At 36.9% G+C, this 144,179-nt stretch overlaps 1 protein-coding gene across 5 annotated transcripts; it reads right to left on the bottom strand.

Annotated features, from left to right (window-relative positions):
• Positions 1–29,764: 29,764 nt before the first annotated feature.
• Positions 29,765–110,127, bottom strand: LOC128018487 (pre-B-cell leukemia transcription factor 3-like). Of its 5 annotated transcripts, XM_052604023.1 has the most exons (11): positions 108,671–110,127; positions 107,873–107,946; positions 47,731–47,972; positions 45,705–45,895; positions 43,653–43,788; positions 42,262–42,291; positions 38,905–39,070; positions 38,267–38,344; positions 37,734–37,846; positions 36,677–36,766; positions 29,765–31,488 (listed from the first exon to the last, which is right to left on the bottom strand). In XM_052604023.1, exons 1-11 carry the CDS (start codon positions 108,865–108,867, stop codon positions 31,396–31,398), a joined length of 1,410 nt encoding a protein of 469 aa, XP_052459983.1. In that variant the 5' UTR covers positions 108,868–110,127; the 3' UTR covers positions 29,765–31,395. The 5 variants fall into 5 exon arrangements, with proteins under 5 accessions (XP_052459983.1, XP_052459986.1, XP_052459985.1 ...); XM_052604026.1 differs by lacking the exon at positions 37,734–37,846; XM_052604025.1 differs by lacking the exon at positions 42,262–42,291.
• Positions 110,128–144,179: the final 34,052 nt, after the last annotated feature.

Genomic DNA, 144,179 nt, shown 5'->3' with positions numbered 1-144,179 from the left:
TTTTGTGATCTCCTGTGTGAACGTGAAATGACCCAGAAGTGACCCGCATGCGCAGAAGAGTACTCAATGGTCAACAACGTCACTCGTTGTTTGCGGAAGTAGCTAATGTTAAACATGGATGTCAACAACAGTGTAGTCAACAGCGGAGCTCTTTTTGCAATATTAAAGTTATTTTCCCTTTTTATTTTTCGCGTGCATTGGAGCCAGGCTCATCTGTAACCACGCTCGGCCATTTAGCTGGAAATGTTTTCGTAAACCGTCCGGTTCCGATAAGAGCCCTCGAGTTTGGCCTGAATAGAGCTGTCACCCCAAATATTAATTAAATCTGTGACCTCGCTTCCCTTCCATTGACTGGTCTCAGCAGCATCATCCGCCATGGTTGTTGTTTATCTTCTTGTTCCCGTCTACTTCTACGCAGAATTATGACGTTTGTAGCGTATCAATGACGTACGGGTCGGATACATGTGGTCTGGCCATTCAGATGGAGGTTGCATTTCAAAAGATCGGATACGTATCGGATTCAGGACCACATATGAAAAGATCGGATCTGTGTCGTTAAGACTGTCATGAAAAGATCAGATACAGGTCGCATAGGGGCAAAAAAATTGGGTCGTTTCAGCCTGCAGTGTGAACGTAGCCTATGTTGACAAACTAGGAACACCATTTCTTTCCTTGAGAAACTGTTGGCGTCAATACACATATGAAGGGCATGATCATTTTATTGTCATTAAACTATGTATTGGGATATAATTTTGTAATTATGACATACAGTATATGTCATACATAGGGTATGAATTCTAATTTAAACACCCATAGTGATTTACTTTCCATTAAACTATTTAGACCAACTAGCCCAATCCCTATTTCTAAACCTAAACGTTTATCAATATACATGTAATACAATATAAAACACATGATATAACAGAGAGTCAGAATTTTGCAATATATATATATATATATATATATATATATATATATATATATATATATAAATAAAAAAAAAACTAATTACAAATATTCAAAGTCTTCTGAGGCCAAACAATTGTTTGTGTTAGGAACAGACCCAAAAGCAATTACCGTCTTCATCCGTTTTCAATCGCAAACACGTTCAAAAATTTACAACAGATAATGCATTATCAGCTTTGACTGTGAAATGTCATTGGTTTTCGTGTAGCTCATGATCGATTGTATCATGTTAAAGTTTGGATTTATGCTTTGAATATGATAAGACTACATTAGTGGAGCAGAAGTATTTTCAGCATAAAATCTGTACATTTAAAACTGTATATTTCACTCTGTTCCTCACATAAACATTGCATGGCTTTAGATGACTTGGAATGCAACACTAGTACTTTTATACTGTTTTTGGTCAGTTTTTATAATAAATACCCTTGATTGTACATTTATCTGCCTGTTACAAGTTTTATATTCTTGAGAAGTGGTTAGGCTTAGAGTAGGGATGTGGTTTATGAAAATATAACTATATGTAAAAATCAGTTACAAATACATACTTTTACAAATTCATGCATGCAAAGAATTAAATGCATCTTGATCTGATGCATAAGGCAAGCCGCATCTGTGGCTTGCTGTCAGTTACAGATGATAATTTAGGCTTGCTTTTTAAAAACAAACAAAAATGTCTCTACAATATCTCACTTATAATGTAAGCCTATGTGGAATGCCATTTCTGGAGGTTTTAAAAGCAAAAATTTGCGGGTTGCATTTTGTTAAAGCACTTACATTATGCTTGTTTTAATCTATATCATCCATTGTAGATATTTTACTGTCAAAAACAATTATTAAGGAATGAGTTGAAATGAATCACTTCATTTGCATTCTGATATGGTTTTTACTGGCTTTGTACAGTGTGTTTTCAGAATGAATTGATTACACATCAGATGTCACCACAACAGAGTTGGATGAAACAAAAGTCATTGTCACGACCCATGTTCGAGTTTACTGTGAGAAATTTACACATGTGTAGCATAACATTTACGACTGACTCCATCCAGTGTGGGTGGATTACAGCAAAATCAACCCAAACCTGGTTTCCCCCGACTCCCCTCATCTAATGACTCGCTCCCAGAACACAACAACAAAAAAGCACATTATGAACACTGGCCCGTTCTTTTATTATATTTTCCTCTCTTTGATTAAATTTATTTTGCCTTGCTTTTTTCTTGAGTGCCTTCTTCCTGCTTGTGAAAATGGGGTTTATATTGATGAGCTGGCCCACGGTATTGATTTCCCATCACTCCCGGTGTGGACATTTTCTGGTCTATTATACTACACTTGCAGCATATTCCCACAGCAGCTGTAAACTGGATATATGGACAACCTGACCTTGGCAATATGGAGATAATGAAATATCCTTAATGACCCTCTCGCAAAGATTTTACAGGCAGCGCTATAGACTGCCTGCCCATAACAGCAGAGGCAACAGAGGCTTCCAAAAGCCCTAAAAATTCAGAAGTGATAAGTACACTCATAATACTCGTTCCTCAATTTGTGTCCTCAGAGTGAAAGATACCTATTAAAGTTGGGTGAAAAGGCCTGAATTAATCTTATTATAAGTCATCAAAATATATATACCAAATCTGCATCATAAAATGATTTCCAAAAGATCATGTAATACTGAAGACTGGAATAATAGCTAGCAAAAATGTAACCATGACACGAATACATTACATTTAACATATTTGAAGATATTCCACAATACAGTATTTTTAATCAAGTAAATGCAGCCTTGCTGAGCATAAGAGATTGTCAATGATAATTAATAAAGTTTGGAAATGTTATGATGTAAAGTGAACAAATACATTAAAAAGTAAATCTATATTATTCAAGCTGTCTCAACACTTTAAGACCCCTTTATTTGGGATATTTAGGAAAGCTAGGGTGGGAAAACACATTTACTAATAACAAGATGTGTAAATGAAATGCCCAGGTTGTCAAAATTATACTTTGTTTCTTAGCAAGCGTTGCTCGAAAAAAACCAAGACGGATAATGATAAGGTATCTCCAATCCTATCACTATCGGGAATCTGTGAATGAGCAGCATGTTGAACGCGTCTGTGTCTTGCTGTGAGTTGAAAACTCGGCATCAGGTGTATAGATCATTACTTGTCTGACTGTCTGACAGGCCCCTTCACTGCTCTGTGCCTATGGAAGATAATCATCGGCAGAGCCGGGTAACAATGAACTCATTCCCACACTCCAGTATTTCCAGGAGAGCACTTCAAACGCACTTCTTCTCCCAACACAAAAGAAGCCATCTCCTTTGATGTCACTGTCAAAGACCGTCGCGTTCAGAAACTCCACCCCTTCTCTCTCTCGTTCTTCGTCTCTAAAAAAGAAAAAGAGAGAGAGAGAGGTAAGTTTGTTTGCTTCTGAATCGTGAGAAAAAGATTTTCACATGAAAATGTGCACCTGTGTTGTTGGCGAGGCACCTTATACTCCATCGAGAGGCAATCAAACAAATAATTCACTTTTAACATGATCCTCTAGGGACTGCGCGAGCATCTCTGTCATGAATGACGTACAGTTTTTTTTTTTCTTTTTTCTTTTTGAGCCAATTAAACCTTCTGCTAATTACTCTCAGCATGTTTTGGTTTGGGGGGGGGGGGGGTGTTTCTCTGATTTTCGTGCCGGATTTTGCCTGTCTTTTGAAAGTAATGACAGGAAAAGCCAATTAATAGTGACAAATGACTAAGAAGATTCAGGATGCATGAAAGGCCTCTCACCTCAGAAGATTCAATGATGTTACCATCACAAATAGCAAACAGCCCCCCCCCCCAAAAAAAATAAAAAATAAATAAATAATAATAATAACAATAATAATAATAATAATAATAATAATTTTGGAAAGATGAATTGTATTGTTTGATGGACTTAAAACTTTTACAAGTAATTATTTTGCTACATACTTATATTTCGCAGTTGAACCAACAAACATAGCAGGTGAGCTGTTGTTCAAGAAGATCAGTACTGGAGAAAAAAAAAAATGTTGTGGATTGGTTGCTTTCTTCCCAGTCACATTCAATGTCACATTAATTCGTTTTTGACTTAAACTCATCATTATGGGTTGTCAGACATAGAATATAGCTTGTTTGACCATTCAAACAATGGTTAAACATTGATTAACCCCAATTAATCTCAGAATTTGTTAAAGTAAGGTTAATGGTAAGATAAAGCCTCAAACAAACATAAAAACAAACTTGTAATCAATTTATATACCTTTATGTTCTTTTTGAGAAGATACTGTAACAGGGAGTCATTGACGTTTGTGTCCATATGCAGTGGTTTAATAAAGAGAATGGTTAGACGGAGCACAGCGTCTAGTATGTCAGGGATATCCAGAATCAGTAACAGTAACTAGCAGAGGTCGGGGAAGGCAGCAGAGAATCACAGTCTGTATAAACAATCCAAAGTCAAACACGGAAGGAACAAACACAAGGAATACGCTCAGAAATGCCAGACAGAACTAAACAAGATTTTGCACTATAGGAGAGTCCAAACACAGTTTATATAGGGGAGTGGTAATGGGGAACACCTGGTGGTTTCTAGCCCTAAGCACGGGATTATGGGAAATTGGGTTGGGAATGGAAATACAAAATGCCAGAGTCCTGAGTGGAGTGCCCTCTATAGGAGTTCTTGGCCACTCCAGCTGATGATCGTGACAGATACATTCTAGTAAAAAAAGAAATTGGAAATTATTCTTTCAATTCATTTTATTTTGTTTTATTTTATTTTATTCTTTAAAAAATGGGGGGGGGGGGGGGTGTTTCTCTGATTTTCGTGGCGGATTTTGCCTGTCTTTTGAAAGTAATGACAGGAAAAGCCAATTAATAGTGACAAATGACTAAGAAGATTCAGGATGCATGAAAGGCCTCTCACCTCAGAAGATTCAATGGTGTTACCATCACAAATAGCAAACAGCCCCCCCCCCCCAAAAAAAAAAAATAGAAAATAAATAAATAATAATAATAACAATAATAATAATAATAATAATAATAATTTTGGAAAGATGAATTGTATTGTTTGATGGACTTAAAACTTTTACAAGTAATTATTTTGCTACATACTTATATTTCGCAGTTGAACCAACAAACATAGCAGGTGAGCTGTTGTTCAAGAAGATCAGTACTGGAGAAAAAAAAAATGTTGTGGATTGGTTGCTTTCTTCCCAGTCACATTCAATGTCACATTAATTCGTTTTTGACTTAAACTCATCATTATGGGTTGTCAGACATAGAATATAGCTTGTTTGACCATTCAAACAATGGTTAAACATTGATTAACCCCAATTAATCTCAGAATTTGTTAAAGTAAGGTTAATGGTAAGATAAAGCCTCAAACAAACATAAAAACAAACTTGTAATCAATTTATATACCTTTATGTTCTTTTTGAGAAGATACTGTAACAGGGAGTCATTGACGTTTGTGTCCATATGCAGTGGTTTAATAAAGAGAATGGTCAGACGGAGCACAGCGTCTAGTATGTCAGGGATATCCAGAATCAGTAACAGTAACTAGCAGAGGTCGGGGAAGGCAGCAGAGAATCACTGTCTGTATAAACAATCCAAAGTCAAACAAGGAAAGGAACAAACACAAGGAATACGCTCAGAAATGCCAGACAGAACTAAACAAGATTTTGCACTATAGGAGAGTCCAAACACAGTTTATATAGGGGAGTGGTAATGGGGAACACCTGGTGGTTTCTAGCCCTAAGCACGGGATTATGGGAAATTGGGTTGGGAATGGAAATACAAAATGCCAGAGTCCTGAGTGGAGTGCCCTCTATAGGAGTTCTTGGCCACTCCAGCTGATGATCGTGACAGATACATTCTAGTAAAAAAAGAAATTGGAAATTATTCTTTCAATTCATTTTATTTTGTTTTATTTTATTTTATTCTTTAAAAAATGGGGGGGGGGGGGGCACTATAGAGAGGAAGAGGTAGTAGAATAACTGATTCTTTAGCAATGGTTAACATTAATAACATTCAGCAAATGACATTCAGATTGGTGGGGTGGCCTGTTCTTGTCGGAGTAGATATCATAGTGAGCACAATGGACACTCTCAGGCTTAGCATCCAGCTCAAACAAGCAAAAGACTGTGCTCAGCCTAGCAGACTGCGGGACCTCAGCTAACTCAGATAACCCAGAGCAGTAAAGTGTAAACAATAACTCAAATTAATAATTTATTTATTTATTTATTATTTCCACTTTCATAGCAGTGGTGTGCGTTCGACTTATGAAATATATATATATATATATATATATATATATATATATATATATATATATATATATATATATATATATATATATATATATATATATATAGTACAATGTAAATTCATTGTTTGAATAATTAGAAACATTTATAAGCATTTAGAAATATTTATAAAGCTAATACTAAATATGTTTGTGTGTTTATGCTACAATTTTATATATTAACATTTACTATTTAATATTTATTAATTAAACACAAGCTCAAAAATTGTATTTACAAAAAATAAAGTATGAAGAATATGTAATGCAGCCTTTTTTAAATATATTTTAAACTATTATTAATTTTATTATTAATAATATTATTATTGTTATTATTACCAGTCTCCTTTGTTTGTACCATTAGTCAGTATTGTAAATCCTCAGTAAATGCATCATACGTCATTAAAACCATACATTTGACAGTATTTTACGGTAAAATTACATGTAATTCAGTGTTGCACTGTTTATAGCTTTTCACCTTACAAGTAAAGGTTTTTACAGTAGCACATTTTTAATTTAACCAAACTGAGAAGTCACTAAAAACCACCTCACTCATAGATCACCTCTTCAAGTAATTTCAAATGAATTTAGATTCATTCATGATTGAAAGAGGTGATGTTCAAGTGTGTTTACTATTATTAGCCAGTTTAACCCATTCCGGTCTATTTGTAGACCATTGCAAACGTTATAGTTGGACACTGTTGTTTCTGTGTCACTTCTTGAGCAAATGTGTCCTATACTTTCTTTATATTACTTTAGATTCTGCTCCCAAACAGCATACATTAGTCTGTGCAACACACACTTCAAGCTCCATTTCTGCTCTCCCCACCACCTCGGCCCTTGTCTCTCGTCGTGTTTTAAGCATAAAACAGCCCACTGCTGATATTAGGGAGATCACATATCGGCCGCTGACATATTTCAAATGTATCACAGATTAATAGCGTATCACTGTGAAAGATCTACAAAATCCATTAGTAAGCCTGACACTTTGACGTCAGATTTTTAAAAATTCCCAAGTAATCTTTTTGATTTATGGAAGTGTGTCCAGGTTCATCGAGAGAGATTTCAGATTTATCACGTCCTGGTTAGAATTATTAATGATTTTCAATTTGTAAATCTGATGCTGGCGGTGTCCGTGGGAGCTCGGTTGAATCGGTAAGAGCTGACACCATGGGTCTGCTGCTTGTTCCCGGAGAGCCGATTACTTTATCAAACTATCGCCCGCTTTGATTTACATTTCACTTCGTTTCTGCCACCTCTACCTCTCTCCGAGCTTTCCGTCGCTTTGAGCTCTCACTCTTTCATTCATCCTCCCACCACCTCGGTGTTCTTCCTCTCTCGTGCTGTAATTACAGTGTCAGCTTTAATTGTATCTCTGGAAGCCTCCAAGTCTGTAAAGTCAAATTTCATTCTTCAGAACCTCGAGGATGAAGACCAGCATTTGAATTCTGGGGGAATATAATAATACTGATTTCCTCTTGAACAAACTCTACTCACACGCACATTTGCATACGAACTGAAATCCATGACATGACTCGGTTGAGTGGCTCATCGTTGCAACAACAACGAGTTTCCTGAGGTCTGTAGTTCACGGGTACTGAAACTAAGATGGCAGCCAGTGGCACAGCACCCAGTCAACAGACAGACGATGATGCTCATGACAAGCCAACACATTCGTGTTTCACTGTGTCTCTCTCTGTCTTTCTGCTCAGTCTGTGACTTAGTGGTGTATTTACTGGTGATGAAACATGCAGTGCAAAAGTGTTTACAGCGAGGATTATGACAGACGTGAGTGGGGATGGCACTTTAGCGAGGAGACGGGGCTTTTTTTATTTCTTCCATTCTGAAGCCTTGCGTTGTTGTGACACTCCTGCAGGAATGAGTGTTTTGAAGCACAACAGCACTGGTTGTGCAGAGCTAATCAAAGATAATCTTGCTTCTGGTTATCTTAATAGGTTACACTTGTATTTTATAATTAACTGACAGACGAGCTGGCAACATTTTAGTCTTTGACCTTAAAGCGACAGTTCACTTCATGTAAGGAAGCCGTCATTTGCTCATAATCTGCTAATATGTTGTCAAATATGGTTATGAGACACTTGAGAACCATTAATTGACATCGGACTTGTCTGCATGGTATATTTAAAAGCATAGAGATGCTTTTAGAGTCTGCAAGTTAAGTGTATCTAAATTTGTCCAATCACCCAAATTCATTTAGAATGAAACAGATATTTTATTTATTTATTTGAATACTTACTTAATTATTGATTTAAATCATTAGGAATGTGTTTTCTTGTCACAGACTTTGGCTTGTTCACATTTTTGTTCACAAAAAGACACCATCTTTTTTTTTTGTAAAAAATAATTAATATTTTTATTCAACAAGGATGCATTAAATTAATTGAATGTTTGCAAGGTTTGCAACTCCATGTGGGTAAATAATGATAGTATTAAAGAAGAGATTAAATAATGACCGCATTTTCATTTTTGTGCAAACTAATCCAGTAAAAGTGTTTTTTTTTTTTTTTTTTTTTTTTTTTTTTTTTTTAATGCAGGTGTTGTACAAAGTCCTACATAAACAAAACCAAGGTCACAGCAACCTGTAAGTCTAATCAAGCAAAGTGTTTTTACTAAAACCATCATATGTCAAGTCGTGGATGCTGTGAGAGGTACAACTATGTGATGTCCAGCTGTGAAGAATTTCCTTACTTTCTATTTTTCGTATGTGCCTTGCCTTGCCTTGCCATCTTCATGTTTTTTCCTGTTTTGCATTCACTCTGCAGGAAGTGATGAACAGCCTTGAGTCTCAGGCTGTGCTGTTGACGTGAGCAGCTCCTTTTACTGCTATCCTGCTCCTCCTCCCTCTCTTCCCCTTTAAAAGAAATATGGCCTCTTAGCAGGCCAGCAAAATGCGTTGGTTATGAACACTAGCTTGCTCTTACTCATGCCTCATTCAAGACTCAAAATTCAGAGTCCAAATCTGATCCGGGCATATAACTATCCAAATCCTCTCATAAGAGAACTATGACACAAGAACTTGACTGACAGTTTTCTCGCGATATCATCCACCAGTCCTCCAGTAGCACCGCCACACTCATCCTGTTCTCTCTCGCTCTTTGTCTGCCTCCATCTTTGTTATTCTATTCTTGTCCTTTCTCACTTTTTCACTCATTTATTTTCTCTTCCAAGCGAGCATTCAGCCTCTCATATACGATATGACAACAAAATCTCATGTAACGACTGGCAGTACCATTGACAGTTGTCTCAGGAGATGGTGTGTGTACGGAGATTGCATGAAATTGAAAGCACATAACCTGCAAAAACTGACTCTCACTGAGTTCATTGCCTTAATGTTATGCAACGCATCATATGTCAATGTTCATCTGTTTATTCTTTAAATGGAACAAAGATGGAAGTGCATTTACTGTAAAAATGAAAGCACTTTAAACTATCCGCATGCAGTAAGGAGCCACAACCTATATTTATTTGCAATCATCCTGACTTGTGAAGATGAGAAGCACTTTTGAGCCTTCAACATAGCAATTTCAAAAGGGATTCGGCTATTGTTCAGGATTTTACCATTTAATGAATACAAAGGAATCACATTTAATGGCTAAAAAGACTTTCGAACCACTAAAAGAGAGTCTAAATTAAGATGTGTGCTGTTTGACAAGACAAGCTTCTCTGTAAACACTTTATGTGAAATGAAAATATATACCACATAAAACAAATTGTGTTTAATGGCATTAAGACCAGACGCATTTAAAACAAAAACGATGCATACACAAACAGGTGTTTCTGTGCTCGTGATAGTGCTGGTTAAGATAATGAAATCTAATTCTTTGCTATATGTTGCACTTATAGAATAGTGCAATTACAAAAAGCAGTTAAGGATGAATTTGATTGTGCACATTTGAATCATACAAGCATGCACTAATGTGTTTGATGCAAATGTTGAACATTGCACAAGTAATTATGCACCCAGACCAGAAATAAAGAAAACGGAAAATGCGAGAGAATGAGTGAAAGTATTTATTTGTGGTTGTTTACTTGCATTATCATCTGGACATGTAGATGTCAGGAAAGCAGACAGGGAAATATTCTATCTGCCGTTGGCCTTAACATTCATACCTGTAAATAACAACAGATATTCTCCGTTCAACTGAGCTAAATATAACCACATCATCTCCTGTAATACTGTTGGAATGGAGAGCAAGGGTGATAGAAATTTTCTCGTTAGGGTGAGCAGACTCACTCTTCGTTAGCATTGGGTTAATGAAAGACTCTCAGCCTTCCTCATATCCTCCATGCAATCAACTATTTATGAGACTAATTTGGAACCCCTTAATCTACATGGTAATTCATTTCACATATCATGTCAAGGTGATAGCGATATTTACATGTAAATAAAAATCCATGTTCTTTACTCTGAGGTATTATTGATGAAGTCTAGATCTCATTATTATTGACACATAGCTGTGCAAGGATGAAAAAGTGAAAATAACGTGATTAGATGCTACAGTTTACAGTCAGTTAAATCATTTAATAAATATTGCAAGATCTTCAGATTCTAAGAAATAAATATGGAAAATCTATGCTGACATATTGCTATAATATGGTCTTGTTGGTATCTTTTAAGTAGCAATTCTGAGATTTAAGACCTTAATACACAGATTCCTGTCCAAGGATGGCATATTTACTGATTAAACTATAAGTGTTTTGAATGGCCTTTTTTAACTAAGCATTTAGTTTATGTCACAGCAGTGAAGCATGAGTTGCGAACAGCATTTTCTGGCAGGGGAGCATTTTATTGGACAAAAACATCTGTACACTGATGAGTGCAGGATGTATCACCAATAGTTTTTAAGAGTTTTACCAGATTAGATAGGTTTTCTTTTTGTGCATTTTTTTGGCATGGTTTCTATTGAATCAGGAAGTTGAATGGCCTTTTTTAAACCACACTGTACAGAACATTTTCAAAAGGTGCACCTTTGTACCTAAAAGTTCCATAATGGTACCTTAAAGTTCCATATGTGTACCTAAAGTGTACTTATCAATACCTAAAAGGTACAAAATTGTACCTTTAGAAAAGGTGACAGCTTTGTACCTTTTTTTATTTATTTATTTTTTATTTATTTTTATTTTTTTTGAGAGAGAGAGAGAGAGAGAGAGAGAGAGAGAGAGAGAGAGAGAGAGCACAGGCACCTTTAGTTTATGTCATGGCAGTGAAGCATGAGTTGCTAACAATCTTTGCTAACAAAAAACATGTTTTTTGGACAAAAAACATCTATGTGGTGATGAACTACCATCAAGAACTTTATCTAATGAGTGTAAAAATTGCATTTATTTTTTATATATGTTAAAGGTTAAGTAAGCCATGTCCACACACACACGGGTATTTTTATAAACAGAGTTTTTCCATTAAAAAAAAAATAATAATAATAATCTCCATCCACATGATAATGCTAAAGTATGCTATGAAGCATTATCAAGAGCATGCCAAGCCAACAGGTGGCGATATAATCTAAACCGTAAAGCCATGTTGGCCAGTCAGAAGCCTGAAAAGAAACCCTGGTTCCTATTTTAATTACAATCATGATATTCCAATACCAGTTAAAGGTGTATGGGGATTTTAGATAATATTCCTATTTAACAACATCCTCATAGCAACATCTGAAAAACAAAATGGCTACTGTTAGAAAATGGTTTGTTTTGTCAACACTCTCAGATTTTCTGACTTGAATTCAGTGTATTCAATAGAGCTGAACGTGAGTTGGAAACCGTCCTGTAGTGTATTCATTTAGTGAAGATCATGCTAGATTAGTTAATATTTCAAATAAATATTTAACACAATATTTTAGTATCTGACAGTGACTCATGATAAGTGACAGACATAGAAAAACACGTTTTGAGAGAAACAGGAGCTTGAACTCAAGCATAGGTGTATACCTCAGGATGTTGAACAGGTTAATTCAAAGAATAATACATAAACTTTTTTCACTCCTCGATACAGTTTTGTCTCATGTCTCAAGAATTAGTGAGCCACTAAATTCAGATTTTGATTGGCTTGTCCCATGGTACAATGGCATCTTATATTTAAGATTTGCACAGTATATCATATTAACTGACTCCAGTGAGCCTTTTTGAAGTATTCACAGGGGGTAATGTGGATTCAGTTAAAACCGTTCACTCTCCCTCTCTTATTCTCTCTCTCTCAGTCAGCTGGGGGACGTGAGGCCATTAACCTCCTGCAGCCGATGCCATCTATCCTTAATGAGGGGCTGCTAGTTTGACCCACTATGCCGTTCATATTTCTCCTCTCCTCAGCCCAGCACTCTAAGATGATCTGTCGCTCCACTGAAGAGGGGGATGGGATGTGCTATTACTTCTGTGAGAGAGTGAGAGAAAACGAGCTCCTGTGCTGGAATGAATGAAGATACTTTCTATACACGTGGACTTTGATTAGTAATTGGCTAGTACATTAATGTTCTGTTGATTGAGAATTAATTGTCATGTTTATTTGGGAATTCATCATGCTGCCGTGTCGTGAATGTAAAGATTCCTCTATATCTAATTTCGCCTTTCATGATGGATGTCCCTGATTTGTCCTTTGGTGTCTGATACGTGGACCACACATAGTACTGGAACGATCTTATTTGAATAGAAGATGCATTTAAAGATACATGTAGAGCATCTTCGTGAGGGCAAATCAGATGTTTTCTTTATGGAGATCTTCTGTTATTTCTGACAATGGTGTCTTACATTTTCAACATCTGTAGACGTGAGTTGAGTGGCTGCAATGCAAAAAAAAATATTTTTTTAACATATTAAAATATATTTAAAATAAAATGCATGTTCCTGAGAAGGTTTTGGAAACTGAGAAAAGATCAAAACGATACCAACATTTTTAATTGTTCATCATTTGGACCAGTGTAGTATAATAAAATAACATAAAGAGGATGTATTTGGAAAGAGTAGAAAAATGTGTCCGAAATATTAATAGTAGTACTGTATGCTATTTCGAATTCAGAAATAGTTTCCTGGTGCATTAACTGTTCATTAATTGGCACTGCAAATTCTCAAAATTTACTGAAAAAAAAAAACACCTTTCTAACGAGACGTTTCTTTTTAGTAGATCAAAACATTCAGCACTATTTTTTTTTTTTTACAGCTGACTAAATGAGTCATAAACCCAAAACTTAAACACACACACACACACACACATTTGTTTTTTTGGAAAGTTGGGAAATGCCAAACGCGTAATGGTTTTTATACTGTATAAACTGTATATTCTATCACCCTTCACCAACCCTGCACCAAACCCTAACCCTCACATGAAACTTTGTGCATTTTTACTTTCTCAAAAAAACTCATTCTGTATGGTTTATAAGCATTTTGATAAATGGGGACATGGATTATGTCCTCATAAGTCACCCTCTCCTTGTAATACCTGTGTCGTAACCATGTCATTATACAGAGTTGTGTCCTGATATGTCACAAAACAAGAGCACATGCACAAATGCTTAAATTTTACTCACCCCAGGCCATCCAAGAGGAGTTTGTTTCTTTATCTGAACAGATTTAGAGAAACTTAGCATTACATCTCTTCCTCACCAGTAGATCATGTTACTCTCCTGATTCAGACAATACATATATGCTTATGCTAAGTAATGCTAAACTTCTCCAAATATATTCTGAGGAAGAAATAATCTCATCTACATCTCAGATGTCTCAGCAAATAATCATTTTTGGTTGAAATATTCTTTTAAATATTAAAGTCTTAACTCTTAGCAGTAAAAATCGCTTTTGTGTAGTATTGTCTGTATTGTACATTGAACAAAATAAAGCCAGAAATGTAGTCTATAAGTGGATTTAAGCATGTGGGTACTTTTTTTTAAGCAGGGGCCTATTCCCAGTGGAGTACCTCACTGAGTGACCTCTTACTTGAGCCCATCGCTGCAGAAGGTCGTCGCCGCACAAATGAAGAACATGAGAAGCAGTCCGGGGTCTAATCAAGTCCTCTGGCTGCACTCGCTGGGAGCAATTAAGCCTCCTCCGCTGCTCCGATTCCACCTAAGTAACCAGATATGCTCCATCAACATTAGGAATCAAAAGGGTTTTATGAGATGGATAAAAGAGCCAGTCTCTTTTCTTATAGACCTTTTAAAGTCTTTCGATCACACATGCTTTGTCTAAAAAGTAAGTTCAAGAGTGATTTGGCAAGGTAGATGATTATTGGCCAAGCTGGAAAAAGCAAAAATGAAAGTGATCCTTTGTAAGCATGACACAAGTATGTGGTATGGCAATGATAGGGAATGACAGGACTGTGCAGATAAAATCTGAAAGGGATTGCAGGGATTGACTGGTACCGCTTGCACGTACTCTACCACTCATCAGACTCTGTTTCTCTCAGTCTCAGGTTCACCACAGAAATTCATTACCATCATGAAGCGCCTGACACAAATGAAGTCCTGGCACTTGCAGCCTACCTTCTCAAACCACAATACTTTATCATCAGCCATCTTAAATTTGTTCCTCTGTCAGGGAGCCATAGTGGAGAGGAGAAAAGAGTGGTCAGCTTCACCTTTTGTTATTATTAAGAAAGAGGGTGAATTTTCAAAAACTTCAAATTGCATGAACAAGTAAAGTAATGTTTTTTTTTTTTTTTTTTTTTTTTTTTTTTTTAGTGAACTAACTTAAAATTAGGAGATTTGTATTTATTTATTTTCAACATTTCATTGCCGGACAATAAGATCATTTCAAGAATACATGTATTTAAAAAAACAATCCTGGCTTTGCTTTTACATAATACACATAATTGTTTTTTAGAAGTCTTTTAGAAGCAGCAATAATGCAATTCAACAATTACCCTAAATATTAAACATCAATTTTAAGTTAACAAAATATGTGGTAACATAATTTGTTTACTTACTTTTTTTATATAGTATAGAAACACACACAAAACCAGTCAGTACACTAATTACTATATACGTTTTGATTTACTAAAATCATTAGGGTTATATATTTGTGTGTGTGTGTGTGTGTGTGTGTGTGTGTGTGTGTGTGTGTGTGTGTGTGTGTGTGTGTGTGTGTGTGTGTGTGTGAATTATTTGTTTGCGAAAGGTTAATGAATATGTACTAACTCTAGCCTAATAGTCTACTAATACTCTAATAATAGTTGGCTGACATGTAGTTGCAAAATTATCTATAGTGAGTGGAATGTATAAAGTAAACTATTGAAATAAAGTGTAACCGTTTTGTCAGGAGAAATATCTCTGGATGAGAAGCAGGAGAATAAAGCAAAAGGCTCCATTTGCTCTCCATTTATTCTCATTACTGTCAAGGAGAATCAAGTGATATTATTTTTTCTTCTTTTCTTTGGGGTAAGATTTTTTATTTTTATTATTTATTTTATTTTTTAGACTAACATTTTAATTCAAGTAGAGTCTTCAGGGAGCACAGCTTAAAAGAAATGGATTTAGCTGCATCTCAAAATCAAGCTAACATCCTGCCAAAGCTGTAACTCATGAATTTTTTATTTTCATAATTTCATGCAGAAGTTTCTAGGTAAAAATAAAGAAATAAAATAAACATAAACATAAATAAAGAAACCTCTTTAAGTATGATTTGAGCATTATTGGAGGTTACACACACAAACAGCTTTCAAAGACTGTAGAAAATTATTGCTTTGGTTGCTTAAAATGGTTATTTATAAGATAAATAGTGCAAAATGTCTCGTATCAGTGGAAAAACATGAGGGAACAGGCTTATGCTGTACAGTGTTATGAGAAAAAAGAAGGTAAAAAAAAAAAAAAACATAATAGCGCTCAACTTAGCCGCCTGCCATTAGCAAGATGAATTAGCCAAATCCATGCAAGTGACAATGGCAACAGAGGCAACCTGATCCTGGAGCCTTTACAACCTGAAGTCTCAGATGCCGCAAGGAAGCAGACTGAGTGCAAAGCAGCCCTCCTGAGACCTGGGCAACACACACATACACCCATGTTTTTACACAAGCAGACACACACACAAATATGCACATCTGCAATGCATGAACACAGGATCATCCATTTTAACAGACCATAGAAGTAGGGAGAAAGTATTCTGTATTATATTGAAGCTCATCAAGAGAATGCCAAGAGTGTGCAAAGCAGTAATCAAAGCAAAAGGTGGCTACTTTGAATCTACAATATGACATATTTTCAGTTGTCATTTTTTTTTTTTTTTTTAGATTGGCTCATTTGCTGTTCTAATTTCTAATCACAGGTGAAGGTTCCACTAGTATGAAAAACAAAAGTTAAAGCAAAATAGACCAAAATCCCAAAACTTAAACAGACACACACACACACACACACACACAATGCATGTGAAAATGGACAAGTACATTCATACTTCAGGTTAAATATGACTTCTTTTTTGTGTTTCATTAATAGCAGACCACAGATGCTGTGAAAACATTTTACACTGTATTTAGTCAAGAATATTTTCCTCAAATTGTAGGAAAGTAAGTAAAGAAGTAGCTGAATAATGGGCCTTAGACAGACATATTTAGTCATTTCAAGATACTACTGGCTTACTGGAAATTCCTGAGTGAAATATTATTTTACAAAAATAAATTCCCCAGTGTAGTGTTGCAAGACACTACACAGGCAAAGCAGTGTTTTTGTTTGTGAGTGTGTGTGCTCTTGTTTTGTGACATATCAGGACACAACTCTGTATAATTACATGGGTATGACACAGGTATTACAAGGAAAGTGTGACTTATGAGGACATAACCCATGTCCCCATTTTTCAAAACGCTTATAAACCATACAGAATGAGTTTTTTTTTTTTTTTTGAGAAAGTAAAAATGCACAAAGTTTCCTGTGAGGGTTAGGGTTATAGGTGTAGGGTTGGTGAAGGGCCATGGAATATACAGTTTGTAAAGTATAAAAAACATTATGCCTATGGGAGGTCCCCACTTTTCATGCTCTTCACGGGCACTCGGAATAGACCACTGAATGTTCCTTCAGTGATTACTCTTGACGGACATGAAATACAGACTGTTACAACTTATAAGTATCTTGGAATTGTTATTGATGATTGCCTGTCATTTAAGCCTCATGTTCACTGTCTAGTGAGAAAGTTGAAGCTAAAATTGGGTTTTTACTTTCGAAATAAGCTGTGTTTTTCTTTTAATGTTAAAAAACGGTTAGTGGCATCCACTTTTTTATCTGTGCTGGACTATGGTGATATATTATATATGCATTCATCTGCTCAATGCCTTCAAATGATTGACGCAGCCTATCATGCATCACTGAGATTTATTACTAATTGTAAAGCTCGCACCCACCACTGTGAGCTGTACTCTCGTGTAGGGTGGTCTGCTCTGGCCACACGGAGGCTTTGTCATTGGTACATATTTATATATAAGGCTATTCTTGGTGTGCTTCCATCCTATTTATGTTCACTTCTTATGAAAAAAAGTGCTGGTCATTACTCTCTGCGTTCTCAGGCTGTTGTCTTGTTTTCTGTCCCACATATCAGTACTGAGCTGGGTAAAAAGGCCTTTGTTTATTCTGCTCCTTTTACATGGAATTTGCTGCAGAACAATTTAAAACTTAGTAAATTGATTCCTTTGAGTGTTTTTAAGTTAAGAATGAGATGTTTTGAGTTGGACTCCCTCACATGTCAATGTTTTTAATTGAGATTTCATTGTAAGTGCATAATTGGCTTTCAAACTGTTTCTATTAATTAATATTTTATTTTCATGGTTTTTTGAGTGTGTGTCTTTGTACGTATGTAATGATGTGATGTAATTCAGCTGCCTATCTTGGCCAGGTCTCCCTTGCAAAAGAGATTTTTAATCTCAATGGGCTCCTCCTGGTTAAATAAAGGATAAATAAAAAAAAAAATAAAATAAAAAACAAACGTGTGTGTGCGTGCGTGTGTGTGTGTGTGAGTGTGTGCGTGTGTGTTGTGGAGTATGATCCTCTAAACTGAAACTGAAGGTTTTCTGGGGTTTTCCTGCTTCTCTGCACTGCTGCACATGCAGGGGTAGTGACACTGACTACAAATGAGTTTAAATATTCAATTCAGGGCTGGCAGACCCTGGACCCCTCTCCATTACCCTTGGGAGCCTGGCAGTCACATGTAGACATGTGTATCAGATCACATAGGAGAGGATTTGGAGGGAGAAAGCAAGATGGAGTATAAAAAGGAGAGAGAGAGGTGGGCAGTGAAGTGAGTCAGTGAATGTTTTGTAGGAGTTGAGACTTCTCCCACTAGTACTGAGCAATATAACCTTTTATAGGAACTGCGACATGTTAGCTGCATAAATAATAATCCAGGACGGGTTTTTTTTTTTTTACATGTCTAAGGGATAGCATTAAATAACTTGCTCACAAGTGCATCCTCTGAAGTGAATGGGTTTCATCAGAATGAAACAGCTGATAGAAACATAATAGTCCACAAGTAATCCACACGATTGCAGTCCATCAGTTATTGTCTTTTGAAGTTAAAAGCTGTGTGTTTGTAAGTAAATACAGTATATAAATAAATAAATCCATCATTAACCAAAATGGTTCTGAACAAATATGTCACTGGATTTTGATGTGGGAGGACAACAAGACATGGACTATTACTCTGAAGAAACATTGAATTTTGGACAAAAGTGAAGGTTTACAGTTAAAATGTCCTTATTGTGGATTTGTTTATTACAAACATGCAGCAACTGATGGACTGGAGTCATGTGAATTACTTGTGTATTTTTATCTGATGGCACCCATTCACTGCAAAGGATCCAATGCTGAGCAAATAAAGAAGCAGACTCCTCTTCATCATTAATGGCCTAAAAGTGAACACATTTTTATCAGTTTTCCATTTTTGGCTAAACTATTCATGTAATGTTTCACATTATGTTTAATATTTTGATATTCTCATACTGAAATAGAGGTTTATTTTGATCAATCTCACCTTGAATGTCATACACCTTTACCAACAATGCATGCGCTATCTATCAGAAAATTACTTGATTAAATCTCAGCACTTTCTATCACACTGTGTTTAGACTCTGACACATTGTGTCTCGGGGCCAGTGTAAAGCTGCTGTTGTCAGCTGCAGCGTGTTTGATATTAACACATTGTCTTTGTCATAGTGGCGTCCTCCTGGTTTGTGCCGCGCTGCTCGATTTTCTCCAATGGCCAGAAGAGCTCTGATGAGGCCTGACATGTGAAGTATGACATCATGCCAGTGGCTGGCCTGTCGGAGGGGCTGCACCAGTGAGGTCACAGGTCCTGTAATGACTTCCTCAGGGTTCGGCAGCAGCTGCAGTAGAAAGAGCCGAGCCTTGGATGCTTCTCTGTGTGTCTCTCTTTTGCTTCTCCTTATTATCGTATTCTCTCTCTGTCATACATTCAGTATTCCAAAATAATTATTCAGCTCTGACACTCGCCTTTGTACACCTTGCCAATATTGGATGTCCATTTGAAAAAGAGCCAATTATTTTACATAATCCCATGAAGTAAACCACATGTTGTATTTAACCAGGCCCTGAAACTCTTATATATATTTTTTTTTTTTCCTGTCAATTGTCATGATAGAATGTGCTTAAGAGAATGTTGATTGTAAACCTATTTGTTTTTAATTCTGATTTTTGTCATTATGTAATTATGAAACAAACTATCATTCAAAGGTTTGAGGTTGGTAAGATGTTTTATTATTATTATTATTATTTTAATTTAAGTGTCTTATGCTCACCAAGGCTGTTTTTATTTGGTCAATAAAGTTAGGTTGTGAAACATATTTGTAAAATGTAAATAACTGTTCTCTATTTTTAATATATTTTTAAATGTAATTTATTTCTATGATAGCATAACTGAATTTTCAGCAGCAAGGAATCCAGTCTTCAGTGTCACATGATCCTTCAAGAAACTTTTCTTAGTATTATCAATACTAAAATCATTTGTGTTGCAAACATTTTTTGGAAACTATACATTCTTTTTGAAGAAATGACAGCATTTGAATGTATTTGAATATATCCTGAGTATAAATATATGTTTGACAATTTTTCTTACAATAATTAAGGTTACATGACTGAATGGAATTTAAACATTTGTTGTAATATATATATATATATATATATATATATATATATATATATATATATATATATATATATATATATATATATATATATATATATATATATATATATATATATATATATATATATATATATATATATATATATATATATTTTTTTTTTTTTTTTTTTTTTTTTTTCAGAAAGGGTTCAAATTAAGCCTTTTAATGGCTTACACAATTTAAAATAATGTTATTTTTTAGTATTTATACAAATCAGAAAAACCTTTTGTGCTTTTGATGCTCAAGATGTTGAAAACTGTATTCACTTAAAGTGCCTAATATGGTTTTTGTAGACAATAACTTTGTTGCTTGTTTTGTTTCTATATTCACAAGAAATTAAAATGATCTGAAAACACCCAAACTACAGTACATTCCACATATATGCTCAGCGTTGTGGTTCGCATGTCAGCAGCTTCATGTGACATTTGCAGAGGAACTGCAGCTACAGGTCACTGTTGCAAACTCTCATCCGGATTTATTCTGGGCTGAATCATGGCAAGCCTCTGGCTGTCTTGATAAATAGCTACTACACGCAAACGGAAGAGTGTGCTCTTTGACTTCGTAGGTCATACTGCCTTGTTGTGGGGACGTGGACTAATGCGTTCTGAAGTGTTAAGTTATTATAGTGAAAACTAGACCAGCACTCTGTAAGCGAGGAAGTCAGGTAGAAGGAGAAAGGCAGAATGAAGGAAGAGGAAAAAGAGAAGGTCACCGAAGAAAGAGAGAGAGTGAACAAATGAGCAGCTGAAAAGGACAAATATCACTGTGATGGTATAAGAAGGAGGTGAAATTGCTACCTGATGACTACGGAGAGGAATGTAAGAGAGAATAACAAGAAAGGTGAAAGATGAAACAAGAGAGTGAGGCTAAACTACCAGATAACAGGTTTGACTCTCAAACTGTCCCATTCACACAGTAGCTTAAAAATTCAAATAGATGGATGTAAAACTATGAGGCCTTTCACACATATTATTTATTTATTCACTTATTTATTTTATAAAAGGGATCATATGATGCTTCAAAGATCATTATTTTGTGTATTGGGTGTAAAATTTAACTGTTGTGGTGATCACACTACATGACACTATGTAAATGACCTACAACAGGAGGTCACACACTACATGAGCTGCCAGAAACTCTGTCAACCAACAACTCTACAATGCCCCCAAACCACGTTTTGTCAAACACACGTGAGAAGTTGATTGGGAATGATGCTCAACAACAAGTGAAACAGGAGTTGTTTATTTGAAATGGTTTCGTGAGATCTGTTCTGAATTTTTTTTCTACATTTTTTGTGTGAACTTGGCTTTAGCATGTTCCGAAAACACATTTTTCATATACTGAACATTACTGTAGCTCCTCTATGCCCAGTCTTTCCAAAACCTGTCAATTTCTACAAAGCCCCTCCTTCCAAAAAAGCTCAGTGTGCTATGATCGGCCAACTGACTGGCCAAACATCTCAAGCGTGTGTCGGAAATGTAATTCCCTTACCATAATAGTGACCTTCAGCTTCCAAAGCGGTCGGCAGCCATCTTTGAAACATCTTTGTAGTAATTTCACGAGAAATTTATATAAAGTTGATTACATAGAAAAACAATGGAAAGAAGTGTATTTGGAAAGCAAAAATGTGTTCTGTGTGAACAGTCCATAACTGATGTCAATTTCCTTTTCTGTTCCTCTGCTAATAGTAAATATCATCTGTAACCACAGTGACAGTGACTAAAAGTAAACTTCAAAGATGGCAACATCTATAATGCTAAAAAAAGTCTTGTCACAGTTGACAAGACAAGTCCATTTAATTGTATTACCTTAATTAACCAACAGCTAAATTAAACAGTGAAAATCACAGCTTTGAGTCACCTGTGAACCACAAAAGAGACGGGAGCAACTAGACGACAGCTCTGTTAATTGAAAACACATAACAAAAGTGTGGTCGCATCTGAAATAGACAGCTAGTTATTCAATAGGATTCCTCTCATAAACCAGGAGTTTCCCAAAACGGTGTATTAAAAAAATTTACCAGTCTGTGTTCAGTTATTCAAATTCTTTTGAACGTAAAATTTATGTTTATTGAACCCATGGCTATTTCACTGGAAATATACTTACAAATTGAAAAATGAGGTTGATGGATGTATGAATATGTAAAATGCAGTGCTGTATGTTGTCTCATGCACTTATTGAGCTTTCCATTATTAGATTTAAACACCTGCAAATTGACAGTGTGGACACTCAGTCCTAGAGATCGGATCTGAAAACAAACAAACAAACAAACCAAAAAAAATATATATATATACATAAATAAAAACAATGAATTGGGTGAAGAGTGATCAAATCAAGAGAAACTAGGAAGCAATAGGAAAAGGCAGGGGTGAGGAGAAGGACATTCAGTAATATTCGGAAGAGATATACAGAATGTAGTTATTATTTATATTATTATTACTATTATTATTATTATTATTATTATTGTAAAATTGTGAGTACAGAATCTAGCACAGGGGCCTGTATTACACAGTGTCGCGGAGAAGCACTGTTTGTTTATGCAAGCTCAGCTGAATAATGCAGTAGTAACTCAACTCTCCAAGTCTCCTGAGCAAAAGCCTCAGCACCTGTCAGAGATCTGCTTCGCCTGTCGAGAGAGATGCAAAGACAAAAACATGCCATTGTTACAAAGCCAAATAAAGTCCAAGTAATCGCTTACAGATGGCAAAAACAAATCACAGCTGTTAATTCCACGCGAAACACAAAATATGAAATATAAATTAAGCTTGAGGGGAATTTGGAAAGCAAATATACCAATCCAACCACAAATATCTCTTTATTACAAAATATGAAAACGTGCCAAACTGTAAAAAAACACAACATTGCCTCCTGGGTCAAGGTCCTTCTTTAAGTAAGAAAAAACTGATAGAAAGATACTTACTCTTCCTCATGTTGTTCCACAGTGTTTGCTGTAATGTTTTTCTTTTTGTTGTTTGTTTGTTTTGTTTGTTTTTCTGTGGAAGACAAAAAGAGTATGTTTTAATCTTTACATAGACTATTTAGTTGTTCATAGTGACTGGGCCCATCAAGCTTAAAAAGAACAATCACTAACAAAGCAACATAAAAGATCCAAGTCTTTCAAAGCCAAGCTTTGAGACCTTAGCAAAATTTAAGCCTGCAATTTTTGCAGTTATGTTGACATCAAGCCTGTACCATAAGTACCATGTTTTGTTGTGAAAATTATATAATGATAATGTTTTTTTTTTGTTTTTTTTCATTATGTGACTGCATATGGACACCATATGAAGCCATGAAGCAATATGAAAATGTAGTCATCTATTCTCTATCATCTATCTATCATCATATATTAATCATCTATTATATATATATATATATATATATATATATATATATATATATATATATATATATATATATATATATATATATATATATATATATATATATATATATATATATACATGTACATATATAATTTTTTTATACTGAAAACTATGCAGTGCTATTTTACATTTAATTATTCGTTTTCTGTACCTGGACACCTACAAACTTGAAATAAATTAAACATTGTGTTAATAGTGCAAACAAATAATCAGAACAAACATACAAATGACAGTATTTCAAACAGGGCCCACTGGTAAACCTGCACCAGGGCCCCACAAACCCCAGCTATCGCCCTGCCTCCCTCACATGTCTTCTGCGGCCTTATAGCATGTTCAGTAATATAGCTCAAGGCTGAAGGTGAGAGATACTGGATGTATTGTTGTTGAAGGGTTTTGTTGAAAATGTTGTGTTTAGAGAAGGGAGGACTGTGACATGTGATAATTAGTCCAGCTATTTGCACAAGTGTGAAGAAAACACCATGTGGTGGTTTCAGAGCTTAAAGGTTTTAATTGCATGGGCATTAACAAATGTTTCGGAACTATTTGTCTTGCAATCTTTATTTTTATGCAATGAATGGCAAAAAAAAAAAAAAAAAAATCAGCTGAATCTTTATTTATCAACAACGTAACCAAGGCCAGAGGAATGTGTTTCACACTATGTCGGCATTGAATTATACCTTTTTAGAAACAAGTAAAAAATATTATGCTGTCATTTACATCATTTTCACTTTGACATTTTACAATTTGAACTATTTCCATGTAATTGCTATGAATGGGGATAGAAGCTTTGCACACACCACCCCAAGCATGGTCATATTAGACATTCCACCATGACAGAAACTCAGGGATCATAACCTATCCTTCTTATCCACCTGCCCGGATGTCCTCCATCACATTAATCAAACAGTGACATCCTACAACTGTGAGCAAAGTGTGAATTGAACCACAGCGGCAAACTTCAGAGCTCAGTCGAACTCCCAACCCCAAAGTATACTTAATTTGACAAAGTATCTGTAATAAATCACACACTCATTCTAAAATAACCACTCCATTTATATTCAGATATTAAAGGGCTGGACATTCTCCTTTTAAATGTAGAGTTCACTTTGGTTGGAGAATAAGAGAGACCACGGTAATGACTTCCAGATAGCTGTACTCTCCGAGAGGGCCATACATCATACTTTAACAAGTACCAATCAACACATCTCCACTCTGTTCGCCCTCCCCCTTCTTTATTCTGCTGGGTAAATTGTGGAAAATTGTGCATGGAATACTTACGTGAGGGCATGTGGGAAGTCTGACTGGTGTGTGTGTGATATTGCTGTTGAAATTTTTTATAATGTCAATGAAATCTTATGAGAGGAGAATCTGCATTTGTCCGATATTCGCTCGATCTGCCGAGACTTGAATATCAGAGGGCTGACCATTTGAAAAAAAGAAGAAGAAAAATAAACCACTGACTGATTAAATATGTGTGGGTTTGTGAAAGAGAGAGAAGCAAATGAGAAAAAATGGCATTAGTGGAGTAAGTGAAATATTAAAGCCCTCTAATGAAAAATAGGAGGTTTGCTTTTTCTTTTTTACACTTGCAAATGTATTTATTAATTCATAGTTTTAAATCACAACCATTTCATTTCTAGCTGAAGAGCATTAAGCAAAAAAGGATGGTTTAAAATTTTAATGAATAAACAATGTCCTTTCGCTGAAATGTTACATGGGTCTTTGAACAATGCACCAGCATGCAATTAATCAATACGAGGAGAAAATTACATTTCATATTTAACAGAATATGAACTCTAGCTTAATAAATGATATCTTCTTTTAATTTCATTGGCGTCAGCTCAGATGTAGCAGATTGCTAATAAAATTCTGGATTTCCATATTTAATGATGCATGCTTTTCGTGCAAAATGTTACAGGGGGAAAATGTTGTTTTTAATGAACCTTAGAGACAATCCTAATAGACATTGTTTTTAACAAATGTTACTTCCCTTACATTAAAGGTCTCTTAGTTGATTTCTCTGCTGATTTAAACACATTTAGCCAGTTATGGAGGACCAGACGATTATGATGTTCTTCTGCATTACCCATTATTCAGAATAGCACAAAGTTAAATAAATAAAAAAAGGCTATTGAGAGCTGATTTTCCCTCTCCTTGCTTGGGTTAAAAGGCACAGTTCATTTTGGAGGAGTCTGCAGCGAAAATGGGAATAAATGGATGTCAATTTCCATTTTAAATTGGTAGCCAATGACCCATGGAGGAAGCCCTTTCCACCACAGACAGACAGAATAACTCGAATTATAAGCGCCTGACATTTCAGTTAATTGCTGCAAGTGTGGCCGGCTTCTGCAGTCACCTCCGAACCAGGTTCAATTAAGTCTTCACCTTTGCAGCCGAGTATTTGGAAGAGAGACGGAAGATGGTTAGGAAGATAGATGCACAGACAGTGCATATTGGATACTGACAACTCGGGTTTCTTACAAAATGAAGTCTCACATTCAGTTGTCATGAAGTGTGAATCTTGGCTGAATCTGGGCAGGAACAAAAACTGATGTCTTTGACTTGGCAGCCTTTTTAATAACATCTTAACTTTTTTGACAGCATATTTCAGACAGGACAACTTTCATCACGGTTCTCAAAATTGCAACAAGGGTGAAGATAAACACTCTCCGTAAGTGGCACTGTAATGTTTCCCTGGTTCAGACTGCATTAATGCAAAATTTACTTTGTATAACATGAGTATTAATATGTATTTCATAAGTAGTACTTTGTAAAATACTCCGTATTCCATGAATATCACTGAGCCTCTAAATCAGTGGGTTTTTGTTGTGTCTGATAAACATTCTGATGAAAACTACATTGCTTGACGGAAGAATGATTTTTTTATCAAAAATAATTTACATTTTTGTTCCTGTTTGTTTATTTTATGAAACCTTGTCATGTACTGTACATGTAGTAAACATTTCATAAAAGCAATAAGCCCTGTGAAGCTGTGGTTTACAGTGATTTTAGAACGGCTAAGGGCAATAGATCCATTGAATTTCCAATGAACTAAATGAAGTCTCACCAATACATATATATATTTTTTCTAGTTCAAGAAGTCATTTCACTAAAATATACTACACAGTAGGAGAGAAATGATTAACACAATTTCCATTCTAGATTTAGAGTCACAATGTTTGTTATAAAGTCACATCATAAATTATGAATCCAAAAGTACACAACAAATTAGAAATTTCAAAATATGAATTTAAAGATTGGATTTGGAATTGGAATTCATGATTACTTTTTATTTTTTGTCTTTTAAGGCAGAAAAAGACTTTCATAACAATTAGCTTTCAGTCAGTTCCTTGAAATGAGTGCAAAAAGACACACAACCCCTCTCTTAGCAGTCAAACCCCTCTCAGTGCCCACATTACATTAATAAACAAAAACAATATTGCAACAAATGAGGCTTTTGAAGTCTCACATTGGCAGCTAAATCATTCTAGTAGGATCAGAGGGGGAATTGTTTAAATTGGCTTTCATTATTCAAGGTCTGTATATGATTTGCGCTGCCCCTTTAATTACTAGGGGCACTGACCACCGGGAGCAGTTGACTGAGGCAATGCTAAATAGGTTTACCTGCAACATGATCTGAAGGTCAAACTGTTTATCGCTGTTCCTCTGTCTCGGCCATCCAAGTAAAAAACAAACAAAAAAAGGAAACAAAAAAGACAACAATAAAGAAAGATGATGATGTCTTGAATCTGGGACTGATATTTTGCAGATGGTTTGGCAAGCTATTGAAACGTACATAGAAGATCAGAAAAAAAAATTATGGTAATTTAGGTGGTAAAATGATCAAAAAGAGGATGCAATTTCTCCTGGCATAATGATTAGTCCCATGTCTTCCAGGCATTAGACATCTAATACATTCTTCCCTCTCAACCATTAGTTCTTTCTCTGCTTGCAAAGTCAATCAGGTCATTAGTCAGAAAAGAAAGTGCTATGAAACTCCTGGTGCATATACTAGCTGGTCTAAGAAAGCACTACTTTTGGTTAAAAGTGACACTTTAACTGTAGTGCATGACCTTACCTAGAGCTTGGTAATGGTCTTATCTTTTGTCAGCTAATACTAGGATTTGTCTGGGCAAAGTCAGTATATGCAGTGCACAATTTGCTCTATTATCTGGCATGCATGTTTTATCGTTGCATTTTATTATAGCAATTTTACTCCATTTAGTTCTAAACCAATCCAGACTCTCAGGGCTGAATTTTCTCAACACTTTCTCTACTTTAGTGTGCAGTTACAGTAGGTTACTTGCTAACCACCCACAATTTAGTTTGACACACACCATACAGAATTTTTTTTTTTCAATTGTCGTTCAAAGTAATTATACTATGGCAATCAGTGTTACTGTTTAAGATTAGTTAAACATGTTTTACATTGTTAAAGGTGGGTATGGCATTCATTCTTCTATTTTAGTCTGGAATAAAAACACCAAAACACAAGCAAATCCAGTCTATCAGTCCAATTAATTTTGAATGGTAACTCAACAGGTATGAAATAAGTGAAAAACCTTTCAGAAGAGGAGCACTATAGACTTACTGTAGTATGAAAAGATTTTTATTATTCAAATTGCACACTTGGAAAGAAAAAAATATATTGCAGCAGGTTCGATATAATTCACGTTAATATAATTAATGAGATGATTAATTGTTTTAATCAACTGACAGCCTTAAAATGCCATAATAATCTTTATTCTCATGCGTTCTCAATTTACGAATCATTAGCCACTATAAGTAAATAACTTGAAGAAGAACAGCAATATATGATTATGATTATAAATTAAAAACATGTTAACAGATACCAGCTTAAAATAACTAGAAGTTATTGTAGAAGTTATCACTGGAAGTGTTGCATAGTCAAGAAAAAATTATCCTTTAGACATAAAATGGTTTACCCATCTACAAAAATGTTGTTTAGAATAGATGTTCATGCATTTTTTCTATTGATTGTTGTTAGCAGAATTGTACAGTTCATTGGCTGCATAAACTATAAAATGCATACCAACTTCTAGGCCTCAGCACTATCACACTGAACTCTTGCTATTATTTATTATTTTTAAATTGTTGTGCATATGTTCCATTTCTGAGAATTTCTCCTTGTGTTTTGAATAGAGCTTGCCTTTATCAGTTCTCTACAGCGCCAGACTCTTATAAGAAGCTTAAGCTGGACTCATTGTCTAAAGATCACATCATGTTTATTTATGAAAACAAAAACTAAAAAATAAAACTAAAAATAAAACAGAATCAGGGATTTAGGCGAATTCACAAACAGGCCAATTAAAGAAAGCTATTAATTTAGCTGCATTTGTCAAAGGGCTCGGGCAACAATTAGTGCTATTAATGCAATCTTGTCACACGTCGCCATGCCACATGGAGTAGCTTCTCACAAGCTGTTCCATGGATCCCTATCAAACCAAATAATTCATTTGGCCCCAGCAGCCCTCACTACGCTAAAATCCCTCTCTTTCTCTTTGACAGAGAACAAGCCTGCGGGGAAAACCATGCGTTCTATGAGGGGACTGTCAATTCTTCTTAGAGGCTCTGTCATGCGCATGTGTGGTTTGCATAGACGTGTACTAATGCATTTAAGATATTGGCGTATGATTGTCTAAGTAATGTGACACAAGCACTTATGCGTTAGCAAAATAGGGTGTTGTGTTTAGTTCGGCGTGTGTGCTTGATTTGATACATGCACGCTGGAGGAGAATAAATCTCTCACTTTGTTGAAATTGGCATGAAGAGGTATTCATGCAAAAGAACAAGACTCTGGATACACATGTATATGCATATAGCAGTTGTTCTCATAATAATACAACTATGCCTTTGCTAAAACTAATTAAATGTCATGTTTAATCCATTTACATTCATTAAAAAATATTTTTATTAGTATTATAATATCCTCAAGTGTACCTAAGGCAATATCAAAACAGACTGTCAATGAAAGGAAAACATTTTATTCATCGAAATTACACATAACTACCACAAGGAAGACTTTTCAGTCCAGGGTGTAGTCTGGTTAGAAAGAAAAACGAAACATCTTTAATACATTAGAACCACTGCCACAAATAAATTTTGTATGACTGTTTTTTTTTTTTTTTCAGTTTCAGAATCACATACGATACAAAAAAAAAAAAAAAAAGAGAAGGAAAGTTAGAACCCTGTCATACAGGGTTTTGTAATGTACAATTCTGAATACTGAAACCTCTATACATTACAGGTTTTCTTTCTTTCTTCTTTTTTCATCATGGGTTTTTGTTTATAATTTTTTTTATGTCTTTTTTGCATGAATTAGTAACAAGATGAGCAACATTCAAAATGTTCTTCAGTATTTACAACAGTTTAACTGTTTGCTGTTAATTTTATGATCGTATTTCCCCCTCCCTGTTCCAGCACAAAATTCCCCTCCACCAGCCACTGTACTCGCCATACTCTCTGTTTTATTCATATTATTAATATTGTTTTTTTTTCCTTTTTAAAAGTTGCAGCAAAGCAACTAAGTTTTCTTAGAAGGTTAAAATATACATTAGATTACATAAAGCGCAAGAGAGAGTCAGAGAGAGCAAATTTCATACAAGATGGAACCAAATCTAACAAAAGTATAAAATGTATTTTAAAAAGACACAAAAAAGAATGACAGACAGTAAAAGACAAAAACGGTGGTGTTGGTGATTTTTGTTGAGAGGTAGTCAGTGAGAGCGCTATAAGCTAAAGAAATGTTTTAAATCTATTGGTTTTCTATGTTTTTCAATGAGGTAATAAAGCGGAGTATTTATTTGTGAGATGTATGAATACTCTCAAACTATGTCATATGCAAGAAAGTTTTTGAATGGAAAATTGCCAGAAGAGCGTCCAACAAGATGACCCATATTTCCTTTTCCCATTTTCTACACTTACCTTCAATAATTGTAGTGGACTGAATATTGATTACGTTTTGTGTGTTTTTTTTTTTTTTTTTTAAAGACATTAATTGCCAGGTATTTCAAAAAATCACCCCCCAAAATGGAGTGGATTGCCTGCTATAGGTGGTCTTGTTTTAGTCATTGCTAGGTGAGATATTAATAAAACTAAAACAATATCAGCAATTAATCCCCCAAGCTGCCTTCTGTAGCATTTAGCCCTGTTAAATGCATCGGTTAGCATCATATGAATATACTTTGCAAGTACAGTACCAGATGTATTCCTAAAGCTTTGCTGACAGTTAGTTAGCACAATGGAGAGGGTTATGACCAGTAATAAACTCAAGAAAAAAGAAAAAAAAAAAAAACACTAATTTTTAAACATACATTTTGAGTTTGCACACTTCAAATGATAAAAGAAACAAAACATAATTGTTTAATATGATCGGAGGAGAGATTGTTAGTAAAAACTGCAGTGGACTGATGTTACGGCTAGGAAATATCCAGCTTCCAAAACGCTGTGGAAGGGTACTGTGGATGATTCCATGATGATGTTTCTGGATGAGCGTTAAGAGTTTATTCTGTGTCTCTGATTGGTCAGTCTGTGGATTTGTAATTCTGTGATTGGTTGTCCACAGCTTGGGAAGGATCCATGTCAATGAGGAGATCAGTTCGAGGTATCAGAGTGCACACTACCAGCGCCTTCTGCAGGGGAGATCACAGAGGATGGAGTCGTAGCAGCCTGCCATCCCCCATTACCCTGAAAACACAGCAGGAAAAAAAAATGTAAGAAGTTTTCAGTGGAAAAAAAGAAATACACTTGTATATATACAAACACTGGTGGGCAAACATTTTGAATAATTAAGTTTTTATTTTTTATTATTATGATGTTGTTGTTTTTTTTGAGAGAGAGAGAGAGAGAGAGAGAAAGAGAGAGAGAGAGAGAGAGAGAGAGAGAGAAAGAGTGATAAGTCTCTCATGCTCTTTATTTTGAGTTTATGCGCCATAATTCAATGAATGTTGAAAACACTTTTTGGTGCTTAACATTTTTATGGAAACTAAATAATAATAATAATAATAATTACAGTAAAGACACGTATAATGTTACAGAGAATCATAAAAAAGTTAAATAAATACATAAATAAATATTTAACTGATACTTAATTAACTTTGTACTCAAAGAGTCCTGAAAAAAAAAAAAAAAAAAAAAAAAAATATATATATATATATATATAAAGCACCAAAAACCTTTCAATATTAATATTATGAATAGTATTATTAATAACTGAGCACCAATAATTACTAAGCTTCACATCAGCATAATATATTAATCGCAGGAATACATTGCATATTTGTTAATAATAATAATAATAATAATAATAATAATAATAATAATAATAATAATAATAATCATAATATTTATTAATATTATCAGATTAATATTTATCTGTTCATATTTAATATAGCATTAAAGAATTTTGCTATGTAAAATAATACAGATAATCTTTCTTAGTTTTCAAAAAATCACAGAAGCATGTGTGGCAGGAAGTACAGGTGTTTATTTGTCTGCTTGCACATGCTTAAGTGTGTGCCCTAATTCTGGTGTGTACATGGGAGTGAAGCTTGCATGGATGTGCATATTAATGCATTAAGAAATTAATAAGAGAGAGTGTCTCCTCTGATCTACTGTCTGACATGCCGATGGACATCTTGCCATGCTAAACCCACATCGGCTTGCCACGCTAAACCTCCCACTCTCGGTCCCTGCTTCCCTCGCGCTCAGAAAACAAATTCGCATAAACGTTGTGGCCAATGGGAACGATTGCTGAAATCAATGTCTAATCAGATTTCAGCGGTGGGCCGACAGCTTGTCGCTCCATATTTTGATGTCAGTCAAGGGGAGGAAGGCCGGGGAGTCGGAAAGCTGGAAGGATGCTGATTGGAAGTGACGGTGCAGGCCTTTCCTCCACCCTGACGCATGAGCGCTCCCGGCACTCATTGGAGAATAGCTTTAGCTGGATATCTTTCCTCATTCAATCCCCCACCATAGTTTACTGCTCACTCTTCATATCACCACAACGAATGGTTAAGGGTCATGAACCACAAAAAAAAAAAAAAAACTTATTAATTATTTAAAACATATTGGGTATCAAAAGAATAGCATTCAATCAAACACTGCAATATTTAATTTGAAATTATATATTTTTTTAGAAGTTTGTCAAATTAGGCATGTGCCAGCCTGAGGAAATACCCTCGTTCTCAAAAGCCACAAACAAAATGTGGTGGATCACTGGCTCAATAATTAGTCAAATAAAATAAATACAAAATAAATATGGTGAATTATTGCTTAACATAATAAAGTAATAATAATAATAAACAGTCAATCATTTGCATCAATCAATCAGTGAATAAATAAATAAATGTCTAATCAGATTTCAATAAATAATGAAAATAGTTAATCACTGGCTTCATAAACAAACTAACGATTTTAATATAATAAATTAATATAATAATAATAATAATAATAATAATAATAATAATAATAGTAATAATAATAATAATGAATACTGTAAATCATTGGCTTAAATAATAATAATAATAATAATAATAATAATAATAATAATAATAATAATAATAATAATAATAATATGTTTAATGGCATTTGTGACCCTGGGCCACAAAACCAGTCTTCAGTGTCAATAAAAAAATTAAATAAATAAAAAGCGAGATTTATATATAAATAAGCTTTCCACTGATATATAGTTTGTTAGGATAGAACAATATTTGGCCGAGATATAACTATTTGAATATCCGGAATCTGAGGGTGCAAAAACATCTAAAGAATGAGGAAAAACGCCTTTAAAGTTGTCCAAATGAGTTCTTAGCAATGCATATTTCTAATAAAAAAATGAAGTTTTTATATATTTACAGTACGAACTTTGCTAAATATCTTAATGGAACCTGATCTTACCCTAATGATTTTTCACATAAAAGAAAAATCAATAATTTTGACCCATACATTGTATTTTTTGTTATTGCTACAAATATACCCCAGCGACTTAAGATGGTCCAGGGTCACATTTTAGTACAAACTTTGTTTGTACAATCAATGGAATTGATTGAATTTCATGGAATTGTCACTTCATGTAAAATCTGGATCCTGAAGCAAAACTAGTTGAGAAGTACTGCCATATGCTGATTTGCTAATGAGATGTTTGGTTATCAAAACAATCTGTCTATGTTTTATACAAAATCATGGGGAGATGTTTGTGCCTGTGCATATGTGTGTGTGAAAAGGGACTGTTCAGTGGGGGAATTAGAATTTTGCTGATTTAGAGTTCCTGGAACACGTCAATAAATAGACTGAGCTAGTCTCTTCCAGCTACAATGTCTGGACTGATGCTGAAACTCGAGCATTATGAGGAAGTCTGCTGTACCCTGATGACATAGATCACTCTCATTCAGCCTGACACACCCACCCACACACACACACTTGTTGTAATGATAGAGTGAGTTCTGACTTGAGCAGTGGACCAGAGTGAGAGAGTGTGAAAGTGTGGCGTTTGAGCCTGCGAGAGACTGACACTTCATCTGCACAGCTACAGGCCACAAAGGCTTCCAAACACACACACACACACACACACCAGTCTCAGCATTAGCCACACGTTTGGGCCCCACTGCTGTGAAAAAAACGGCATACGTTTTGACTTCTGACATTTATTGTTGTGTGCTTTGTGAGAGTTAATTCATGCAAATGGAGCTCTAACAGTCATCAGAAAGTACACATATGACAGCTCTGCTCTATTAATTACCTCACTGCAAATTATTCCTCCATCAGATTGCATCTGTTTCCCAATAGAAAGTGATTTGTTTTGCTTTTGGAAAGCTCATTTGTCTTTTTTGATAATGTACAAGGACCATTTGGAGTGATAAATAAGCTGTTTTGTATCATGGATATGTAATAATCTTCAAAACACATTTTACTGGATTATTTTATAATATTGCAAATGCAGAAAATGATCAATTGTCTTTCATAAACTACAATTACATGTTCCTATTTTATCAGCTCATCACCAGAGTCATTCAGCCCTTTTTTTATTTTTTAGATAAGGTTAATACATCTAAGTTTATAATTATAAACAATTCTCTGACAAACAAGGTAACAGTTATAAGATCTAAACCTGTGTTTAGCTTAAGGAAGATATACAGTATGTCTGTTTTTACCCCCCCCCCCCACACCCCATCAAATAAATAAATCTTTACTATGATGGTTTCAGATTATGCAGTGTATGACTGAAAAAAATAATAATATCAAACCTCATCAAGGAAGATAAAATTCATGCCTACAGATGGCTGCAGGCAATCATACTTTCATATTTCATAAAGTTGATAAGGATATTGCAAATTCTTTGAAGCATTGCAAAACAGGCAAACAGAGGCACTATGTGCTAGTAAGTCTTTTCATTTTATAGGTTACTGTAATAGGAACTGTTTACAAAGGCAACAAACTGACTTAATATATTTATGAATCTCATTTTCCTCACACCACTCCCAAAGACTTGAGCTGCTTGAACTTTTACTGAGCAAAGCATTTATTCCCTCTTAAAAAAAAAAAAAAAAAAAAAAAAAAAGTAACATTTTCCACTAAGCATATTATAGGATAGATACTCCTGTCATCTTCTGAATCATCACTCTGTTTGTCGTGGAGTTTGGATTTATGGTGGTTTCTTGCTGTCTGACTCAGGTCCTTCTGATTTATGTTCTAATAACTGTATTTGCACTTTGCAGATTTTCACAACATCATTTCTTAGTAAATGCCAACCAAAAATTTTGGTGTTTATGTGCCTATGGCATATCATTTAGTTAAATAAAACACATTCTTAACAAAAAAAATAAATAAAATAAATAATTTTATTCAACAAGAACCCATTAAATTGATCAAAAGTGTGAGAATGTCTAAATATGTAGTTTTTTTAACTGTATATCTGTCAGAGAACCCTGAAAAAATGTCATGGTTTATACTATATTATAATCTATAACATTTTGTCTATCATCACTCAAAATATATTGGCAGAATTCCCTTGTTTAGTGCAGAATAATTGCAATTTATTGCAACAAGTAGAAAAGACTGTCTTTCTCTCATGTTAAGAACAGGCTGCGGGGGTGTTTTCTCTTTACACCACAAAAACAGTTAACCTATCAAAATAAATCATCTAACATATATAATAAAGGTGTATCAATGCACATTTCCCACCAGTCCTGTGTAAACTACGTCACGCCAAGTTTAATTTATTTAGTTTTTAATATCGTGAGATGTTGGAGCGCAAGAAAACAACGGAGTCTGAAGCTGCTCACTTAGACGATCTTGCTCGTCTCAGTCTGCTCAATCGTGGTGATATCAGTGCCCTAAAATATGTTATAATGGACTCTTTCTCATCCAGAGATGAAGGATCGGATGAAGAGGAGGAGTCCGATGACAGTCTGTTATATGCACACGTGTGCTGCGTTCGCTTTTCAAACTGCAGGTTAAACTACTTGTGCTATCCATACATACAAGTGGTGATCAAAAGTTCAGAGACTACGCCCATCATGATAAACAATGGAAAACTTCTTCAGGGTAACGTTAGTCTGTTTGTGTAATGATGCAGAATAGTTTTGGAAAGGGCTTTAACTCAGCTTTCATATGGTATCAAAACCTAAAAAGGTAAATTTCACCATGTGTTGGGTTTCCCTAGATCGCATCACATATTTCACGATATGACTATATTTTGATCAAATGAATTCGCCTCAGTGAGCAGAATAGACTTATATATAGACAGAATAGAGTATATAACGATTTTCATTCAAAAAGGCTTATAGGGTTATAGACTAGACTTATAGACTCTCTATAATGTTAGGATGGGTGTAGTATGTTTATTATTGCTTATTTCTGTGGCACTTGTACTTACATTCAAGCTATGTGGACTATACATGAGATTCCCCCCCAGGGCATCATTGTATCCTGCCGTCTGACTGATAACATGGCGCAGGGTATCCACCTGCAGAGGACACAACAGGAAGTCAAACTTGTCAACATTCTGCATTACAGAAACACACACAAAGATCAATGCAGTGATGTATGGTGACAACAGACAAAGGTAATGGTGTTTATAAAAACATCTGATGGCTTTGCGGTTTACTAAATTAATCATACTAAAACGGAATATGCAGCTGAATGAAGTTAGGCATACATATAGTATGTGGTGTAATGCAATATTTAGGATAATATATGCGTTTTCCCTCTCTATTGCTTTCTGACAATGATAACTCTAATACCAGGCTCTAAACAAAAAAAACATAGAAATAAGGAATGGAATAGTTTTCATTTGGAATTTACTACAAAGCACAATAATATTCACACATGACAACAGATGGAGGAGATTACGGTATCTAAGAACACATTATCAGCAAATGAGCAGATATTGAGAATCTGAGAAGTGTTCAGTACACATTAACTCTTTGTCTCTCTCCTTCAAATGGTGTCTTTTAACATGAGAATGAAATGAGCTTATGTGAACATGGAAAATTGGGATTATCATGATGAAAAGGGGACAGAAAATGATATAGAGGTTTGGAGGAAAGAACAGTACCATACAACCAATACCAACCCAAGAGCTTAAGTCAGAGCCAAATGCATTCACAACATCAACTACAAAACGGGGTCTGCTCCAGGATCAACATACTAACATAATACTGTAAATAATGAGTCTCTAGTCAGACAAGCCTCGTATGGGTGGTGATTTGTTAATTTAGTTGGGGGTCCATTTAGGAAATGTGAATGAATCATCCATGTCCAGACTATAGTAATCATTAATCTTCCATGACTATAGTTCAACTAATTGTTGAGGGGGTAATTGAATCTTTCTATATGTTGAGGGGGAGGGAGTAGAGTTTTTAATGTGGATGGTAGGCTAGCTGACAGGTCTGCTCTGGTTCACAGCCCCAGTTCCTGTGCATAGCGCCTACCTGTGAGTGCACATTGGCTCCGACTTGTGCCCCTTGGTAAGAATCCCCATTCAGATTCTGCATGCTCATGAACAAGTCCCCCGAGTTTGGGAGGTTAAAAGAACCTGACGAACCTAGAAAGGAAAGATGTAAGGAGCTGAATAACTAGAGGATGAGAAAGTGAAATAGAGGCTATCACAGACTCACACATGTGTGAGGACATACGCGCACCACACGCCACACTAAGAAGAGATGCTTGGAAAGCGAACAACAGAAAGGAGAGCAAATTAAAAAAAAGGAAGAAATGAAAGGATAGGGATGGGGGTGACGGCTAGGTTGCATTACATCTCTAGAAGGGCACGTGGGGGTCACCAAAAATGCCAAAACCAAGGGGAGAAATCACCACAAAAAAAAGGACAAAGATGGTATATGGAGTTGGAAGTCTAAGTTTTCCATAGGGGTTCACACCTATTCCTACTTTATTGGACTAGTTCATAAAGGGAATTATATGCTAATGACAAGGACAATAAGAAGCTTATGGAAAATTCCAGTACCAGTGAACATGTTGGTTAATAGAGTGTTTTTGTTCTCTGCAGAGTCCAGCTGAAATTCTTCATCTTTCATCTGGAATCCTGGGTGCAAGAAAAAGGGGACCCCTTAAAAAATTGCTTACCCACAACTCCTCAGGGTCTAAGCCATGTCTTTATCACAGTCAAATCTTCTGCTTATTATGTCGGAAGAGCGTCAATTTAAGGTCGAAAATTCATCAATTATTCATAATTATTTCATACTACACATTTCTTCAAGAGTGTAACATGCTCTGAACAAGAGATTTCCATCAATTCACAGCAGCTTAACATGTTCACATATTTATGGATAGGAAGGCAGGACAGTGGGTGAGGATTATATCTTTTACCCATACAACAACCAAAACCCTCCCACCCCTCAAATCTAGAAACATATTCAGCATGTGCAACCCGCTCACACAGTTTCTGCTTGACTCTGTTCATCTCGTTCAGCATGTATAGCCTCAGAGGCAGGATAGTGAGGCTCATCCCCCAGTCTGGGACCTCTCACTGTCACGGCAGCCAACCGGCATGCCAGAGGGAGCAGAGGTTCAGAAGGGACCAAGCTGGGATAGGGGATGGCTGGTTGGTTTTGGGGGGCTCGTCCGGGATCAGTGCAAGCTTACCGGAGTTGGGTGTGGTGGGTGAGTTGGTCTGACTATTCTGTACGGCGGCAGCTACTGCGTGCGCTGCAGTCACGGCTGTCTTAGCGGCATACAGGTTGGCCTCCTCCTGGAACTTGCCAATGTTTTTTTTGTAGCGGATCCTCTTGTTGCCGAACCAGTTGGATACCTGAGCGAGAGATGGAAAGAAAAGGAAAGAGAGGAAAAAAAGAGGAGGGGGTGTCAGACGTCAATGCAGACAAGGCACTGTGCACTGAGCAGAGTGATTGTTTCAAGATGTCATGTTTAGGTCCATCAAGTCCACAGTCCCCAGCCTCCCACAATAATATCCGCTGGGCATGCAGACTAATTAAGCGATTATCAGACAGGGCTTGTGCGTTATTGTGGATGGAGGCATGACATGCTCCCTGTTTGTCTCTAGACAAAACCAACACACAAGGGGCTGCTCTTCTTGTGTCAAAATTTTATCAGTGTTGTGCTTATGGGATCAAGTAGCTAGTGCCAAATGTGAAGGTTGTATATTTCCCTGTAAGGCTAACAGAGATCTTGCTAAAAAATTGTGTTTTGGTCCCTGGCCCTGTTTAAAAATGGACACATTCTAAAAAACAGTTTTAACATAACACTATCTTTAGATTTGAATTTCACTACCTACCTTTAAAAGTTACATGGATGTTTTATAATATAAATAATGTTCTTTTCACTTTTGTGTTCCTGCCTTAAGACAAATAATAAACATAATAACCACAACTCAGATAGTACACCTAAAAGCAGTCGCACCGCCTTAACACAATACATTAATAATTAAAAATAATGCCAGGAACTAAAAACAGCAGCCAGGAAAAAAATAAGATCTGGGTCACATGGGGGGTGGTAGATGTGCAAATGATAGCACTGCATAATTGTGGAATAATAAAGAGATTAAGGGTTGTTTCTTAATAGCCCTATAAATTACAGTGGCCTGTCGCCGTGGCGATCTCTCCTGCCGTATTCCGGATCTAGCTGGACTGGAGGACCAGAGAGCCTCAGCCCCTTAATGATGCTTTATTTAATTTCCACCTCTCTGCTTCCATTTTAATATCTCCAGCAGCCCGAACCACACTACGCTACAGCGGCTGAATTTACATGACATCAGATCATTTCTACCCCCACCTTGCCTATGCGCTTCTAAATCTTTAATATCTAGGCAATTAAAATTAATGACCATTCAGCTGAAGCCACCACCGTTGGCAGGCTTTTGCCTTAACATCAATTGTTTGATGGGTTTACCTAGAGGTTAAACTAACAAGCAAGGTTTAATTGGAAGCAATGAAAGCACTAGCCGTCATCCTTTTTACTTAACCTGCTTATGAAGCAGTTTAAGGCCATAGAAAAGAGACACACATAGCTAACCTCCCTCTAAAGATTAAATACTTTAAACTTAGCTGTTCCTATCCCTAATTTTCATATATTAACGAAACAAAAACTTTCTTTTAAACAAATATCATAAATGTTTGAATATTATATAATTCTAATAAGTATTCTGGGGTTTACACCTGTACTAACACACACACACACACAGACGCATGCAAATATATATATATATATATATATATATATATATATATATATATATATATATATATATATATATATATATATATTATATATATATATATATATATATATATATATATATATATATATATATTAGGGTTTTCTAAACTCATCTTAAATTTTGGGGTACAGGGCCCCATTCTGTGATATATTTCATGTTTTATCATTTTGTTGTATTGTCATATGACAAACTAAATGACTTCCTGCATGTTGGTTACACCCTACATCAATTTAAGTTGATAAAGTTAAGTTAAATTCTAATATTTTAAAACAAATCTATCTCATGCATTCGGGTTATATATTTATGTGAGAACAGACTAGAGACCCATTAGAGTTCTATGCTGGAACCCAACACCTGGTTTGTTTGATTTAAACCAATGGAGAGGAACCTCTGTGTGGGTGTAGTAAATAATTCACCACTACTCCCTCCCCAAGCTTGGGTCAATACGCTGCTAGTGTCACTGAAATGGGATGGATGATCTTACCAGGTCTCAATACCTCCCGATTTATACTGCTTCTCTTGCTGAGAGTGGAGCTTAAATGAAGACTCAGACTTCTGGCTTCATCACACACACACAATCCCTGTCATGGGCGGTTGCAGTGGCCAGGGCTGCTGATATTATCAATAATGAAGTGGTCTGCATTAATAGTTAACACATTAACCTGAGGCAGAGCTCTGCTACATGTATAATGAGCTGAAATATTGATAAGTGTCGCTCGTTTGAACCGCAGGAAGATTGAAGCAGAATAACTGCATTCAACAGGGTGATGGGCCCAACACATTGTGCCCACTCATTTGAAGGGTGCACAATAACTCCTCTAGAAATGCTTAAATTCATAGTGGTTATGACCCCCCCCCCCCCCAAAAAAAAAAAGCATCATGTGACCTTGTGTGCTGCCTTTAGAAGCCAAAGCATCACACATGTACAGAGATTGTGCTCAGATAATGAGGTTGATTCATGAAGTGGTGCTTGATAAAGGCGACCAAATTTCATCAACAATACCATCAACAACACATATCACTTCACGTTTCAGATACAGGAAAAATGACAATGCAGACAATCACTGGGATCTGCATAGCCTAGAAACCGTTACAATAAGAGTGAGAAAAAAAAAAAAAAAACACCACAAATGGATACCATAGAAATGTAACTAAATAAAACTGGAATAAATTAATATTTACTATTTAAATTTTAATATTAATATAAAAAACACTGCATCTATTTTTAACCCTGTTGCAACCAATTCCTTACAAAACAAAACATTGCAACATACAAATGAATTTAATGAAAGATATTGCCAAGAAAATAAATATTTTTTGAACATACAGAACACACTGATTACATACAATGTGGGGTAAATATCTATCACAGGCATGTCAAAATGTTCAATGACAAGACATAACACAATCAAAAGGGACACATACTTTTAGCGATTTGACAATTGAGTGAAATTCTCTAGGGAAGAGTGGAGGGGGTGTTAATATGTATATTACAGCAGAAGTCTTACAACATAAATACTGTCTGATACTTGGTTTGATTACTAAGCACTCTAAATATATAATTCCCATTTGACACTTGATTAAGTGTGCAGATTTGTAGTCACTAAGTGCAGGAAAGGTAGACTTTTGGGGAACAGAGTGTAGAGTATGTTTTAACATCTTCTAAGGTACAAGTGACACACACAAACTGGTGACAGATTAAAGGAAAAGCAACAAAGAAAAACAAATGGCACAAGAAATGTGGAGCAGGAGAAGTCATGACATACCTGTGCCACTGTGATGGTGGTTCCCACCCCCTGAAGGCAAAAAAGAATGGCTTTTACAGGATCTGACTCTGAACAACCCTCCATAAGCCCCTCCCCACAGAGAAAACACATTTATTACATCACAGAGTATGCAGATATGCTCTAAGACCAATAGGTTAACAGTACACATTTTCCTTAACAACCTCTGTGACCACTTGAAAACGAAAAGAAAAGAAAAGTTTTGTCTGTGGGGAGATGGGTATGGGTGGGTATACTTGCCTTCAGGTGGATTCTGAATTGAGTTATTAGAGTGGGAAAACACTGTGATACTTTTTTTTTTATATTCCTTGGGATAATGGATCATACTGTTTGACTAAAGTCCCTCTTCTTTCTCACCGACACACATACACTCAACATGCGAGAACACATTTACTCTAAAACACAATGACTGACACAGATCACCACAAACTGTGGCATCCATCCACAACAGGGTACACTCTGTCTTCAGGCCCTGCTTGAGACTCAGCTCAGTGGAAGTATCAGACTGATGTGTTAGAGCAAACAGGTATGCATGCTAGACAGTGACGAGAGGAAAGAAGAGGACAATGAGAGACAGTGCACTGGAGAGATCTGTGATCACTGTGATCAAGCTTGGCCCTGTCCCAAATGGCACCCTCAGCACTCGCAATCCTCTTCAGAGTCTATACTTTGCCACATGGACTACTGGGTAACATTTGAGGATGCATAGTGGCTTCAAATGGGGTGCATGGGAACCTAGAATGACAAGCTAAACATCATACAAGAGAAGTTCATGTACACCTCAAGTCCATTAGATGTGCCATTTTAGACAGGGCCTTTGTGTGACATATCACAGCCAATTAGACACTGTTAGCCTAGATTATAGTACGCTGCTGAAAACAATAGCCTAAATCAGTCTAAGATGGTTTGATGGTCTTAAAGCCTCTCGGGTTTGTTTGTTGTCTGGTTTTAGAGGGTTTTTGAGTGTTTTAAGCTGATCAGGCTAGGGGACCAACTGGCCAACCACCTAAACCAGCTAGACCTCTGCTTCTGGTGACCCCTGTCCTGATGAGTTTATCTCCAACCTTATTCAAACAGACCCAAACCATTTAATCAAGGTCTTAAGGATCATTTGAAAATTTGAAGCAGGTGTCTTGGAGCCGGTTGGAAATAAACTCTGAAGGACAGTGTGAGTCCAGGAGCAGGGTTGAAGATCCCAGAGTTAGACCAGCTGAAATTAGACTAGCTTTAACCATTTTAAATGGGACAGAGTAGGGATGGCATTGGATTTACCTAATTAAACCCTGGCAAGACTTTGACCTGTTGTCAGTCATTCTTTTCAGACTATCCAACAAACGGGACGTGTGGAACATGGATGGGTGGTGTGGTCTCACCTGGGATACTGTTATGCTGCACTTCTTAGCCAGCTCCTCTTTGGCCTCTTCGCTGGGGTAAGGGTTACTAAGATGTGAGTAAAAATACTCGTTCAGGATCTCGGTCGCCTGCTTGCTGAAATTCCGCCGTTTCCGTCTGCCAAGTAGGGAAAAAACAAGAGAAGGAAGGCAATTAGAGAAACTCAAATAAAACCATGTGTGATGGCCAAACTCATAATGAAGCTGCTGGCAAGAAATGAAGTCGGGAAGGCTATTATCAGAATACATATGTAGACACACAAATGGGTGATGTTACGTTATCGTCTGAGCTCTAAGTGAAGCGTGAAATGTTCAGTGTTTAGATCTGCGAGCTTTCCCTCTCTCTTTCTCCCTCTATTGCACTTTCTTTTGCTCTGATGGGGACGTTTAGAGGTGCTCAAGCATTCCCAGTCAGAGCTGTATCTTGGGACATTAGGGAAATCAGTCCATGGCCAGCTGAACACTGTTCCTCAAGTACTGGGGCAGGGCCTGATGGAGTTGCACTTACGGCCACTCACTGCTGCCCACCCAGCCACAGTTAAGCGCTGGCTTCTTTCTCTCGCCTTGTTTAATGCCTTTCACACGAGTGGCCAGCCAAACGATTGTGCTTCCGCTTCACTTGAGTGTTCTCCTCAAGACCTCATCTGCTCTTTTCTCATGTTCACTGCATCATTTCTCTCCCCTCTACAACTCTCCAAATCTCCTCTTCCAACTGTTTGTGATTACAGTAATCTGGGCCACCTGCTGATGGCCTCCTACCCACCAAGCACAATTGACTTCTTTTCCACTCTATAAAACTCTTAACTGCTTTCAGGTGCTTAGTATGACATTGACTACGTTTACAAGCTGTTAAAATTCAGGTTATGGTCGGGTTAAGGTCACTATTTGGTTTTCTGAAACATTCGGGATAACCCGTTTACATGCGTGAGCAGAGAGAGTTACTCCTGTATACATGGAATGTGTAATCAGTCGCCAATATCCCGATGTAAACGGCGATGCACGGTTAGCGTCTGGACGTAATACGCATTATGCGTCATTTCCGATTCTTCTTCCTGTATCCAAAGACTCAAAAGACCAAGATTCCTTGCGAATAGAACATGCGCAGAACACACATTTTGATGGGGATATGCCGAAACACGTTTACAAGACCAAATATTCGGGTTAGAAAAGGGGTACCCCAGGTATAATATCCCGGTTTTTAAAAACCGGGATATGAGCATATCCGGGTTTTTGCCTGTGTTTACATGGCCGTGCGCGACCAGGTTATTACTATTATCCCGGTTTTGAACGGGTTATTGGCTGCATGTAAACGTAGTCTGTGTTCCGTGGGTGGCCTCTAGGCTCTAAAACTCTAGTCTTGGCAACACATCTTAATGACTAATGGCTGAATAATAATGAATGCATTATTGTGGTCAACTAATAACAGGCGCCATGCCATCAGTGGCTAAGCCTAAATCCTGACTCTGTAGACTAAAGGTCAAATGAACTTGAAAATGTAGCTAAAACAGGTCCCAATTCAAGTAACAAATGGCACCAAAAAGTATTTGAACACACTTAAAATCATCTGAACTCAACTGTATAGATAAAATATCAAACCAAGTGGCTTCTGCAGACAAATGAGACTTGATATTTTTCCAAGACTAACTTCACTTTACGAAGCCATTACTGTAAAACAAACTTTAGTAGAATAATGACTAATTTGTCCTCGTTTTAAAAAATATGTGTACAGCAAACATGGCAAATGTATGTGACCAACTTGAACACTAGAGAAATATGTTTGGGGAACATTTTCACCCTCACACGAAACATCCCATTGAGCAGAGTCCTATTATGAATAGACTTGATCCATAAATGGTAAATGTGACCACATCTTTTGGAGCCAATATATTTGATGGTTAACTTGAAATCATATTCTGTAATCATTACTTTCTTGCATATAGCAGAATATTAATTATTTCAAATACAACTGATAACAACTCATTTGTATATAGACATATTGTAATTTATATGGACAGATCTCACACTGATACTAACCTGGCATCGAGGAAGCGGGACCTCAAGATCATGACTGCTTCACAGGTGCTCTGTTTAAGCTGCATTTGGATGGAGCTGAATTTGCGATGGATGATGTTGACCATGCGCTCGATCTCTTTCGGCGAGATGGGCCGTGTGCGAGACTGCTCCCTCAACAGATTCATAACGTGGGTAGTGAACTCGTTACATGCCTGTGGAGAAAGAAAATTTTGAGCTGAGAATGTAGGTGTGAAAGTGCATTACACAAAAATAAATTACTTCTACTACTAAGTCTTTAGACTTAACAGCTACATGTAATAAATAATTTCTGTATATACAATTCCGGCATCGCATCTTCACTTAAACTCCAAAACCATCCTAGAGATTGACCCTCTTTTTAAAACTGTTATATACTCTCGGCACAGTGACAGAAATCCTCTTTGACGTTATTCTGCAGAAGAAGCACATCAGTTCAACTGCATTCATTTGAAGCTCTCTGGAGCAGCAATCAGCAATTTTTGATTCAGTTCAAAGCCCCACTCTTGAAAGCATGGGAAAAACACCATCCACACAGTTTGTAGTGCTGCGCAGGACTTGAACGACTTAATAGGTGAAGTCATCTATGAATGCAAATGCCGATTTGCAATTTGGCACCTGCCCAGAGCCCAAAGAATTAAACAGCTTTTCGTTAAAGCAGAGGTTCATGCATGATTAATTAGAATAACTAATTTAGGTAGTGCATACTTCAGCTCATTACTCGGAGTAAAATGTTAAGTATTTACATTTAGATAATTAAAAGGGGAACACCCTTAAGAAGGATGCATTTACCCTGGGTTCAGCCACCTATTCCACATGCTCCACATAAACGCTTGCAAGTTAATCAGACTAATTTAGCCCAATGGCTGGCTAAGCCATCAGCTAAACAACTTCCATATCATATTATAAGGATTGTTATTTACAAATAAAAGTGTTCTTCTGACCATTCTTTATTGTTCATGGTGTATTTACAGCATAAACAGTAGGGGGTCAACTACAAATAAGAGTGAACAAGAGGAAAAACCATTGTAAAATCTAGTTTAAAACACAAGTTGTGTACATGTATTCATGTTGGTTTCTGTCACACTGTGTAACCGTCAAGAAAACATGAATACATGAATGTACAGATCTCACATTTCAATCATTAAAAAAGATCATGATGTCACTGACCCAGGGGCAAATAGACATGCATCTATTACTTATTATTGTTCAAGGCATCTCTTTAAAACACCAAGCACTTCAACTGTACAGCATATCAAAAAAATAAAAAAATAAAATAAATAATAATAATAAATGAAAGGCCCTGGTTCAACTCGTCCTTGATTATGCGGAAAATAACTAAAGCGCTGAATCAAAAATTAATGTCAGCTCCATTAAAGAATCAATAAATGACTTCAATGAAGTAGCAAGTCCGGAATATAGCGACACTCTCAAATGCACTGTGCAATCAGAGGCTGCTCTCCACACTGTAACTAAAAGCGTCTGCTCAATATTTATAAGAGGACGTCTAGACTACCGCTGTTCAGGGGTCAGGTAAGTCGAAGATGTCCTTATGCCTGAATACCACAATAAATCACATTTGCTCTCAGTCGTTATCATGATAGACAGGACTGTAAAACGCAAACGCTTGCTCAGGTTTAGACCTGTGACACCTTCAGATGAAGGCCTCCAGGTCTCCCTTTAAACCTATCATAAGGCATTAGTGAAAAACATCTATTCAGACAGAAAAACAAGCTGGAATGATTCACAATCATAGGACCAATGCAAATATGTGACTGCAGATACAAAGTTCTTTTGTAGTGTTCTTGGCTCTGTACAGTACAATGTGTTTGGGCTTCATAACATAACTAGATATGCAATTTCAGTGATTACAAAGTTGGAAAAGGATTTGGTGCAAAATAAATAAAATGCTACATAATTTGAATTTGTCATTAAAATCAATTTGAGTGTTCTTGTACGAATCAACACAAACACAAACACTTCCTGTACTGTAGTGTATACTGTCATTCACCTGCTCATATTTCTCCAGCTCTGTATGGTATATCTGTCTTATCTGGGAGAGTTTGGCCCTGTAGTCAGAGTGCTCGATGGAGTTGTCAGTGGGACTGCCGGCTGCTGCCGCTGCCGCTGCCGCCGCCGCCGATCCTCCGCCCTTCTCCGGTCCTGACACTCCCTCTGCCAGAAGCATGTTGTCAAGACGCATCAGTTGTGGATCGGGTGGGTCCTCCTCCTGAGCCCCGCGGATACTTAGACCTGATAAACAACAAGAAGCGATTGGTCAGTGACATGACAAGGCTTTTTATATTCTTAAACAGTTTTGAATCAACTTATTGTACAAGACATATGACTCTTTTGAACTGTGGAACAGAAAAAAAACTATATTTTGAAGAATGTTTCAACTCTTTTAAAGTCATTTAACGTCACCTGGGCCCAAAGAGAGAAAAAAAACGGACCCCAATATTTCTAAATATTCCGTTTTGTTTTCCTGAAGTATAAAAGCCATACAGGTCTGAAACGAGTAAATGATGACAAACTCTTTTTTTTTCTTTTTGTCCAAACTATCCCCTTAAGTACACTGTACTAAACTTTATTAACTCTACATTTTCATAAAGAAATGCAATGGATACTACACTGTGTCGAAACCAGACATAATGGAACAAGTTTCCAGCAAGTTGTTGGTGTTTAAAAAAACAAAACAATAGATGTATACTGCCTCACTTGAGCAAATCTGCTGCCCTCATGAGCCATGAACAATGAAAGAGTGAATTCATTATTGACGAATGATTGAATTTCATATAGGCGTTAATCATAGGCACACTATCACACGGGTAGTGAGCTCTGCAATCAAGCCTCTGTCTGGCAGCAAATGCCACTATCTGTCAAAACAGGCAAAAATAACTCCAGATTGTATTAGAGTAAAAATATGTCGTCCACTCCGGCCCATCTCTATACTTGAGTTAAAGTGAGATGGATCAGGGCGCTGGCGGTACTGAGAGAGTGCTGAAAAGGCCCGTAGGTATGAATTTGTTGCAGTGCTGCCATCTCAAATTTTCACGGCACACTGCACACACGGTGTGTGTACTCACAGCCATACATGACAGGGACACTCACCGACTGACACACACTCAACAGTGTGATGGCACCTCTCCATGCTGAGGCGATGCTAAACAGAAAGGCGCATATGTACACGTGTCTGAATGCGCTCGCCTGCTGTTCCAAATCCACGAGTACGGGGTAATAATGAGCAGAAAGTGTTCTCACAAGTGTCGTTATGTTTTGTTGTCAACAAACTGTTTTATTATACAATCCAGTTCTGCTCTTTGCAGAGGCAAGGCTGCTTGAAATGTATGTAAATTTGCATAGCAATCGATATGAGGGTGAAAGATAGCTCATCGTGGTTGCCTGATATTCATAATGAACCTTGGAGCAGTAAAGAGCCATTAAGATTGATTACAAACTTCCCCATCATGCTTGCCTCTCTCTGTTTCTCTCACTCTGTGTGTCTGTATAATGAATTCCATTCATATAGGAGAATAATGAAGCAGAAACAAGTTCTTTTTATGAAAGATTTTAATTAAATTTTAATCTTAAGTTTTTGTAAGGGTGCTCCTCTAAGAACTCTAAGCACTTTGTCTCTGGCCTTCTGTGATTGTTATTGGGACACATCCTGATTTCTACTTTCCTAGTAGTAGTAATTGTCGCTTACCACGAGGAACCTTTTTTTTTTTTTTTGGTATCTAGAGCACCCCGGTTCACAGTTCTCTTCTATTTTGTTTTACCCTTTCATACAGAATTTTGGCCAATCAAAATGTCTACACACTTTAGACTAAACAATATTTTAGTGAATCCCAATTAACTCTCACTCAACACAGCGCTTTAAAAGCTTTAAAAACCAGACGTAGAATCAAAATAAAAATAAATAAATAAATCATGCAGCCTTAAAACAAGCTGAAATTAACATGCTATTATTCAGTTATATCAGGGGGTGAGAAATCATCATGAATGCAGGAGGAAATGTCAAGGACTAAGACGAGTGTGTATATGCTGTGGTTGGTCTGGGTATTTCGGACGGTTTAACTAGTGGGTGATTTGGGTGTTCTGAGAGTTTCTGAGAGCTTCATTACAGGCTTCATAAAGATACTGTGAGATGCTGAATCCTAAATGAGGAGATTACTGACTTTATTATTGAACTGTGGAAGGCTGGCAAGCAACTAAGCCTCTCTGTGTGTTTGACAGAGACACAAAGACACACACACACACACACACATATAATTTTATTAAACAAAAATATGTATAGAAATACACACTATTTGGGGTTGGTAAGAAGTCTCTTATGATCACCAAGACTACATTTGTTTGATAAAAAAAAAATCCAGTAAAAACAAATATTATTATTACTATTCAAAATAACTTATGTTTTTATATATTTTACTTAAATTGTAATTTATTCCTGTGATGCAAACATAATTTTCATCAGTTATTCCTGTTTTCAGTGTCACATGATCATTCAGAAATCATTCTAATATGTTGATTTGATGTTCAAGAAATATTTTTTCTGTTATTATTAATGTTGAAAACAGTTTTGCTGCTTAATATATTTGTGGAAACTGGATTTTTTTTTTTTTTTTTTTTTTAGGATTCTTTGATGAATAAAGAGTTTAAAAGTACAGAATTTATTTAAAATAGAAATCCATTGTAATTTTATAAATGTCTTGAATTTAATGCATAATTTCTGAATAAAATAATACATTTCTTTCAAACAAATAAACAAAAATGAATGAATGAATGAATAACCCCAAACTTTAGAATGGTAGTGTATAATAAGTAAATAAATATGTACATCCCTACATTTAGATGCCAGAATTCCAATTCCACAGGGCATTACTTGATTTTTATGTTGACTACCCAGTTTATTTACTATATGTGGTTCAAATCAATAGCACAAACATAATACAAGTTTGAATACATATACTCCCTAACATAATTGACCAAGGTCATACACTTCCAATTATCGGGTACATTACAACATAAACAAATATTTACACATTAATTTTATGGTTTTGCAAACAGACTTCAAGATTTGGTCCCATAGAGCACAACCACAAAAAACTAAACAAAAAAAGCCTACAATCCATCAACGCCTGTGGACAGAGTAGAGTGGACACAGACACTCTAGCTAACCCACTTTTGTAAATAAACAAAGACAAGACACTGTCAACATGAAGAGACCATTTACTCGGCTAACACAACAAATTTAAACAGCAGCACCTTCAGCCCAGCCTGGCGAGTGTGGTCGCTGCCTGGCCCGTGCAGTATTGATCAGGTGTTAGAACATGTATGTGCTGTTGATATTAGGCCATGGGGTGTAATGGTGTGAGAGGCCGAGGATGAATGAGGTCATTTGTGTGAGACGCTCAGCTGGCTGTGCTGGACAGTGCAGTGTCAGCGCGCAGAGCCAAGGCCACACCAGGGACAATATGACTCCAAGAGCAGTTACTCAACTACACATACACACAACCGATCGCCAAGACATCAAGTTCATCCACTGTAGTTTTATATAGTTTTTATTATATTCTATTATTATTTTGAATTAGTTTTTATTTCCTTAATTTCATATTTATTATCCTTTTATTTAAATGTTAGTAATTTTGCTTCGTTTTTTGTTATTGTGCTCTGTTTTTATAGTTTATATGAATTGTATTTTATCTATATGTTTAATCTCTTTTATTATATTTTATTTATTTATTTATTTCAACTGTAGTTTCAGTTTAGTACAGCAAGTGAAAATAAATGAAAATGAGAAATGTTTCAATGTTATTTCAGTGTGTTTTTTTTTTTTTCAAGTAACATTTATTCATGGTTTTATTTTTAGTCCTATTTAACTACTATGGCCCTGATTTGATGTGTTCATCGTTTTCATGTGGATTAGCCAGAATGTTCCCAGTCGGATGTTAGAATGACATTTAGCAGATGTTGTCTGTGGTTTTAGATGTTTATCAGAGGTTTGTACACAACTATGGCTTAAAAAAAAAAAAAAAAAGAGCGTGATACTTTCCAGATGATGCAATGATTTGCATGCTCACTGGGTAGCATATGCAAGTATGACTATGTTTAGGTTTGCATTTAATTTGTGTTAAGTTAGAGGAGGTAAAGGCTTAGTTCTTAAGGTTGGTTTATTTCTTCACTTTTCAGCCAGGTATATTAAATAGACCACAACTGACACATTTCCACACCGGCCTCAGTTGTCACTACCATTCTGCTCAGTGGCTCCTGAAGGACCAGAACAGGGAATGCAGCTGAGGGGAATTTACAGTGCTTTTCACTTAAACAGACATAAATCAGCACTTTCATTCAAACCAAATAATCTGAGGCCATATAGAGCTGCTCGTCTCACACTGTATATTACCGCCAAGTTCCTGCAAGCAATAACACGGCCGTTCGCAAGCAAAGCGGAAAACAGAGAGGGACGTGAGGATGTGACATGTAATGCAGTTAGAAGGTCCTGTCGCCCACACTGGCCCTGACACCTTTATCATACGTGTCCATTTCTATTTGGGAAATGGCGGGGATAAAAATGATTACTCGGCTGTGCGGAGAGCGCGCCGGGCCCCTCCAGGCTGCAGACATGGTGTATTGGTGCCACGGCAGCCCAGGAGAGCCATCCATAATGGACACGTTTGTAGACACGGACCCCCTCTTTTCTTCCACCTCCACCTGCTGCAAGAGCTTCAAGCTAACTGTGCTGTGGTTTATGGGCCACTTTCTTTTAAGAACATAAATAAGAGTCTAGTCATTTCCTGTTGAATATTTTTCACTCCCAAAAGTCTTTTGGGGTTCTCAAGTCCTTTCTCTTTAAGCTGTTATATGTATATATTCTTTGTGTTACAACAATCCTCATATCATAGTGAAAAAAAGTGTTAAAAGGGAAACCTTTTGGAAATTATTTCAAGATCTTGTGACTGTTGTGAAGGTCAATACAGTTAAAAAAATGTCCCATCTCATTAATAATATTTATGAATTTATAATTCATTTTGTGTGTGTGTTTGTGTTTTAAAAATACTTTAAGATACTTATAAAAAAATATTACATGACAAAAAAATTGAAAACCTTTAAAAAATTAAACAATGATTAAGATGGGCACTTGTTTAAAGTAGATTGCAGTGCTTACTTGATGATATCACCCGCTGTTTTAAAAAAAAATTACACTTAAAATATTTTAAATCATTGCAATGATATTATAAGGAAACAAACCTTTTGTTGAAAATGGTATAAAAGTTTTCCAAACCATATGAAACCAACATGAATACAAAAAGTGTATTCAAACAACACTGAGTATATATTGTAAACAAGAATTGTAAAAGAATTGCTCCTTTGCTTTACACACATATAATTTCACCAGATTTTCCTTCCTTTCAGTCTGAAATATTCTCCCTTCGTTCGCTTCTCTTAATCTTTATTCTTATCCGTTTTATTATAGCAAAACTTCCGGCTCACGGAGGATCCAGACAAATAAGAAACAACCAAATCTCCTCAGTATTATTACTCCAAACTAAACCCCAATATGTCTGAAATGAATTAGTGCTATCACATCCACACAGCGGGTTATTTCATCCCGAGGCCTGCGGTTTCCTTTAAGCTAAGCAGCTAATAACATTTTTAGGATGAGAAATGTAAACATCGTGCCGTGATCCTGGTAAAATAGGCTTTGAGGCGATTAGATTTTTCACTGGCAGTAAAGCTACAAATACGCAGCTGAGAATTTCCACTGCTTTAGTCACAGTTATCTGCACTGGATTTACCTAATACCTCACTCTTTCAGCATAATCTTGACGGCATGTCTAAACACCATGCACCTTTATCCAAACCCTTTACCTTCGAACTGACGCAACAATCCCAGGTAGTACTACGAAACATTCATTTTCTGCCTTTAAACATATTTATTCATTTATTTTTTATCTGATGCAAGTTCCTTAAGACTTCAACCCCGAGCCAACGCGACAGAAAGCTCTGTTCCGAGCAGCTGGGTCTGATGCAACGTTGCGGATATCATAGTAAATGGACAATAGGGGGTTGGGAGCTCGTTTGAAGAATGGAGGCAAGGCTTCACCTTCACAAGTACCCTAAAAATACACAGTACGGCGAAGAACCAGCCCCAATTAAACGCTGTGCTTTAGGCCTGTCACTCGATTTCATCAGCTCAAACGAACAACACGATGAAGGGGGAACTGTTGCTAGTGTGTTACGACTGCTTAAAAAAAAAAAAAAGACAAAAAAAAAAAAAAACTCCGAACAAAAGATTGCTGAATACACTTAGGCCTGTTTCACACTGCACAGTGTAAGCAGAACATATTTTCAAAAGCGTACATTAGTTCCAACACAAATGACGCAAACAGGCCTTATACTTAAAGACATCAGACAGACACAATATTATGGTTTTAGAGAAGTATTTAACAACCGTGTGCCGTCACAACCATTATAGTGAATTTACACCTGCTCACTCTGTCTCTTTCCTTCTATCTGTCCCTTAGGCACTGGATATGCCCTTACAATTGACCTCTGACCTCTACCTTGTTTACTCCCATCACATTAGAGTGTCCATGAGAGCCATAAAGACTCATCCCCGCAGAGTTAATGTGCAGTACTGAAGCGTGCCAAGCTCTTAACACACACACGAGCACCACAGAGAGTCGTATTTTTTTTTTTTTTTTTTTTTTTTTTGAAGTACGGTCAACAACTCGGTGAGGATGTGTGTTTGTTAATACTTACATAAACCCGAGACCAGCGATTCCCAACCAGGGATTACAGCTTTGCTTTAAATCAATGTAACTGAAATAAAGTTTCAATATAAAATAATCAAAACATAAGAACTATTATTTTTATTTTATTTTTTAAATTAATGGCTAAACATATGCACTTATAATGAAATAGAAATCAAATTGTGTACATTTGGTCAATCAAAATAAATGCAGTTAATTAAAAAGTTTCTATTTTCTAGTTTTCTAGTCAAATTACTGTTTTTTTCACCCTTACTATGAAATATTGTAAACTGGTTGATTAAAAATAATTTTATTGATAATAAATATATCCAATATAAAGTCATTAAGTTGTATTAATGCTTTTGAAGTATCTTATGCTAATTTATTTCACAATAAATACAAAAAAGTGTATATTATTACGTAATATTTGTAACATAATTAATTCCTGTGATTTCAAAGCTACATTTTTTTAAGAAGCCGTCCTTCAGTGTCACATAATCCTACAATCTAATATGCTGATTCAGTGATCAAGAAACATTTTGTTTTATTATAAACATTGAAAACAGTTGTGCTGCATAATGTTTGTGGTAACTGCAAACGTATTAAACATTTTAATAAAATATGTAAAATAACAATTTAAATAGATTTTTGAAACGTTATAAATGTCTTTTTTATTTATTGCTGGATAAAATTTTTTATCTGTTTTATGTCCCCATACTTTTGAACAGTGGTGTAAGTTTAAAAGATCATATTTCTGGTTTGTATAGATAAAAATAGTACTTGATAAGTTGTGGGGGGAAGGTTGGGAAACACTATTCTAGACAACTAAATTGTTTGTTTTCAGTTCATCCATTTAACGGAAGGCTTGAAATCCGACTGTGATGTGCTGACAGCAGAAATACTTCTCCGTGTTTGTTCATAACAGGATGAGCATCTGGTTTTGTGAAGCATCATGAGGAGACAGGAAAGAAATACATTTGTTGTGATTCAGTTATCCCCTGCATGCGAGCACTGTCTTACAGTGCTTTTTCTCGAGTGCTCTCTTTCACGCATCCACGGTCCGTGAGTTCAGTTCAATACACCTCCGACTGACCCCATAACCACTCATCCCTTCTCTTTCTGTTCAATGAGTTGCTCTGAAGCAGAACGCTGCCTATCGACACCTCGGCACGTCTAATTGCATCGACCAGCGCAGGTCTCCCAAAGCTAACTAATCGAAAGGGAATTTATTTCCTGTCAATATCTAGAAAGGTCATCTCTCTCAGAGCAGCTCAGTGCTCGGTCGTTCATAACCTTGAAAAGTGTGTATGTGGGGCTGGTTTAGCAGACAAACTGACCACACAAGGAAAATGGCTTAATAAACACACTAAATAATGTGTTAAGTAACATCTAAAAGGGTTCTGCAATGATTATGAAATCGAAAACATCAATAGCTCAGTATAAAAACAATAGAAGTCAATAGAAAGTGTGTATGTAATTGTGGTCCAAACCGAATCAGGATTACAAAACCAGCTTCCTCTCAGTCACGTCTGGTGGGAAAAACCTTAAGATCAGAGTGGATCAGATCACTTCTGAAAATCTTTTGTTCCGCCAAGTAAAACAACCGACAAATTCAAGCATGTTAATGTGTCGTCAAGTGTCCTTTTCTGTGTGTATGTGTGTGTCCATACATGAGTCTTGGCCTACATCCACATGGCAAAGAGAACGCTGAGGGGAAAGCGCCTCCGGGCTCTCTCTAACTCTCACATGTAGGGTAATTAACATGCCATTAACACATTAATACACATTAGCTATTCCCAATCTTAATGACAGACTAATTACCATACCTGAGACTGCACTGGGGAGGCCAGCGCACTGCACCCTCCCACCAAATCGACTCAGCCAGCTCAAATCAGTGCCCCAGTCACAAGCTAAAGGCTCTCTATTTCCCCACAGTCGGGGAGCACTTTACCGCGAGACCACCACATACTGCCTGTCCAGCCTGTCGACTTTGACTTTGCCTGTCGACTTAACATGCTGGACATTTTCTAAATGTAAAGTTACAACAGAGACAGTTGGAGCGACACAAGTTTCTCATAGCGAGACTATTGGTATAAAGTCTGGAATGCATTATGCTTATGGAGCGCAACAGCTGGAATTCAGATATAAAAATCCTACAGATTTTCTCTATAGAGACAGATCAGTGTAATTTCAAGGTTAAGTCAGCATGAAATAATTTTTTTTACAATTTATATTTTCTATAAGTAAGGTATTGATCAAGGTTTTGTTGTTGTTGTTGTTCTTTTTCAATATTCTAGTGAAAGGGCAGACTTGATGGAAGAAAATGGAAGAAAAGATCTGTCACTACTCCAGTTTCATTGCAAAATGAATTTATTTTAAACATAAAATTTATAAAATATTAATTTCCAATAAATTCCCATTTATCAATTTTTTTTTTCCCATTCAACATTTACATGATTTACATTTTATCATTGTTGCTGATTCAGTTATATTTTGCTGTGTTTTATGGGCTTTTATCCTCATTTTGGACCTTTTTTTGCCACTAATAATAAAGAAAAGTGAAAAGACAAATCAAGGCCCCTAAAAATATCTTGTTACTATTGCACTTCATTATGACCACTTGAAGTGTTAAGCCATAATAGTGTGTTTGGTGGAGTTTGGTGGAATGTTAAAATGGATTACAAGGTTAGTAAATTATCAGTGTTTACAGACAACAGCATGGCAGTGATGCAGGAGGAATGAAAAACGATGGAACAGTACAACTTCAACTAGGAGGAAGATGATGTTGATGATACACGGTATCTCTTCCCTCTGCACCGAATGATAAACTAATCAGGACTGTTGACAGCAATGCGTGACAATACACACACACACCTCAGAGCTGGGACAGGGCATTTAAGTTTAAACATCTGAATCTTAAAAGGCAGTGGAGAAAGAGAGAAAGAAGGAGGGAGAAAGAGAGAGACGTGACTAAAAGTGGCAGCAGTCAAGAGTAGAGGATTTCCTGTCAGTTCAGGTAGCTTGAATGTCCCTAGATGATGATGCGTTTCCTCTCCCCAGGAGAGAGGTTTGTGACAGGGTGAGGGAGAAGAGGAGGGGAGAGAAGACAGGGGTGGCAAAAGATAACCCAAACAAACATCTTGTAGACATTTTGCAAAGCATACCAAAATTAATCACTGTCCTGCTGAGGAGCTGACATTCGTCTGTAGTGACACGCAGCGTGAGAGTCCAGAGGGAGAGGATGGAGAAAGTGCGATAGAGATGCAGAGAAAGAGTGTCTAAACAAGAGGGCCTTTGTCGCTGCTTCTTTTGTGTGTGTGTGTGTGTGCATGTGTGGGTGCCCTCCTGGACATGGAGTCGGCCTGGGGCCAAAAACCACAGTGGTCAGCAAGCAGGCCTGCTTGTGTGTCTATGTGGAGGCCGGCCAAACCAAAGTGCAAGGCCACAGTGACACAGATCGACACACTTCCTCACACAGTGACCTGACGGGACCTATTCAGCATGGGCTCCTGTGCTGGATCTCACGGGGTCACTGGCTCTGGCCAGGCACAGTTTCATTCAATCATTTGTTTAGGCCATATGTATAATTAGTCACTGGTCAAGATGCTGAAGCCAGCATTTTTTGGTATACATAGTGTTGGGCGCAGTCCTAGTTGACCATGTAATAAAGAGCTAGCCTTAGTTCATAAATAATATAAAGAAATAGCATAATATATGAATCTCTAATCATTGGTGATAGACAATGATTATTTACTTTTATGATTTAGTCAAATCAATCCACAAAGCAATCTATAACCTGTGTAACCTAATGGGAATCTATATACAGTAACTTAATAAAAAAACAGTGATACATTGATCTTTATTGATTAGTGATGTCCAGTTCACAAAATAATTGTTTTGAGCCAATTATTTTTAATAAAACAATTTGCAAAACACACTATATTCTATTTTATATTGAATTTTAATGTAATTACAAAATGAATTATATTAATTTGAACTTGCTTAGTAATAATTTGCAATGACAATGTTTTAGTATTTGAACCTAAATGAACTAAATCTAAATCAGACATTTTGTTATAACAAATCTAACTTCCCAACTCCAGAACTTATTATCAGCATGAGACGGTAATCTCTTAATTCATTCAAATACAAAATGTCTTCATATTTCCAGAATTCCTTGAAATGTGTATAAGTGCTTTGAGCACTGTTATTTTCAGGATTGTACATTTCCAATTTGACTCTCTTAATTTCTAGCCTGCTTTGGGTTGTCATATTTCATGTTAATATCTTCTTTGGTTATTTGTTCTTGTCTTATTAAGCTCCTGGCCTTCATTTGTGGCCAAGGTAGTGTGCCTCTTAATGTACACCCCCAGCAAATAATGCAAATGTGTCATTGAAAGGCACTTATGAAATACCCACAGGCAACTAATCTATGCAAGCCGCCTCGTCCTTCTCCAGCACTGCCTAATTAGGCAAGGGAGAAGTATGTAAAACCAGGTCACACACACACATGCATACACATATAAAAACAGTACACACAAATGGCAGGTTCTGGTGTATTAGTGTCATTATACACACACACATGAGCACGACAGCATGCAGGGCAATAATAAAAAGCTTTGGGGCAGACGTGAATATGCTGTAATATGCAGGCACACTAATCCCAGAATCCTCTCTGCCTGCTTCTTTCATTTCTCTCGCTGCGATATGGGAGCGAGTTGGAGTGTTCCTGCATGTCAGATGCCCACATGTGCGTGTCTTTTTTTATGTGCGTGTATGTGCAAGGGCGTGTTGATAAACAACAAAAGCAGCGTTGGAAACATACAGCTGGGCCGTGATCCAGTGCCAAAGAAATGACTTTTTGCAATGGTGTCCTCTGTGCCAGACTTGACAGTCCATCATTTAAATTTGGCTGCAGTGAATCCACAGCGAAGACTCTGCCGCCTGGAGCGGAGAGAGAGAGAGAGAGAGAGAGAGAGAGAGAGAGAGAGAGAGAGAGAGAGAGAAAGAGCTCCCTCTGAAAGGTCTCTTCTTTTTTCTGAGAAAGAACTACACTCCAAATTACAGATTAGCATTGCCTTGTTTTCTGCATCCCGAGGCAGGAAACCTGCGGAGCTCTGATCACAGAGGATGCACATTCACCACAGAACTCGCATGCAATTATTTGAACAATAACACTCTATTACATAGTGCAAGAGCACACAAATCAGGTGTGAAGGAACAAGGAAGATGGTCTAAAGTTCCCTAAAATTCCCGTAAAATCCCTGCTGATGCCTACAGTGGTTCGTTCACCTACACTAGCCCATTAAATGGACCTTAAATAGTCAGTTAACCCAAAATGACTTTTGTCATCATTTACTTAAAAAAAAAAAATAATAATAATTAGCACAAACATAGCACAATTAGTGTTTATTGATGGATAGTCTCCTATATTGTGCATATAATGGTGTAAATATAGCAGTAGAACGTGCTAGAAGTTAAAAGTGTTGTTAGGTGCAATGACCTTTGAAAAAAGAATTCAGTATTCTTTTACAGCTTTATGTTATATATATATATATATATATATATATATATTAGTGCTGTCAAAATTAGCGCGTTAACGCATTCGATTAATTTGAAATATTTAACGCGTTAAAAAAAAAATAACGCAATTAACGCGGTTGCAGTTTTTTTTATTTCCAGTTGTGGCCTATGTGTGTTCAACGTGCAAAGAAATATGGATAAGACCAAGGAAGGACTTTTAGACGGAAAGTTTCAGTATAAAACTCTGCCGGATTACTCTTCAGTCTGCCACAAGAAACATTACTCTTCATTTAGTCTGCCACAAGAAACAGCAACATTAAAATCATGAACTCAAATGTCATTGTTTAAATAAAAAAATAAAAAAAAAACAATGACTGTAACAGTGTGTAAATCAGACCTCTCTGTAACGCTAACGTTAATAAGCTTAAACAAAAATAACGAAATAATTGTGTAGCGGAGTATTTTTTGAACACATTGCCGCGAACTGTCAATCACCCCTGTACGCGTGCATCACTGTCCTCCTCAGCTGCAGCAACTTGCGCTCTCTTCATCAAGCTTTAAAACAAAAAGGGGACAAAAAGATCATATTGTCTTTGTGCATAGGCTATAGATTAATTAGATAAATGAATATCTAAATTTGTGCCTTGCCGTCTACGGTATTTTTTTAGAACTTAGAAAAAAGATGCTGCAGCCAATGAGCAGCCAGCGGGGGCTGCAGGACGACTCAACCTCCGCAGACAGTTTTTAATGTTTATCAGACAATAAATACTCAAGATTTTGCTTTAGTATAACTCACAACGAGTTTCACACACCTTCTCCGGCCACGTTGAGTTGTTGACACTTAACAGTGGGAAAAGCGACACATGCGCTATTCACTTGTATAACTTAAGGGTGAATGGGTAATGTAGTTTCTGCTCTGGGTGGGATGAATTAGGAAGCTCGCATTGTGAAGGGCGCTCTGAAAATCGGCAGTGCAGGTAAAAGATTAAAACCTCTATTAAAACAGATGTCCAAACGAGCGTACCGGTACGCTACAAGCACGTTCTGGGCGCACAGAGAGGTGGCGGTAAGCTCAAGAGCTATATTTGGAAGTGGCGGTACTGAGTACCGGTGCGGTACCGGCCCACTTAAGCACTGACAATGACTATACTTTGGAATTTTTTTGCAGTCCACTTAGAATTCAACATGGAAATCATTTTTGTTTTTTATTGGCATTGATTGTTTTGAAATTCAAATGGTACTTACATGCCTGTGTTTTTATTTCTGTAATAAATATGGCTTTCAAGCCAACAGTTAATTTGGAGGATATTGATGGTTTATTGCAGGTATGTTGTTTACATGAGAAAATCTGTGTTACAAGTTAAACAAAAATTCCAATAAACAATCATATTTTGAATTTAAATAGTTTCTTTGTCTTGAGTTTACATCAATTATTTACATTTTACATTTAAATATCCAAAAAGTTTCAGTCTTTTAATTGCGATTAATTGCGATTAATCGCGATTAATTTCAAAAAATTGTGCGATTAATTAGTTAATTTTTTTTAATCGATTGACAGCACTAATATATATATATATATATATATATATATATATATATATATATATATATATATATATATATATATATATATATATATATATATATATATATATTTAAATGTATTTGTTCACACATCTCTTAATTTGGGTTTAGAGTCTGAACTGTGGCATCAGACCTTTAAAATTTAAATCACAACTATTCACAACATCACACCTTTTCATTACAAACTGCACTCCAAAACCGAGAGCTCATCTTATCGTGAAATGTTGAAGAGAAAGAGAGGTGGAGAGGGAGATAAAGAGAGAGAGAAAGGACTTGCTTAGCTAATTATAGTAATTAACAGTTACAGATTTAATTGGAGGGGAAGACATTAGAGGGGATAGCGTTTTGTCGGTTGTGGTCAGGGTGGACCAGTGTCGTGCCAGCGTGCCTTTGTCTCGGGGCGAGGAACAGCACTCGTTGACACGACATGCGTCAGGTTGAGATGCCGGGGCTCGTCAAGCACGCACAACAGCCATCGCTAACGAGCTAGAGGGTTAATGAGAGCATGCACGCTCTCCACAACAACAGCACCATTAGCCTATCCTGCCAGCAAACAATTCAATCTCAGTGTCTCCTTTCTTCTCAGGACTTGACGCTTTTAGCCACCTCAGTTCAGTGGATTCATGCTGAACATGAAGCTTTGAGAGCATTTTGTGGGCTGAGGCTGTTATTATTATCCTTTTTTTTTTTTTTTTTTATGAAACAGATGAGGGGCAGCATACACTTCATCTCCATTTTCAAGCCGACTGCAGTGGCGACTGACCTTTTCAGATTGAATTGCCTAATGTTTCTGTTCCACGTGTATATCATTTCCACAAAAGATCAGCAAGCCGGTGCAGTTTCAGGTCAAACACAAGGCATTACATGCACAAAAAGCCCACCCCCCTTGCTTGCTCGCATTTTCCCTGCCCCCTGTCCTCTTTCGCTCTCTCAGCTTAAAGAAGCTGGCACTTATACCGTAAAGTGCTCGCTCGATTCACAGGATCGTCTTTCAAAATGTGTTTGTGAAATCCCACACTCCTTTGAAATGCAAGGGGATTTATTGGAACATGGTCCATTGAGAGATTCCGAGACATTCTCCCTCCTTTTTTACCAGCCCTCTAAAGCCCTTTATCTCCTTGCCTCCACTCTCCTGCTCTCGCTCCCTCTCTCTCTCTGTGATTGTTGTTCGCCAGTCTGTGTTGGGCAATTACAGCACAGACTGAAAAATGAGGATCTTCCGCTGCTGTGTCCGTCTTTTTAATAAGCTTTGGTAAAGATGACCAAAGTTCGATATTCTCGCAGTGGGGCAGTGGAAAGGCGGATTTTAAAATATGAGTAAACAGTGTTTAGGATTTGGGAGAGGAGGGCGGGGAGGGGTTGTCTCCGTCTTGCTTGCTCTTGTTGTTCCCTTTCATTTCTTGTGCGCTCTGTGTGTTTGTGCATATAAACTCGAGGGCTTAGCGCAAGAGAGACTTCCGCAGATGACTTCTGCCTGCTTCTTTTGGAGCTTCGCAGCAGTTCACAGATTTGAATATAAATGTGTATTGCAGGGAGGTTTTTTATTAATAAGATAGAAATGTCTTGGTAATGGATTTTAGTTTCCTGAAAACAAACATTGAGGCCTGAAAGTTTGCATGAAGTAAGGTGTACTGTATATCTGTAGTTAATTTAACTGCTATAATGGAAAGTAAAGACAAAAATGTACTCTGGTAACCATAATTTCCAATAAGTAAATAAATAAAGTACAGTCTATTTTTTTTTCCTTTTTTTTAATAACAGAAGTTGTCAGTATCTAGTATCTGTGACTATATATATATATATATATATATATATATATATATATATATATATATATATATATATATATATATACACAGTATTATATATATATATATATATATATATATATATATATATATATATATATATATATATATATATATATATATATACACACACACAACTGACTGTAGTAATTATGGTATTTGACAAAAGAAGCAAATATTGGCTATTTGTGTAAGGGTAAGAAAGGTATGGAAACCTATTTCTGAAAAAATTATTAAAAAAAAAAAAATCATGAATGAAATTGTGACTTCATACCTCAATATACTGTATCTATATCTCACAACTGAGAATGTCACAAATGCAACTGTATTTTTCATCTGAGAGCATATATTTCACAATGTGACTTGATTTTCCATTATAAACTTTATCTCATATATATATATATATATATATATATATATATATATATATATATATATATATATATATATATATATATTTTTTTTTTTTTTTTTTTTTTTTTTTTTTCTCACAGATTCTCATGATTTGGTTTATCATATCATGCCATATTCCGAGTGAGTGTATATGCCACAGGTTCACAGTCTGTGTCTGTCAGTGTCTTTGCTAGTGTATTTCTACATTCCCCCCAACTTACAGAAAATATCACTCTCGTTTTTTTTTTTTTTTTGTCTTTTTTACAAGAGTACGTAACTCAGAGCAGGAGCAACGCAAATGTCTGAACAACCCTGAGTCTGAGCAGGTCGGTGTAAAAGCGCCATGTCTGAGGCCAGTAAAACCAGTCCATAAATACAAGCGGTGCTGAGTGAGAGAAGTGCAGGCTCTATACGAAGGGGGAAACAGAGGTGGGATGCTTCTCTTTAATTTCTGTTCATGCAGATGACAGCCACATAATGGGCCACTCAATCCACCCCAGCTAGCATTTACCCAAAACCCATATCTGTCAACATTACACAGACCCTCATTACCCATGTACAGTAAACAAAAACATCTACCTTTGCAAGTGCATTTGCGGCTACTAGGGCAAAACAAAGACAGGAGCTAGCAAGTATCATGCTACAGGCAGCAGCTAACACAGCTAGCTGTTTAGTCAGGTTGTGAACTCTCTTTAGCCCTCATTACTCATGCAGTCAAGAGAGAAAGAGTCCAATCTTTTTGTTTCTCTGTCTCTCTATTAATGAATGTTTCCTATTTGCTGTTTAAATGGAGAAGTGATGACACTTTCAGCCATCAAAATGGAAAGCCTTTTAGATAAGCAAACACTGCTAAAAACAACTCTCACCTGCTTTGCAGGTACCTCAGTAATGGGGGTCTGTTTTCCTCCCTCACTTGCTCTCTTTTATTTCCTTTGAAAAACCAACAGCATTTAAGCAAAGCAAATATTTTAGTGGCCACATCAGGCAATGGAGTTATCTGTTAAATTTTCTTTTTTCTGTCATTTCCCCCCATTTGCCTCACACACTCCTCCAGCTGCCATCTTCATAGCTTACAAATGAATGGCTTCTTCCAGAAAATGGAAGATGGCAGGGGCTTTAAATTTGCCTGGATGGAATTTTAAACTGGGGTCTTTCGCTCTCTCTCAGTCTACACATTCTACATATCCGACTGTCTAAAATACTACAAGTCCTGCAGGAATATATAACTCTGGTCTCCATTTTTCAACAGGCTGTTGCTTTCTTTGACGTTATGGATTGGGGCTTCATAGCACTCAACATATACTGTGCAGTCCTTATATTCTCAATGAAGTCTGACAGACAGACAGATAGACAGATAGATATATAGAAGGCCTGATTATTTGCAGCTACTTTTAAATGTAATGTTAATTTAATTTTACTAATAAAATCCATAATTATTCAACTGAGAATACATTTCCAATAATTGATTCAGAATTATTTGATGTAAACAGGCAATATGTTGCCTGTATTAATATAATTAGATATTAAAGAGAAAAAGCCCATAAGAACAACTCCAGGGGACAAGCAGTGCTCCTTAATGTAAAAGTTAATTTCTGAGACAAAAAATGCCTTCATTATTAAACATTATACAGTAGACAAGGGCAAATTCAGCAGTTCTCATTTTTTAATCATTTCTCCTCTATCTGACTCCCTGCACAGCAGCCACTGGGAGGGGCAGAGCTCAATAGTCCTGAGGGGGCACTTTCACCTTCAGCAGTGGATGAAAGGTAGAGAGAGCCTGAAGGTTCTGCCCGCTGCTTTCAGTGCCATCCCCTGCAATGCTGGGCACCAGTCGGCCATAACCAGGCACACACACCTCCCATGCCAGGGTGAGAGGGTAAGAAGAAATCAGGGGTTAAATCTAGGAAAAGAAGCTACTACCAGAAAGACAAATTAATTCTTTGTGAATTAATTAGATTTAAGAAGTCAAAGACAATTCTCAAAATATCTTCTTTTACGTTCCCTAGAACAAAGACTGTCATACAGGTTTGGAATGACATGAAGGTAAGTGAATGATGCCATAATTTCATTTAATGTTTACATTTTATTCTGTAATGTTAAAAGTAATAAAATTATGAAGGTCAAATAAACACTGGGGGTGTCGGATGCCATTCTACTCAGCCCCTCAGGATTATGGGTTGAGTATAATCTGTCCTGTTCCCATTCTCTGCAGATGAGATAGAAGGGCATTATGTCTTTCTCGTGGTAGCTAATCTGTGATCAGAAAAGATCAGGCATGCTAAGAAAAGACAGTTAGTCACCGATATGAGCTCAGGAGTTTGTCTCAAACACATAAAGCTTTTTGTTTTTGCCTCCCGCTCCACATTATCCAAGCAAAACCAAGGTCAATAGCTTAGGCATAGGTTTTAAAAGCACTCACGAAATATCATCGGTCAAATACGGCACTGCTGAGTGTGGAACTGTGTGTATGTGTGAGTGAGCAGACCCATGAACTCCATTAGTACAGGTTATGGTTTGAAGCCCCTTCCCGCCTCTGGATCCAGAGGCACACTATCCCAGGCAAATCACCAGGGAGTCCGGCTTTGTAATGCCAAAGCCCTAAGATAAACACGCAAGTACATGAGAAAAGTCATCCTTCTTAGCCTTGGCTTATTACTCGAGGTCCTAAAACAAATAAGAGCCCGGCACCTTTTAAATCACTTCAATTCACATTTCAAAGTATAATTTAATCTTTTTTTCCTCCTCTCTCTCTTTCCCGACATGTGACAATTACTTCATCACGGCGTAGTGACAGATTAAAAAGTTGTCAAATTAAATATTTAAGAAGTCCATGGGTGGGCGTGAATTTGTTTAAGGTATAACAGAGGCTGAAGTTAAAGCTATATACACATGCCATTCCTCAGGGAACGAATCCATCGATTTTCCTTCGTGCCACCTACTTCTTTCAAAAGAACCTTGCTATTCGGGGCTTTGTAGCTCCATGCTGTGTTGGGCTGCTAATATAGCTTTTATACTTTTCCGTCAAAAGGAATATGGTTATGTATGATCACGCAGAATAAAGAAATGAATACATTCGGAGAGAGAGTGAATAATCCATTAGTGGTTTCAATTGTGCTCCCTGAGAATAAAGCAACTAACTCTTTTTCATGCCATTTGAATCAAAGCCCACTCAAACAGTAGTTAACAGCATTTATTTTTCAATAACTACAGACATCAGGGGAAGGAAAGAGAAACACCCCTGTGGAATACCATGTAATACAAGATATGTTCTTATGAGTTGTGGAAAAATGGAAGTGACAGGTGACAGTTACGGAACTGCAGTTTTCCTGAGATCAAAATTGTGTGTGCTACAAAGTGAGCATGCTGGATCCGGCAGGGTTAAGTCTTTATAAAGGCACGGAAGTTCTCACAGTGAATAATAGTTGTGAACTCATGCATTCACGGAAGCAACTCCTGATCATTGGAACAAAAATGTAGATATTTTTTTGCATTACTCAATTTGGACTATTCGAAAAGCTCCTCTGTAATATTGGCAGGACACACGGAATATATATCCCTGAATGCAGACGAGATCCTGACAGCCACGGATTCAAACCTTGGAACACTTACAGAGCAGAAGGCTGATGGCAGTGAGAAGTCATGAGGCATCACCTCTGAATTATGGTGGATGATGTGGGATGAGTGACAGGAAAGGAGACAGCACAGTGAGCCATAAGCATGTGTGCACACAGGAAGGAAACTGCTGTGCTAGGCTGTACTAAATCTAGGACAGGGTTTAAAATTAGCATCTCTCATGGAGAGCTGCCTGCCATGGCGATTCGCTGTCATTACACATTCAGTTCAGTTTGGTCCATCCTAAAAAGCACAGTCATATCTAACTAAATAAATAAAATAAAATTAGTTTACTAAATTAAATTAATATAGAACTAATCGGTAAGCCATTTCCAAATAACTGGACTAAACATTACAAAGACAAACTTTTGTCTTCCCTTTTGGAATAACATGCACGATGAATAGTTCAAAATAAGAATAGGAATGTGCATTAAGAAAATCCCAAGTTCAAACCCAGTTAAAACCCAGTTCATTCCGTTCCACTGTTTGTCCCGTCACACACAAGTCTCCTTCATCCATCTCATTCTTTTCTCATCTCTCCCTCCCTATCTTTCAGTCTTAATCTTACACATTCCCGCTCTCGTTCAGTGGCCCCGGGCTGCGTAATTAATGCATGTACTGACAGCAGCGTCACGCACTGACTGAGGAGTCCTTCGCTCCCCCACCGCACAACTGTCGTTTTACCCAGGAAGAGGAACTCGGGAGACGAGCACACAGCCCGCATGAGACCAACCTGCCTCAAAACTCACCACCCTCCTCCCATGACGTTGTTGTATCATCGTGATTGAGCGGGAAATAGGAGCGGAGCAAAACAGCGGCTTATGTTCGCGAGGCCCTTTATATATTATGCACTAGAGTTCTTGGAATATATCTTTGACTGATCCTCAAATATTTCTCAAGGCTCAGACATGTTTCAGCTCCATTCTTGCTGCCTCAGACTCGCTAGCTATTAGGCATGAGTGGGCCGCGGTTGTGCGCGTGTGACACGGAGCTGAAATTATGAATTGCTCCTATCAAGAGGGAGCTGTTGCAAGTTGATGAAGGGAGCGCTGGTGATTGCCAGGCGACAGGAATGCTGTTTGGAGACGCAAACGGAATTGTATCTCAAGGAGTGATCCCTCCGGAATAGTCTTCAAACTAAAGAGGATGTGCCCCATTCCTGGCACAGCAAATTTGTACATTTCAATAGAGAGCAGTTTCACACCATAGACTCTGTGATTAAATGCCAATGCCTACCATTTTGTGGGAACACATAGAATTCCCTTGCCGATTTCCCTGACTGTTTTACCTGTCAAAAACAATTGGCAATGGACAATATGAGGTAGTGTAAATAAATATTGCCTACTGACTGAAACCCAGCTCTCAATGTACAGTAAATCTCTTCCCAGCTCTTCCTCCATCTCAATCTAAGTGCTTTTCTCCTTTTTTATCTCTACTTCCCTCTGAGGCCTTGTGCGTTGGGGTTCGAGCAGAGACACAGATTAAGTGACATGATCCTGCAAATATTTAAGGAATTCAGGCCCACAAAGGGTTCAGCGCAGGGCCAAATGGATAGCCTTACACTCATAGACACACGCACGCAAACAACCACAGCTCTTCTGTGTGCTTTGGATGAGTAGTTGTAAAAGGATGGGGGGGAAAGAAGGAAAGAGGCTAGACTCAAGACATTGGCTACTTCTCAGTACAGTCTCCTGTGATTTCCCTCAGTTGGATTTTCTTCATTTTACTGGGACCTGACACAAAAAAATTTAATCATTTAATTTAATTTTAGTTTTATTTTTTAAGCATTGTTTTGAAATTTAAGCTACTGTTGTGTGTACCTTCTGAACTCTTAATCCTTTAGTATTTAATCTTTAGCATCTTTTGTCATTTTGATCATATGCAGATTTCTGTAATTATATAAAAACAAAATGGACTGTAACCAATGCCAGAAAACAAACTACTCACTGATTTGTATGCTGTTGTTTTCTAGCCAAACATTATTTTACTTCCTAGAGGACGATGTCATTAGGAAACTGGCTTTTGTTAAAGTCATTTTATAAAAGTCTAACAGGATGGAAGTCTATAAATTATAATATAATAATAGTGCCAAGGAAGCATATTTTCATTATCATTATTTTCAGAGAGGAATAAGAGGAATGCACAAGAGGAATGCACCACTTATTAATGTGACTAGTAATGATTTACAATACAAGTAATATGTCAGAGTGGCTTTCTGATTCTTCCACATTAGCTGATATGTAACTAATAAGTATCTGGTTAGGGTTGCACCTATGCTGTTCTGGCTTGGTTCCTGTATAATTTGAATCAGTGAGTTGGACAACATGAGTATCTGCTTCCACTGCACTTTTCCCAGACACTTCATCAGGACGTCTACACTGATGCTGAAACTTAAGCTACCCAAAGATCTGAAGGTGTGGCAGTCCACAGTTAGCCTTTTGCATCGTGGTGAAATGCGTTCCGTTAGCAGCTAACACTGCCTTATTTATTTCACTTATCCAGAAGATTCAGTTCAGCAACAAGAGAACCTGCTGACCTTGTCACTTCACACCACCAGTCTCTCTGCCTCCTTTGCTCTGTCTGTCTGGAGCTAAAGGACTCACTGGTGCTTGGGTTCTGTATGATTATTCGAAGAAGCAATGGATAAAAATGTACACCTATAAAGAGTACATGTAGACAGTGCTTGAACTGTCAGAACACCCATTGTGTGCAAATGCTTCAGCTTCTATTATAATGGACGGCTAAAAGGGTTAACACATATGAGCTTTAACTATGTTACTGTTACGTGGAACTGAACACAATTATTTTTTTTTTTTGCTGTAAATTGACAGAGAAGAAAAAGGCAGGAGCATCATCATTAGAGAGCATGCACATCCACATTGGTGGCACTCTGGCATGTTTTTCGCTGTGTGTCCTTTAAAAAGAGGGGGAAGAGGTAAAGGAGGTGTGAGAGGAGCATCTTTGAGCTCCTCAATAAATTCTCATTATTTGAAATGGAGTATTTTAGAGCTAAGAGTGGGGTGGTGTGTTTTAATCTTGTCATCGGTGGCAGGATATGTGAGGCACGGTGGGTTAATGTAATAACACAGTTGGGCTCCTCACCATGCCACTTAAACCCCCTATTAGTAAAACACTCCCTCCGTGTTATAAAAATAAACTACGCTGCCACTTCAATGATGCACAGGAGAGAAGACTGTCAAAAACTGGTAGTGAATACAAAAAAAAAAAAAAGGCTCTAGGCTCTCAGTTATAATTATTCCCTACATACCAAAATCCTAAGATGGAACAACAGAAGTTAGCAATAATTTCCACGTACATTATGTGAAGTTATGAATATATTATTAAGGTGTTTCAGACAGGTAACCATAGAGTGAAAATTACCCAAAATTATATATTAAAATGAGCCCAATATCAAACCTTGTGGATGACCTAAAAATGTAAAACGAGGCACGCCAAAAACATCACAAAGAAAAACAAAAGATGAAGGTCATATTGTGCTGGAAATGTGCATAGACAAACCCAAGGTTGATCCAGAGGTCCTGGCACATGAATTAGTGATGTGCATAACAGCGTAATTGAAAGTAACGGTAGAAGAAAGGAGTGGAAATTCACACAGGCAGGCATGAAAAGACGCAAATGAGCTCTGTACTAAACTGGAAAAATACTCCACCGTCTCCTCAGACTCCCCATGTCCACTTGCTCCAATGAAAGCACAAATCTGCCTTTGGCCTATTTTAGGTTCTCTGAATGATAAGTGTATTTTGCTTGTACTTTGCCGCAGACGGCTCATCAGGAGTCTCACCGGCATATTGGATGAGTTAGTGTGCCGCGCCTTGAATTCTACCCACCAGGTCTTCCTGGCAGTCTGGCATGAGTGCTTTATGGCCCAGGTGCTCGGAAATTCCATAAATTTGGGTTTTATTAAAAGGGAATAAAGAAGATGGCTCAAATAGCTGTCTTAATCTCTGCAGATCTGAGAAAGGCAATGGGTCAATCACTATATTTGCAAGCTGCAAGAAACGAGGGACTGTCAAAAAGAAGGCGTGGAAAGAATAAAAGAAAAGAGGGATAACTGAAAAGAGTATTGCTCCATACTGCTAGCAGCTCTGCTCTTCTGTGAGGCGGCTCTATGCCCGCTGAGCATCTGTGTCACCGCACGCCACACTGAGGCTGCCAATTTCGCATGGGCACACACCGGCACTCACCGTGCCACCCGAGCCACCCTCTGATGCTCTCCAGCAGCACCGCCATGCCACATTCCTCCCTTCTCCTCCTCCCTGACGCGCAGGGCCTCTCCAGCTGCAGCTTAATTTCCTGTGACTTGCCTAATTACTGTAATTAAGGATTAATTGCCATTAATTATTCACACATAAGCTCATCGCAAATCATGGGGTAAATGTCTTCTGAAAGCTGCCATACTAGCCATGGATAAACACACTGGGATGCTTTAGGCAGCTGAATCTATCACTCCACCCTGCAGCAAAGAGCCCTCCTGGCCCACCAGTCTTACCAAAACGGCCATAACTCTCCACGAGAGAAACGTCAAATCCGACCCACAAAAGGAGAAGTTCTGTCACACCTAGCATGTTCTGCTATCAGTGCTTACACTACTGTAAAGATGGATTCAGGCAGGCACAAAGAGCCAGACCAAGAGTCCTGGAGCGGGCCGCCATAATTTATGCAAGTTTAACATTTGAGGAGAAAAAAGGAAGAGTAGAAAACCTCTCAGAGAGAGAATTTCAGCAGCTGAACTTTGAAGAGCTTATCGGCTAGTTTAAACAAACAGCTCATGTAAGGCGGTGTAGACAGGGCATATGTAAAAACCAGACTGGATTTATGCCATTCCATGACACACAAGGTTACTGTGGAAGGGGATTTTCCTCAGACTGAATCACATATAGGCATCTCAGTTCCGCCATTCATTCTTTCAATGGAAACATTAAATAATTGCAAAGTCCAGCAAAAAATAGTTCAAGCTGGTAGCAGATTTTATATAATTTCTAGATTGAAGAGGGCCATTAGGTAGTCCAAAATTCACTCTGGTTGATCAGATGGTATTCCTTGGTATTCCAATACACAGGTTAAACTCATATACCACTTCAACAAATAAACAAGGAATGCCTTTTGCAACACATTTTTCTGCCATAATTTGGGTTTAATAGAATATATATATATACTATATATAATATATATAACTGTCTTTGCATCAGGAGCGCCTATAATGCCTTGAAATTCTGCCTATGTAGCCACCTCGCTAGGTTTTGCAGCAGAGCACTGGTATATTTGAAAAAGACTCTCTATCCCTAATCTGATCTTCACACCTCGATCTGCATGGTCTCTTCTAGTCATAAGCTTGTGAACGATCTCAGAAATTGCCCTAGCGTTTCTGAGGCAATAGTTTTAAAAGCTCACGCTTCATAAAATCATAATAATGGCCATCATGTAAATCTGCTGAATATGAAATGTCTGCCGGGAGGCGGCATGCAAACAGTATTTAAAAAGCAGACACTTTTACAAGGCCCTAAATCAACCTAGCTTCAGTCTGGTCCTCAACACTAGAAGCTCGGAAAGAGAGAGCGAGAGCGAGACGAAAGAGAGTCTGATGCCTCGCAGCTGGTCTGTGAAACTTCACAGTTGTCTGACAAACTCAGTCATAATACACCAGGCTGACAATCACTCCCCAACCCTTGAAACGGGGTCTCTACAGTGTCTGATGCTTTGGCACTAATAGGGGACCGGAGAAGTAAACACTTGCGGAATAAAAGAGAGGCTGAGATAGAGCGAATAAGAGTGAGTTGGAGAAAAAGAAAGAGTGGGAAAGGGTGAATGAGAGAGGCACTAATTGTTCTACTAGAGCCTTCTGCTCCAGATTAATGCAGGAAAACATTTTCATTTGGGTACATAAGTTTGTTTGTCTGATTTAAACATTTATGCTAATGGCCCTTCTGCCAGCTCTTTAATGCTTTACACACTGCTGTAAACAGCCCCTGAGCTTATCCATCACACGTGCACTCCCTCTCGCTCTCCCTCTCTCTCTCTTGCTCTTCACTTCTGTATTTATATGGAATCCAAGACAACACAAGAAGACAAGTGCAACTACATAGTGTCTCTTATAAACACACACACATTTACTAAGCTATCTAAATGAGGAGATACACTTTTAAAGAAATGAACACTTTCAATAAAAAATGATACGTTAATTTGATTGAAAAGCATGTATAATGTTACAAAAAGATTTCTATTTTAAATAATTGGTGTTCTTTAGAATTATCTTGGCAAATATTACATTCCAAAAGAAGAAATGTTTATTGAACACTTAATAACACTTATTAGAAACATTTCTGAAAGATCGTGTGATGCTGAAGACTGGAGTAATAGCTGACACACACACACACACACACACATATATATATATATATATATATATATATATATATATATATATATATATATATATATATATATATATATATATATATTTTTTTTTTTTTTTTTTTTGCTTTCTTGCCATCACAGGAACAAATGTAATTGTAAAATATATTAGCGTATAAAACTGTTACTTTAAATTGTAATAATATTTCACAGTATGACCATTTTGATTGTTTTTTTTTAAGTCTTGGTGAGCATATAAGAGATTTTACAAAAATGTAAAAATTAAATCATTAAATGTAAAAGTTAAAGTTTTTTTTTGACGTTGACAGTTCTGAAACAGCAGTATAAAATTTGGTCTATGTTTGGGCTGTGCAGCCCCTCTGTGCTCAACTTCCATCTGTTGTTCTCATCTTAGTGCTTACAGACAGCATTAAGTGACACAGACCCCGTGGTGCATTCAAATCTTGCTGTCTTCTGGGTTTAGTCTTTATCTGACACCTTTCAGAGTGAGCATTCATCAATATCACTGACACTTAATTGATACTTACTAATTTCTCCTCTTTCTCTCTCTGGCTCTCTGTGTCAGCTGCCAGGGGCCTCAGCAGTGCCCTCATTTGTGGACTTCCAAACGACTCCACAGGGGTAATTACACTTTATGTGTTAATTGGTGTAAATATGGGATGGGAGATACACCTGCAAATTTCGCATCATAACTGGAAACTGTGAACAGATCGAAAAGAGGCTTTCAGTGTATGAAAATGTATTTTTTTTTTGCATTAAACAAAGCTGTTTTTGCTATTGTAACTTTAAGACATCCTGTATGCAAACGATCATTATGACTGAAAGCCGTCCAAATACAGTTGTGGTTCACATTGAGGTATTTAGCTAAATGTAAATGAAGGCAGTCATAAAGTGTGTGATACAGTGATATGCTCACAGTTGTGATGTCAGAACCACAAAAACAAGTTCCCATAAACAATCAAAGTGGACTGAGGAGAAGGCTTGTGTACAAAGCGCACAATGAATATGTTTTATTAGATGCAAGGCATTTTCTATTTTCTATGCTATACAGTATCTGTTTTTAAGTTGTATAACATTCAAACACTCTAACATACCCAGAATCCTATTTTTTTCTTTTTTTTTTCTTTTCTGTTCCACAACTGAAGAGCCCTTTGGAAAGTGTCTGTTGTCAGCAGATGTCATTCCACTGGAGACTAAAGAAATGAGAAGGGCTTTGGATATCATCAGCATAGAAATGAGCCCCTCTCCCTCTCTTTCTCACACTTGTTCCACAGTCCTAGCCCGGACCCCAGCCTGCAGCTCCAGCCACTGTGCTACCTTTTCAACTTGCAAATGACAGTGTCACCAAACACTACCCTTCCATCAATCAAGTCAGAGGGGTCATGAATATACAAAAGGCGAACCTGGAGGCTCGGCCACCTCCCATAGCTTCGCTCAGCCCAATTATAAAGCTCTCTCTCTTTTTCTCTCTCGCTGCCTTGCTTTCCTCATGCAATGTTTGTTTTGGTTTTAAAGGGAATGGTCACATTCTGCCGTAGGCTAAAACAAGGTAGGTCAGGCATGGTGGCCCTTCTCAGCAGAGACTGCAAATGCATGCACAGGCTGGATAGCCAATGTCATCTCTCTTTTTCGTCACTATTTCTGAGACTTGGCCACAGGAATGGTACATTAAGGAAAAGTGCACATACGTTAGCAGATGGCCTGCTAAGAATAGAATATGGAGTTCAATTGTATACACACGCAAACAATTTAACATGCGCTCCCTTGATACACTCTCCTCAACACAGGAACAACCCTATAGCCACCCCTCTCTCGCTCGCTCTCCCTCTTTCCCTCTCCCCCTGGTCCAGCTGTCAGCTCTTAGAGTATGCATTAGCATTCTAAGTGATCCACGGCCGCCTTCTGATGAATGTGTGTGTGTGGGTAACTAATGACCTCCTTGCTGCGAGTGGAACTGATAGTCAATGGCTGCCACTGATCAATAGCACAGAGCTGGGCCTGGCCACCGAGAAACCATTTCCAAGGCTAAAGACATCTCTTACACGCAGAGACAGCATGGCTATCATCAAAGGCACAGAAAGAGAGAGGAAAAGAGAGGTGGAGTGAGAAGGCATGGTCAGTTTCTTAGGAGAGAGAGAGTGTGTGAGAGCAGGAGAAGTATTTTGACGTAGGATCCTAATGTACTAATTTGTCACTGCACTGCAGTGGTTCGCAAATGTTTTTTTTATGTTGCAACCAATCACTCAAAATTGTTTACAGTACAAAAGTAAACAAAAAAAAATTAAATGCATTGATGCTGCATTTTTTGAGAAGGAGGGCATATGATTCAACCTGCAGTTTAGCCCCAAAGTAGTAGGTTTAATTGGACATACATCATGTGATATTAACAATAATTATGTGAAAAGCTTTTAAAAAGATGGTAAACCCATGTATCTTACTGTTCTAAATATGGTTGTTACTCCCCAGTTGAGAACCACTGCTTAAATGTAAACATAATTCAATTCTGGTCTAAGGTTACAGTAAACATGACATTATCACTTTTCTTATTTGCTTTCAGTATATAAAAATTATATACACTTGGAGCAAATAAGAGCTTCCTGTCAAAATCATATTTTTATGTTTTAAAAAAGTCTGCATTATTCAACTAAAACAGCTGGTTTAAGTTTAACTATAGTAAAGTGATTTTATTCAATATTGTGAATACAGTTTTAACATACTTCACACCCGGAAATATATGTGGGGGGGGGGGGAAACAAAGTTTATTATCTATTTATACAAAATGCAGGATAGGATCCTAAAAATAAAAGTTATGAGAGCTTTCACAGAACAGTTTTGGGTTCCCCAAAGAACCTCGCCACCATAAATATTAAAAGCTCTACATCGAACTATCAGTGCCAATAAATAACCTTTTAAGAGTATAGAACAGGATTTCATAGGAAAAGAAAGATCAACAGACAACAATGTTTGAAAGAAAAGAAAAGAAAAGAAAAGAAAAGAAAAGAAAAGAAAAGAAAAGAAAAGAAAAAAATCCTGGAGTGAGAGGTCATGTTTCGAGGTCTGCCCTTGAGCTGTTTAGGAAGTGTTAATGTGACACCAGAAACCACTACAGATACACACACACACACATACAAGTGGGCCGACAGAGAGAAAGGAGAACCATCGTGGGGTTAACGTCTGGCTCCAGCTCGGGGAAAATAAATTGCTTTAAATATGGAAGTGGACGTCGGAATGGTCCCTGCTAGAGTGGAGTGGGTTTGGGTAAACCAACAGTCTGTCGGCCATAATTTATAGACAGCTATGATAAATACCATTTGTCCATGACAGTCACATGAAATAATAAACCTTGGCTCTGCTATAAACATTACCAAATCCCGACACTATTGATTTATAACTGCTAACACGGACATCAAACCAAACAAGTGACAGAAACAATGCCCAGGCTTTAGGTGCAGTTTGTCAACTATTAATACTGTCAGAGAGGGCTTGGGCTTTAGCTGGGAAAGCCTGTCGCCCAGTTGTCAGTCGACCATGCTGAGGAGGACGGGGAAGAGAGAGAGCAAATGTGCTGGAATTGCCAACAGGGGTCCTAGAGGCATGGGCACGTTAGCCCTAATTACACCCCCCAACACACACACACACACACACCCGACCCCTAAACGGCTCATGCTCTGCCAGCCCCAACTTACAACTGCATGTTAATTATGTAAATTATTAATTGGGCTGAGACTGCTGTTTATGGGATTTTTGACTTAATAACTGGATCAGCCCACACCTCGAGCCTGACCCACGACAAGCCACGACCATCTAGTGAAAGTGACATTTTCCGAAACATTAGCTCCTCTACACACCCACAAACACACACACCTCTTCAGAAGGCTTATGGCATATAGGAAGAAGAGAGGATTATTGTGCAGGTGGTGCTGTGTAAAACCCTTTTTGGACAACTTTGTGTTTCACAAATGTCCAAAATGAATGTTTCTGGATTTTTGTGAATCTTAGTGAATCTTTTTGAATTTAAACCCGTTTGACAACTTTTACAGCCGAAAAAAAAAAATAGAGAAAAAAGAAAATTAAATAAGGAGAGTCGGACAACAAATCCCATCTGAATAATGCCTAAGGCTTGTTTTTGTTTGATTTCAATTGAGAAAGGAAGATGGTATGGCAGAGATAGAGGGGAAAAGTGAGAGTGAAAGAGAGAGGGAGATACTAGTGTCTCATTTCATGGCTGTCCAGGACTGTCAGAGGATCTGAATATACACACCTGTGACAGGCGGAGCTCAAACCCTGTCGACACCTGCCATGAGAAACCAGCTGAACCCAGTGCACACTCCATGGACCCTAGCCCTTCACACGCACTCAAACTCACATCAAGCACACGCAGCCTGAACATCCCGACCGAATTGGCAGTGCCCTTATACATAGTATCCAATACTTCAGTGACTGAATAACCCTGTAACTGATACCATCAGATAACTCTAGCCTAGAGCTCCGTTTAAGCAAACCAACCCACAACAAACAAATCATTACAGATCACCATGACCACATGGGCCTTGTAAGGGAAGCCACATTTCAGATGAGAACTTTTAAAAGCACTTTTTTTCTTCTTTTAAAAGCAGCTTGGGTTGTTCCTTTCCAAAATCTTACCATGAAAACACTTGAGGGAAATGAGAAACCTTCTCCATCATAAACCATTACTGTTAACACCTCAATAAAAAAGTGAACATGAAAAAAAAAAAAAAAAAGTTGGAGTAAGGGAAATTCCAGAAGCGTTCCTCACTGACACATAAGCACAGTGCATGAGTCATATATCACGGTCTGTCCGCACTAGCCGAGCTTAACTTGGCCGCTGCCAACATCTCATCTGTGGCTCACCGGGCCCCTGAGACTTGAAGCAGGGCTTCCTGCACAGGGACTGGGACTTGATTCAGTGCACAGACAGACATGCATGAGCGGGAAAGCACTACACAACACCCTGGGGCTCCAGAAAAGAATCTCCGCAGCCAAAAAGTCCCACATTAGGGGACTGTATAAATATTTTCTTTCCCTCTTCTTGCTCTCCCCATCTGTACGAAAATGCCTTGAGGTGTTTTTTCACCGTAGAGAGCCTGGATATTGTTGTAGGTTATATGACCACCATGGATTAGATAAACAAATAAAATTAATTATACATAAAGGCAATTTACATGAAAAATATCTGTGTAAATATTACTTTTTTACTTATTATATAATTGGGTGTTGCAGAAGGTGAGTTTTATTAAATATTTGTATCAAATCATTACACCAAACATTTTTCTTTTTGTTATGAATGTCCTCTCTAGAATTTGTTTGTCATGTCTTTTCATGTCATGTTTTTTTTTTAATTTTCAGATTACTTTTATTCTTATAAAACGTTTTTTTCACAGACTTTTTAATATTAAATATTAAGGTTCCTGGTTTTATGAAGACCCATCCTAAAATAAGAACTATTAGATGTAAAAAACTATTCTGATCTAAACAAGAATTAAACACATAATTTCAATATTAATTGTGATTTCTTTCTGTCTTTCTTTCTTTTTATATATATATATATCCACAACAACCAAACAATTTGGCTTTAATACAGATCAGTTAGTTAGTTTGAGATGTGTGAAGAATTAAGGTAAATTTCAATTAAAAGTAGGACATGTAAAATAATATAATTTATAGAATAATTATTTTAAGACATAATAATATCAAAGTATGCAAAAACCTAAACAAATATGATATAATTAGGAATTTTCTATGCATAAAATTATGTTAAATTACCTTTAGCAAGATATTAGTCGTTCATACAATTACGCAAGAGATGTGGTGGCATGACATTTTCAGAAACACAAATAAATCATTACATAATTACTGTGATGCATGTATATACACTACTAATGGACATATTAAATATACACTGTTGTATGTAAAAAAGTGTGTTTTCATAGTCCACAGGGCAAAAAGTACTTCTAGCTGAAGAAACACCCTGCTGTGGATTTGTGTATGTACTTCACAAATAAGTGTATTATTGAACGTGCAATCCATTTTGTTGTCGTAACCCTCCAGTTTGCAGCTACTGAAGGTTTTTTCTTTCAACATGACAATGCTAACATGTAATCTGAGCTCTTTTCTGAAAGCTGTGGTCATTTGCACAAATGGTTTCAGGAACAGTAGCAGAAAGAGAAAACGACCAGCATGCTAAAAGGAGCTGGGAAGTGCTCATCGGTATGTAAAGGATCTCCTCGCGGCTGAAATGGTAAGACAGTGTGAGGTTGAGTTGTGCAATGGCCCTTGACCATCATAAAAGGCAGCTGAAATTACATCCTTTGATTTATATACTAAGACAAACTTTGAATAATTATAAATACACACATTCAAAACCAGTACGAGCTGCTTTTCTGTAAAACACACAATACAGTGAGAAAATCTGTACATATTGTTCTGAAATACAACTCAGGTTACTTCTAAGAGAAACCAAACAAACACACACACACACACACACACACACAATCTCACAATGTGTTTTTTTTTTTTCAGCTCAATTGTTCGCAGGGCACATTTAAATTATAGTTTGATTAGAGCTGAGAAGAAGGTACTGTAAATTCTCTTCTCCTTGAATGCTTGCTACAATTCCTCTAAAATGGGAAATATTGATCAGCGTGATTTCCCTGGGCACCCAAAGAGTAAAGAGAGAGAGATAACATAAGACACCCAACAAAACGAAATAAAGAAACAAAGCCTCAAGACATGGAAGGGCCATAAAAATGTGATGTTAAAAGCTAAAAAGCCATTGTTGAAATCAATAAATAAGATCATTGAAAAGATCACTGGATGCTTGGACACAACACACACAATCAAGTCCAGGATCACTCAGTTTTAACTACTATAAAACTACGTCTCCACAGAAAAACATCTGGTATCAAGCTCACCGACCAAATACAAAATCGCACAAAACGCTCACTGTCCTACATTCAAACCCCTCTCAGCGAGCAGATAAGAAAACACGTCTGGCAAGTCTACAAAAGAGCATATCATGTGCAGACACATCAGCCTCAGTGTGCATTTGATCAAAGAAGCTGATTTTCGTGGTGCCAATCAATACACTCAATCAGCTGTGCTGTGTATGCTAGTGTTGGCTCAACTTGAATAGAGACACAATTTTTGTTGTTTTTTTCCCCTCTCTCAGACAGATGAGCTTGCATGAAAGGCATCAGCCTGACAAGTGCAGGTGAAGAATGGCCAGACAATTGCCTGGGAATCAGGCAGTTGTTGATTTTACATTATTAATTAGAGACACGCGAGGCCATCGGGGCCCCGGGTGTTATGGAAATGGGTCATTATCATAGCACAACACTCAGCATACCACACACATTGACTGACATCCCGAAAGCTGAATTGATTGTTAGGATGCACAATCAATGTGTAGTAACCACTAGGCCCCTTGCTTAAACTTTAAAGCTTTAACCCTTTGCTAAATGTGCACTCACATTAGCAGAATTTCTATGAAATTTTGGGGGTGCAAAAAAAAGGACAACTGTCTCTTGTCAATAGTGTAGCGATGCATAAAGCACGGTTCACAGACAAGTCACCTTCAAACCAGCAGCTTTCTGTTGGTCAAAAAGAAATCCATGATCACAAGGATTTCTATTGAAATTAGTGGATTGTGCCACTGAAAATTCATCAACATTTTGTTAATGTGACTTCACCTTAGAAACTGAAACTTTCGGTAGCTTAAATGTAGCTAATACAGTAAAATACAACAAAAGCAATAATATTTTTGCACAGAGCCTATTAGGGACAGGTCATGATGGTGAACTACTGTACTCACTAGCTGGTTAGTGTGACTAGTTTTTCAGCTTATGATTTTTAGTGATGGCCCATGTATTCATATACTAGCAGTTTGCTTTAGCTGTTAGCTAGCAGGGATAGGTATCTTTAAGGTTTTTAACAGTATTACTACCCTTACCAATACTGCTTATCAATAATCTCTCCAGTACTGACAGCAGAACCGTTGACGTCAGAGCATATCGATACTCCTGTCTTTCATAATTTAGCTCCGGGGCTCATTTAATACCAGGTTTCGGTACCCATTCCTATTAGCTAGTTTGCACAATGAAAACCTTTTGGAAAAGTCATTTTTTGTCATAGTTTAAAGCATCGGGACCATCGCTCTATATATTTAAAAAAAAAAAAAAATACAAAATAAATTTATATAAAACATGACCCCTGCAACATGTTCCCTTCAGTTTCAACTAGTTGTTTTTGAACATAAGAGTGTTTGTCTTATGTAAATGCCCCCTAAAACAATGTGTCCACGTGGTCAGCTGAACCCAAAATCAGACTACTTATTCAGTGCTTCCTTAAGACTTTGATTTTGTTGTCTGGTGATTTAAGCAACTCAGCACATCCCCAAATCATCATGACTGCCAGTTAGACATGATTCAATTTCCAGTACAACCCACACTGACCATCTGAGGTAAAATAAATGTCACAATCATGTGGCATTTCTACTTTGAAAGACTTGTTACAAAACAGAGTGGCCAGGGCACTGAGCAGCAGGCATCGGCCAAACACTTCTACTGAGTCCAGTGCCAGTGTCCAATCACCCTAAGCGCCAACCCCGTGCCAAGCCTGTAAACAGCCTTTATCAGCAGTAATGGTGGCATAATCCCAGCTAAAGAGGAAGCGGCATATGGCCCGGGCTTTACAAATGCAATCTCAACAAAGTAACAGGACTCACAGAGGAGGGGTTAACAGTAATGACCACTTAAACAAACTGTCAACACGTCGACCCTTTTTTTTTTTTTTTTTAATAATCTGATTTCGTAATGCATGTTATTGTAATGCATGTATGACATGCTTTCTTCCATAAAACAGGATTTAAGAATGGTCAGTCACCCAACACTTTTAAATGCAAGTGGCCAAAGGCCATAAGTGTAAGATAAATAAATAAATTAATAAATGCAACAGATCCAACAGCCATGGTCACCTTTCACTTCCATGTGGATATGTGGATATGAAGAAGCAATACAGGAGACCTATATTTCCTGTATATGCACATATATGCACCTCAATTTTGCCTATATGTGGCATATATGCAGCATATATATTATCATATATGTGCATATGCAATGCATATAAGTTTCATATATGCGCATATATCCACATATAGGTTATTTCCATGTTGGAAACTTCCCCTTTAAGTTTCTATAGAAGAAAGCAAGTCATATAGGTTTGGAAAGACATGAGAATAAGTCATTGTTTTATTTTTGGATGTAATATTTTTATAAAGCTAAATCATATGAAAATTTGACAGTGTAAACATCACATGCTGACTAAAACTAGAGCTTTGCGTTTCTCAATATCAACAGCCTAACCAAATACAGCACAACAGAAGATTCAATCACTTTCTACTGCCTCTGCACATTTGATTAAGATGTATCTTCAATAAGTCAGAATGACAGTAGTCTGCTCTGATGTGCGATACACTGCGCTGCAGAATCTATATTTGTATTGTCAGCTTTCCCTGGATCCCTCCTTCATTAAACCCATCCAGCTTTCCTTTTTGATCACCAGTCCAGGAAGATGGATCTTCAGCCGTTGGACAGCAGGCACTTGCCAAGTCCTTCTTTAACACCCCACCCACTGCTCACATACCTTTCCCTATTGATTTAGATTTTTTTTTCTTTGTGACTGCCAGCATTCATTGTTTGAGACATTCTACAGTCAGCTCTTTAACACCCGTCAACCTAATCAATTTCATATTTTTTGTCAATGTCTGGCTAGAGGATGATTTGTATTTCAAAGGACTGATGTCTGATTTAGGATGTTGTCTTTCAGCAACAGATTTAGCCGTGAGTTTTAAAAGACTTGTAAAGTCAGTCAGACGTGTTGTTTTGAGAATACATAATGGAGCGGAAAATGTTTAAAACCTTTTTGATTCAAGTCAACCTCTTTGTCCTTGGTTACAGTAAGGATATTACAGTAGAACATCAACAATAACAATGATCGGCCAAACTGACCTTGACGTTTCCCCGAGTAATTTCTTCAGCTAATATCTGATGAGGACATTAAGAGAGATGGGTAATAAGATTAATATTCTTCATTCAGCACACTCCACCTCTGAGAGGGGGATATACAGGTCGCTCTGGGTACGTGCCGGTCACTCTTAGTTGTCAAGACTGATTTATTGCCTCCTAGCTGTTCAATTTCGCATTTTGTCCTCGTCATATCCCTGCCTCGTGATCATTCGCCGCTGACCCTTGTAGGGCAGCCCGAGAATATTGATAAAACAATTATCTGCTCGCCGTTCATTTGATTTTCCATTTCAATTACGGATTGGATAAGGCAAAAAGAAAAGGATTGCACCATTGATTTTTTTCTGCCTTCTTCCCTTCTCACTCTCTTTCTTTCTTACTGGTGGTGTTTTTCTAGTGGCATGACATGAATGCAGGGCCTGTGTGCATAGTAACAAAGTCACTACTTTGATATATATATATATATATATATATATATATATATATATAGAGAGAGAGAGAGAGAGAGAGAGAGAGAGAGAGAGATGAAAAATAACACTGAGTGAATGAGAGAGAATCACAACAATACACAAAGAAAGGGAGACAGCGATGAAAGTAATTCCCCTCATATCATCCACAGCAGAGGTGCTCTAAGCACTCGTTCACCTCTCTCAATCACACGTCTCACATGAATGCAGACATGGTGTCACACAAAAGAGAGGGCAGCTTTAATCTCCTCATCTCTCAACCAATGTCTGCTGTGGGGAGATAAAGAGGAGGAGTGGCTATGCCTGAAGACAGGGGAAGATGACTGCTATAAGCCTGCACATGGCCTGACACCAGGAGTGAGATCTCTAGACTCACTCCAGACAGGGAGGCCTGCTTTACGCTTGAGGAACACCGGCTAGATCCACCACTGTCTACCTAAATTGGGAAACACACACAGGATTTGATCATTATGTGCATTTTAGTCTGAAAATATGAGTTCTTTTAACTCTGTGGTAAAAAAGAAAGGCTCTTGTTAGATCAAAAAAGGGTCCTGTAGCCACATGCAAGGGAATAATAAACATAAAACAAAAAACTGGAAATCCTATTTCTTCTTTCCATCCCTCATCAACTATGGTTTTTAATGAAGAACATAAAGGTCTTGATACTTTGGGGTTCGCAAAATGCATTGTGGTTCATTTATTTAATATATCGCTACAAGTAAAGTTTGGAAAAAAGCAGCTTTGCCATAATAACAGTGGAAATACCCCATACAGGGTGTCTTTAAGTCAAAAAAGATTGAGAACCACCATTCTACATCTAACATTAATGGAGGAAAATAATACCATGTCAACATAATTTCAAGCAAAAATTTCCCAGATGATATTTGAATAATTTATTTGGCTTCAATACAGTTGCAGTACAAAAGCCACTTATTCAATTTAGAAAACATGTTTTTTCTCAAACCGTATAAATGCAAATATTTAGCAGACTTTACATTTTAGGAAGTTTTTTTGAAGAACCTATAATGAAACATCAATCATATGATGAACTCAAGACCTATAAACAGCAAAAAATTGTCCTTTATAAGACGAGGGCTTCCGCTAAACCGAAAGTGCTGAAAATAACCACAAATAACACAATCAACACTTCATTTAAGTGTGTGAGGTAAATCTCCTTCAAATAAGTGATCTGTAGAAACTGCCAAATTCAAGTCAAAGTAAAGCCTTTTGACACACCGCAGTGGCGTCAGCTGAAAATGGAGAAGTGGAGTTGAGGGCAGCACTTTAGTACTTTGACTTTCATATTAATGGAGAGAGAGTGGGTGAGAGAGAAAAAGGCCATGAGAAGTGTGTTCATTACAGTATAAAACTCAATAGATTCTCTGTAAATGATTTGGAACATTGATAATGGGTTAAGGCCCAATGGGAATCATGCTCAAATAGCCCTGTGGGAGCCTGGGAAAATCTGCTTCAGCTGAAGAAGCCCGGCTCCTCGCCAAAACCCTCAGCCCAGGACGAGTGGAGGGGCACAGTTTGTGTGTGTGAGGGAGAAAGACAGAAAGAGAGACAGAGCAATCTGCACACGCACCGAGAGAGCGTTTCACAAGGTGAACTCAACCATAGAGATAAAAGGAAACATCCTCACTCTAGGAATCTTCAGTCATGACTGATGTCCGGCTGCAGCGTTGAACATGATCAGAGCGATTCACATACTGGAGGCTAGGACTGATGATAATGCAATGGCTGGTCAGTGATCCAGCAAGGGCACTCCAACTATACGGTCTTTCTCTCTCTCTCACACACACACACACACACACTACTCTTGCCCTGCGCCCCAGTGCACACTAACAACTCTGGGGGAATTCACATTCAATCCTCATAACGTCCTGGCTCCTCCCTCCAGTGGTGCTGCCATGGAGCACAGTCCTGGCTGTGGCCTGGGTCTCCACCTACCCTACCCTTCTCAAGGCTCCTCCCTGGTCACCTCCTCCACCTGCACCTCTTTGGATTTTGTTTGTCGTCCTCCTCACGAATGTCCGTCCTCGACCTGAACCTCCTCTTGCATCTCCAGCGTGCCTGCCCTTTGTTTTGCCATCTCCTCATCCTTCTCGCCACTTCATCCTTCTCTCTACATTGCGAGCTCGCACATTCCAGGAGGGGGGGGCGATCTGTCACTGTATCATTCAGTTTGGACTGTTCTGTTCTGTAAATTGTGTCATTCCGTTCAGATGTGTAATGTGTTAGTCTAGCCTGCTTGTGTATTTAAGTTGCTCTCTTTCTATGCATTGTTGTCTATCTCGTCTCTCGAAATTACGTGTGTTGCAATCCTTGGATTTACCTTCTGTGGATTTATTAAAGATTCATTATCATCATCGTGTTTGTATGATTTAGATTTATGCTTAAAACAAGAAACAATATTAATGTATTAGGGATTTTTTTATATATGTTCTAATAAAACAAGGACTTAAATACAATAGAAAAATCTAATAGATAGATACATTATAGTCTAATCTTACACAATTTTCTTTCAGATACACTTACTTTTAAAGAAGGTTTAGATATTTTAGCAAACAAGACAAAATTACTGATTAAGTAACTGATTTGTATTTTATTTTGTTTTAGTTATTTATTTATTTTTTTCAGTGTGAAACTATTCCTAAAGATCCTTGGCACAGAGAAACTCCCAGAACCGCACTTAAAGTTCCCTCTAAAACAGGATTACCCACAGCAATTACGCTAATGAACTGGCTAAGAATAAAGATCCGTCCTCTCCAGGCCTCTTGTCTGTGTCATTACGGTTGTTTTTGAATCACTTAACTCAGGACAAGACCGGGCCACTGCGCTGTTTATCCGGGCCATAATGTTAAACATATGCACAGTATTGAATATCATAGGGGCCTTGGTGCTCAGTTTCAAAGCAGTCCTTCAAAGTGGCATTTCATGTTGTCATACTCTCATGTTGGTGTTTTCCTTGATGATACAGGAAATTATTTCATAAATTTGCAGAGTACAATGGAGCACATTGTCCGAGATGGTCCTTGGTAAAACAACACTTCCTCCATGGCTGCTGAGACAAAGAAATGACTCTTAAAAAAAAAAAAAAAAAAAAAATTGTGCATGAGGAGGAGAGATTGAAAAAGAGAGCGAGGGCCTGATGTCCATTTATATGCCTATGAGTTGTATCTTTCTCACTGCCCCCTCGAAATGTCCCACCTCCGCTGCCCACACACTCACAACACACTTCCCAGCTCCTGATTCAACTCTTCTGTTCTGCTCATGGCTGCCTTTTTCATTTAAACACATTATCAGGCCCCAAGTTTCACTCTAATATAACCTCATCTCTCCATAGTACATTAACCCTTGCCAGTTGCCTTCGAAATGACCCCATTACAGTCTGCTTTCACACCCCACAGTAATTCTGCCCCATTCATGACACTCACACACGCACACACTGGCCCACATTCTATGTTCTGCACCCCTGTTGAGTCGTATGGCCACTGACCACAGAAACGCACACAAGCAAAAGACTCATGTGGATAAGTTTAATGAACTAACAAAAGTGAATCTGTTTTCACATTCATATTTTAAACATCAGTATGCACCGTCATCAGAACCAGGAATGTGATAAACTGGAACTAACTTTATTGAACTTCATAATGTACTCATAATGTATTTGTAATTCTCCAAATCTGATTCATCTACATCTTGGATGGCCTGAGGGTGAGTCCAAAATAGCATTTTTGGGTGAACTATTATTTTAAAACACATTCATTTGAGCAACAAACAACCAATTTTACATTGAACGATACACATCTCGCTCTTGATGCATTCAGATGGCCCCATGGTCAAAAAATAGAAATCCTCAGTCTTCCATTTGAATGATATTTTGAGTGTGAGAGCAGTGGAGGGTGGTGAGGGGACCTGGCATCTCCATACGCACCTTCACCTACAACTGCTCCCACAGGGGTGTGTGTGTCAGGAGCACTCAACTCTCCCCGAACACACACTCACATGCATACACATGTGTGGATGGGTGGGGAAAGCAGACCTGACAGTGATGTATTGCAACTGGTTGCAGGTGTCAAAGAGAGGAGCGAGACTCGACTGGTCATGGGTGGGTGGGCAAAAGAGAGGGATGTGAACCGCAAGAGACGGAGAGCGAGAGATGCTCTGTAGGGAATGGAACTGATACACCCGTTTACATGCTGACCCCCCCCCCCTTCATTTCTTCTGTCCTTCTCTCGCTTTCCATACTGTCTGCTTAGACTACTATCACTGCCTCTCTATTTCTCTTTCTCAAACACTATTTATTCACAGAAATCTAGTGAATTCCACTGTTTAAGCATTTTTAGAATTGTCATCTAATTCAACCGGGAGGGGAAAAAGAACTATTATTTGCTGTCTGCATAAACCTTACCATCCTTGTATAAAAAAAAAAAAAGAGTGTATATATATATATATATATATATATATATATATATATATATATATATACTATATTATATACATCTAATATATATAAAGATTTTAACTGTCTGCCTTCATTTGCCTGACTAACTCAGTGCATAATGTGTGCGATATGTAAACACGTTAGTGAAAAATATTTGCACTCACTCACACAAGATCAAGATCAATCTGTGTCTCTCTCTTCCCCGTGTTTGTTAATGTGTCGTTCATGTGCATTTCATTTTTATTGTGGAATATGGATGTTTTTTGTTGCAAAGCTCTAACTGATCCTGTGGGATATGATTCCAGTAGGCTGTTCCCCTCTGCCTTTCAACACCAAACTTAGCACTCATATCAAACCCGACCACAAGGGACCCCCCACCCCAACCCACCTCGATTACTCCCATCCCAGTTTCGCTTTCATTGATCGCGGGGGAGATCTTTCCTGAAACACATGCTACACATCGGCAAGAACAAAGGTCTCTCTGCCACCTTCTGCCTGCAATGTGAGGAGCAAACATCCCCGAAAGGACAGTAAACCCCCAAAATCACATGCACTGTGAGGAAACGGCTTAAAAAACATACAAAATAAAGTCTAAATGAAAATATACAAATGCAAAAGGGACATTAGCTCAATATCAATGCAATAAAACTCCATAGAAAGCCTCCATCACAATGGAAAAACAAAAATGAAGAGAGCGAAAAAGAAAGAGAGGGCACATCAGACTTGGTGAAAATGTCTCAAAATTAAGGTCAGTTTAGAGAACGATTGATTATGAGAATGTAGAAAAGTCACATGACCTCCAATCATTCCAGCGATTGGTGGACCACTGAGAAAATTTGCAATTCTTCCTGGCAAGGCTTAAAAATAACGGCGCTATAAATACAAGGCATTCATTTAATCAGAGGCTAATTCACTTCTGACAGAGAGTAAATTCCACTATTTTCTGTGAGGCTTTCTGAAATTGCCATCATTTTTAATTAATTCTTAATTAAAATATATTACACCACAGCTTCTACCCATCTCTCTTGATACTGTAACATAATCAATTCAGAACCATTTACATTTCATTAATTAAAAGCTTTCCCCTCTCATCCTTAAAATCATAATGAGCCTCTATTTCTCATTAAGATGGCATACGAGCAAAATAACAATGCTACAGAGAATGTAAGACACACAGAGGAAGGTCTGTCGTCACAAGTTCAACATCCTTCTGATGTTCGTCTCTTGTCAATAACTGACAAAGCGAGATTCTAAGCTTAATAATCTGTGTGGCTGAATTAAGGAGCCAGCATTTAACGTCTTCATAACATCGAAAACAGGGAGCTGATGTCATATGTATAGGAGCATAAATGATAAATGATAAATTAACTTTGATATGTTTAGAAATAACTGTAGCGACAAGAGAAATGTGCAGCCAAAAACAATTATCAGTTACAAAAAAAGTAGCAATACAACCAAATAAAATGTTACAAACAAAAATAATAAATACACTAAAAAAGGTATGGTAAAAAGAAAATGTAGAAATTTGAATCCAATGTTTGAAAATTTAACTGCATTAAATTAAAACAAAAATACTTTAAAAAAAAAACAAAAAATAAAAATAATGAATAACTTAACTAAAATTACAAATAAAATTTAAATATAGAATTTAAAAAAATACAAGAAAAAAGGTAAAATACCAAAACAAAAAAGAATAATAAATAAATAAACCTGCTTTCATGACAGCAGTTGTCCAGTGGTGCCTAAAGTGACATCAGCAGCTTGTTGACAAGCAGAGGTGCAAAATATGTGATGTCACATCCTCTCCCAGTCATGTTTCATTACACGCACTGCTCTTTTTTACATTCCTAATATCAAGCATTGATGAGTGCAGTCTGTAACGGATTTCTATCATCCCTCTCTCTTTCCGTCTCCCTCCCTCTCTCTATCGCAGGTGTCCCGGCATTGGCTGTCAGGGTGGCACGTTTTGAGTCCTCTGCCCGTTAGATCAAAATCTCAGAAGCCAGCATTTGGACTTAGTGACAGCAATTTATTTGAATGTTTTGTCAGTGCACTGCTGCATTATATGAAGGCTGCATGCTAATATGACATGTCTACCCTTGCCTATACGAATGCAGACACACACACACACACACACACACGCGCACACACAAATGCACAAAATATATAATAACATGTAGCTTATTGACACTCTCATCCAAACAGATTCAGTTTGCCTCAATTTAATGAAGACTTAAAACACCTAAAGGGATCAAACATGTCATTTGAATACAAGTGAGATGCAGAAAATATGGTGAAACGCTAAGTTTAAAACAATTAAAGCTTAAATCTATGAATGCATCCTGGAAATTGGTGTTAAATGTAATATTTACATATGGTGTTTGCGTAAACACACACACACACACACACACACACACACACACACACACACACACACACACACACACACACACACACACACACACACACTCACAATGAAAAAAAGTTAGAAAAATAAAATTCTTTATTGAAAGAGCTAACATTTTATTAGCACAGATTCTTATACCTGTAGGAAGCTTGCCACATTTCCAAGTCTTAATTTAGACAGCGGTAAACATAAAAAAAAAATAAAAAAAACTGCTTTGAGAGTCTAGTGTAAACGCTTGTGTTGGCAGGCAGCTGGTTGAGTCTCAGTGCAGTGTTAATGCTGAAACCCACAGTCAGACGTGGTTAGCTGCTGTTTCAGGCATTTAGAAGATCGCCTCTCCTATTACTCTGTAACACTTCCACATGCAGCCCTCGCTCGGCACTAGACACACCAATTACAATGTAAACTCCTGCTCTGCACTTAACCGCCACAAGCGTGTACAAACACCCACAAACACCAAACCGCAAACCAGCAGGCCTTTATTTTCCAGAGCGCTGAACTTTTCACTTTCTAAACATACATAGTACTTAGGCTTTTATACGTACACACTTAGAGCAAGTCCACTTGACAGTCCACAAGCACTGGCAGAAGGAATGATTAATTCCTCTGAAAACACAAGCACATTAATGAGTCTCTAAGCATGACTCGAACTAGGTCTGTGTAATCCTAGATGTTAACGGCTCCTTTGCCACAAGCCGCTTGAACTTGAATGCATAACCTATATGAACACACACACACACAGCCAAAAAATAATACATATTAATGGATGAATAAACAAAATTGATGTCCTATATTCCAGATCTGGAATAATAGCAGCAGACCGTCATCCTTGTTTTAAATCAGATGACATTGCAGAATTGTTAGTCCGGCACTAAACAAGAGAAGAAAAGTGACAGTTTGCTTAGCAATGACCTGTCAGCAACTCTGGAGGATGATATTTACATTGGGTACTGACACAGAGCGCTCAAACTCTATTTTATGACATGTACTGAGAGAAATTTATAGATAGTTATACATTACCATTCCAAAGTTTGGGATCAGTAAGACGTTTGAAAGAAATTTAAATTTTTAATTAGCAAGGATGCATTAAATTCATCAAAAGTGACAGGAAAATTCATCTTTACCATCACTGGAATAAACTACATTTTCAAATAAATTAAAAAGCAAAACTATTTTAAATTGTAATAATATTTCACAGTATTTATGTTTACTGTATTTTTAATCAAATAAATTCAGTCTTGGTGAGCATAAAATACTTCTTTCAAAAAAAGAAATCTTAAACTTCTGAAGAGTTGTGTATTAACGTAAACTCTTCAATATAATTATAAATAAAATTGAACAGTATAGGACTACATTATTGCATATATTTGATAACTTATACACTGGCATTGTATTTAAATTGATAGTTTAATATTAGTAATAATATTACATTATAATATTATAATAATTGCATCATTGCCAATAAACCGTTGCTGACTGCTGACAACAACAAAAGGAACAAAACTGAAAAAGTTCTGCACTTGCAAGCAAAATCACATTTTTCTTTTTCAGCATTGCCAGATCAATCAAAGATCAGATAATGAAATATGCTCTGTACTATTTTGTTATCTATTTATTTTTAGCATGCTCCCGGAACCTCTGACAAATTGTGTGCGATTGCAAATCTCCATAAATCACGATTAAAGACAAGTATATCATCACCGGAGCATATATCTTCTCCGGCCTGACCCGTCCGCTAATGAGAAAAAGGCCCTGGTCTATCTCGGCTGATTAATTAATTCAAAATGTTGGCTGTTATTCAAATATGAGGCTGCCGCTATTTGAATAACACTTGACAGCAAATGCCTGAAGAAATAATTTCCAGTTTGCGCGACCCCCTGCTGGATTGCTGATGATGGGTTATGGTAATGCTATACATTGACTTTCCTACTCTCTCCCTCACTCTAGCTCTCCTCTCTTAACCTCTGAGCCATCACGTTGTGTATTCATTACTTCATTCCAAGTGCAGGTTGAATTCAAGGGTCCAGTGCTTCCATTCTACTGCAGACCCTGTGTGTTAGCAGCATGCCCTACAGTCTGGTCTGATCAGTGGTGGTCGGACAGACGGGCGAGAGATGTTGAGTTATATATATATTTATAAGGCAATCAGAATTGGAATTAGAAAAAGCTTTATTTGATATATTTTTGCACTTTAAAATTACAAAGTATAATTATATCTAAAACACACTTTAAAATGCTTATTATGGAGTGTTTCTGTGTGTGTGCTCTATTTTTGTTCCTGCACTCTATCTTTGCTCTCATCAGGCAGAGAGAAAAATCAGGACTCAGGAGACAGAAGAGGTTCAGTCATTAAATAAATGAACTCTGCTACACTACCACTATGACCGTGCTCTGCATGCACACATATATGCACATACACACATGCAATGCTCTTAATATGCAGGAAAAAATGGCAGTTGAATATTAGTGCAAGCAGTGAATCAGCAAACATGCACAAGCTGGAACTATATGATAAGAATGTTACTGTACACCTTGTGTCTCGTTGAAAGGGTCTTTAATTTGAGGAGGAAGTTGAGAACCGCCTTTGACCTTGGTGTATAATCTTCATTTGCATGGGTTAGGATGCCCTTCTCTACAGTATATGATTATATTAAAAGCTAGGGCAAATTAAAAAGGTTGTGAAGTGCTATGTGAATAAGAATAATGTAAGAAAAAAAAAAAAAAAAAAACACCCACACGCTATATTTATGTAGTTTTCAATTACATAAAGAAAGTACAATATTTGTTAGAAAAACATCAACGTTACTAGTAACAAGAAAAGGATGTCAAGATTCAAACAATTTTACTAGATCATTATGATCAGTATTTGACATTGAGTTTCCTTGGAAATCTAAAGAACCTCCTTAGCACTCATCTGTCTATTAATGACAGCATTTTTTTTTTTTTTTTACTAAACTCCACTTATAAAAACTCGCGATTCCTTGTAAGGCAGAAAAAGAGTGAAAAACCTCAAACTGTGCCATGTCAAACAAATCGCCATCAATCATTCTGACAGAGCTTGCGCTTATTTGAGAGGCAAAAGTGAGCAAAAAATCAAGCTGTCAGCAAAGTGGCCAGTGTCTAAACCCACACTTTACATCTCAGCAACTACGAGACTACACCAAAGGCACTTCGATCGCAGGCACAGACCTGGTCCTCTTGCTTTACTGCTCTAATATGAAATGTAAGGAGCTGCGTGAAGGGATGAACAGAGCGCCATTGCACACATGATTAAAAATGCATGCCGTCTCTTGTAGGACACAACAGATAATGATATCACAACTACCACATGTCATCGAATTCGGTTCACCTATTTCAACGTTGAAGCGGAATGGAACCATGCACTTCGGGTTTCATGATCAAAAAGAGAATTTGATATTTGAGCTCTAAATCAAACACCGGATACAAAGGTCTTGAGAGTGAAACTTATTTTCATTTGTCCGATGATCGAACAAAATGCTTAATGCATGACAATAAATGGTCAAATATGAAGTGTACATATTCACATCACAGAGAAGGATGGATCAGCTTGCAGAACCCTGCCGTGCCGAGTGGAGTGGTGTGTACCGACTGACAGGGATGAAAGTCTAAGGTCACAGACATGCGGCTTCGTCTACGTCTCGCTTTAAATAAGTTTACTGCTTCAGCCAGGAGAAGAGCAGAGTGCCAAGATCCCTGATTAAATGAATTAACAAGTAACTGAGGCGATGTCCCAGAGACCCTGCCACTGACAGAGAGAGAGAGAGAAGGAAGAAAAACTCTGTGACAGTAATTAACCTCACTATCTTAACTGTTATGAAGGCATGAATACATGGTGTGCACAAAATCAGATCTAGTCAAAATCTAAGAATTGTGGTTTCCATATGAATAATTTTAACGAGCCTCTAAAATTGAGTTTATATTGATACATTGAAAAGTTTTCCTCTATAAATATTACATACTGAACTGTATTACACATTATTTTAGCTCAAATAAATATATTTTGAAGCTATGACAAGTAATTATATATATATATATATATATATATATATTTTTTTTTTTTTTTTTTTTTTTTTTTTTTTTTTGGTAATCATATTTTTTTTTGAGGATGAGGGCATGTCATATAACCCGTTCTTGTTGGTATCTACTTAAAGTGATATATAAACTCACTCCAAAACACTGTAAAGTTTGACTTTACACATAACCTTTGACGTCAAGAAAAGATCTACAAGAATCATGATTTCCTCCTTTTTAAAAGCTGTTATCTGAATTATACATACAATTCTTTGGTTTTTCAAATTTTATAATATGCACTTACCATTATCTTTCCCTACAATTTACAACTCCGTCAGAACAGACCCTTTAGTTTGTGATTTCATATGCATACACTAACGTTAAACTTTTTTTGTTTTATAATACTTAAAGCAAGGATGCCATAAATGGATCAAATTTGACAGTAAATAAGTTTATAATGTTTCTAAACATTTTATTTAAAATAAATGATGCTCTTCTGAACTTTCTTTCATAAAAAAAAAAAAAAAAAACACTTTTCACACAAATATTACACAGCAAAATAAGAAATGTTTCTTTAGCAGCAAATCAGCATACTAAAATGATTTCTGAAGGATAGTGACACTGAAGAGTTAATGATGCTGAAAATCCAGCTTTGCCATCATAGGATTATTTTAAATTGTAAAATATATTCAAACAGAAAATCGTCATTTTAATTTGCAGCAATATTCCACAATATTACTTGGTGTGCATAAGAGACTTCTTTCAAAAACATTTTAATAATCTGAATGACTCCAAACTTCTTTGGCAATATATAGCCATTGAAAATCCCATAACAATCAACAACTACCGTCAGTGCCTCATTGGGACAATATCACAGCAGCGACCTCCATGAGAACCTCCACCTGACAATAACACACAACACAGAGAATGGAGAAGTGAGAACAGGGAATAAAAATGGAGTGAAAGGCAGCAGGAAATAGCAGTAATGTAGAATAAAAACCTGCCCCTTTTGTTCTGCTGCTTTTCAATCCCCATCAAAGTGTAGCAGAGCGAAAGGACAGTGTTCCTCAACTCGCTGCCATTAATCACAACTTTCCCAGGAACTGAGCGTGTATTCATTTCTGTCACCCCAAACATCAGCAAATATTGTTATGGTGCTGCTCACTCTTCATTCAAGCAGCATGCACTGACCGAGGAGAGGATGTGGAGTTGCTTTTCAGAGGACACAGAAAGAGAAAGAGAAAGAAATAACCAGAGAGAGAAAGAAAGAAAGAGAGAGAATATCCCAGGGTCTCTGACACCAATTAAGCCATTTCACCATGAGCCCAGTACAGGATCTGCCCCCTCTCACTGAAACATGAGACAGCACCTAGCTCCGGTTTGGCCCTGCGCCATCTTTCCGTTGCTTCAGCTTACAAAAATGAGCTTCAAGGGCTTAGGGTGAAGAGACAAGCTCTGTTCCAAAACCTAGAGAGCTGCTTTGCTGCCTACTACCTACACAGGCAGCTGCCTTCTAACTATCATGGAACATCATAAGTGACTGATTTGGAATGCTCTACATAGACGGAAAATCTGTGCGGAACATAAATAGCGTTTGATCAACTAGCAATTGATCTCAAGTTTTAAGTTTGGTGCGCTACTCCAAGAAATAAATAAATAACACATAAATGTTGGATGAAATCATTATTTTAAAATCACACTGATCTATTTCTATCCATACTCTTTCCAAAAATTTGGGGTTGGTAAGAATTCGTCCTTTTTTATATACTTAAAAATAATTTTATAAACTTTTACTTAGCAAGGACACAACAAGTGGTTTCTATTTCAAATAATGTTCTTTTTGTTCACTATAGAAACCTACAAATTATATATATATATATATATATATATATATATATATATATATATATATATATATATATTAGTTTCCTCAAAACCAAGCAGCATAACTGATTGTAACACTGATAATAAGAAAAATCAGCCTAATGATTTCTGAAGGATCATGTGACACTGAAGACTGCAGTAATTGCTGAAAAAATAAAACATTTTAATGATATTTCACAATATTGTTTAACTGTACTTTTGAAGTAAATGTATCCTTGATGAGCATTTATTTCAAAACCATTAAAAATAACAGCCCAAACCATTAAATGGTGGTGTTCATTGCATGTATTTTACTGTATGTATGGTTTAGTTTTCTTTTCTTTCTTTTTTTTTTCACCTAAGCTCACCAAAATACATTCTAGAACTGCCTTCTACATGTGTGTTGCACAGTAGCGTAATTCTTGACTACATTTAAAACAGCACCTTCGATACATAAAAATGTTGTTGATTTTTTAATCTTGAGAAAGAACAGATGTAACATTTATTTGAGGCTTTTGGATTGTTTAACTGATGGGATGTAAAAAAATGGAAGAGTTGGGTAAAGTAGCATTCCCTCGTGCACCGTTAGCAACACATAGCGTAAATGTCACTCGTTTAGTCAGAAGTTAAACAGTTCACTCTCTGTGAGATAGACTGCATGGCCTGCATACCTTTTTTCTAGTTTCCTTGCCCAAGACTGTAAATCCATGCTCACAAAAACACAAACATTAGCATTCAACTTTCAGTATAGTAGTGGGTTAGCTTTAAAACTTCCTGTCAGCTATGTGAGAGTCATTTATTCATGGGAGTATATGTTTAACTAGGGAAAAAAACGTGTGAGCATTAACCGAAAATGCCTCGGTCAAAATGAGCAATGGCATTAGGCCTGTTTCTTGATGTTAAATAAATAAGTTCAAATCAATCGAAATATCACCGCTCCAGTGATTAAATTCAAGGAATGCCTAGTAGTCGATTTTTTAGAAACCACTCTTGAAGATGTTGCCTGCTAGCTTTAGGACATTTACGCATGCTTAAAGGTTTTTTTTTGTTTGTTTGTTTTTTTAACTGCTGTTTCGTGCAGGCGAAGCGAGGCTTGTCATGGCCACGGCAGAATAACGCCAGCTTTGTTATGAATAAAATATTAGAAATCTTAACACAGCAGCCAATAAGAATTATTTGCCTTGTTAAAGCAGGAGAAGATGCTGATTAAAATTTCATTGCGTTGCAGTCTTTTCCCCATTTCTGCTTTCAATATATCATTCTAATGTATGAAATGCTGAAGGAACAATGGCACAGGGACTTCATTTGAGGAATGCAAATTGGAAAAGGGGAGGACAGAGCAGTGCTGTGGGGAGAATAAGACCCTGAAATGCTACTTTAGGCTAAGAAAAATAAAACACAGTGTTTTACTTGAGTCTAATTTAGCATTAAAGGAAACGTTTGGATTTCTGCACACACATCATGCAAACTGGACTGAGCTCGAAAAACGCATGGCCCAATATTATGTGCATACTTCCCAGATATTCTGAACACATCCCACATGTAAACTGTTTGAAATAATCCTTTTTTTAAAGAGAAGAACAAAATTTGAAGTTCCTCACATATAAATAAATACATAAATAAATGCATTCATTTTTATAATAATTATAACTAAAATAAAAAATAAAAAATAAACTTACTAATTTAATTGAATAAATAAATATTAATGTAACTCCACTGATTAAACTCAAAAATAAATCCAAATAATAATTTAAAAAATCCCATAAAGAACAGAAAAATAGACATGGTTATGCAGTAGTTCTGCCCTAGAAAAACAAATGTGTATCACCAAACACTACACATTACACACATGAGGACAGTACATGAGGAAGTATATAGACTTGCATTTTCTGCCCCTTGAGGAAATCTCACCACTGAAACAGAGGAGGCTAATGAAATGGAGATCTATAAATAGCTATGTCATTACAATGAGAGGACCACTCTCCTCCCCTCCCCTCCCCTCCCAACTGACCCTTTTTGTGCTAATAAGCATTTTGACAGTGATGCAGGTTCTGCTGGATAACCATGCGGAGCCGGGGTCCTGCAACCAAAGTGGTGACCCAAGAAAGCCTGGGCAAGTACTTGGACATTACCTCAGTGGGAGACTGTAAAGATTATGAAACGGAATTGAGTAATGCACTCAGATTGTGTAATCACCTGAAAAATTAATAATCATGCCAGAGTTATTTGCAGGTATGTTCGAGTAGTGGAGGTGGAATAATTGTAAGTAGTGCAACTGTAGTTTAAATTCCCCAGGTGGTTACTGAAACCTTAATGTGACTTTGCAGGGCACCCAGTAATATTTCCTTAATTTCAAGGACTGTCAACCTTTTTGACATAGGGACCCCACACTTAGACGTTCTGTCAATCAATAAAAATGCTACCTTTATTTATTTTTACCATGCCCTAGATTCATTGTGCCAATGTTTTGTCCATTATAGAACAATTAAACCATAATTAAATAACGGTAAATTAGATTATATAAGTTTTTGTTGTTGTTGTTGTTGTTGTTGTTTTTTTACTACAATAAATAAAAACAAATCTTTTTGAGATACATGCAAAAAAAATAATTACAAGGACCCCCTACAGTACCTTCATGGGCCCCCAGGGGGTTCCTGGTTGAAAGCCCTGGCTTTATTTTAGTGCCATTTTGAACATAAATCAATGTAACACAACATAATAATAATTCAAGAAAATAAAAATAAAAATCCATTACTGGATGCAGTACAACTGCTTGCAATTTTTTTAATATCTATATAAAACTGAACATAACAGTTCATGAACCTTGTGTTAATAACAAATAGGACCCGTGTTAGAAAGCTTTGTATGAATTGAGTTACAAAAATATAATATCCAGAACGTTTGGCCAACGTTAACATTGCTCATCGCCTCACAGTTTGCGATACTGGCTGGATGGGTGTTTCGCAGCTTTTACGCCCTAGTGACAAAATTATTGATGACAACACATCACAAATTGCACTTATTTCATATACAGATGACAGAGCGAGAGGGGGATGTAAAATATTAAAACAGCAGTGCCGGGTGGGAACATTTACTTTTTTTAAATGAAAATTTAATGTTTCAATACAGAGCACAATTTAGTTAAACCGCAAAGGATAGATGACAATTCAAAGGTGATGTGAGATTCATCAGAGGTTTGTGCCAGTCACCACATCTAAGGAATACACATATATATTTACATACACAGAGCAATCTGTAGTCAGAGATAATTAAATGAAACTCATCATGAACGCATCTTGATAGAACACAGAAGGGGTTGGACAAATGTGTGTGTGTTTGTGTTGAGGAATCAAGAGGTGATTTATGAATAAGACATGCAAATAAAAGACAATGTCACTAACAGCCATACATATTCCAGGGAGGAGTACATTCTCCCTCCTAATGCACAGACAACATACAGAGAAACACTGCAGTGGCTTATTAAAGTCAAACTTTCTATCAAGACACTATAGCTTTTATTGAACCAAAAGGAGACTGGGATTCGTGATCACTGAAACATCGAAATGTTAGCTGTAATTTTAGACACACAACACTTTTGTGCTCGTGTAGGAAAAACAGGTTTGAACCTGACCTGCAACATGTCCTGTTTTCATTTCCTGAAACAAGAAACACAAGCCTGAGCCATTCCAACAATTCACCACCTCTGCCATTGCTAAATGTACAATCGAGACATTTTATAATAAACCTGCCAAAATTGTACACCATAAAAGGCTTTTTCGCATAGCTAATGTGTTAAAGGAAGCATTTTTTTTTTTATAAGAACTATGGATTTTAGTTTTTTTCACAAAATCTCAGTCAAAGATTTGAAGCTATGGTGGATAAGTACATTGAGAAATCACACTGATGTGAATGTAAGTCCAATTGTGTATAGTCGCTTTATTTGTGCTGCAAAGCCTTTGCCATATGCAACAAGAAGTAGATTAGCCTCATATATGTAAAAATATGTCTGACAAGGCACAGAGTGGGAACATTTCCTCAAACGTGCAAGCTTGCGATTACAGATTTTCTCCTCTCCTCTCCTCTTTTTTTTGCATTCTTTTTACCTCTCTGAAGCCTGACAACCATCCATACCCTCGCTTTTTCTTTTGTTAATTCCTTCATCTGCTCTTTCTTTTCCATATTCACCTTCTACCAGCGGAAAGCAAAGGGTTTTACGGCACTTTAAGGAAGATAGCAGTCACTCTTCCTCGATTTCAAACATCAAGTCGTGTAACAGAAAGAAACAGATAAAGAGAGAGAGAGAGAGAGGCCACGGCATTCAGGAGTCCAGGCGCCCTGTTGAGCAGAAGCCATTCTGCCTTACACTATCTTGTCACTGCAGACGCTTTGCTGGGGCAGATGGGAACAAAAAGCAGCCCAAAGTCAATTGTCTCCACTGCTGAATGGCTTTCTATTGCAGGCTGCATACATTTACTGCTACACATTTAAAAAAAATGTTGTGGTATTGTAACTAAAGGCAAGTGAGGTGGGTGATGCTCACTTATATTTACTTTGGATTGTAACGACTGGGTTCGTGATGATGTCATAAAGAGACTGAGACACACAGCTTTCCACCTACACAAATATGGATCATGAGCCGGAGTCAATTTTTCATAGTTTCAAGGACAAGTGCTCCTTTGTTATTTCGTAATTAGCAAACAATTAATGAGTATGTTCTCTCATTAATTAATAATCTGTAATTATGGAGTATTAAAATAAGCCATCACATTCATAATAATCCAATCAAATGATATCAAAAATATCACTTTTAGATTGTGTTACAAAAATAGAAAATAAATACCAAAAAAAAAAAAAAAAATCTATAACAATAACAATTCAAATAGTAACAACAATAACCAAGCAGATGTCAAATTAACTTCAGGGTAGATTTAGTTGGCTCATTACCACTTTGTCGGGGCGCCTCAAAATGAATGGTCCCCGAGGGTTTAAGAAACGCTTACTCTCGAAATCCTTGCATTCCATTTTTTCAAGGTAATGCTTTTAGCCGGCCTCGTATGTGGTTAATTACAACAGTGCCTACAAATTAATTCAGCTGGTTCAGAGTGCACAAAGAAGGGTCTTGCCGCGGATGCACAAATATCAACACACAGCCCCTCGCTGAAAAATAGCGTGCATGTGTGTGTGTGTGTGTGAGTGAGGGGAACGGCTTCCTGCAGTCTCTTCTCCAGACCTCCCGTTTCTGAACTTGATGAGTCAAAGGTCAGAAAAACAACAAGTCAATAGGCAGGCAGCCGCTGCCGAGGCAGCAATAAGGGAAGAGGAGAGAAACCGAGAGAGAAAGAGAAGCCTATGATTTTGGCCCTGTAATAGTTTTCTGTAATCTCTCTGTATTGATTAAACCTCACTTCAGAAAGGAGTGTTGCTTCAGAGCACACCTAAACACCCCCCTCCATTCTTTCTCTCTTTCCTGGTCAGAAATGCCATATGGAGGTAATCTTTCACCTTTGTTATTCCTTGCTGCTACCGCTGCATCTTCCACTGCTGCCGCCAGCCCTGCTCTCTACCGGTGGAGAGAAAGCAAAAAAACCAAGCACACACACACACACACTGTCTGATTAGCACACAGTCAACCCAGCAGAGGTCTTCCTCAATTCGCCGCTGTACTTCTGTATTCCCTCTCGAAACAAACTGGACAAGTTTATTCTCCACACGTTAAGGCTTCTTTCACCCTTTCTGCTGGGATTTCTCCATCGCTACAGCCCGGATCAGACACATTATATGTTAACGGCACCAAAGAAATTAAATTTAAATAATTAGATTTGTTAATTACCCCACCAAATCAAATGTTAGCTGGTGCGGAAGTGAATGGCATTGTATAATGGTGTCCTAAATGATTCAGCAGAAAAACTTGAAAACATAGCCCCCTCACAAAGACCAAAAACTTTCTCAGAAAAACAGATACCTGAAAAAAAGGAGAGATGGGGAGACTGAGAAAGCAATAAAGGGAAAAAACAGCATCTGCTAACAAAAAAATGAATAAATGATTTTCAAGCATTCTGCCACATACCCATCATTTGATTCATTTAAATGCAAAAGCGAGAGAAAGTGGAGGAGAAGAAAAAAAAAAAAACCCTCCTGCTAAAAACACTCAATTTACTGACAGGCAAATGACTCCACGCTGCCACTTAATCTCATTTCTTGCATAATGCCCTCTAATTAGCATATCAAAGTGAATTAATACTTCTAGGGCATTAGCGATGGGGAAATCTACTCACTGGGCCTCCAGTAGCAGTTAGTGGAGTGCCAAGAAAGCTCCCCAACACTACAGACAGCTTTGCATTGCAAAACGCTTCTTTTCATTTATCCTCCATGTTTGTATCTCTCTCCTCTCTTTCTCCTCCCACTCTCTCTCTCTCTCTCTCACACACACACACATCATCTAGCCCAGCCACTAGCCACACAAATTTCTTCATTCTGATTCTCCGCAGTGCCCTGGGGATCCCAAAAAACTTCTCAGCCCGACAAGACTTTACATTTGCGGTAATCTGTGGTTAATCTTACAAGTAACTTTTTTGCACTTCACGAGCTTCGCAATGAGCGATAAGAAAGATCTAGAGGCCTTCCACTCAGACAGTTTAGGGATGTAAATGCATACATCCCTGGTATTCTCATAGTCAAGGCAAAGGTACACACTCTTAACACACTCATGCATCCCGAAAACCCAAACAGTCACACACATCATCTCTGTTTGCTCGCTCTACAAACACATGTACATGCACAGCTTTTCCTTCTCACTGTTTACATAGTTACAATACAAACACTTCAGGTTTGATTTACCCTTTTTCGTCTTTAAGTCCCCTTTGCATAAGATCCAAAAGCAACAATGAATGTTTCATCTTTTCAAAGCTCTGTTCTCTGCTGCGATTCACAAATACAAGGCCAAGAAATCTCTCAGACTGGAACTTATTCATACATCAGCACTGGCAGTTTCTCTTTATTTTATCTTACCATATAAAGAGATACACATAGCAGTGACTGCATGGTAAAAACTGTACAATATCAATATCACACACGCTAAGCCCAATGATGCATTAAATGTGCACACCCTGTCCGATAACTCTCAGGAACTTCAGGAATACTTTTTTTCAGTTCCACAGATTTGCTCTGCTCTGCAACAGCACCAAACCCTGACGAAAACCCCTGAACTACTCATTACTTCTATGCATCGGTTGAGTGCGATAAGAGAAATGTACATACTGCTCTGACACTAGGTGTTCACTAGGTATGTGTGTGGTGCGTTAAAAGAGAAAAAAGCCTCCAGAAGATGTGTTTCACTGAAAAAAAAAACAACAACAACAAAGAGTAGCAGTGGTAGCATGCTTATCAGTGGAAGTCTCTCTTATCACTTTGATGAGACAATGTCCTTCAACGGGCCTGTGATGAAAAACAAAACAAACAAAAAACACAGTTTTTCTCATTTCTCACAACCTGTACACTATAGCAAGTAAATTTAAGTACAAGTAGTGCTTCACTAGTCTATTTTAAAAATCATTTAAAAAAAAAAAAAATCTGCTATTATAAGGTATTATGAAAACCTTTTATTTTATGTCTTATTTCACAGAGCAGAAAACAATAAAAAGCATACATACATACTGTACATGTGCGGAACAGGAAAATGTCATGCCTGTGTTCACTTGTGAGTTAATAAACAAATTAGCAGAATGAAGCTTGTAAGGAAATTAGTCCGCATGGGTTAAGAAGGACTTAAAAAAGAAACCATTCAAACAGGCAGCGTCAAAGGGATTAACTGAGATTACAGCAACTGAGCTAGTAAACAAGCTCATTTAAATAATTAGCATACTTAGGGACTCTACTCTTTATGCATATTTAATTAAAGCTATAATGCAATAAGGGACATAGCTGTATTAAATGTAACATGATAGGTGCGCATGGAAGCATTGTCAACAGCTGGAGGTTGGTTTAAAATAATCAAAATACTTGTAAAATTAAATGGAAAAGCTCCTCATAAATAATGCTAGAAATGTGCTTGCATATAACTGTATATGTCAGCAAATAATGGATAGCTGTTAAAACACAAGAATATTTGGAAATAAAAGCATTGCATGAGGACACACAATTTACTCATAAGCAAAGATTTGTTTGCTTATGAGTAAATTGTGTGTTACAGTACGTATAGGTGTCCTCATGCAATGCTTTTATTTCCAAATATTCTTGTGTTTTAACAGTTATCCATTATATATATATATATATATATATATATATATATGTACAGGGGTATGGAGATTTTAGTAAATATTCCATGTAATTCATCTATTCATCTTTTCTTGAGACACAACAGTAGCCACTTACAATACAACGCAGTCACAATACAGCTACAACATTTAAATCTTTCTCTCTTTTAATCTCCATATTTTCTCTGATACTGGACATGCATAAAGAACAACTCAAGCAGACCGGGAGGTGGATCAGGGCCTTGCCCTCCCGCAGTTAAGACCTCTAACAGCCGAGAAGTTCATTAAGTTTTATGATCTTCCTCCAGTCACTGCTTATAAGCCACACAAAGGCCACAAATCTGGCAAAGCATTATTCTGCCTATACAACCACACAGAGACATGATAAACACATTAACTGAAATCTGAATGCAATTGCATTGCTGTATTCATCTTTGATCAAAAACTAGATTTAAGCTCTAGTATGTGAAATGATCATCTCTTGCTTTTTCAAAAATTAGATGAATCATTTGTAAACCCTTCGAAAGTCCATACATAGGCTATACATATTATAAAGTGTATTAAAAAAAATGCACACAAAAAAAACATGCTTATTTCAACATGCTATAAAATAAGCTTTAATTTTCTTATGCTAAAAATGAAAAAGTAAAGACAAAAGCACAGTGATTAGTCAAATGCAGTGCATTTGCCACTGTATTTTGGGCTCACCTTAAAGGTTTCGCTCTGCTATTCTCCTTCCGCATTATCCAGAAATACATAGTGCACATTCCTGGTAAATGCCCCTTATGTTAGGGTCTCTCTGGATTCTGCATATCTGGTTATGTGGTCATTATCTCTTTATACCTGCGCCCTGCATGGTTGCAGAACGCGCACGCCTTTGAGCACATCACGCGCGTTTGTTAACCGTCGCAGCAAAAAAGAAAAACTGCACATTAAATTACATCTACAAAGCTACTGGACGTACTGAACTGATTTCAACGGGTGCTGATTTTCTCCTTAAAAGAAAAAAAAAACTGTCTTTGTGAGACAGTGACATATGCTAATGTTCCGTGTCATTGGTGCAGGCGGTTTAGCCTTGGCAACGCACGTGCTGGATTGATGTTGTATCTGTCATTGGACTTCATTTACAGTGCGCGCGCGACAGACTGTTTCAGAGGTGCTTGAGTGTCAGAAAAAGTGGAGATAGAATATTCCTCTTTGTTATAGACATCCAAATGCACTTTGAAAAAACAACCACAAACACAACATTTCTATAGTAGCCTACACTTCTAATTAGAACAAAGACAAGTGGTGTCACAAGAGCCATGTGAAAGTAAACATTTTACACGACAACGTGCGTTCGTGCTTCTTCCTCGATGTTTTGCTTTAGTTAAATACTGATATATATATATATATATATATATATATATATATATATATATATATATATATATATATATATATATATATATATATATATATATATATATATATATATATATTCACACTTATGTAAGGTCTCCGTCAGTGAAGGAAAGTCATAAACTGTAAAATAAAATAATAACAACTACCAATTAAATAAAGTTTCTTGAAAGCTTTAATTTCTGTATCGTGTAAAAGTGACAACTTACAGTTCATTACGCTTTTTAACCACTTTGCATTTAATTACTGATAAAGAAATCCAGATTGAGCTTTAAACACACATAATATTGAGTAGCCTAATTGCATAAGGTTTTAGGATTTATTTGTCCAGATGTACAATGTGATCTAAATATTTGTATAAGATAGGCTCACATCAAACTAATAATAAATGACATTGATAATCCGTGACCATAGCAAGTCCGTTTTAACACGATAACAAACAAAAATCAACAATGACACCAAACGCCAAGCGTCTTTGCACGTGTCGGTGAACGATGTAACCTTCACAGCGCTGGCGTCTTTCATAATAAAATGGGGGCAATAATTAACCGCAGGACCGCCGATACTGCCAACAATTACCCAGTAAATAGGTCGCATAATTAGGCAGAGGAGCGCAGGAATTGGACCGCGCTCCGAACCACGAACACGCGTAAACGCTCACTGGGCTCGCAGTGGTACAATTAAACAAAACAAGCCTTATACACAACACCAACCCCCGCACAAAACATTTCCTCAATGACAAATGCAGAGAATCCTAAAGATGCATAATTGCCTAACAAATGTGGGTCTTGAAAGATTAAAAGCACGGCGTGAGAATAGCGCACTGTGAGTAAACAAGGGATCTACCGGTGTGGTTCTCCCATACATGCCCCCAGAAGAAGGCACTCAGCTCAGCCTCACGATGCCACGCGGGGGAGGGGTGCTCATCTGCATATTTCACATTCTTAGAAATCCAATCATGACATTTATTCGATTTCAAAAAGGAGAAACAGAAATGTGGATGCTGGATTTGGCTTGGTACAACTGGACTCCGCTAACGACCAAATAAAAAAACACCAGTAAAGATGGCGGTGTCTGAAGGATGAATGGCACTGTATTGTTGCTTTTTTTTTTTTTTTTTTTTTTCTCGATATGTCTGTGCATAATTTTGCCTTTTTGTACGGGTATCTTACCTGTTTTCTCTTTGATCTCGCAGAGGACACTGAAGAGAGCTGGCTTCATTCTGTGACAGTTGAGCCCATGTTTCCTATGCCATTTGGGAGCAAGAGACGAGATTGATATATAGTCACTCAAAACTCATAGTTCTGTCGCAATAAAACTTTCATCTCAAGTTTAAATTGAACCTTAAACTGCTTTCGTCTGAGAGTGATAAATGCATAGGCAAAGCTGGCTTTACACATTACAGTTCACGTTCAAAACAAAGTTACGTAAAATGAGCACAAAATATTTACATTCGATGTAAAATAAATAAATAAATAAATAAATAAATAAATAAATAAATAAAATAAAAGTTGTAGTTGCTACAGACTGTAAAAGTATCGGGGCCTTCTTACGTTTAGAAGTAGGAAAGTGTGATGTAGAAACTTTTAATGAGATGCCCACATGTTTTGAGTACTTTACCTGTGTATCATTCTCTATATAAAGTCAGAGGCTATTTTTAATATCAGCTACAAGTTACTGTGATATTCAGTCTAAACTTTATAACTTAATATATCATAGTAGTAATTTTCCACCTGGATTTCAATGCAAATGTGACTCTCAAGTTATTACTATATTAACATGTGTGAAAAAATTACAGTTGGGACAAGAGTTTCAATGTGTGGGACAGTACTTTAAAATAAGTTAGCTGTTGTAACGTGTGAATAGAAGCACAGTAAGCTATTTTAAAACATAAAACGAGAAAGCATACATAGCTGCAAATACTTTCTCAATAAAACAATAGAAACGTTATATTAAAATAATGCACCAACTTTGCTTGCGCCTCGTCCAGGCTTTGGTCGGTGATGGTCATGATCTGATGCAGAATGTCACCGATGTCTTGTTTTCTTCCATCCACATCGCTTCCGTCGTGTCCATGTGGAGGCGGCAGAGCCATGCCTCCCTGTACCGAGTGACCGGCCAGGTTGACACCGCCGAGAGCCTGCAGGATCCGGGCTTGCTCGTCCATAGTCTGCCGCAACACAATCAATGCGCTCGTGCTCAGTCACTGAGATGGGTGAAATAAAATCGGATAATGCACATGCAAAAACAACTTGATTATTTCATGTGCAGTGGTTAACGGGTTGCTATCGTGCACAAAACAGTGACCGTGAAGCGAAGTAGCAAACACAATAAATCGCTGGATGAAATACAGTGGAATTGATGTTCCAGGAAGCACTTTGTGGAAAAGATTTAAATCGTCTTTGATCCTCCTGTAAGTATGCCCATTGGAGAAAAAAAAAGCGATATTTCTCGCCTATTATTTAAGTAAACTTCAGCGTTCAGGTGACAGTGGTTGCCCGTTCAATCCTGTCCGAATCTTCATGCCAATTAATTTTTTTCTTTGAAGAGATGGGGTCCTTTGCAGATGTCTGGAATTCTTATTCGCGGTCTTCTTAGGATAATGCCGTCTTGTGCGCTTCAGGAAAACTTGGACAAATCCGTAGTGTTACAAAGAGTTGCAAGCAAAACATCCCATGCTTGGTTATTAAATATGCAATTACAAATAAGCGCATTGAGTGTGGAAAAACTGGCAAAATATTGCCTTTGAAAAGACTTTCCAAAAATAAAAATATAAGAAAATAAAGGAAGCCAAGTGAAATAAATTAAACCATCAGCACCGGTGACCAGAGCTATAAAGATTGTATGAAAAAATATAAAAACGTATAAAAAAGTTTTCTCACTTTCAGTGGGGAAGATAGAAAAACTGGACAAAAAAATTAATCACGCGCCATAAAGCGATGCGCAAAAATATCTGCTGACGGAAATTTATGAGTCGAGCGCGCGGGCTGTGTGTGCTTTATGTTGTTTGATGGCAGCGGTAGTGAGCGATTGACAATGTGCCAATGCCATTCACTCAGTGCGGACGTGTCAGAGAAGAAAAAAGATACAAAATCGACATCAAAATGCACGCTCCGCCCTGCAGAGGAGGGGTCTTAGATTCTTGTCACTTCTCGCCGAAGCCCCCGAAAACAAAATGCCAGTTAGCTTCTAATGATACTGCTGCTGGTGATGATAATGATGAGACCAGAACATCAACTCAACAGCGTTTAAGTCTCCACTTTACGCGTGCCTCATTTAAAAGCGTGCCCGTGCATTGAGATGCCGTTACATTATAACAATTTCCAATAAAATAAACAAAAGGTCGGAGTTTTATATTGTCTGTTTCAAACTAATAATGAATTACACGGGCACTTCGCTTCCTTACACCATAGTATGGTCGCCTCCAACAAGCCTTGCTCGCAGGGGCAGGGAAGCAGAGGACATGTTTATAATATTGGAAATAGATGTCTCAAACCAATCAGCGCAGAGTCCGTGTTTGAGTGACGGCCCCAAGGACCAGTGGGTGGCTCCCGCTGAGCAAGAACGCCCGCCTTCAGAGCGCACTACCTTCACTACGGTTGTACAGAGAGATACCAACTTCTGATTGGCCGTTGTCAAGGGTGACATCTCCTGCAAAAGCAGGCGGCGCTGCGCAGCGCTCCTCGGCAGTTGCTATGGTAGCAGACTGCTCGGTGGGCTTGAATCAAAGAGACACACTGAAACATATCTGCGCTTCCTCCGGTCGCCTCGCTTCTACATATGCCTTACTAAAGCCACGGTGTTCTTCCCGCCGATTCCAAATCACTACATTTCATTTAGAATGGCCTTATTGCGATTTGAAATACGCGTCTTTTGTTCAAAGTCATAAACCTAGGTTATTTATTTATTTATTTATTCATGTGTTTGTTTGTTTGTTCTTGTGCTGTGGTAAATAACAGCTCATCACAGACCAAAAACGAATGATAAGGAAATGTATATGTGCTAACTTCACTATACAGAGTTGCATTATTGGATTATGTGTATATTTTACTTAAAGAACTATGTTTTTATTGTTTCTTTGCTTAGTTCATTTTATAAAAGGTCACATCTTTAAGAGAAACTCCAACTTTTTTATTTAAATTTAAATTAAAATAAATTTATTATTTAGCAGATGCTTTTATCCAAAGCGACTTACAGTGCATTCAGGCTATCAGTTTTCACCTATCTTTTTGTACTGATAATACACTGCACTGATGCATTCAGTTATTTTTTTAATTTTTCATCATAAGCATATTGTAGTCTATATTTATAGTGGTCAAAGGCATTCAGTATTTGTTGTGCTAATTTTATCAGTATAGGTAGAAATGAGCCGATTTCATTTGTGAGTGAAAAGAAAAGGTTGCACTTTGCCACAAGGTACTGTACCTACAGGTTAATATTCATTATGAAATAATAGCTGAGGTAATGCATTTTGGCAGGGTTGCACTTGTGACATGACAGCCACTGATGTGATGGGACTAATTACCAAGAATCAGAGACACATACCGAGGAAACAGAGCTGTTAATTGTTGCACAGTCAGAAAGTCAATCAGACACCCTTCCAAAAAGCACTAACATGTGATGCTATGCTGAGAATTTGTGAAAGCTGGCACTAGAAAGTCCATTCCATAGTGCATGAACTGACTGAAGGCCCTGTGGACCGCCTCCATCACTGACACACTCAACACAGTAAATTAACACATGCTAATTAAAGAGTGAATAATCAGATATGCAGAAAATCAAAACTTCCTCAGGGATGAGCCAGTTGAGGATAAACAATGCGAAAAGCACAGAAGGGTCTGTCAGCAAGCTTGGAACTCTAAGAACTTCGTGATATTCAATATATAGCATTTATTTATTTATTTTTATGCCAAAGGGTGTATGTCTTTAAAAAATCGTTGGCTTGTGATTTAAACATCAGTCCTCCTGAACAATACAAACTGTAGAATTTATAGTGGCACATTTACTTCAACTCTTGTGTATGAATTGGTGTTCAGAGCAATTGATTAAATTCTTTGGGTGCAATAAGGGGGTGATGTATTAGTCATGGATCATGTTAACATAGTTACTGGATCCTGAGCAAGAATAACGAGCTCACCTTTAATTAAGCATTTCACACATATCACAGACTAAGACAACATGCCACAAGCCCTGTAATTCAATTGTTTTGGCTCTAAGTGTGTATGCGTCTCTCTCTCTCTCTCTCTGTGTGTGTGTGTGTGTGTGTGTGTGTATGTGTGTGTGTGTGTGTGAGAGAGAGAGAGAGAAAGAGAGAGAGAGAGAGAGAGTAGATTTCAACTTCATTTTTATGTAGTCGACTGGAGTTCCAGCACTTCAGTATTTTAGTCTTTAGCATACTGGCAATTTTATTTTTTACCCTAAACTTACCTTTAATACAATGCAAATATATATTTTGATAGCAAAATCTAATAGGTATCATTTATAGAATAGGTAGAGAATAGTGACTCAAGTCCAGATGGCAGCAAATTATTATTTTCAGCATTTTTTTGGCTTAAAAGAAGAAGTGTTTTATAATGAATGTCGGCTGAAGTTGTTTTAGATTATAGGGTGGTTAATGGTTTAGTTATTCTGAATGGATCCGTATAATAGCATGCACAGTCAGGTTAAAGGTACAATTTTTAAGATAGTTGCAATAAAATATCCAAAAACCACTAGACTAGTGTTATATATTTTGTCCAGCTAACAATACCTCTAATGTTTTCAACTACTTGTAAATCATGAGAAAATCCCCATTCTTAACGTTAGTTACCCTGTGTAACCACATTTACTGACGTGGAAACCTCATGACAACAGTGTCAATGCAGAAGTAGTGTCTAGCGTCCAGCAAACCACTAGCTTGCTTCAAGCAGTTCCTTATTTATTTCTTCTTGCATGTTTTATGGTGGCTTGTAAGCGTACGGGCCAACCAAACGAACCAAGAAGAGTTTGGGACAAGAGGAGAGAAAGAGCGAGGATCAATATCGGTGTTGCATTTTGTAGATGGAGAGAGCTTCGGGACAAACTTCAACTAGAAAAGATCAGTTGTGCTAAAACACTAGTCACATTTAAATCTAGACTTAATACTCATATGTTTAGCTGTGCATCTATTGAATGAGCACTGTGCAATGTCCGAACTGATTGCACTATATTTTCAATGTTTTTATTTTTATTTTTATGTAAAATCATTTTCTAGCTGTTTTAAATTCATTTTAAAAAGGTATTTTTTTTATAATTTTAAAAGTTCTAAAATTGCTTGTTTTATTCTTGTTATTATTTTTCTTCATTATTATTTTACTTTCTTTTATGTAAAACACTTTGAATTACCATTGTGTACAAAATGTGCTGTTTAAATAAACTTGCCTTGCCTTGTCTTGCTAGAAAGAGATGCCGATCTCGCTTGTGTTTTACTCGACAGGTGAGTTGTTTTGATTCGTATATTTACAGAAAATGTATGCTATTGTAACGATCAACAAGATTAGTATTATGGGGCATACATGCCAAATGCGGGGGATCTCGTCTCTAGACCGGCGCAAGGACACTTCTGATCCATAGTCTGATCACGTCTGTACATTGACTTTGTATGTAATATACTTGGGCAAATCGTTAAACTCGTGTTTGCTATGTATCCCCAATTAGTGTGTTTAAATGTACACGAGTGTACATATTTGTTGAACAAGAGGTAATAAAGACAACAAATTCCATCATTCCACGCTCCTTCTTAGCATCATCAAACCACGCGATTGTTATTGTTTTGGTAGTGTGCCCTCTATTGGCAGGTCATACAACCTGTACCTTTAAGGCAGCAGGTTTAGTGGTCTTTTAGCGGCTCCCTTTGGTCCTGTTTGGTATTGCAGCTTAACTTATTCTTATTTATATTATAGTAGTAATGACATTATTTTCCACTTCAAGCACTGGTTACTGTCATTTTTATTATCAGTGTGTAGATGAACTAGATTGAATATAGCATGTGCGGCTGACATATAATGAATTTTTAAAATCACAAACATCCAATAATCACAAAACATCGCTGTTACACAACATCTGTTTATAAGCACGTCACATCAATTTAAGCAACATAAGAAGCAGACACTCTCACTCTTTTTAGCAAGCTGTGTGGTTTGGCTCTTTCATATTCACTTGACCTTGAAGTATCAGCCCAGCACACTCCTGAGTTTAGTGAATGGAAGTCCCAGACCCACTGCATTTATCACTGAAATACTGTGCTGTCAAGAGGCTCTGTATACCTGTCATAGAGGGCCCAAAGGAACAGCTCCAGATCCTCTCCTCCACAACACTGTATGATTCTTCATTGGCTTACGTTGCATGCCTTTCCACCATTGTTTTCAGCCATATGTCAACATAATTCATTTTCCCCGAGTATGGCAGCAAATCTTTTGGTGGGAGGGAAAAAGACACTTTAGCTTATTGTGGTCATGACGCCATGCTTACATAATGACATAAACACAATTTCTATTACTGGATGTTTACTGCCCACTTCCTTCAACCGGCTTAAAGTGCAGTATGCCTATAGACTGAGCGTCTTGAAAATATCAGCCAAAGTTTCTCCCAAATATGGCCGTTGTAACCTCGATATTGTCAGTTGTTGATATTATTGTCAGAAACCCACCGTTCAGGATTATTTTCACTAATGAGCACACCAGTTTTTCTCTACACACACTATTTTTTTCACCCCAGTGGATGCTCTTACTTTTGGAGAGAAAAACATTATTAAATAAAGCAAACTTCATTTTTTCAACGCATACAATATTGGCCATCACAATCTTATCAGACATTATATAATAAAACTTTAAAAGTAGACCCTTTTCATATTTGTAGGGTTCTCAGCAGAAGTCGTGTTGGATGAACTTATAGTGATGAACAGAAACTACAACAAACATACATTTTGCATTCCCATTTGCTCCAATAGCAAAAAATAAATAAATAAAAACATAGACTGATTAAGTTGGTTGGAAGTAAGTTGCTGACATTTTCCTCATTCACTGTTTTAGAAACACATACACAGCAGATTTAAGTAGTTTTCTGAAATTTATTGCCAAGAAATTACACAAAGTATAGTTTTATAATCATATATGTTTTTTTTCTTCTTCTTCTTCTTCTTTAATAACAGGAAAACACATCATCAGTTTGTGAAAAGAGACAATAAAATGCATAAAAAAAGTGTTAATGATGTAAATTTATGTTTATTATTTCATTTAAATAAAAGCCAGCACAATACTGTACATAGGTCCCTTTTATCTCTTTAATATTTAATAACACTTAATTATGTATTGCTTATTTATGCATATAAGAGTGCTAATTAGTCACAAAATCATTCTTATCTGACAGGTTTAATTGACAGTCTCAAAACAAATAGCCCCTGTCTCATAACATACACATCATTTTCAGGAAAATTAAGTTTGTGAAAACTGAACAGACTGTCACCTTCCCTTTTTTTGTGACAGCCAAAAAGGGGCCCACAGGTGTCTCGGAAAGCAGTGACTGTGTTGTCATAATTCATTTAGGCATCCTTCTGCAAAGCCATAATTACCTAATTAGCTTGTTAATTAGGAGATTAGCATTTACTGATAGAGTGGTTTGTTTAGTGAGGGGTGGAGTGGGGTTCCATTGGAATAAGTTACGGATTTGTTGCCTAAAAGTGCCTCCCAAGTCATTTTGCTCTCTATTCTGGTCAGATATCAGCCTTGATAGGAAAGATGTTTATAGTCTTGAAAAGTTATGCAAATAGATAGTCTGAGTTGTTGATACATTTTGATGTTTCAAATGAGACTTACTTTCTTTGTTTCATTTAATTTCATCACCAAATAGCCTAAAAACACAAACATACCTTTGCAGTGTGTTTAGGATTTCAGCTGAACTGCTGAGTGCTGCTTTCTGTCTTAATGCCCAGGTTACAGCACATGTAACCTAATACTATTAAGTAACTTAATAGTCTCTCGTCTATATGTCGCCAAGTCATGACCTGTTGCTGAGGACGATTGGAGGAAATGACTTTAACGGACAGTGCCAGAGACATTACTAACCATGTTAGCACCAGTCTCTTATCTAGTTTATGTGTTTGTTTATTCATTTCCCGATATTCACTGCATGCAGGTCATCCGTCAATGTTACCGTCAGACATACTTTCCGTTTAAGAAGACCAGTCTTGGGCAGTAAATAAATAGAAGTAGTGAAAGTACTCATTTCAGTAGTGTTACCTAGGCTCCTTTTTAAGATGACTATTTAGGTCACTTTTATTCAACACACAATTTTACTGTGTAGCAAATAAATAAAAACGCTCCTACACTGTGGTTTCCTTCATATGTATATTAGAACTGGGAAGACTGGTTCATTTTATTTGATTCATCCCTATGTAGAAACCTCAATGTGGAATACTTCATCTTCATTTTTCATATAAAAATATTAAGTTAAACATCCAATAAAATTACTATGTTTCTGACTTTGTTTTTAGAAATTGAAGAATTTCGAGTTTTATGTATTGTATTTAACTGTAATAATCACACATACATACACATGTATATTTATACAGTTCATAAAAAATATTTTAAATATGTTCCTAATAAATATTATCAGATTTTAACTTGCGCTATACAGTAGTAGTAAAAGTAGTTTATGCTGGTTAGTGAGTCTGTTTTGAATGAATAATCCTAATATTAAGATTTAAAGAAAAAAGTTATTTTTACTAGTCTTTTATACCGTGGTGTGTTAAGTATTGTTTAGATAGCTTGACTGCTTTGTTTTTCCAATTTGTTTTTATGTTTAAAAAGGCAAATTTGTTTTTTTCATAATTATATTTTATTATATTATTGTAACGGTGAAAGAAAATTAAAGCATTAATTACATTTGTACAGTTCTGGTCTATACAGTGTGTCTCTATAACTTCTTCACCCAGCAGGCATCCTCCTCATTCAAACAAAGCTGCTCTGTCTCTCTCCCAGGCCAGGTTGATAAATAAGAGGGAAATATTGTTTCTGCCAGGGCATGTTTTTAACTCTTCCCCCACAGTCATTACCTAATTTCAAGTGCTACCATAGAGTGGGAGTTAAATTCATAAACCATTAAATTTTTTTTTATAAATGCACAATTAGCAGGCCGACATTTATAGGACACATTCATGGAGCTGCAATAATTTTTGACTGGGTGGTTCCAGTTCATCCCTTCTCTCTCTCAATCTGTCTCTCTGCTTGTCTTGCTTCTGCTGTCTCTCTCTGACCGTCAGTCAGACGTTTTGGTCTGGTGCCTGTTTAGTGAAGAAATTGGGGGAATAAGGCCTGGTTTAATAGGTCATTGGCGGTGGACACTCACCTCTTACATCATAGAGCTGAAGAAAAGAAAGTGGCAAACAATGAGAGGAAATGAAAAAAACATGAGAGACATGGAAGGATTTTCCCCTTCCATCTTCCCTTTTCATTTGATACATTATTGGTTGTACTGGTTGGATTAATTACGTGCCGGTTTGTAATAGTCTTATAGTAAGGATGATGATACAGCAGAGGGCAGCCTGCATGAGGCACCGCAGAACCTGGAGGATCTCTTTCTCAGCTTCCTGGGTCGATTGTAATAAGGTCATTAGCTAGTCTGGATCATATTTTAACATTTAGCCCCAGGTTATTGCATGAAACTTGTTTGATGGTCTCTGATATGAGATTACTGCTAAATCGATGAGCTAATGAAACCGTAATGGTGTATTTCAATCAAATATCAAATTAATGTTATTATATATAAAGTATTGCTTCGTTTTGACAGGTTAGTAACAATGTCCTGTTAAAAAGAAATAGGCCCTTAGGTTGTAAAAAAGATCTTTAACATTTCTTAAATCATAGAAGAGAGCCTGATAAAAAAAAAAAAAAAAAAAAAAAAAGAGCTGTTTTTCCATTGAGTGGAGAGTGGTTATAGCCTTTACTGTAGGTTTACAGTGAAAGTGAAAGTGAAGTGACATTCAGCCAAGTATGGTGACCCATAATCAGAATTTGTGCTCTGCATTTAACCCATCCAAAGTGCACACACACAGAGCAGTGAACACACACACACACAAACTGTGAACACACATCCGGAGCAATGGGCAGCCATTTATGCACAGTATCAAAATCCATTTAAAATATAATGAAGCGATTATGATATTGCTTTTACACCATCGTGCAACAAACAAGAAGTTAATATTTAATAACTTACGTTTTAGACATATTAGTTACTTCCAAAGGAAGCAAAACAAACAACAATCGCTGCTTTGCCGATCAACACCCATGAATCATGGTTTTGAAAACGAATCGTTTGAGGGAATGATTTCAGCATTCACACACAAATACACTCACGTGTATTGTTCCTGAATGGCTTAGTATCAAAGTCTTTATTAGTATTTGAAAAGAATCTGTTAAGTAAATGTTTTCATGCCTCACTCTAAAATGCGGTTATTTGTTTAGATTCTGATTTAATCGTTTGGTTTTGAGTGAATCGCAGTGTCTTTTACAATGTTTCAGGTCTCCTACACATTTTCCTAAAGTAAAAAAAGAAAAAGAAATAAATAAAAAATAGCAACATTTCCTTCAAATGTACAATGAAAGCAATGACATCCCAGTTTTCAGAGTCTCTCCTCTTTCAGGGTACAGGGACATGTGAATAGATCCAGCCGGACCTCCTTCTCCAGCTCTGCTAAGGGCAGGCAGATGTAAGGGATCAGAGGCAGACGTGGATCCTCGCAGGGGGAAGGTGAGAGGTACACTGCCTCTCCGCTCCCAGTGATCAATCATTCTCCACTTGTCCTCCTCCCTGGCCCGCAGCTGTTCCTCCAACATCTCCTGTGGAAACACACTCTTCACTTTGCTTAAAATTAGTACACAGACCATAAACCCAAAGAGGGAAAGCTAGTGCACAGGGTAGTCACTGATGAGCCAGTGGTGCTTTGGACGAGAGCCATATATACCAGCCAGCGCTAGCTAACCTCTTTCTTTTCATACCTGTGGAACTGATGTTTTTGCTGTGGAATTTATTTGCCACTCGCAACCCAATCTCAGGAGCAGCATTGATCCCCTTCATGACGGCTTGGACCATGGCCTTCATTCCAAGGGCACGCTACCCAGAAAGCTTGTCAAATTACGAAGGTGCGCAGGCCTGTTTTGACAACATCATAAAACAAGCAGCCAGAAATTGCTGACCATCACGATGATGACTAGAATGATTATGTGGGATTCAGATTGCTTTTCTTTCCTTTTGCACTGGGAAGCGAAAAACGTTTCGGTACAATAAATGAGGTACTGAACTGTTTTTTTTTTTTTTTTTTTTTTTTTTTTACTTCCTAGTACTATCCTTAATTTGGGAATGGTATTGCAGACAGCCTGAACATCTCCTATTCCTACTTGATATTGATTTTTTGGTACCATATGCCAAGTCTTATCATATAAGGAGCTTTGATTTGACCTAGAAAAAGTCAATTCATCACCACCATGTATGTGCACAAATGTATCAAGTAGTGGCGTTTCAGAAATAAAATATAAAATATAAAAAAAATATAAATAAAAATAAACGCACAAATCAAGGTTAAAGTGAGGCACTTAAACGTTAAAAAAATGACAATTTCAATGATATAGCCACAATACATTAACAGTGCACATGTTAAAATGTGTTTAGTGTGGAACAAAATCCTTTTTATGATACTTTTATAACTCATTGCCATAACAAAACAACACCATTAACCCCAAATCATAAAATAAAAAATAAAATAAAAAAACATGATTGTTTAACAGTTTTTTTTACAGCCTAAATGAAACATAAAAATTAATTAGATTGACTCAATTATTTTAACAGAAAATCTTTACTCCTTTTATAAAATGATAAATCATGATTTTTGCTTTAAAAATGTTGCATATACCTGTATATATATATATATATATATATATATATATATATATATATATATATATATATATATATATATATATATATATATATATATGTACAAAACAATACATTTGCAAAATCATTGTTTGAAGCATCTTCTTACTCTCAGCAACGCAGCGCATTCACAGATATTAACACTATATCTATATCAACACTATATCACACACCAGGTTCAAGTATGTGACTGGCATACCAGCCTAGCCACTCCTACCTGTTTCTGCTTTAACACAGATCTAGGAACAGTAATCCATCTATTTCTGCTCATCTGCTATGAATTAAACATAGACCGTCAGCACACAGTGTGACTAAATCACAGCAGCCTGGCTGTCCTTAGCTCAACTTCTCTATTGACAGAATGTCAGATATGACACTATTACTCAGCGAGTGGCGATGGTCATTTGATACATGCTACTATGAATTGTTGACAAAACAATTTGTGATGTATTATGTTCGTGAGTTGTTGTACTGCTTATCAAATCAAGTAATCTGGTGGCAGACGCCATTAATCAGCCTAATGTGCATAATCCTGCTGTTGATGGGAGACGGTTTCAGATTGTGAATGGTTTTGCATACAGTTATCTGTTTTAGATTCAACTAACACATTTACAAATAAAGGCTATTTATTGGAATGTATGGTTCCATGAATAAACTTTAATATCATAAAGCAAAGGGTTCTTTAAAGAATAAAAAGTTGCAGACCAACTCTCTTAATTTTCGAAAGGGGATTTTCACAGCAAAGCCATAGAAGAGAACAGCTCTTAATAAAACAGATTCTCTGTGTCTTTCTTTTAGTCTCACATTCTTACATTTACATTTTTCAAAAATGTAATTTTAACCTCTCATTGGCACACCTACCTCCAGTTTTCAAAGCTTTAACATTTTCAAAGCATATATTTGCATAAAACACTTATTTATGTCCCATAAATGCCCATATGATTTCAGAGCAAAGTGTTGAGAGACTTTAAATGCAATACTCACAGTCTAAAAGTTGACTCTGTATGGAAAAAGTTTTAAAAGCAGACCAGCAGTAACGTCATGTTAGCTCTTAGCCGATTCCCATTACGTTCTGTCTCCTCACCAGACTACACACTCTGTAGTGCCGCTGTGTGGTGTTTCCACGCTAAGTGAGCAGCATGTATCTCACCTAGCTCTGCTAGTGAACTTGTTCATCTCTCCTGTCAGATACAGACGACAGAGAGTTATATTCAAAAGCCCACCACAGACAGGAGGACTTGTTTAATGTGCGACGACATCCCGTGATCACTCAGCTCTCTGTATTATGAGCAGAGCTTTGTATGTCCATTTGCAAAGGCTCAAAGACTCGAAGCATCTGAAGGAAAGAACGACAGATACAGCCACAATGTGTGGAAGTCCACGAGAGAAACACAAAAGCTGCTTATCACCACTTGATGAGAGTTGAAAGAGTTTGCCTTTGTTTCTGCTGTCCGCATCACTTGTAATTGAGAGGCTGTCTAAAGTTGAAATTATTCAAACTGAACCTTTCACACACCATTATGAGACCGTGACTGTCAACTGTGCAGGTTTACAACATATTTCATTATTATGTCTTCATATTCACCCCCGCCCCCCTCTTGCTTTAATGTGCATTTTGAAATAAAAACAATGAAGCTTTTAAAGACATCTTTTGATCAAAAAATAAACTTGTACAAAATGTAAACAATTTTTTAAAATTCACATATTTTTTTATTAGCTGCTTATGTTAAATTTCTGTAATTCTTAAATTTAAATGTAATTTTCCAAATGATTATTGTCTTAAATTTTGAGTAGCAATTTATAATGAACAAACACGGTCATATAATGCTTCACAGATAATTAATGCATAATAACGATAGTTAAAAAACATGAGTCCCATATTTTCATAAATATTCATATTTGAATATACTTAAATAAATCTGTTAAGCATAATGTGCCTAATGACTTTTTGACAATGTAGAATAAAGTCTTAATGACAAAAAATGTCCCTTACATAAAAGTGCAGAAGATTAAGATTATACAGTGAAATGTCATCCTTTCAGATATGAACAAATTCATAGCATTATAAAAAAAAAAGCTAAAATATTTGATTTAAAAATTACCCATACAGAACGAGTCAGTCCAGGATTTTTTTGTATGACATCACCCGTTTCTCTCTTTGCCATTGTCTTAATGTAGTCTGTGGTGAAAAAGTGATCAGAAGGCTTCTTGCCTTTTGCTAATTTGAATCCACCAAGAAAAGCCTGGAGATTTATAAAAGGGTTCACACATACACCCGTAAGTCTTTCCTGTGCACCAGTTTAAAGTCTAGCAACCTTGAGACTGAGGGAAACAGATTGCTGACACACAAAAAAAAAAAAGGAAAACATGTTCATGCGGCACATTTCGAACAAAGATTAATTAAAAAGCCAATTGCAATACATATTTTTTTACAGAGAGAAATTGTGGCATTTTTAAGAGTGATACACAATTTCCACCATCTTTATCATTAAGGAAATTTCCACTCCAGCCATATATATATGTATATATATTAGCTTGATTAATAACATCAAGCCTTTTTTTTCCGCTGTATTGTGAACGAGGTAAAAGCCATGGATTGCAAAGGTCTACTGCTTTCTGGTGAATGCATCTGTAAAACATAGTAATTAAGTCAAGCTGTCAGTCATTGGAGAGTCCAGTGGTGAGTGGGTGGCAGATGAGGGGCGTTACAATCTCACTTTTAAAAGGAGGAAAAAAAAATCACTGAATGAATCTAGTGGTCTAGAGGTACATAAAAGGCATTCTTTGAATTTTCTATAAATATTTGATGTATTTAATATAATTCTAGATTTTTTCCCCATTTTTATTTATAATTGTAAATGGTGGATTGATGTTTGACTGCTGTACGTTACTTTCTCTAAGCAATGAATTATTTAACATTCAAATAAGTTGCATTACACACAAAAAAAAAAAGAAAAGAAAATTGAGGGGAGCATTCTTAAAATCACTCTGTAGTTTGGTAATAAAAGTAATGCTTGTAACTAGAGCTTCCCATGCACTGAATCAAATGTGCTGATAACAGAGCAATAAGGTAATGGCAGCTGAGTGTAATTTCTCAGCTCGTTCTGCCAGTACATATGCTATAAATCTGAGGGTCTTTTTAGTGCTATTTTTACAAAAAAGTGAAGGAACTGAGACTACGACAGCACATTTAAACTTGAATGTTAACTTTGTGAGCGGTACATAATGCAGTGCTGTTGCCTGTTCATCTCTCATGAATGTGCCGTTTCAGCACTGCTGAAGTCATTAACAGTCCCTCTGGTTTAATGAGTAAACCCAGTCTAATCTAACATTCACCACCACATTTTCTCAGTTAATACTCAAATCCTTTTTAAAAAATGCATAGCCGTGTAACTTTGCTCTTTTTTTTCAGACACAGTAAGATGAATGGCAATAAATGTGTTTTCTTGGAAACAGAAGGTGAAGATTGTTTTCCTTTAATGAAGCCACATAGACTATAATATGCAAGTTGAAAAACAACAGTAGTCATAATAATCCTAATAAGACAGAATATGAAACTTCTCACTCGAAAATTGCTAGTAAATTTCACAAACAATTACAGAGAATTGGAAAGTATGCCATATATCATATTAAATTAAATATGGAATTTTGAAAAGTAGGAAGACTGAAATAGAATTTTATTGTAAAATGCACTCCAATAAACTTTTTTTATAACTTTGAGAAAAAAAATAAAAATAAAAAAAAATAATAATAATAACAATATATATTTTTACAGTGTATTTCTGTTTATTTACTATGAATTAAACATGGCCAACTCACAGTGTCTAAATTAATATTTATTATTTTAACACTGATTAATAATATGTAAAATATATGAGGCATTTGTAAACATTGTCAACAAAGGGTTTCATAAGTATTATAAAATTAATCCAGACTACTTCTAACAATACTACTACTAATAATAATAATGTTACAATGTAACATGTCACACAGTACACACTATAATTACTTAATCAATGACAAATGTTTGAAATACATTTTTCAAATTTGGGAAACATACACATCAAGTCATGTTTATGTTCAGGGTAATTTACCCTCATACCAAAGTGATTTGTAATGGAGGCATGTCTGTTAGCTCTGTGTTTATTTGTCTTCCAGTGTAGCAGAAAAAAAGCTAACCACATCAACATTGTCTAATATCCACGGCAGACAGACACAGAGAAAGAGCCTATACATTTGAGATGACCCGTTAATGTGGTTTGTCCTGTATGCTTTAGCCGCAATTCATTTTAATTGTGCGTATGAAGTTTAAAAGTATTAGTGTCAGGTATAGATTCATTGCTGCGGTTTGATTTAAGGCCGGCCTAATCGGAAGCAACCATGTGTTTTGGCAGATGTTTACATAAGCCTCACTTGCTCCCTGACAGGAGTTAAAAAGTACAGTTGTGGTAATCAAATTGTGGTGTGCCAAGTCAGATGCACGAGGCAGATTGAATTAAGCAGGCTTGGAGATTTATGTATGAGGAGACGCCAGCCAGGGATACAACATTCATTCCGAGTCAGAGCAGGGGGGTCTCCGAAACCCCCAACCCCCAGTTCTGCTGTTCTTCTTTGTGTCTTGTCGCTGTACCAGACTGACACATAATATCGACTGAGGCGAAGTAAACTTGTGCGTTGCCGTTTACCGAGACGGAAATAGTTTAGAAAGCATCTCCAAATAAATGAGACCAGTTTTTTGCTCACTATTGTTACACACTTATTCTCTCAGAAACAGACAGAAACAGAGTAAAGAGTCTAAATCGGCAAAAACTATTGAAGTCAGATTATGTCTGGTTCAGTGGTGACAACGAGGCAGCGGAGGAGGGCATGACTGGAGAGAGAGCAAAAATCATTAGTTATCCTTCTTTCATGCTGATTGCAGGCACATAATATGATTGATACATAAAGAACATCTAACAGGACCGTTCAATTGTTAAAAAACATGGCCACTCGAAGACAGTTTCCAATGGACCGCACTGAAGAATATGAACGAGTGGCCTTTGCTCAAAGATACACGTCTCTTTGTTAAGAAAATGAATTCGATCCAACTAAAAACCATCATACATGGGCTTATTGACCGTGAATGATTTTCCTCTTCCCTCTTTTTTCATCAATTCTGTCAGCACAACATATTCTTCAACGGAACGGGTCGGCATTGCATTAAACCTCATCCAGTTTTCAATAGTAATTAACTTGAGTATATCGCAGGGCTATTATTCACATCTAAGTAACCTTTTAATAGCAGTACTCTTTAAACCTCACTGCAGGTAATGACTTTAAAGAGGCCTTATTAAAAGAGAAATGGTAATGAGCTTTAATAAAGCAGAGCAACTCTGAAATGAAGAAGCATTTTGTATAGAGGAGGACACAGGGACCGGTGTCTGAGCTTCATTAATGAGAAAGATGATCCCAGCAGTCCCTCTTCAGTGTGTACATGAAGTTAACATTAACCATGATGGAGGACAGATCTATCCAAGTGGAGAGAGAAATGGATTCTTCTAATCAGAAAAGAGGAACCTGGGTAAATTCAATAAAAGGAGAGTCCTGATAACACAATTCATGTGGTCTGCGAAGCAGTAGAGACTTATGGGACATTTCTCGCAGAGCGGCACAAACCAGAATACGGTGACATTATATAATAATGGATGTGAATCAAACTGAATGTCACAGCTGAATTTTTGTCAAATGTTATTGTTGTGGATCTATTTTTTGTTCTTTAATTTGGCAAAAGTTAATAAGGCTTCAGATGTATGATGTATCTTCATAATTGTGAGCCTAGAAGCAAAGCACAATTTTGCGAATAAATTGCGGTTCTAATTTATTAATATTCTCTGCTTCTCGCAGTTTTTACAAAGCATGGAAACTTTGAAGAAGAAAAAAACAGTAACAAGGAAATAAAACTGCTAATTCTCTGATTTAACATTTGCCAATTCACAAGACAAGCAATTAAAGGGAAACACAGAGACAACTGAGAGAGAAAACCAGGGAGGCAGAGGAACAAAATGAAATCAATCTTCTCCAAACAGCTGGAGTTGAATTCCAGCTGACATGAGCACCTGGAATTGCTGCTGGGTACTCAGCATAGGCCTGGAGAAAACTGCTACACACACATACACACATGCTCAGACACACAACCACGTTCGCTCTTGGTGGCACTTTGACTGGCACCCCCGCCGCCTCGGCGTCCCGCCGTGAAACGCTGCAGAACGCCGCCATGACGTTCCTTTTACTAATTAAAAGGATGATTTGTGCAACGCTGACTTTTTATTTAATTAATCACCTGCATAAAGCCATAAAAAGCCATCATTTAAAAAGATTCCTGTTAGTTTGCCATGTGCCTAATAGATTATGGTACATTATAGAAGTGACATGATGATGTATTTTAAAATATGGCCACCTCGCTCGGCTGGCAAACTTCCCAACTTTCTTTTTTTTTTTTTTTTTTTGGAGAGGATTCCCATTGATACAAATGAAGTGTCAACACTGGCCAACGATTATTTTTACCTATTAGGACAACTTGCCTTACATAAGTGTAGCTCTGTTTTTTTTTTTTTTTTTTTTTCTTGCTTCTGCACTGTTCTGTAATACATGTAAATATGAATTAATGATTATACAAGAAGCGAACAAAAGCTCTCCGTCTTTCCTTCTGCTGCGACAGGAACTAATTAGTTCAGAAGAAAACCAGTTCACTTGTGAGATGAATAATTTGAGTGTCGAGAGTGTGTCTGTATGCACATGAATATGCTACTGTTCGTGTGTCTCTGGAGTGTGTGAATTTTTTAATTAAATATGTTCAGTTATTTATAATAGTGGATAGCTTTCAATTGTTATTTTAGTTATATGTTTTATTCTATCTATTATATCAAATGAATGTGAATATCATTGCATTAAAAACATGCTTAATAAATAAATAGAATAGAATACAATTAAATAAACATTTTCACTGAATACGCGTGAACAGCATGCAATATTATACACAACTCTGGATTTTTAACATACTTGCAATCCTGTTTCAAATAACTCCACACTCCATGGTATTTTAGCCCAAACCTGGTCAGAAATTTCTCAGCCACAAAGCATGCTGGGTAACCAGCAGCACTCCAATAATAATTGAACATATATATTATAAAGTTTGGCTAATGATTGACTTTTTCCACCCTGTCATCTTAAGAGGAAATTTCCATGTTTACCGTCACACAGCCTGTCTCTAATTATCTTAAAAACAGCAATTAACCACTAATATTTATTCAGCTCCTTTGAAGAGAGCGGTGTGTGAAACAGAGGACTAATGTAATTTGGTTTCCTGCTTATCAAGATTAATTTAGCATAGGACATGATGAATGCAGCTGTGGCTGCGTCTGCGATGCATCAGTGTCAGGAGGGCCACTTCGCCCAGATTTTTCACACCAGTCCGGCATTTGGAGAGACAGAGTGCGATATTAGTCATTGTTTTTGGGGAAGAGGCCCGCGTGCATTGATTTACTGCCAGACGATGTTCAGCAGAGGAGGCACCATTAGCCTTGACAATCCTTTAAAGCTATAAAAAATTCAGACTGTGTGAATTTGATTAGCATCTCTCTTGCTCGGTGGGATGCCGAGCTGAGCTTGTTTTATCTGGATGGTATTGAAATTGACACTTTTTTTTTTTTCAGGCAGTGCCAGTTATACTCCAGCGGAGGCATTTACCTGATTTGAAGAAGATTGAAGAATAGGGCAGGAGTGGAGCAAGCGAAATACCCTCTGAAATCGACTCCAAAAGATGCAGATGTAGCGCACCTGCTGAAAACGATGCGAGCGCCGAAACAATCATAAAACAAGCTATTTGTTTGTGAATTTAAGAACACATTAAGTCTGTCTAGCTCGGAGCAGTAGCAAGGGGTATATTACCTGCTCTGAAAATGATGAAGAGAAATCGTTTTACAAAGAAATGATAAAAAGTGCCTTGAGCGAGCTTCAGAAATAGGATGCCCACACATGGTGAAGATGAGCGGGACTGATTAAAATTTCCATCTTTATCACCAGGTGATCACCCCTGTGACGACTGCATGGCGCCGACACTCCTGAGGTTATCGATAACTTTTATATGATTGTTGTAAAAGGCCTTTCTTTGAGAAAATGTCACTTTTTTTTCTTTCTCTGTACTCACTCTCTCTGTTTTGTCTCCTTCTGAGGTGCTGTCTATAGAGACATATGAGAGAACAGAAGCAATCGCCTGTCAAGGCTGATACTCACTTCCTGTGGAAATATGATGTTGAAATACTCCCCGAGCAGATAAGTGTCTTTACACATGAGCAGCACATTTGATTGCCTTCTGCAGCGAGAACAGAAAGTGGATTACAACTCTCTCTTTCTTACTCTGGCTTGCATGCGCACACACACCGAGGGAGGAAGAAAGAGAGAATGGCTCTCTCTATCTGAGAATGAATGCATCTTGCCCAATTGCTATGTTGCTCCTTTGCACTCATTCACATTTTCCCTCTAACAAACACGCCGAAAGATAGAAGTAATAATATGACCTGCCCTTCACAACTGGAAGGACTCAGTGTTCAAGAATATGAAGATGCAGTCAGTCTTATAGGAATAGTTAATGGAAAGATAATTATTCATTCAATCATTTTTATTTATTTATTTTCCCTAAAGGAATAGTTTTCTTTCTTCCTTTCTTTCTTTCTTTCTTTCTTTCTTTCTTTCTTTCTTTCTTTCTTTCTTTCTTTCTTTCTTTGCATGACTTCTTGATTTCATGCATGGAATCAATGTGGAGAATTTATGAATAATATTGTGGCCTCACTTTTCAATATAAAATTATATTATCTAATTAACTATATAAAATAGAATATAAACTGATTAAAGTGACATAAAAAGCACCATAAAAATTAACTACATTTAAAGTAGTTAAAGACTATGGAAGGAACAGACCAAAGAGTCATCATTCAATGAAAATGTCAATATACATGAGCATGACAGAAGATGTGCTGTTTAATTCTAATCATTCTTGAAGGAAATATCTTGAAATAAAGTCATACTGTATCTTTTCAATGAATGGGTGCGAATAGGATTGATTTGGTTCACCATGAGGATTGCTAGATTCTTATATTGTGGAATTAATCCCAGTAAAATTCTGCTCTTACCCATTAAAATATTTCACCATGTCATGTGTTGTCCATTCACTGTCTGTAATCAAAAGCAACAATGCCTGATTTGCAAATTAATCAATTGCTTTTCATTTAATTTGTCAAACGGGTTTGCAAAAATGTCTGAAATTGTTCGTGATTCTGTTTAATTAATTTGGACAGTTCACTTTCGCGCTGAATCGTATGTTACTGTTTCTGACTCCGTTTGGGAAACTTTATATGTCAGAACATAAAAAAGGGAATTGCATTAGGGGCATATTTACCTACAGTGCATTGTACCTAATTGTACAAGAAAGAGGCAAAACATAAACCCAATCCCACCTTTCTGTTCTTCTTTCAAACTTATTTCCTCTCTACAGTGAAACATATCGTATGTTTTTACTAACTTCATCTATACATTGTTCTCCGTTATCTACTAATGCAAGAGTGGTACATTACAGCTTCACTGGGAAGGAGAATGGTGCCTCTCCACATTACAGAGTAAATACATTTGAGTGCTCCAGAGGCCCGCCATTGTGAGATGCTGACTATAATTAAGCGCTACATTAGAAAAAGGGCCGGAATAAAACATGAGTATGTAAATGCTGCCCGGAGCTGATATTGTAGTGATTATTACAATGCAGATGAAGCATTTCTCATAACTGCTTGTGCCTACTGATGCCTCGGAAAACATCTGGACCTTTTAATTGAAAAATGGCACAGTGCTCTGCCTTGCTGCTGCTCACACACTAAGTGAAGTCAACAATTAAAACAGAAGCCTAATTGATAAAATTGCATTATTTGCTTATTTGGCGTTCCGGTGAGATGAAACTTTTGATTTATTATTATTTACGGGCCAGTGGCAGAAGGGAGACTATTTTGTTTCGCCAGCATTATTAAAAAAGAATAAACGCACACGTTTAAAAAATGACCACATACAGCTGGGACCATGATGCATGAATAAATAATTATTATTAACCTTTTTTTATATAATGCTGGCCATTTGGATTAGCATGAGTAAATTCTTTATTACTGTATATTTATGCTGATTTACTGAACTGAAGGGTCTTTAGTGTTTTTTTTCACCCTCACTCTTACCTTGCTTTCAGAATTTCATTTCAGGTTAATAAATGAATAAGAAAAAGAACTGCCTGAATAATACTCACAATGCTTAGTAATAGCTAGCATTACAGTGCACACATATTATTATGATTAATTACAGGTAAAATGTCTGACAGTTGGTTACACAGTATGTCCATATAAAAATCACAGTTTAAGTACAGGTAGGTCATACTTCATATTAGCTTATTCTGTAAATAGGCAGTAAAATTAAAACTGTAATGCAAAAATTGACTAAATTACATTTTATCATCTGAATAAAAAGGCAGATTGCAATCACCAAACCATTAAAATCCACTGCAAAGAATAATTTTGTCTACATTAGTAGCTTATAATGTTTACATTTAACAAGAACAGAAATTATGTATCACCAGTTACTATGTCTACTTTTGTTCACTTTTGTTCCAAAAGAATTCAAAGCAAAATCAGTGCTCGAGTCTCTGAGTAATGCATAGCTATTGTCTTTCATTCCTGAATGAATTTGTGTTTCTGAATGAAACGGTTGAAGCAATGATTCAATGACTTTCTTATAAAGACAGTCACTAGTTTCATTCTTGAATGAATGAGTGTTTTTGAGTGAATCGATTAAGTCAGCGATTCAATGACTTACTCATAAGGACATTCTCTAATTGTATTCCTGAATGAATGTTTCAGTGAGTCACGTGCTGTCGCCACCTACTGGCATAATAATGTAACGAAGACACTAAATAACCCCACCACCACTATTGCCCAGAATGACTGTTAATTAGTATCAATACAAATTTTATTCAAAGCAATGTGTGTAAAATGAACACCATTTTAAATGTTGTGTTTAAAGAATATGGGGAGGCACTCTCTGTTGTTTTTGCTAGTTAGTTTGGTACGGTGCCCTTGCACTGACCCCCTTTCAAAGTCAACAAACCTTACCCTCTGAAAGAACTCCTCATCAGTCTGGGCCCCTCTCAGCTAGATTTGTGGTCTGGGAGTGGGGCTGCTTGGAGCGGAGGGTACTGTTCATCTGCCAATATGGCACGCGGGCTGAGTGATGGGCGTTCGCAGTTGTCACTAATAATCAGAGCTGTAATGATCTGCAGACAGAGGGCTACAGGGGCAATGGATTGTGGCAGAGGGTCAGGGGGAGATGAGGGGTTTCGTAATGATCGCCGTACACAGCCTGAGGTATGTGCACAGGGGTGTGCTTAGCTCATTCCAGAGCAGTTTGCAATCCAGACCATGTACTTTTGTGATAATGCTGTGTATCCCCTTTATTTTGCAAGGCTGAAGTAAGCCATTTTCTTTGAATGTGAAAGACCTTTGATTCATTAGTAGCTAGTAAAAAATAAATAAAAATAATAATAATAAATAAAAATTAATAAATAAATAAGTTCAGTAAACAGTAAAACTATTTGTGTTACATATCAGTGTACTTATAATTATGTTAATAAATTTAAATAATATGATAATTACCAGTTTGCATTATAATGCAGCATATAACAGTCCCTCCAGAAAAACACAGATTATTTTTGTGATTTTGTGGCACGTTTTCTTAAAAAATGCGATGGAATATGCGGGATATTTTTACAATCTTATGCGATGAAATTGCGGGAACTTGCAAAAACTGCGGTTTGATGAAAAAGAGAAAAAAAGGTGACCCCCCCCCCCAACACCCTGTTCTCACTAGGCTACTACCTTACTGTAATGAGTCATTTCTTATGACTTCCTATGATAAGCAAGCATACTAAATCACATAATATTTAAGTTCTCATTCTGATTTATTTCAGACCTTAATTAACGCATGGCTCAAACTTACAAAACATTGTCAAACAAGTTCTCTAGCTTTACAAAAGGAATATTCAACAACTTATGTAAAAATTAATACAAATAAAATATACACACAAATATACAAATGCTGTTTTACAGGAATTGCAAAGTGCAATCTCTTACTGCTACGTAAATTATTTTACATACTACTAATATACTTACAACTGTAAGGTTTTGGTACTATTCTGTAACAAAAAAGTACAATCTTACAACTGCAGAGGTGCATCAACTTCTGAATGAAACTACAACAGTCCACTGTGAAAATGAAAACTAACGGCCTATCATTCGCCATCCTCATCCTCATCCCTCTCTCAAAATAATTTGACCCCACTGTCATATAACACACCGGGTAACTGCTTCGCGTGGTCTTTTGCGCTTATTTTTGTTGGCAGATGAGAATGATTTGCGTCCTTCACCCTGGTTTCACCGCGGGCTTCACAGATGATATTCACGTCGCCCCACGTCACTTCATAAAGTTATCATTGGAAAATAATGGTGGACCACACCCCTAAATGTATTGAAGCAACTGCCATGTGATTGGTTGATTAGATAATTGCATTAATGAGAAATTGAACAGGTGTTCCTAATAATCCTTTAAATCAATGTATATAGTTAATTTAACATGTAATTGAAAGTAACTTACATTAATTGTGCCAATGTTTTTTTTATTTTTATTTTTTATTTTTTTATAATAATTACAAATATTTGGATTAAAAAAATAATTATAACTATATGAAGACAATTAAATATAAAAAGTGACTGGATTTTTTTAATTTTATTCAAATTTTTTATCATTCCCATTTGCGTTCTGATAAGTCTTATTTTTTTTTATTATATTAATTATTTAATTTAAGTATGCATTCATCTATATGCTATAGAATAAATATTACCTGTAGTGATCCTGGCCATGGCCAAGTCTCTTTATCTCACTTTAAATATATGCACAATTTATATAATTTATACCTGTTTTCCATCTCCATGCTACATGTATGTGTGATATTCCAGCCAAACATCTGCCTTTCATTCATAACGGCATTGCATTAGCTCTGTGTCATCATTCATCTGAATATAAAACACCCCCACATAATTTATATGTACATCTATTTTAATATGTATATTAGTTCACCAGGGTCTCCATCATGTGTGGCACGTGAAATGATTGAGATGCAGACTTTCCTGCTGTGGCCATTATGATAATATTACACTAAATGTACCAGCACATTTACATACTCAGAAACAGACGACCTCCTGTAGTATACCTACCGCAGAATCAACACCAAACCACATGTCCATTTTTTTTTTTTTTTTTGCATTGTAATTTCAATTTGAAATTACATTTTGCCCTGGAGTTAGCATTAGGAAAATACACATTTATTTACATGTGAAAAAATATGTTATAGGTGCAACATATCTGTATTTCTTCATTCCTGCATTTAGATTTTCTGATTCACTGCCACTGTTCGCCTCTGGCAGAAATGTCCTAATTACACATGGACCCAATACAGCATCTCTTCCTTAAAGATTAAATTTATTTCAGCAGAGCAAAATGAGAGAGAGAGAGAGAGAGAGAGAGAGAGAGAGAGAGAGAGAGAGAGAGAGAGAGAGCAACACTTCCTCACCAGCTACCCTAACTATCAACACATTAGAAAACACAACTTCAATATATATATATTATTATATTAGGAGAAAAACAAGATTGTATCTTATTAGCAGCACGATACATTGATGCATGTCATGTCACACACACACACACACACACACACACACACACACACACACACCACTGAACTATAAATTGTTTATAGAATTCTAAAATGTTCAATTGTTCCACTTTTTAAATTTATATACATACATGTTTTTGTTGCATATGTATCTGTTCTAGATTCATTGTAAACACTATGCTTCGGCAATACATTGTTACTATTGTTATGCCAATAAAGCACATATTGAACTGAATTAATATGAGAGGCAGAAAGAGAGAGAGAGAGAGAGAGAGAGAGAGAGAGAGAGAGCAAACAAAAAAAGGGTGGCTACTGCTTTAGTAATTTAAGAAAGTGCTAATGAGCGTCTGCTAACCTTTCTCCACCATCCATCAAACAGTAATGGAGTAGAAGATCCTCTTTCAAATCGTGCTTCATTAAAAACTTTCTATTATATCTAAATATGACGCCATGTACCGACAAAATTAATAGAGTTTCAAATGTATATCATCCCTATGGCCTTAAAACCCTCCCAAAACATTTTAACAGCATTGATTATATTATTTAAACATTATTTAATTAAACAGGGTTCAATAAAAGTGCATAGAGAAAATACAAATATGCTGGCAAGATCAATTTGCATTGATGTTGGATTCCTGGTAGATAAATTAAGACATTTATTTATGCATTTGGTGCCTGTAGTTTATTTGTGTCATCCCATTTGGTTATATCAACTCAAACCCTGGTGATATGTGTAGGAAAAAAATTATAAAATATATTATTATTGTTATTGTTATTGTTATAATATAATATAATATAATATAATATAATATAATATAATATAATATAATATAATATAATATAATATAATATAATATAATATAATATAATATAATATAATATAATATCATTATTATTGCTGTTACTATTATTATTATTATTATATTATTTCATTTACTCGTACAGTTAAGAACAACTAAGTGCATCACTGACAAATTTATATAGATGTCAGCATTTTTGTGCTAACAATTAATAATGTTAACAGTTAATATAATTTTGGTTACACTTTATTTTATAGTATGTGCACTTATTTGTACATACAGTGTATTTTCTAATAAAGTAATCAGTAATACAAGGTAACATGGGCTAGGTTTAGGTTTAGGGGTAGGTTCAGGATTAGTACCTACTGTAGTTATTACCCAGTTATTGTAATTACTACAATAAGAATATAATATGTACACACAGAACAGGACTGTAAAATAAAGGGCTACCATATTTTAGCACAATATGTTCTGTTAAGCATATGAAGTATTGCTGAAACTTCAATGTAATTTTTGTAATTTCTAGAGTATGTGCATCAAAATATATTCCTCCTCAAAAACATGTATTTGACAGAAAGATTGAATTTGTTCTTCTTTTTATTTTTATTTTTTTTAGCATGTTTGCATTCCTCCCAAGTTAGTCTTACTGTAGATGGCTGCTACCATGCAGTGCAAGTCAATATGCAGAATGGTGTCTCAGGTTTCAGTGTGTGTGTGTGTGTGTGTGTGTTTGAGAGAGTCTTAATTAGTGGCTTGCCTTTGACTGGGTGACATGTTACCTGTCAGAGTCAACACACGGCGCTATTCAAGCCTGGACTGTTTGTTTCTGTCACTCAGCTGCCAGCAAACTCCCAATTTTATTCTTCCTTCTCTTTACCTACCTTCCCTTCTCTTCCTCCCTTTCTCCTCTTCTCTCAATTCAGTTTAAAGTTATCTGAATCACTTAAAATTACAGTTTCATGTAAAATGAAAATGAATATTATGAATATACAAGAGTGCATTTATCCATTAATAGAATGCTTCCCGAGAACTAAATTGAGAAATTTACTGCAAATGTCTTTACAGATTCTACATAAACTTGTACTGCTATACATACATACATATATATATATATATATATATATATATATATATATATATATATATATATATATATATATATATATATATATATATATATATATATATATATATATATATATATATATATATATATATATATTAATGTCTTTACAGATTCTACATAAACTTGTACTGCTATACATACATATATATATATATATATATATATATATATATATATATATATATATATATATATATAGACAGACAGACAGAAGAAAGAAAGAAAGAAAGAAAGAAAGAAAGAAAGAAAGAAAGAAAGAAAAAAAAGAAAGAAAGAAAGAAAGAAAGAAAGAAAGAAAGAAAGAAAGAAAGAAAGAAAGAAAGAAAGAAAAAGAAAGAAAGAAACTGGGATATATTTGTTTATATTTTCAGAAGACATAACATCAACAAGTTAAATAATAAAAATATTATATTAGATTTTTATTTTTTATTCCAAATTTAAACAAACTTAAGCTGAGTGACAACAGCTAGCCTGCTGAGTTGTCAAGGTGCATTTAACGAGAGCTCATAAAGTGCTGACTTGAGCTCCATGTGGAAGTGTTTAAATGTGTGTGTGTGTAGGTGTGTGTGTGTGTGTGTGTGTGTGTGTTGTGATCATAGACTTTAGTAAAAGACTAATAGTCCGTTCAGGTGTTTTCTGCCTTGGCCTGTTATAAATATAGGTGGCCTTGTTTTGCTGGGCCGGAGGGTCATGGTTTTATGAGTCAGGCTAATCAGCTCCACTGACAGCACAAACATGATAATTACCCCACCAGTTACATGTGATCATGTTACGTTTCCTTCATCTGAACGATAATATTTGGAACCTCATCAAAGAAGAGGAGTGTTTGAGAAACGCAGGTGAGGTAACACGGCTGTCTGACAGGTGGTAATTAAACTGAGAAGGGCACGAGTCGCACGACTCAGGGGTGGAGTAATCACACGGCTCAGGTAGACACGCCAATGTTTGCCACTCGTTCAGCCCTTACTGTGATTATTGTGTAGAGGCCCTTCAAACATCAGCTGCATTTCAACTCTTGTTTATACCAATATCACACCATCTGTCCGTCTTTCTGTCACATGTACAGTGTGTTTGATAGAATTCAAAAACAAAAAGGATGGCTGAGGACGCCTGAAGTGTTCTGAGAGCTGTCTCAAACCTACAACAGGTGTTGTTCCGGCACCGAGTGAATTTACTAAGGCATATCTCTGGTGCTTTTCCCATCAAAGTAAAAAACTCCCACTCTTAGCCAGATGTGCACAACGCCTGTGTCAGCTTGATGCCGCCTAACCTTTTCTGAATCAACAACTGAGTGAAGGCGAACAGCAAGAGGGCAAAATGGCAAATGGTGAGGTGTACACAGTGCCCTCCCTGCGCTATAAATCAGACAGGCAGGCAGACCTGAATGAGCTTCTCCTGCAGTCCTCACTGCTGGCACTACCCATCGCCATTTATCACCTGCCTCCTTTCCTTCCTGCTCTCTTAAAGGCCACAAAGTAGTGCAGACCATATCCACATCTTCACTACCCACTAGTGAGAGCGTTTCATCCAGCCACCCCGTCACCTGCTCCTTTGATACTCTCTAAATGCACCACCAATAGAGTAGTTGAGAGCATATGCAAGTATATTTCGTACGACCAAAGGATATTGCACATGTCTAAAACTTAATCACCAAGACACTTTTCAATGGCCCCCGGCTCTTGAGGTACGCCTCTTTATTTTATTAATTTATTTATTGTATAAAAAGCTTCAGAAATCATTCTAATTTTTTTTTTTGAATACTTCTTTGCAGGATTATCTGATAAAAGAACAGCATTTATTTGAAATAGAAATCTGTTGTAACAAAACTATTAATTTATTTCAAAGAAAATAAAACTACGGTATATTACATAAATTATTAAAATATTATTATACATGGTTATGCACAATCATATTACATTTTATTTTGCTGCCATTTTTGCCATGTCATCTGGTTATGTGGAAAAATAATAACATTTACTCTATTTGAAATATATATATACAGTTTTAGTTTGTAAACTACAGACAAACATATGTATGTACTGATTGGATGAATTCTGTAATTTTACTAGTTGGATTGTCTCACTCTAAAACTTAAATTATTACTGAATTACTGAAATAAGTATGAGTTTCAAAATACAAGAAAATCACTGAGCAGCTGCCAACTTTAGCTCTGTATCCTGTTAGGTTTCATTCTGTTAATTTTCTTTTCATTGTTAAATAATTAAAAGTTAATCAAATTTAAATGCCTGGGCTTGTTTAAAGTGTATCTCTTAATGTCTGGTATAAAAAGGACCTCTGATCCCACTGTGATTTACTTTCCCTTATCGTGAAGCTAACTTGCTTATACAGTATATTGTTTCCATGTATTTGCATGAATTTATGCTTGTCCACGGAATATTTTCCATTTATTCTCTCACTGTTGCTCTCACAAAATTATTTTTAATTATTTGATTCTTGTCAGCAAGTACAGTATCTGGTCTGGAGGCAACAAGACCACCAGAGTAGCTTTTGTTGCACTCGTACAGGTGAGTGTAATATACCAGAACTTGTGTGATTTTGTCTTCCATTTAGGTAGGCTAGTAGGAGAACTTGTATGGCTTTCATCTCTGTCCCTCTATTTAAACTGCAACAGCAAAATCCTGTTGGATTTATCGTCTCAAAGGCTTGTAAACTAATATTGAAATAGGTCTTAATGCACACATGCCTCTGAACTTTTAAAGATGATCCCACAAGTATTCATATGTAAGGTGCACATATTTTTATACATTTAGATGCTGAATTGGATTTTTTATAAATGTATTTTAACACTGATTTAATATGAATTATGTTTTGTATTATTGTATTTTACGTATGAAAACATACAACTATGAAAATGTAAACATTTGTACCTGCTGAGACATAGTGTGTTCAGAGTGTGTTTTTTGGTTGATTCGATAAACTGAAGCTAAAAAGCTTTGTGAAAATCAGTTCTTATCACCCTTGAGGATTTTCAAAGGTAAGCCCCTTTTTTTAAGCCTGAATTTATGAAACACATTTAGATTCACAATGACAAATGCTCGAAGATTAGCTCTCCGCAAGCCAGCTCTTATGAAAATTTACGGTTCTGCATTAATATTAATGGATTTTTTTCACCTGCTCGGTTTCATAAATACGTGCAGTTTTTGTCAGGCCTTGTGTAGATCACCTGGATGGTGCTAAACCTCACCCTTCACATGTCCATTTTGTGAATTAATTGAAGAACTTGCAAATCAGGTGGCTGGCCAAATAATTCATTGTCAGATCCAATCAATACACAGGGTAAATCAACTCATTTAATTTATAAATGATCTTAAATAGATCAAGCGACCAATTAAACAATTAGCATACATTTAGCGATTAATAAATAAATCCATTAATCATGTCATTACAATTCAGATTTTTAAAGGCGGCAAGTTTTTAAAAGTGCCAGGCATGCCAGCACAGAGGCAGTACGTTATGTGCGGAGAGTGCAGCCAGTGACACAGAGAGATTTACTATGCTAAAAGCAATGCAATTAGGAGAGAGGTTGAGAGGCTGGAGAGGGCATGCATGCAGTGTTTGAAAGGAAGAGAGGTTTGACAGGCGTGGACAGACTCTTTTCTGCTGATGAAAAAAATATACAAAATGGGCCCTTGTTAAAGTACGCTCAGGATAATTTGCAAAGCAAAGTGACCTTTACAAAAATGCTTTTAACAATTTGAAACTTGAACAGCGCCGGAATGAAACTAGAAAACACACATGCGTCGCATTGCGCCGGGTGTATGAGCCCCAAGAGTTTAAAGTCTGATTTTTTTTTATAAACATACAATTAAAATTATTAATTAATACAGTTATTAATATATATATATATGCACAGACACACTTAATATGTATTTTACATGGTTTAATATATACTAATTACTTTATTAATTAATTTGGTTGGCTAAGTAAACCTGTTTCCATTTTACTTTTCCCACAATGAAAGGTTTAAAGGTTCAAAAACCTTTAATTTTCTTTGATCCTCATCATGTTACAGTTGGAAAACCTGATCATTAAAAAGGCATAACACTGTGCAGTGGTTTTCCTGGTGCTGAAGGGCTCTTGCGTGTTACATTCATTTTTATTTCTGAACCAGGTCTTCACAGAAACTTCTTTCAGAGTTCAAAGCTTTACGTGATTGGGCTGCATGTGACTTGAGGATACTAGAATGCTTTGAAGTTCAAATTACAGTCTGAATTCAGAAAGGGCGTTACCGGTGGTGGATTGTGGGGGATTTTTTTGGAACAGAACAGTTTGAGAGGTGAACAATACTTCATTGTTTGTTTTGAGAGCCAAAGAAACACACATGGCACTTCACTTACTGTACGTTATGATGCATTAAAATGCATTCGACTAGTGGTCAAAACTAATTACCACCAATGAGATATATACAATGACATAGGCTATTGGTTTCCTCTCTGTGATATAATTTAACTATATTTGTTCTATCATGGGTATTAATGTGTCAGCAGACAATGTTGGATCAATACCATGCCATGGGTCTGTCGAGCATAAATATATTTATTGGCCCATAGCTGCATTTTTTTATTCAGACTCTGTCTCAGTTTTCCTGCTTGAAAAGTATGCTGTCTGGAAAGTCCAGCTCTCTCCCTTGGTTTCCATAATCTGCCCTCTCTTTTTACAGGAGACTCCATGCAGTGAGAAAGGCAGCATTCCGAGTAGAGCATATAACTGCAGATGAACAGTGTCATGTAAAGTCTGATCAAAAGACGGTTAATGTGTTTTATACCAGCGTGCCTGAAGAGTGGGTGAATACTCAAATCACTCAGTGTTAGGCAAATATACCCTAATAAGACTCCCTGCTTCTCAGCACATGCACACACACTTTTCCATGCCACTCTAATAATGTAAAGATAAGAATTAAAGTCCCCAGCAGAACTGTAACTTTACACTTCTACACAATGATAATTTTCTTTCATTTTTCTAAGCGATCAGACTTACATTTTTTTTTTTTTTTCAGTAGAGGCAGTTTCAAGTTTAGACCCATAAGCAATGCCCTAGCAAACATGCAGCAGTGTGCTTACAACAATCAGAAGCCGTTTGAAACCATTAAGCAACTCCCTAGTAAGCATCCAAAGCACCTAAGCATTGTGGCAGCAAAGTGATTCCATAGGCTGAAAAACTTTTTATTGGCTACTCAATTCATTGACTGATCCATAAGACCCCAAATATTTTTTCACCCCTCTTATTCAGCAGGACACATGCAATTGATCAAAATTGACAAAATACATGTATAATGTTGGAAATTATTTCTATTTAAAATTCTGTTCCCACACTATCCAGACTTCAAGCAGCACAGACATTTTCAACTAATAATATTAATAATACTAATGATATAAGGAATCTTTCTTGAGCAGCAAATCAGCTGATTTTTGAAAAATCATATGACACTGAAGGCTACTGAAAATTCAGCTTTGTCATCATAGGAATAAATTATATTTAAAAATATATTCAAACTTTTGAACTTTTCAGTAGCGTATTTCATCTGAACTGTTAGTACTGTACATCCATTATGTATTTTGAGTTATTTGTTATATATGAAATAATTATACCAATGAAGCTATTGATTGCAAAAACAAGTATATCACAAGCAGCTTTTAAATAATAACATATATAGAAGGTGCACAGTGTTATTCACACAAATGTTAAACACCATCATGGTAGCAAACACGTGAAACTGAAATAATGCTATAAACATTCATTTAACAACAGGTGTAACACACAGCCTTAATATTTAAAACTAAGAAGAAAAAACTAAGAAGAAGCATATATATATATATAAAAAAAACATCAAATTTGAAATATGTGGTTTTATTAACAAAGTTCGGGAGAAGCACGATCAGATAATCATCCAATTTAGCACAGGTGCATCTCGTTTAGCTAATCATCTTAAATAGCACGAAAACATATATATATATATCCAGTCTTCCTACCTCCTGTCCCACGACAGTTTTTTGGCAACCCTCCTCCACCCCAACTCCTCACTTCTAATCTATTTATCCCAAATTAGGGATAGGGGGAGTTATTTGGGTTCGGGCTATGCTCCGGGCCCGGACCCCTCCCCCAGGACAGCACGCCAAAATATGCCTACTATTTGCCTTCAGATTAGATGTAAGGGTGAACTCGTGAAGTAACGCAGGGAATTCTTGGAATGTCAATTTACGGTTATTCACTGTAAATTGTATGGTCTTTTTCACTTCTAAAATCGGCATGCTACCATAAAATGAATGTCCAATACATGTAATGTCCAGTACAGTTTTTTCACGGTATATAGTAGGGAAATTTACCATTAAATTCACGGCTATTTTTTACAGTGTAGTGTAGTATATCACTAGACAATTTGATTGCTAGCGTAACTTATACCTAACGCAAATGTTCAGTTAATCTTTTTTTTTATATATTGTAAGGTTTATTCTGTTCAGGCATTGCAAACAGCAGACTTGATTCAACAGACAGAATTGTGGAAGCAGCACACACATTCTTTTCATGCATACATTTCTGGTGCATTTTTATGGTTTCTACACTTTGCAGAAACAGTTTAACACAGCTGGTGTGTTTTTGTGGATCTTGTTGTTAATCATTGCAACTACTGTGTGCAAACTAAAACAGTGGGTTCGGGTATCACAAATTAAAATGTGAGGTTTGTAGTGGTGGTTTCGAATCATTCATACCACATTTTAAACAAGAGCAGTGTTGAATTTGGCAATGAAATAGCTTTTTTTTTTTTAAGGTCTTTTTTTTTAAGGTGGCTTTGGTGTCTGTCTGAAGTTGTCAAGCATACCGTGTTGTCTTGTTTCCCTTCTCGCTCAAGTCCCCACAATCAAAAGCTTTTTAAATATTTTCTCTCCGTGTTTCTCTTCATAGCACTCAGTATACCGATTCGGCTGATGTGATGTGACTTGATAGAAATAAATCTCAGTTTTACATTGAAAACCCCACTGGTTTTTCTCTACCACAATGCCAGATGAAAGCTCAACTCGTGAAGGGCGCCCAAACTGACAGCTCAAGCTCAGGTCTGGGATTCCATCTTCAGCAGGGCGGTGGAAAGTGCAAGGGTAAGGTGTGTTTGGGAAAACTTGGCCCTCGCCACTCACCCATGCCAACTCAAACTGTTAGCTGTTGATGCCGGTGAGATGTAACCATCAGCATCAGCTGGGACCCACTTACTGTATTTTCATTTCAAACTGTTTTTGGGGGGAGAGACTGTGAGATAGCACTGAGTACATAGGGATGTAGCCTCCTTTCGGTTGTCAAAATTGGTAAAGGCTTGTCTTTGAACTGTGGAGAGAGGAACCTAATTATACCCCACCTGTGCCCGGCTGCAGGGGGAGAGAAGATGGAGATGAAGCTGTCGACAGTCTTGCAACTGGCACCACCCTGTGTTTGTATACATCTGTGTCTTATTTCCCTCTCTGGCACAATCAGTCCAGGAAGCTAAGCAGGCATGACCGCATTTGGCTACTTCCAAAGACTTTGGCAAAGTTAGACAAGGAGAAGGTTGAGTAATAGAGAAGGGTGGGAGGACATGGGTGCTATGTGTTTGTGTGTGTGTCTCGCCAAGAGGTGTACTGTTTGTTTACCCCCCCCCCCCCCCCCATCTTGCTGCTTTGGAAATGCTGCTACAGTAGATAATAATTGGTCCAGCTCTGTGTGGAACTGAGGGATGGAGTTACAGTGCTGAAGATCAGCCTATACATGTGTGTATATAATTGTGCATTCATGTGTGTCTGGAGACTCATGAGATGCTATACTGCCGTTTTTTTTTGTCAGAGCAAATCAAAAACGGATACCAGGCATTGTAAACAAGTTTGAGTGACATCGGACTAATAAGGAAACACCACCGGTGGAAAGCACCTGCAGTGTCCTCTGTGTATCTAATCGTCATCTTCGGCGAGGAAGGGTAATTCGGAGACACCATTGTGGGCCACTTTCGGAGGCATGCTGCCACTTTGAGTTCATTATAAGTCCTGTCACACTTCGATTGCTTGGTGTGCATCTACAAAAGGCTCGCAAGCTCCAGATGGGAACGACATTCACATTCACTGCCCCCCCCCCCCCCCATCCCCCCCCCCCCCCCCAATTTCGCGATGTTATTGCACTGAAAAACGAATACATCAAATGATTCTAAAATGTTAAACTGTTACATTAGAAATATTTAAAAGAAGTGCATGGCTGACCTCTCTAAAATCCAATGCCACTAATCCAATTATTTTTTCTACCAACAACTGGTTAATTTTAGAAAAAAAAGAAAGCGTTTGTTTCAGCAATCTACATTATTATATTTTTAATTCACAGCCACATTTCTTTTCTCTCTCTCTCTCTCTGCTCCATAAACTTTTACACTTTTTTCCATAATGTTTAACTTAACATTCATTTAGAAATCTTATCACTTCTATCATTCATTTTCTTTTGTGAGTCAGCAGCAGAAGAAACTATCTACAAAGAGTTATTCTCACTTCTCACCCCAAATCGGGTCATACATAAAGATGTACATCAAATCCATTCATACTTCATTATATGGATGAGCCCATTTCATTTGACCAAATATTGTCAGCTTTCATTAGTGTTTCTGGAACTGGTGGCAGGCACAGCTTGTGTTCAGGTTGTCAGAGCCATGTACAACAATGACCAGATAAGAACCCTAGGCATGTTTCTCAATGTAAATTACAACATCTGTCTGTATCCACCTGTTTTCAACTTCCGCCCGTGTGCTTACTCAAAATAAAATAAAATAAATAAAATAAGCTTGGTGCAATGCAATT

Source organism: Carassius gibelio, chromosome A8, assembly GCF_023724105.1.
Source record: "Carassius gibelio isolate Cgi1373 ecotype wild population from Czech Republic chromosome A8, carGib1.2-hapl.c, whole genome shotgun sequence".
Classification (NCBI taxonomy): domain Eukaryota; kingdom Metazoa; phylum Chordata; class Actinopteri; order Cypriniformes; family Cyprinidae; genus Carassius; species Carassius gibelio.
This window is presented reverse-complemented; position numbering and strand designations above follow the sequence as displayed.

Coding starts and splice junctions, on each gene's coding strand:
- LOC128018487 (XM_052604023.1), bottom strand. CDS start 108,867: ATGGACGAGCAAGCCCGGATCCTGCAGGCTCTCGGCGGTGTCAACCTG. Junction 47,973..107,872: donor CGAGATCAAAGAGAAAACAG/GTAAGATACCCG, acceptor GTTGTTTATCAG/GTCTAAGTATCCGCGGGGCT. Junction 43,789..45,704: donor TCCCGCTTCCTCGATGCCAG/GTTAGTATCAGT, acceptor CCTACTTGGCAG/ACGGAAACGGCGGAATTTCA.